At 36.3% G+C, this 121896-nt stretch overlaps 2 protein-coding genes across 9 annotated transcripts; one reads left to right on the top strand and one right to left on the bottom strand.

Moving 5' to 3' along the window:
- Positions 1-383: 383 nt before the first annotated feature.
- Positions 384-108519, bottom strand: NFAT5 (nuclear factor of activated T cells 5). Of its 8 annotated transcripts, XM_069550239.1 has the most exons (17): positions 108076-108446; positions 106299-106352; positions 49786-49911; positions 43104-43216; positions 38864-38925; positions 37854-38412; positions 32770-32962; positions 30483-30673; positions 28840-29012; positions 18736-18870; positions 18557-18609; positions 15138-15270; positions 10782-10862; positions 5068-5216; positions 1783-4267; positions 882-1125; positions 384-476 (listed from the first exon to the last, which is right to left on the bottom strand). In XM_069550239.1, the coding sequence occupies exons 6-16, from the start codon at positions 38381-38383 to the stop codon at positions 890-892; spliced, it is 4359 nt and encodes a 1452-aa protein (XP_069406340.1). In that variant the 5' UTR covers positions 38384-38412; positions 38864-38925; positions 43104-43216; positions 49786-49911; positions 106299-106352; positions 108076-108446; the 3' UTR covers positions 384-476; positions 882-889. The 8 variants fall into 8 exon arrangements, with proteins under 8 accessions (XP_069406340.1, XP_069406338.1, XP_069406341.1 ...); XM_069550237.1 differs by lacking the exon at positions 43104-43216 and having other exon boundaries at positions 108076-108490; XM_069550240.1 differs by lacking the exon at positions 106299-106352 and having other exon boundaries at positions 108076-108161.
- On the top strand, positions 52202-52748 carry LOC138418661 (cytochrome c). The gene has a single exon (XM_069550243.1). It carries the CDS (start codon positions 52264-52266, stop codon positions 52579-52581), a length of 318 nt encoding a protein of 105 aa, XP_069406344.1. The 5' UTR covers positions 52202-52263; the 3' UTR covers positions 52582-52748.
- Positions 108520-121896: the final 13377 nt, after the last annotated feature.

The following is a 121896-nucleotide window of genomic DNA, read 5'->3' as shown; positions in this document are numbered from 1 at the left end:
GTGCTTTTTATACTGAAAAATCACAGCCTTAGTTATTATCTGAACTTTTTCATAAGCCACTACTTGACTAAACAATGCAGAAAAGAAAATACAAATGAACAAAAGTAAACATGAAACATGAATTATTTTCTAATAGCAATAATAACTGAGTGATCCAGCTTGTCAATTTAAACTGTACTTTTAAAGAAAGAGTGCCTACGAAAATAGCAATAATTAATTCTGTCAGCTGGAAACTCAAATAGATTCTCAGTCATCACTGTTATTAGGAACATAAAATATAAAGATGTTAACAATGGTGGTTAATCACTGCAATAGGTAGCCAAGGTGTGCTCTTTTGCAGCCAGAGTAAAATCTATCCATTTACTCAATCACAGTTTTTCATATTTTGTTTTCTTTTTAAAGTAACAGTTCGATAATCCTCATGGAATCACAAGATCTTAGGATATCTTGAAATCAGGATTTTCTTCATGGAATTTCTAAAAAAAAAAAAAGACGTTTAATTTAACTCACTATGGAGGGAAAGCATTTACAAAGTTGCTGTTGCCCTGAATGATCCCAAAATATATTACAGTACTATAAATGATACTTTACCACCTTTATACTGTCATATTTTTTCAGATTCAAGGTTTACTTCTTGAGGAAGTGAAATGAGATGTAATTCTATCCAACATATAATAGAAGGAATGCCCAGTATTAACAATATGACTGTAAGTTATCATTCAGAGCAATCAATTCAGGGTAAAAAAGGTACCATTTTGTGAGAAAGCCATATTTTAAAAGATCAGAGTCTAAACAGTGTTATTACTTAACCCAAATATGCTAAGAATAATAAAATTTATTGATGCTTTTCAGTAAGAAAGAAGCCAAAATGCATTACTTACATATCCAGTTAAAAGGAGCCAGTTAAGTTGTTCCCTTGGTTTTGCAATGAAACAAGCAAATCAATCTTTTCAATGTTCTGGTTGGTGTTTATAGAGGATGCCATTGGAGAATTCTCTGGCATTTGCTGAGAAAGAAGTGTTGTCACAGGTGGTTGGCCCTCGTTTTGTGGCTGGCCTGGTGGACTTATGGCCATCAACTGATCTGGCAATGTAGCTGGTCCAGAAGTTAAAAGCTGACTACAGTCTGCAGAGACATTGAAAACAGAGAAGCTACCTGATTAGTTATTTTCTGTTAAGATTCATAAGAAGGTATTTACTAGTGGCTGGGGTATACAAATGCATTATTTTGTTGTTAGAGACTTAAAAGTGAGGAACCTGACAGCCTCCAAAAAGGTTTTCATCAAACAGTAGTAGAGTTCATCCTCGGTTTTCTCTAAGCAGTATAAAAATACAACACTGCTTAGTTATCAACATAAATCCTATGTAATTTCCTTGGCACATAAACATTAAAGAAACATAGGTTTCTACCTCCTTAGAAACTACTTGCTTTAACAGGCTGAAAAATTTTCTGTCATTTGTATTTCATCTTCCTTTCAAGGTTATATCTCAAAATGGCAGACACATATATTTATATATATATCACCACCTTTAATTCTCCCAATATCCTTGTCAAGTTTGTAATATTGCCACCATTTTAGATGTGGAAATTGAGGCTCATGCATGTCAAATAACCTGTCCAAGGTCTCAGTCTATAAGTGGTACAGCTGGGACTCGAACTCAGTTCTGTCCAACTGAAATCTATGCTCTTAAAACCACTGTGTTGTGCTTTCTCTGGTAACAATAAAGTGACCATTTCAACCAATAACATTTAAGAAATGGGAAATTAGAAAGAGTTTCTTACTATTCTGAATGCCAAATAAGAACATTCCAGATGTCTGTTGAGAAGAGCCAGGAGAATTCTGTAGCTGGTTCATTGTACCTCCTGTAGTGTTGTGAAATAAAGTAGCCTGTGGCTGAGGTGAAGATGTGGCTCCCTGGATTCCAGGCATGTTGTTCTGAGGGGAATAAAGGGGAGACTGTTGCATGTCTTGTTGGTTTATACTGGTCTGCAATGCAGACATGGATGCTGGAGAGAGGAAGAGTGTTACTTGCTGCTCTTGAGAACTGGGTGACCCTTGGACCAACTGAATCTGAGGCGAGCTATGGAACAAGGAGGTCTGTGATGATTCGGGTTGGGCAGGGCCTGGGTTCTGAAGTGAGGAAACTGTGGTCTGGTTCTGAAATTGCATGGGCTGCTGCTCTTGATTCATTGTGGCCATATTACTCTGCTGATGGAAAATTGATTGGTTCTGCTGCTCCTGATTAGCCACTGGATTTTGACTTGGATTGAATATCATGTTTGGTGGTGGCTGCTTTTGAGATGCCATCGGTGCCATGGCGTTCTGGTTACTGAATAAAATGCTCTGTTGTTGCTGCTGCTGTTGCTGCTGCTGCTGCTGCTGCTCCTGGGATGGAGAGTTACCCTGGATGGCAACTATTGAGTGCTGTGACTGAAAGATTGTTCCTTGTTGGTTTTGAGGCATTGGGTTAGGAGGAAGGGAGCCCAAGGAAACCTGAGGCTGAAATAGACCTTGCTGGGAGGGTTGTGCCTGTTCCTGGGAAAGCATAGGGGTCTGAATGTGTGATATTGGAGCCTGCTGCTGGAAAGCAGCTTGCTGCTCAGTGTTTGATGTTGACTGAAGCGGAGAAATTGAATTCTGAGCTGCAAAAAATGAAATCTGTTCTTCTTGGGCCACTGTGTTAGTTTGGAGATTATTCATTGGACTTTGGGAAAGAAATATGTTGGCTGACTGTTGGTCTTGAGGAACAGAAGAGCCCTGCAGCACAGCCATGGTATTTTGAGAGTGAAACATTGGAGGCTGCATTTGTTCAGAGGAGGCTGTAGAAGTCTGACTGTGGACAATAGGACTTGGACTATGAAAAATAGAACCTTGAGTTTCCTGGGAAAGGTTCTGAGCATCAGCAATAGGATTCTGAGGATGAAAAAGCTGGGCCTGTGAATGAGAAGACTGCTGCAAAAAATTCCCTGATTGAAGTGACATCATCTCATTACCTTGCTGGAATAAACCATTGCCTTGCTGCTGGGTACCACTATTTTGAACACTTATCATACTTTTTGTAGATGAAAAAAGGCCAACTTGAGGCTGACTGTCCCCACTATGTTGCATTTGGACCATGGTCTGAAAGACACTGTTCTGAATCTGTTTTGCTTGTGCTCCAGTCTCTTCTCCATCTCCTGAATTTGATGTCTGAAACAGGGTAGTGCCAGAAGTTGCAACCTGCTGTGTGGTAGTTGTAGTAGTTTCATTTCCAGAAACTGCCGGAGGAGAAGAAAACAATTCACATTGCATTTGCATGTCCTCATTGGCTGATAATGCGCTCATCATATGAGAAGTCGGCTGGTAAACTGGAGACTGTTGAAGGTTTCCATTTGCTGAAGCAGATGAAGGAAACAGCTCTGACTGAATCTGGGCAGCTGCCTGGCAGATACTCTGTTGCATCTCTATCACCATTGCAGCTGAGGATTCCATCACTTGCTGTTGCTGCTGTTGCTGTTGCTGATTAGACAAACTGTTTTCATTCTGCGGGTGAACACTTTCAGCTCTTCCAGCTATTAAATTATCTGGCCTGGTATGGACTGCTGGTTCTGTTGAGGAAAACATTCCAGGGCTTACGCTATTTTGAATTTGACTGACTTGTTGAAAAATGCCTGCACTAAGCTGTTCTTCAACATTCTCGTTACCATCTGGAGCAGAAAATAAAACTGAAGATAACTGCTGTTGTGCCTCTAAAACTTGCTGGACCAAGTCAACATTTCCACTGCTGCCACTGGCAGTACTACCTGTAAAACTCCCTGCCTGCAAGTGTTGTATCGTATTTTGTAGTTGCTGACTCACACTATTTGGTGATGGGAAAATATTCGATGAAATCTGCTGCTGTAAAGTCTGTGCTTGTTCTTGCAGTGGAGACTGCTGCTGTTGCTGTGATGTCTCAGTCAAGTGTGACAAGTTAACCACTGTACCATCTGACTGTAACACCTCTCTAGACTGAGTTTCTCTTGTTTGAAACTGTGTAGCCTGCTGTAGTAGTGCATCACTGCTGGGCAGCTGACTAGATGCAGAAACTGCTGGAAAAGTACCAGGCTGTGAAATGTCCTGTGTTTGGATAGTTGTCAGGGTCTCTGGGTTGTATGCCTTGGGCTGAATCTGTTGTTGCTTTTCATTTTCAGAAGTTAAGTGGGAAGATGATGATGAAAAAGACCCATTTCCTGCTATATGAGAGATATTTTCTAACGTTTGTTGAGTTGATCCAACTGTCTTTGTAGTCTAAAAAATAAAAGCCAAATAATATGTATATGTATAAATTAGCTCATACGATTCTTCAAAAATTATTATTATAAAAACATACGCAGAACCAATTTCCCAGTCTATATTATTATTCAGAAAACAAGTGTAAGACTATGATTATCAGTGATAACATTATATCTTACCATCATCAGGATTTTTAAAGAAGCATATAAGCAAAGACAGTCAAACAAAAGTAGACACAGAAGAATAATCAGCTATTGATATGCTTAGGACAGTAAGTACACATTAATTCTATGGTTCACGAATTACTAGCAAATTTTAAAATATCTCCATTGGTGCATCACTTATAACATTATTGGGAAGGAGAAATAAGAGAAAAATGGAAAAGGAAAGAAGAATCTTTCTTGGAAAAAGGAAAAAAGAAATAAGGAAAAAAGGAAAGAAGAAAAAGGAAATAAAATGTCTCTAGTTTTGAAAATGTTAAACCTGTACTTTCATTATACCAAAAATCACAAAGGTCCAGCTAATGCATTAATTCTTCTCTTGTCAAAAATGTGTACTCACACACACACACACACACACACACACACACACACAAAATGTATATCGGAAGTTGCTCTGAAGGCTATTTTATTTGAATATAAAATCATTTACTCTACAAAGCAAAATTCATTAAGTGCGTCCAAAGAGAAACAGCTATAAAAACAGGAAGAGTAAAAAGCATAATCAGGGAAAAGAAATCAAACTACTCAAAATATTACTATTTTTATATTTGAGGTTAAGATGTGACAGGGCACTCACTAGTCACTGTAGCTCACCTTAAAAATAGAAGGTGATCTTTTCTCTGCTGTTACTTCCATTGGAGTAATGTCTTCACTCTTAATCATAGTGCTTGATATGAGCGGAGTGATCAGAGCATTAGGAAGCATATTTACCTTATCTAAGTTACATCCAGTAGTTTTCATTGCTGCACACACACCAAAAAAAAAAAAAAAAAAAAGTTGAAACTCACTGAAATCAACTATATTATTCTACTGTGTGTTGATACCTTAGTCATGATTCAAAACATTAATTTTTTGATGCTCTGACAGTAGCATGAGATACAAAATGTGCCCAAAGTGTGTCCTCCCTCTTTTAAGTAGCAGTGCCTTGAGGACTCCTGGCAGTAGCCTGAGACTATGAGTTAAATATCAACAAGCTTGAGCACTCAGTTAGCAAGCTGTACCTCTCAGCACTCTTCAAAAGGCCCTGAATTACACTGCTTAACAGGACCATGCAGCCTGGAAATCTCCAGGAGGTTAAAATTGCTCAGTTACAACTGTTATATTCTCCTCTTAGTATCTGGCTGCTGGGAAATGACAAAGTCAAACTTTAGGGGGTTATAGGATTGCTCCAATATTTCTCTCCTCAACAAAACTCAAGCTTCTCATTATAATGCCATCAACTGATCAAATAGATTCACTTTTCTAAATTAATGTCTTAGAAAAGTTGAATTTGCCTAGCTGACATATGAACACATTTTTCAAGACAGGACTTAATTTTTTTTCTTTTCAGAAATTTAAGTATGACTGATATTTTAGGTTTACCAATTAAATTTCCAAAGCAAACCAGCAAGTATTTTTCTACTTCCACCTACTTCCATTTTCAGAAGTAGCTACAGATTAGAAACCAAGCAGAGGCAATATGTAGCAGATAGGTAGATTCTACCACTTCATTCTATCTACTTTTCCCCCTTGATTCTCTTTCTCCTTTTTTGTCTATTTAAGCCTGCCACTGGCACTTAGTGGAGCACACTGATGAAGCATCACTGATGGCAGGCTTCTGAATTGAACACATAGCCAAATTCTGAGCTAAAGTTTACTACTACTTTGAGACCCTGTGTAAAGAAATACAGATTCCTTAGAAAGCTTAGCTGTTAAACTTTTTTTTTAGTTGCAAAACTAACACAATATTTTATTAGCTTCAGGTGTACAACAAGGTGATTCAATATTTTAATACACAGATTTCTTAGTTTGATATTGAAAAAGAAATCCTGGCTACAAAGAGGGTTTTAAAATAGAATATGGTATATAAGCAAGATAGTTATTTTTGTAAATATTTTGACTTAAAAATATTAGAAATCTTCTGGTCTTTATTCAACATTTCTCACAGCCAACTGGCTAGAAACAATCACTATGAAAAACGATTATACTAGGGGAGGAAAAAGTGCCCATTTTTGATATTCTGCTTTCATTACTCTAAGAAATCAATCATTTACACATGAGTTCTCTGGATCTATTTTCACCTAGATTCTATCAATACCAACACAATTCAACTTCAATTCTGTCTGAGTCAAAGCTTCAGATAATTTTAAAGACAATTAGTATTGTCTTACATTGATCCTGTAACATCAAGTGCTATTCTTGCTTTTGGATTCTATTAGAATGTAAGTTTCATGAAGACGAGAGATTTTGTTGTTGCCTGGTGCGTACTAGGGAATAAATAAATATTGTTGAATGAATGAAGAAACGAATGCTTTCCATGTCTGTACGTAAGGTCACATTTGTATATCAAGTTCTAAATCTTATTGTAATTGATGGCTATTTTAAAGGATGTTATATGGAGGATTATGCCACAACACAAATTTAAGTCATTTATGTTGCTAAGACTTCATCATTAAAGCATAATTAATTAAATCTCTAAGAAGGACACCTGGGTGTTATACTAAAGCTCTGATTCCAAGGAATCACAAAAATAAGCCATTTGTCAAGGGAAATTCCCTCTTGAAAGCGACTGTCTTTTAAAAACTGATCAGGAATCTCCAATTAATGATGTTGTATTTAAAAATGACAAATGAAAAATTTAAACTGATAAATAGTTTGAAAGTGAAAGTCGCTCAGTTGTGTCAGACTCTTTGTGACGCCACGGACTATACAGTCCATGGAATTCTCCAGGCCAGAATACTGGAGTGGGTAGCCTTTCCCTTCTCCAGGGGATGGTCCCAACCCAGGGATCAAACCCAGGTCTCCAACACTGCAGGTGGATTCTTTACCAGCGGAGCCACCAGGGAAGCCCAAGAATACTGGAGTGGGTAGCCTACCCCTTCTCCAGCAGAATTTCCTGACTCAGTAATCGAACCGGGGCCTCCTGCAGTGCAGGCAGATTCTTTACCAACTGAGCTACCAGGGAAGCTTGATAAATAGTTTAGTATTCAATTTAATTTTATATCTTCATAAAATTATTTTATATGATTTCAGCTGATAAAATTGTCAAAATAAGGTCTGAATTGTGAAAAAGAATAATATGTGTCTGTTTCTTATTCATTTTTTAATCTTGAAAGATTTTTATTAAATGACTATATCATTTTATTACCAAAAATTAAACATAGTGTTTAACACCTTTTAACCTTCAATCTGTAATCCTGTATGAGAAATTTCACATTGGATGAGATTAGCCTCCCTGATACTCTAGGAAAAAAGCATCTAGGCATTTTTGGAGAAAAGCATGAACCCATCAAAGCTGCCAAAAGAAAGATCACAAATGTCCCTAACTTTCTTTAATGATTGATTAATTATGCTATTATTAACCTAATGAACATGGTTTGAATTATTATTGCTTAGATGTTACCTTACACACTAAAACTTGATCTATCTTTTAAAATCCTAGGTAAGTGACCTTCAGCAAATTATAGAACCTCTCAGGAATCTTGATTTCCTCATCTGTGAAATGAGAATCATAAATTATCCACCTCAGAGTTTGGCTAAACAAGATAATGCTGGTAAAGAGTGTGGCATGCTGACTAGCACTTAATATATGTTGAAGAAATGTTAGCCATGGTTATCCAAAGCAGAGACTTGTAAATTGTCCTGTAGTTAAATCAGATAATTATGCACTTCAGTTCAGTCATTCAGTCATGTCCAACTCTTTGCAACCTCATGAACCGCAGCACATCAGGCCTCCCTGTCCATCACCAACTCTCAGAGTTTACCCAAACTCATGTCCATTGAGTTGGTGATGTCATCCAACCATCTCATCCTCTGTCATCCCCTTCTCCTCCTGCTCTCAATTTTTCCCAGCATCAGGGTCTTTTCAAAAGAGTCAGTTCTTCGCATCAGGTGGCCAAAGTATTAGAGTTTCAGCTTCAACATCAGACCTTCCAAATGAACACCCGGACTGATCTCCTTTAGGATGGACTGGTTGGATCTTGTTGCAGTCCAAGGGACTCTCAAGAGTCTTCTCCAACGCCACAGTTCAAAAGCATCAATTCTTTGGCACTCAGCTTTCTGTATAGTCCAACTCTCAGATCCATATATTACTACTGGAAAAACCCATAGCTTTGACTAGACGGACCTTTGTTGACAAAGTAATGTCTCTGCTTTTTAATATGCTGTCTAGGTTGGTCATAACTTTTCTTCCAAGGAGTAAGCATCTTTTAATTTCATGGCTGCAGTCACCATCTGCAGTGATTTTGGAGCCCCGAAAAATAAAGTCAGCCACTGTTTCCACATCTATTTGCCATGAAGTGATGGGACCAGATGCCATGATCTTCGTTTTCTGAATGTTGAGCTTTAAGCCAACTTTTTCACTCTCCTCTTTCATCAAGAGGCTCTTTAGTTCTTCTTCACTTTCTGCCATAAGGGTGGTGTCATCTGCATATCTGATATTTCTCCCAGCAATCTTGATTTCAGCTTGTGCTTCATTCAGCCCAGTGTGTCTCATGATGTACTCTACATATAAATTAAATAAGCAGGGTGACAATACACAGCCTTGACGTACTCCTTTTCCTATTTGGAACCAGTCTGTTGTTCCATGTCCCAGTTCTAACTGTTGCTTCCTGACCTGCATACAGGTTTCTCAAGAGGCAGGTCAGCTGGTCTGGTATTCCCATCTCTTGAAGAATTTTCCACAGTTTGTTGTGATTCACACAGTCAAAGGCTTTGGCACAGTCAGTAAAACAGAAGTAGATGTTTTTCTGGAACTCTGTCACTTTTTTAATGATCCAGCAGATGTTGGCAATTTGATCTCTGGTTCCTCTGCCTTTTCTAAAACCAGCTTGAACATCTGGAAGTTCATGGTTTACATATCGCTGAAGCCTGGCTTGGAGGATTTTAAACATTACTTTGCTAGTGCGTGAGATGAGTGCAGTTGTGTGGTAGTTTGAGCATTCTTTGGCATTGCCTCTCTCTGGGACTGGAATGAAAACTGACCTTTTCCAGTCCTGTGACCACTACTGAATTTTCCAAAGTTGCTGGCATATTAAGTGTGCACTTTCACAGTATCATCTTTTAGGATTTGAAATAGCTCAACTTGAATTCTATCACCTCCACTAGCTTTGTTCGTAGAGATGCTTCCTAAGGCCCACTTGACTTCACATTCCAGGATGTCTGGCTCTAGGTGAGTGATCACACCATCGTGATTATCTGGGTCGTGAAGATCTTTTTTGAACAGTTTTGTGTATTCTTGCCACCTCTTCTTAATATCTTCTGCTTCTGTTAAGTCCATACCATTTCTGTCCTTTATTGAGCCCATCTTTGCATGAAATGGTCCCTTGGTATCTCTAATTTTCTTGAAGAGATCGCTAGTCTTTCCCATTCTATTGTTTTCCTCTATTTCTCTGCACTGATCACTGAGGAAAGCTCTCTTATCTCTCCCTGCTCTTCTTTAGAACTCTGCATTCAAATGGGTATATCTTTCCTTTTCTCCTTTGCTTTTCACTTTTCTTCTTTTCACACTAGTGCATAATTCCTAATTAATCTATTTTGGAAGTGTTGATGGTCAGAAATTATAATGGCAAGCCGTACTGAACTGTACATGTGAATGCTGAATTTTACTACGACACAGGGAAAAATTCCATGGAATTTGATAAAATGTATTAAGGATATTATGCCCCTTAAAAATGTAAGTATATAAAAATTTTAACTCATGAATTTAATGGCAAAGTGTAAGAAAAAGCTAGAATTATAGAATAAGTCAATGACCGTTATGTGATTGACATCTTAACATATAATAGCACAAAAGCGTCATAATTGAGCATCACAGATGTGTTAGAAATCTGCTAAGAAAAGCGTCTACTCTAACACATTATAACAAACTGAAGATATTGTCATTGTCTGCTTGGAAATAATGATGTCAGAAGAAAGAATGGTACCTAAAGCAACTTTTTCAAATGCCAGTAGTTCTTATTTTGGTTCTTTGGCCTCAAAGTTAAGTCCTACTCACTGGCAGCAAGAAGCTTTATACAGCTATTTTTCATACCTTATCATACTCTATTATACTTTTAAGATTTTTAATATTAGGGAATAAAAAACAAAACAAAAACTCCTTATCTGTAACATGTTTTTTAAAAAGTTGTTTATATGGCAAATGAAGGGAAATATCAAATTAGGAAGCAAGTCTCTGCATTCAGTGAAGTTAAACAAGTATTTATTTTACAATATCAAAGATAACCTGCTAACTGTTTCAAGTACACAACAGTAAATAAAATAGTAAGGTTTGTTAGTGAAAATATATAGCATCACTGATTTACAATTTTTGAGAATAATTAACTTGGTACCTTTCATGGCTTCTTCGAAAGAGCAAGGTCTTGCCGGACTAGATATTTCCTTCTTTACATTCACATTCAAAGCAACAGCTGCTGTTATTAAAAAAGATTAATGTATTTATTTAAACTTATCCTGAAAAATATATATCTTAAAATTCTTTAACAGGAATATTTTCTCACAAAGCATTATTAAATTATTTGTTCAGCAGAAATTCTAGGTTCAGATGAGTTTTTATAATCTATAACCACCAGTTTACCCTCTAAAATGTACCACTTTCCAAGTGGGCAGAAGCATATGCTGCTTATTAAAACAAAATAAAAATAATAGCAACTTTTAAAACTCTTTCTTGTAACAGTACAAATGAGTAGAAGATTGACATGAGATCTTTAAAAAGTATTAACACTAAATATACTGTAACACTAGCATGAAAAAAATTCACCATTCACCTATGTAAATGATTTTAAAAATACTGATTCAGAAACATAATTGAGGATTTTTTTAAAAAAACTGTGCTGAATATACAAAATATATAGTATTACTTTTTTATAAAGCCTTAGAAATAATAATCTTTGCTATTATTAATGAAGAATTGCTACATTATTATATCTACACATATCAAGTATACCTACTATGAAAATTTTAAATTTAATCAGCATTAAGAGTAGTGATCAGTTCTGAATGGTAAAGTTAAATTCCAACTAAAAAGGTTTTCTTAAAATGACTGTATAATAATTTTATTTAAATAGATGCTAATTTCTATTTTTTAATATATTTATATTCCCTAACTTATTCAAAATAAGAACTGAGCCAATTTATTATCAATTTATTCTTGACATAATACAAAATGATGAGAATATTAAGGTAATTAACTGTGAACAAAGAGACAAAATGTACATGTCTCCTAAGAATGAGGTTAAAACATTTATCTAAGCATGCTGTATGTAAGGGCCAACAAATGATAATCTGAACAAACTGTTTAATTGAATGAAATTATCAAACTGAAAAGAACTGACTGGAAAAGAAATTCATAGACAATTTTAAAGCATAACATTTATTCTAACAATTACAGATTTAAGAACGGAAACTAATCTTCAAAAATTTTTTAAATTTCTACTTTAAACACAAGTTTTAGTCATTTGTTTTTAAAGCAACAAAAAATTATGAATGAGTATTTTGTCCTCCGTTTCTTATAGCAATTACCACTGCAGAGTCACTACAAAAAAACAACTAATACGATTTCTGTGTCTTAAAAGACGGAAGTAAAACAAATTAATGGTCAAGCAATGGTTCAGTGACTAGCAATGAAACACAGGTTTTTTAAGTCTGCAAAGTAATGGTCTAAAAGGATGCACATGTAATGTATTTTTGGCAGTATAGACTCAGAGGGCTTTAGAGGGGCTTGTGTCTGGCAAAGCATGCAGAGCCAGTTTACATTCACTTGAGCCCTTGCTCCAATCCTTTTAGACTACGTACCCAAGTACATAAGATACCAAAATTTTCTGCACAGCTACTCTATAGACTATGTGTGCCATCTTAAGCCTATAGGGTAAACAGAGCTGGTGCATCACGGCCCTCCAGGTGGAGGATGGAGCCAGGAGAGGGAAAAGAAGGGTGGCAGGCTGGGAAATCCTTTTTCTTCGTGTGGCCATATTCCAGTTTGGACCTCCAAGCAGTCTGAAAATCCTAAATTCAAAACTGGCCTTCCAGGTTATTATGAAGGTATCTAGGTCAAATTAGGATAAAATATATTTATTTGTTATTTTTTTGTCTGTAACTTATTTAGACAAAATGGTGTAGCAGTCACCATTTCTACTCTTAACTCACAAAAATGAGGATGGGTCTTATTTTAGCTGTTATAATTACTATGTGCTAACTGCTAAATCTCATCAGTTACGTCCAACTCTGTGTGACCCCATGGACTGTAGCCCACCAGGTTCCTCTGTCCACGGAATTCTCCAGGCAAGAATCCTGGAGTGGATTCCCATTCCCTTCTCCAGAGGATCTTCCTGACCCAGGGATCGAACCCGCCATCTCTCACATTTCCTGCATTGGCAGGCGGGTTCTTTACCACTAGCGCCATCTGGGAAGGCCTATAATTATAATTATTATATACCACTGAATATGCAAATCTTTAACCACAGTCCCCAGCTGAGTCAAAACAGCAATTAGTTTATCATAATGAGACAGTGCAAATTATCATAACCAAGTTTTCCTGAAATATTCTCTCATGTTCACACCTAAAAAGACATTCACATTTTATAAAAATACAAAAAAGTGAAATTATGGGAGATTCTTTAATTAGCTATATCATAAAGGCAGAAACTGAAGCATTAGATCTCACTATAAAATTTGCACAAAATATTTTTATTCAAATAAGAGTTTCTGAGAGCAACTGCTATCTAGTATATATAAAATACAAGGGGGAAAAACATAAAAGAATAAACATATGTCATTGATGGTCTAAATGCGGCCAAATATAGCCAATTAGTGTAGGCTTTATATTTGGCAATTTATCAAAGGAAAAATTTTAATAATGAGCATTCATCACTAAGAAATGAACATTCATAGTGCTGATGCTAAGCACTTCAAAGTCCTGAAGTTCTTTATTATTGATCAATAAAAAGAAACAAAGACAACAAAATCTCAGTATTTTAAGGATGGTAGAACTTTAAAGCTATTCCCCCTCCCCACACACACACTTCCTTCTCCCCTCCCCATATGAATGTATTAATTACTGTATGCCATTTTTCTCCCTCTATGAGCAAGCTTCTCTTCACATAAAATGCTAAATACTCTAGCAATTACTAAAATGCTTTAACTACCATTAGATTTAAATCAAGTTTTCTTGGATTTTTGAGACTTTCCTAGAAAGAAAACAATCAACTGTTTGATTTTTAAGTATAAACCAGTATCCTCTTGGAGAAGGCAATGGCACCCCACTCTAGTACTCTTGCCTGGATGGATAATCCCATGGATGGAGGAGCCTGGTAGGCTGCAGTCCATGGGGTCGCTGACAGTTGGACACAACTCAGTGACTTCACTTTCCCTTTTCACTTTCATGCATTGGAGAAGGAAATGGCAACCCACTCCAGTGTTCTTGCCTGGAGAATGCCAGGGACAGCGGAGCCTGGTGGGCTGCCATCTATGGGGTCGCACACAGTCGGACACAACTGAAGCGACTTAGCAGCAGCAGCAGCAGTATCCTCTTTCCTAGTTTTGTTGAAGCCAGTATATTATTTCCAAACTTTGTCTTCTTCTGTCTGAAATTTCTACATGTGATCTTTTATTCTGAGAGAAATACTAAATAATTTCATTAGGGCTATATTATGGCACACTTTTGTAACAAACTGGTGGGAAATAACCAACGTTGTGAAAGTTGGACATGATTTACAAAAGAAAAAGGGAACAGATAACATTAAGTGATAGAGAATAATTATCAAGACTAATTATAACTCTGTCATAGCTACTGTGTTCATCACTTCTGTTACCAGGGCTTTCTTTCCTTGCTACCATTTTCCACTTTGCACCTCACTGAATTCTGAACAATTTGGGAAAAATGTTATCAGTAAACTTGGAGATATGGAAGAACTTCTAATTCTGGAGCATGCCTGAAATATGAATGGAGTAAATCAATGGCAGCATGGCAGCAGCCAAGACTACATCAACAAAACATCTGAAGCATTTCCATTTCCAAAATGTTTTCTCTACTTTTCCAGGAAAAGGCTTCTCCAGGCAACTAAATGAATGTAAGTAAAAATCTCTTAAGATACTTCTTACCCAGAGATATAAATTTTTAAACAACTGCTTTGGTTTCTAAAGCACCTGTTTCACCTAAATGCCAAAAGTTATTTTTAAAATACTTATTCACCAGAAGTCTTTGATATTTTTGACTACACAAATTAGAAAATGTTACAGGCATATGACTCTATTTGTGATATTATCACTTATCTCTCTGAGATTCTCTTTCACCTCTCCCAAAATGCATCCTGTAAGACAGCCAGACTGAAAACTACTAGCAGTTTCCTTAAGTAGTCACTTTCACCTTTCTGTACATAAGAGGTATTCAATGAATGGTAATTCTTACCTTATCGGAGTACTTGTATGATAACTCTGGAGAGCCTGACTTCAGAGAATTCCTAACTTTTCTTTTATTACTACAGCCTAAGGCAGAAACGGTTCTCTTAACTAACAGTAAAAGCAGAGTTTGGTGGCCATCTTCTTGGGAAATAATGACATCTCCAAAAAATAGGGGAATCAATTTACCTTTGCACACTACTTCCTCTTTTAAGTTGGCTGATCTTCATAGTCTTCTGAAGAAGCAGAAATGGATTACTCCTTTTGATTCAGAACTTTTTATTTTGACATACCTGGGTCTGGAGTGTAAGTGAATGGCTGAACATCATGAGATCTTCCAGCATTGGTTACTACATATATTCCCACTGCTACTGGCAAAGTTATATGTTGATCATGATATGGGGGAACCTTCACAATAAGATGATTCTAATTGAAAGAAAATTACAAGAGGCAGAAATAAAGCAATATGTAAATTAAAAATTTGAAATAAAATATAATTAAGTACTTTCCTGTTAGCTGTAAAGTTTAAAAAGTTTGACTGGGGGGAAAAGTATTATTTAAAAGTTCGGGTCCATGGGCATCATGACATTAATCTTAAAATTGCTTTTAAGGTAAAACACCAATATTTTGCAATGGCATAAAAGGTCCCTGTCCTATCAACTTTATCTCATTCCCAATCTCCTCTAGCTTGTTACACTCCAGTCACACTGACCTTCTTACACTAACACACTAAATTCATTTTTACCTCAGAGCCTTTACAATTTTTCTATTCTTTTTCACTGGAATACTATTCTCCTTTATCTCTTTAAATATCCAGTTCCTTACCCATTTCCAGGTCTCATTCAAATGTCATCTCCTCAGAGAAGCCTTCTCTGACCATCCTCTTTAAAGTGGCACCCCTCTCCAATCTGATCACAGAATCCTGTTTATTTCTTACCACCACCTGAAATTACTGTGATTATCTGCTTGTTTTTCGTCCCCTCTACAACCACAAGAAAGCAAGTTCCAAGAGAAGCTAGGATGTTCTGTTCTTCATCCTATCTCCACTATTAAGCACCTCACACAGAATATACTCAAATAGATTTGTTGAAAAAGAGAATGAGTATATTTTCAAGAAAAAAAAAAAAAAAAGCCCACCAAGCACAATGTCAGTTACCATATGCTTTGTAAACCTTAAGGGTGATATGTACTTTGCAGTGCAGTTCACTGCTTTCTAACCACTAATTCTCATTTAGTCTATTTAAATTTAAAATATTTCAATTGTATTTAAAACTAGTAACTAATTCTCATTTAAAGTCAACAGAGTTTAGTTTACCCAAAACCTAGTAAATCAAGGTCATTTTTTTGTGTGTGAAAATAGTGGTAGAAGCTTCCTTTTAAAAGAAGGGAAGAATTTCATAACTGCTTCAGCAGCACTTATTTAAGGGGACTACCTCTTCTTAGAAGATATCATGAACTGCATCTGACTTATTCTCTTCTTCCCTGCTATGTTATAGTACTGGAAAAGAACAGCAAAAGGGAGTGACTGTGCTTTTTTATTCAGTATGTGATATGCAGGAGGCCAATGGTGACAGCTGAGGATGAAATGAGTTTAATGTCATTTTTCACTTAGTCAGACTCTGGAAGTTGGCTGACTCAGTTGAACGGAACATGACAAATGAAACCAAGATTTCGATTTTTGAGTACCTAATTTGTTTCTAAGCCATCTAAAAACATGCTCCGAAATAGTCACAAATTTTAAAATAGCTTTTTATTTATGGCAATAGTAGAATGCTTTCTGAGTCCAGTTAGCTATCTCAAAAAAATCACATTTCTAATTCAGGTGGAAAAACATATAAATGTATACATCCACAGGAATTAGGGGGCAAAAATCTGAAAGCACATACTCAATTGTATATGAAGCCATCAAAAAAATGTATCTGCATTGACTCAAATTCTAAGAAATAAGAATTTTAAAATCTTGCCCACCTTCATTTTTCCTCCTTTGTTTGAACACTGCAACTACATCAAAAGCAGTTCTACCTACAGTTAAGGAGATGGCTGAATGGATGGACTTCTGAAGTATCTTCTCAGTCTTAAGATTATTTGACCAACTCAATAACTGAAATTATTCTTCCAAATAAAAATTTGTTCTTGGTAATTAGTAACAGAATTAGTATCTAAAAGTCAGATGAATATATATATATATTCATATTCATATATAATATTCATATATATTCATATATATATTTTAATCTTTTACTCCACTTGTTTTAGAGAGTGTAGTTAAACAAACCTAATTTGAAACTTCTTAAAAATCAAATGAACTTAAAAATCAAATGAACAAATTATTCACACATCCTCAATCTGAAATCATGAAATTCTACAAATGATTTGAATTAAAAACTAAGTAAACTGTGAATACTGACAGTAAATTAAAAAAAAAAACTAATCTCAAAAATTAAGAGCAATTAACTACCACTGAACTAGGATTACAATACACACAAAACATACAAAGGGCTGGGAGGCCTGTGGAGCAGGTAGAATGTTTCCTGAGGTAAAAAGGGAAGAATATCTAAATTTTAATTTCTTAGAAAAATCTGGTTGGATTCAAAATAACAATTTTCTTTATCCCAGCATAAAATCTTTTTTCAGAATTTATAAGCAATGGTGCTAGATATTTTTCACTTTCCTAAGGAATAATTTATCATTGTCAAAATTGTCATTTTGCAGTTGGGGATACATACATAAAAATAACTGGAGACACAAAACAAATTCCTAAGAAAACCACTTTGAAAACATATAACTTCAAAACTCTCAAGTCTTTGTTTAGCCTAGTTGTTCCCCAAAATTCTGAGGATCTTTTGGGCATTTCTTCCAAGAATTTTCTTTACATATTTCTACTGAAAATACCATCTTCTTCAAAGCTCCACCTTATTTTTTTTAATTCTTACTCTCTAAAAAATACAATATAAAGAACCCAGAAGGCTAGAAGTTGAGAAATTATAATCTGATTTGTGTTCTTTTGCTATAATAAAACTGAAATTGTTAAGCACAGTGCTTTCCTGAGTTCTTGTGAGTTCTACTACCATTTTTTTGGGGGTAGTGGAAATCCTTGAATTTGAAACCAACTGTTCAGAAGTGAGACCTGTTCAGGGGACCCCTGAACTTGCAGCCGCTGTCTAAAGTGAGGGTACTCTTAGGCAGCACTGTACCTTTAGCTTTGAGTTTGGCAATATATTGGATATATAATGTTAAATTTCTTTATTTTTTTCAGAACATAAAGGAATTTTTAAAAATTTTAAACCAAAAATGAATATACACCAAGGTCCTACAAATACAGGCTCTAAGTGTAATAAGTAGTGCTTCCGAGTTCAAAAGGTAAGGAACAAATATAAAACACCTGGCACATAGCAGGTACTCAGTAAATAAGTTTCTCTTATTAAAAAGTATGTGAAGATAATCCAAAGATAATCCAAAGCAGGTAAAGATAGCAAATAAATATTAGGAAAGACATGTTTCGTTTATTAATAATGGTGATTTTCTCATGCTTTTAACTTTTCAAATACAGAACTGTCATTTCTAGCATCAATGGAATAAATCTATTTCAGTTAAAGAAACTCAAGAAAGAAACTTAAATAAGAAATTTAATCTGTTGATTTAGGAAAATCTTGGAGCAAAACTCAGTTTCTCAAAGAATAAACAATCAAACTATAAAAAGTTTAAATTATACCTGATGAAATAATTCCATATCAATTTCAGCTTCTGATTTCCAAGAGTTTTCATCTGATTGAAATAAAAAACAGTGACTTACTAAAATTATGAAAAATTTTTTACTTTGTAGCTACAACTGTATCTTTATAACAAAATGAAACACCCAACAATTTCTAAGGCAGTGTTATGCCTACTTACCAGAAACATTTTCTTGGAAAATAACTTTAGTTCCTTTCAGAAAGTTCTTGCCAATTAAAAATACTTCTTCCTCTCCTTTCACTGAACAGCTATGCAAGCTCTTCTTTAAGATTTCTGGCACTCCTGCTGGTTGAGCTGTAGGTATATATAAGCATTCCATAAGAAGAACCACCAATACAGTTCTTACCTAAAATCAACTCTCAGTTATTCAGTTCTGTAAGTTGTCTTTGTTGACCCTTGAATTTGCCTTCTTTTATTCTACAATGCAGGAGACCCCGGTTTGATTCCTGGGTTGGGATAGCCTACCCACTCCAGTATTCTTGGGCATCCTTGGTGGGTCAGAGGGTGTAAGAATATACCTGCAACACGGGAGACCTGGGTTCAATTCCTGGGTAAAGATCCCCTGGAGAAGAGAATGCCTACCCACTCCAATATTCTGGCCTGGAGAGTTCCATGGACAGAGGAGCCTGGCAGGCTATAGCTCTTGGGATTGCAAAGAGTTGGACACAACTGAGCAACTTTCACTTTCATTCTGCAAATTAAAATTTACCATAACAGAAAGCAAAGTTACATGTCATCTTTGTTTTCTCATTACATGAAAAAAAAATGGTGTAAAATATGAACTTGGTCATGTTTTTGTTTTAACATTCAAAAAAAAAATCAATTTCATAATAGACATCTCACAATCCTAACCTTAAAAATGTTAGCTGTGCTACACCTTCACAAGACTTCTGAGGCAAAGTGAGCCTCTGGGTGGTATTAAGAGTATCTTTAAGGATCCAGATCTAGGACTTAGAGGCTCTAAATGAAAAGAACACCTGAAAACAGACTGAATCCATTTCAGAATAATTCTTTCTACCAGAGGATCTCCCTGAATTAGCATACCTTGAGGATAAAAATAAAACACACTAGTTTTTCAATTATAAAGACTAACTAACCACTAGTAAATTAACAAAGAGATGGAGAAGTACTGAGGAGAAGCCAGATCTAATAAACTATAACTGGCTTACTAATCTTCCTGATTTTCTTAAGAAAATTTAATATGTACTGTTTAGTAAAATAGGTTCTAAAACTTCCCCAAACATTTCACATTCTGATGTACACTATAAATATCCAAGAACTCGGTGTAGTACACAGTTTTCTCAATATTTCTGACCCCAGAAACATTCTTTCATACTGACACCCAAGGACTAGGTTTCTATCAGATTACTCCCTGGAATACTGGTTAATGCAAATACATACCTTTTAGGTACTCATAAAACTACTCCTTTAAGATTAAGCACTTTGAAACAGATTACACTATTTGTTGTTTTAGTAAATCCTAGTAACATACTAATTATATAATATATATATTATATATATAACATATAACAACATACCTAATAACATACTGCAAAAGTAATTTTAAACATGGCTGTATAACTCATCAACTTCTAAATTAATGAGATAGTCTAATACATGTTGAATGTTACAAACCTCTGTCCATAGTTCTTCAGGCATTCTGTCTACCAGATCTAATCCCTTGAATCTATTTGTCACTTCCACTGTATAATCATAAGGGATTTGATTTAGGTCATACCTGAATGGCCTACTGGTTTTCCCTACTTTTTTCAATTTAAGCCTGAATTTTACAATAAGGAGCTCATGATCTGAGCCACAGTCAGCCCCAGGTCTTGTTTTTGCTCACTGTATAGAGTGAGCTATATTCTTTGGCTGTAAGAATATCATCAATGTGATTTCGGTATTGACCATCTGGTGATGTCCATGTGTAGAGTCATCTCTTGAGTTGCTGGAAGAAGGGTGTTTGTTATGACTAATGTGTTCTCTTGACAAAACTCTGTTAGCCTTTGCCCTGCTTCATTTTGTACTCCAAGGCCAAACTTGTCTGTTACTCCAGGTCTGACTTCTTACTTTTGCATTATAATCCCCTGTGATGCAAAATCTTTTTTAGGTGTTAGTTCTAGAAGTCTTGTAGGTCTACATAGAACTGGTCAACTTCAGCTTCTTTGGCATCAGTGGTTGGCGCATAGATTTGGATTACTGTGATGTTGAATGGTTTGCCTTGCAAACGAACTGAGATCATTCTGTTGTTTCTGAGATTGTACCCAAGTACTGCATTTCGGACTCTCCTGTTGATTATGAGGGCTATTCCATTTCTTGTAAGGGGTTCTTGCCCACAGTAATAGACATAATGGTCATCTGAATTAAATTCACCCATTCCCATTCATTTTAGTTCACTGATTCTTAAAATACCAATGTTCACTCTTGCCATCTCCTGCTTGATCTTATCCAATTTTCCTTGATTCATGGACCTAACATTCCAGGTTCCTTTACAGCATCAGATTTTACTTTCACCACCAGACACATCTACAACTCAGCAATGTTTCTGCTTTGGCCTAGCCTCTTCATTCTTTCTGGAGCTATTTTTCTGCTATTCCCCAGTAGCATGTCGGACAGCTACCGACCTGGGGGACTCATCTTCTGGTGTCATATCTTCTTGCCTTTTCATACTATTCATGGGGTTCTTGAGCAAGAATACTGGAGGGGTCTGCCATTTCCTTCTCCAGTGGACCACATTTTGTCAGAACTCTCCACCATGACCCATCCATCTTGAGTGACCCTGTCAGCATAGCTCATAGCTTCGAGTTACACAAAGCTCTGATTCATGTGATGATTTTGGTTACCTTTCTGGGATTGTGGTTTTCATTCTGGAGGTTGTGGGACTGTAGCTCTTGCTTCTTCTGTTTGCCCTCTGATGGATGAGGCTAAGAGGCTAGTGCAAGCTTCCTGATGGGAGAGACTGGCTGTGGGGAAAGCTGGGTCTTGCTTTGGTGGGCAGGGCCATGCTCAGTAAATCAAATCACTTATAATTATACACTGGAGGTGACAAGTAGATTCAAGGAATTAGATCTGATAGAGTGCCTAAAGAACTATGGATGGAGTTTTCTAACACTATAGAAAGCAGTGCCTAAAACCATCCCAAAGAAAAAGAAATGCTAGAAGGCAAAGTGGTTGTCTGAGGAGGCCTTACACGCTAAGAAAGAAAGAGAAGTTAAAGGTGAAAGGGAAAGATATAACCAACTGAATGTACAGTTCCAGAGAATAGTGAGGAGAGATGAGAAAGCCTTCTTAAATGAACAATGCAAAGAAACAGAGGAAAAACAACAAAACGGGAAAGACTAAAGACCTCTTCAAAAAAACTGGAGATACCAAGGGAACATTTCATGCAAAGACGGGCACAATAAAGGACAGAAACAGCAAGGACCTAACAGAAGCAGAACAGTTTAAGAAGAATCGGCAAAAATACACAGAAGAGCTATACAAAAAAGGTCTTAATGATCCAGATAACCATGATGGTGTGGACACTCACCTAGAGGTGGACATTCTGAAGTGTGAAGTCAAGTGGCCTTTAGGAAGCATTACTATGAACAAAGCTAGTGGAGTTGATAGAATTCCAGCGAGCTATTTAAAATTCTAAAAGATGATGCTGTTAAAGTGCTGTACTCAATATGTCAGCATATTTGGAACACTCAGCAGTGGTCACAGTACTGGAAAAGGTCAGTTTTCATCCAATCTCAAATAAAGGCAATGCCAAAGACTGTTCAAACTACTATACAATTTCACAGGCTAGCAATACTCAAAATCCTTCAAGCTAGGCTTCAGTAGTATGTGAACTGAGAACTTCCAGATATACAAGCTGGACTTAGAAAAGGCAGAAGAACCAGAGATCAAATTGCCAACATCTGTCGGATCATAAAAAAAGCAAGAGAATTGCAGAAAAACATCTACTTCTGTTTCACTGACTATATACTAAAGCCTTTGACTGTGTGGATTACAACTGTGGGAAATTCTTAGAGAGATGGGAGGACCAGACTACTTTACTTTACCTGCCTTCTGAGAAACCTGCATGCGTGTCAAGAAGCAACAGTTAGAACCAGACACGGAACAATGGACTGGTTCAAACTGGCAAAGGAGTATGACAAGGCTGTATGTTGTTATCCTGCTTATTTAACTTCTATGCCGAGTACATCATGCGAAATGCCAGGCTGGATGAATCACAAGCTGGAATCAAGACTTCCAGGAGAATTAAACAACAACTTCAGATTTGCAGATGATACTACTTTAATGGAAGAAAACAAGAGGAACTAAAGAGCCTCTTGATGAAGGTAAAAGAAGAGAGTGAAAAAGCTGGCTTAAAACACAACATTCAAAAAACTAAGGTCATAGCATCTGGTCCCATCACTTCATGGCAAATAGAGGGGGAAAAAGTGTAAACAGTGACAGACTGTATTTTCTTGGGCTCCAAAATCACTATGGACAGAGACTGCAGCCACAAAATTAAGACACTTTCTCCTTGGAAGAAAAGCTATGACAAACCTAGACAGCATATTAAAAAGAAGGGATATCACTTTGCCAGCAAAGATCTGTATAGTCAAAGCTATAGTTTTTCCAGTAGTCATGTATGGATGTGAGAGTTGGACCATAAAGAAGGTTGAGCACCAAAGAATGGATGCTTTTGAAATGTTTTGCTGGAGAAGACTCCTGAGAATTCCCTGGACAGCAAGGTGATCAAATTAGTCAATCCTAAAAGAAATTAACCCTGAATATTCATTGGAAAGCCTGAGGCTGAAGCTGAAGCTCCAATACTGTGGCCACCTGATGCAAAGAGCCGACTCATTTAAAAAGACGCTGATGCTGGGAAAGACTGAAGGAAGGAGGAGAAGGGGGTGAAAGAGGATGAGATGGTTGGACGGCATCACTGACTAAATGGACAAGAGTTTGAGCAAACTTTGGGAGAAAGTTAAGGACAGAGAAGCCTGGCGTGCTGCAGTCCTCAGGATCACAAAGAGTCGGACACAACTTAGCAACTAAACAACAATAACTAAAATTTAACCAAAGTTTTAAAGTTTTTTTCTCCTTAGGTACTTATATATTTGATAATCAATTTTATCTTTACAAGAAAGTAATGTGGGAAATTACTATTGTCAAAGTATCTATTGCCCCGTTTTCCCTAGGCCTGCTCTTTCTGTCAGAAGACTCTTGCTCCACACAAAGTCATTCTTGCCACACTCATTTAAGGATTGGCCACATGACTTGTTTATATAATGAAATGTGAACTGAAGTAATGTGCCACTTCCAGGCTTTACCATTTCCACATGGCTGCACCATCTTTTTTTCCTCCACTAAAAAAATAGCAATATCCCAGAAAAAGGCAGCTTCTAAAGCCTGGTTCCCACAGTAAAGAAAATGGAGCTGTTCCTCAACTGCAACCAATATTATCATAAAATGAGGGAAAAGTAAAACTGCATTGTATAAGCACTTAGATTTCTTTTGGTTGTTTATTTATTACTTTTAGCATCATTTATTTTCATTTATTGATACAAACAAGTATCTTATCCTAATTAAATGCCAAATAATATTTTCAGCAATGCCTAAGAGTTTTAAAAAATTGTGATTGTATATACATATATACTGTCTAGAAACACAGAGTTAACGTATGAACAGATGGAAACAGTTATCAGTCATACACTGGTAATCATATACCCTTTTAAAACAAAGAACTAACTGAATTAATTTATAACTTTTTGGAGTAACAATGGAACTAAATACTTGTTTTTAAATGACATTCAAGAAAAATATGATAAATATTATTTTGATTAGAAAACAGTATGAGGTGCAAAATTATATGAATATATTATAGTAACAAAATGAATGGAAAGTCTATACTCCCCTCTACCCACTTATAAAATACTATATGGAAACTCCACTTTGCTCATGATTATCAAAACTTTTTCCTATCTCCTTTTTCCCTTTTATGCATTAAAAGGCATTAAGATGGCCAAATGAGGCCCCTCTGAAGGTACAATGTTTATTTTATATATTTGTATTTACATTACACAAAGAACTAGTCTCCTCAAGATAATTTAACTTTGACCTTAAAAAGTCTTATCTGTTAAAAAAATTTGGTGGTTACCTAACAGGACATACTCTATACCAAATGGAACTGAAGTCAGGATTATTTAAGCATTAGCTGCTGTATTTTTACCTTTAAGAAATTAGTAAGCTGCCTCTTGAAAGGGATCACATTGCTTTAAAAAATTATAACAGAAAAAAGCAGCCACTTTTCTGGTATTATAAAAAACAATGTGCTTTTAGATGTTGTTCAAATAGGAGCCTCAAAAACAAAGCTAAACAAAATGAACATTTGAATACTGAAAAATAACAAAGCAAATATTTCAACCTGTCAAAAGAATTAGAAAGCCTTTTTAAGGTCTGTGAAGAAGGGCTGTATATTGTCACCCTGCTTATTTAACTTATATGCAGAATACATCATGAGAAATGCTGGGCTGGAAGAAGCACAAGCATCAAAATTGCCGGGAGAAATATCAATAACCTCAGATATGCAGATGACACCACCCTTATGGCAGAAAGTGAAAAAGAACTAAAAAGCCTCTTGATGAAAGTGAAAGAGGAAGAGTGAAAAAGTTGGCTTAAAGCTCAACATTCAGAAAACGAAGATCATGGCATCTGGTCCCATCACTTCATGGGAAACAGATGGGGAAACAGTGAAAACAGTGTCAGACTTTATTTTTGGGGGCTCCAAAATCACTGCAGATGGTGACTGCAGCCATGAAATTAAAAGACACGTACTCCTTGGAAGAAAAGTGATGACCAACCTAGACAGCATATTAAAAAGCCGAGACATTACTTTGCCAACTAAGGTCCGTCTAGTCAAGGCTACGGTTTTTCCTGTGCTCATGTATGGATGTGAGAGCTGGACTGTGAAGAAGGCTGAGCACCAAAGAAATTGATGCTTCTGAACTGTGGTATTGGAGAAGACTCTTGAGAGTCCCTTGGACTGCAAGGAGATCCAACCAGTCCATTCTGAAGGAGATCAATCCTGGGTGTTCTTTGGAAGGACTGATGCTAAAGCTGAAACTCCAGTACTTTGGCCACCTCATGCGAAGAGTTGACTCATTGGAAAAGACTCTGATGCTGGGAGGGATTGGGGGCAGGAGGAGAAGGGGACGACCGAGGATGAGATGGCTGGATGGCATCACCGACCGATGCACATGAGTGAACTCCGGGAGCTGGTGATAGACAGGGAGGCCTGGCGTGCTGCAATTCATGGGGTCGCAAAGAGTCAGACATGACTGAGCAACTGAACTGAACTGAACTGAAGAGAACAAAAGTTTACGTAATGATATTAGTCGTTCCCTAAAGTTGTGGAAGAGCCAGCAATAAGTAAAGGAAGAACTTGTTAATTTTAGCAAGACTTAATACAGTAAGTATTAGTAAGATAAAACATTATATTCAAGAAAGCTATGATTAATTTTGCCACATTAAAAATTATTATAGAAGGGTAGATACTAAAAAAGTATGAAAATTGATATTTTTACTTTGATCTAGTATATATATATTTTCTGGAGAAATCTAAAGGTGTGAAAGGAGAGGATTCTTCTATCCCCTTAAAAATAAACGAACTAAAAGAAAATGGATCCAATGGCCACTGTTAAACCAACAAGTAGAAGCAGGATTGTTTTTCTAAGGTCACAAGGCACAGCATGAATTCTGGCATTAGGCCTTCTTTCCACTGAGTGCCTCTAGAGAGAAGATCAATTATCTGTTTCCTCTCCTCCCTTTCACTTCTAGCACCTTCTGGCCCCTCTTCCTTTCTACTTACCTCTCATCTTCCTGTTTCCTTCTACCTCCCATTCCATTTCTAACGAATTATTAATGCAAAGTTTAAAAGGAAGTATTGCTCAAGTTTATCTAATTCAATTTCACCAAGCAGATGGCAATATAAATGCCAAATAGTCAACTAAAGGAGTAAAAATATATATCCTACACCTCCATAATAAATGACATTTACAAAAGCAAATGGAAGGGATAATATAGGTACTCAAGCAAAATCCTCTAATATAAATTGAGATCTATTTTCTAAATTCATAAAAAAACTATAAATTACACAACACAAATCTCATAGGTAGAGTAAATAGTTTTCTAACTTAATTTCATACTGTAACTATAGTCCTAACCATCCAGAGGCTATAGCTGGGGTATAATGAATCATTCAAATTTTGTTTTAGCACTGCTAAATTTTAAGTGACTGTGGTGGCAACACAGCACAATGGCTAAAAAGGAGGCTTTTAATCCTGATCTTACTATATACTAGCTATGTGACCTTGAGGAAGTTATTTAAGTCTCAGTTTCATCAACTGTAGAACAGAAACAATAAAAGGCAATGGTGAGGGTAAATGACATAATGCTTATAAAATTGTTAATAAAATCTCTGGCATACTGTGAAGAGCTCAAAATATGGCAATTTTTATTATTAGCTCTATATGCCTTCCACTGTATGCTGCTGCTTCTTAGGACTATCATATTCACCCAGACACATCTTCCAAGGGAGATAACACTTTTTGCAACATGAACATATTAACATATTACCATTAATGGTGATAATTAACAAATGAAAATTATAACTATAGATGAAAAATTTCAGAAAATCATGTTTTCTGTTTCTTTTATATTTTCTATCTTTGGCTGGATACATTTATATTTATATTTTAACAATACTTCAATTAAATAGGAAATAAAGAAATAAACATACTGAAAGAAGAAATAATTATTAATAAAATAAAGTTGAAGTGGGTTCGAGGTTGGGGGGAAACATGTACACCCATGGCTGATTCATGTTGATGTACGGCACCATAGTATTGTAAAGTAATTAGCCTCCAATTAAAATAAATAATTTAACAATAAAATGAAATAAAGTTGACAACCATCTCTCAGTTCCTGCCAAGGCAGTATGATCTGAATTATCTAGCATCTCCTGGATCTGGTCTTCAGAGAGTGGCTATGGTCATGCTCAAAGTATTAGATCACATGAAGGAAGAACTGCATGTACCCCACTAAAATTGAAATTCCATCCTTATAATATTCAAGTTGAGACATATTGTGATTTACAGTAAACTAGCACCCATATTAGAAAAACTTCAGAATTCAATAAACCATCTACAGATTATTTCTTCTGTCCCTATCTGAACACAACAGAATGGACATGGAATCTTCAAACTTTAAAAGGAGCATATTTATAAGTGAACATTATCCAGAAATAGTCCAAGGAAACACTAATACCATAACAAAATTTTCATAGTAATGAAAAACAGAAGTCTTCTGAGTTCTCTTGAGATCACAAATATATTTACTACTACTCTTTTAAAACAAGGGTGTTTGCCAAGCTAATGTATAGGTATTCACATCTGAAATGAATTAAAAGGAAGGGAAAAATAAGATTTACTGTAAGGGTGAATAAGCTGACAAAACTAAGCTACAATTAAATAACAAAGGCTTCGTAAGTGTCTGGGGGTACCAAGGTCATAATACTCATAACCATCCAATAGGAAATTTAAGTAAATGGAATTCACTCAGTATCTTCTGCTCTTCTGAATTCAGAAGCAAGGCCAAAGAACATAATACTTAATGAAAATCTTCTTAAGGGATGTACAAAGGAAAAAATTTTCCTATGTATTACTTGTACTTATACTCATTACAGGGAAACCAGACTATATGGTGAGGCACATACAACATGACTGAATTTAAATACACACATATACACATCATTTATTTTCTATGCCAAGGTCAGCAAAGTAACAATTTAATTTCCCATTATACTACAGCACTTGAATTTGTAATCAGAACTCTCACTGCTAATATATTTACAAAGTTCTGCTTACCTTTCTGTTTCCTTATGTTCTAACACAAAACACTTAGTATCACAGCAATTTACCACAAAATGAAGATGCTGTGAAAATCCTTCAGATTTGTAATTTACTTAGGCAAACTATTCAAATTACTTTTTATATCAGTATAAGATTAACAGGAAACTACAAAATGCTACATACTTCTGAATCTTATTAGAAATTACCCACCTTTAGTTTAGTCTAGAAAACTTGACTATAGCTTTTAAAACGTTGCAAAGTTTTCATGACCATAAGCTCGAGTATGTAATACAACTGAAATTTAGAGATATCTGAACGATAAACAGAAAATGGAAAAAACCCCTCTATATATTTAATGTCTCCATATTTTCTTACTTACTACATAAAATTGGAGAAGAGGGTGTTTGCAGTGTCAAAGTGGAGCCATCTTTCCTTGTGATATTAACTCGAAAAACCAATCTGGCACGAGTGCTCTTTTTCTTGGAACCAGCAATTCCTATTCTGGCTTCAACATCAGCATTCCTCAATTTCAATATCCCTACGCAGTCAACCCTAATACAGAAAAAAATATATTAATTGATATTTTCTGCTGTATAAATAGTAATATATTCTTAAACATTTTCTTTTTAAGTATAATTTGCTTCTTTATTAATTTTTGAATATGTAATATAATTATTCCAAATTTTTTAAAATAGAGAAGTATAAATTCTAAATAATCATAACTTCTCTGGTCAACTTTTTATTTATAATAATTATGGGAAAAAATAGTATAGAAATCACCATTTTAAAATCTGAACATAAGCTATGGTTTATAAGAGACACTTTTGCTTTAAAAAATTAAATTAAATTTAATTTCCTCTTCCTTTTTGTACCTAATTCAGATATTAAAATAAGGAACAGATTTTACTTGGAAAAAAACTAGCAACTATCTCCCCCCAAAATGAAACACTGTATAGCCATTAAAATGTACACTTTAAATAGTTAATGTTATGGGAAAATGCTCATAGTAAGTGAAGAGTAGGTTACAGAGCAGTGAGTAGATTATCATCTCATTTTATCAGAAAAAAGGATGAAAAAATAAATGTCAAAATTGTATTTAGTTCTATTAAGTTGGAAGTTGGCATTTGAGGAGTATGTTTTTAGCTTTTTATTATTACTATTTTTACTAATTTTAAAAATTTATTCTGTTTTCACCTTATAAGGAATAAGTACTATTTTTATAATCAGTAACTCTCTATCTTCCACCATATACATTTACTTTTATAATCTCAAAAGTTAAAAAAAATCTTTATTAAATATGTTTCAAAACTTCCCTTTTCCAACTTATTATTTCCCTCTTATTCAAAATAGCTTTAAAAAAAAAAACACCAAGTAAAGAAAAGTCTTTAGCTATCCAATACAAATAATTACAACAAGGTCTATCCCATATCAATATTTGCTGCTGTTAAGTTCATCTTTCAGATTAAAGGTTCTCAACAAAAGGGTTAAGGAAAAAATATTTTAATTTACATCCTTAACACTTGTAATATATTTCAGGAAATGAAAATGCGTTAACATGAAAAATAGGTAATCATAGGACATCATTTTTTTTTAAACACAGGAAAACAGAAGGTAAATTTAGACTAACAATATGCTTTTTCATTCCAAGACTGGTTAAAGACACCACGAATGATGTTGCAGTTTCTACTGCAAACACTACAAAAGTGGAATTTAGGAAAGCAAATCAAATTGGTTGTAATTTTAGTTTTTAATGTTAATATTATAAAACCAACATATAAGTCTATATTATTTTGCAAAAAGCCAGCATTCCACCTTGCTTTTATATCCTTGCTTTTCACTAGGGGAATTCTCTAGCAAAGGGCAAGAATTCATTTCCCCCATTACAATTCTGCCATAATCTATTCTTTTTATTTGCAATGCTTAAAACTAAAAATCTTTTATATTTACATTACAAACTAAAAACTTTTCCTTCTATTGCACCAGTGTAATGAACTAACAAAAAAATTTTTAGTAAGTACTCACGCCAATGTCATATTGTTGCTTGGATCAAGGCCAACTTCTATAACAGTAGTGCCTTCGATATCCACTTCTTTGCAGGGAGTTGTATTTCGCCCAGTTACCCTGCAGGCCTGATAAAATCCATGTGGTTTCACTCGACCAGAGTCATTGCCCACAAACACCTGCAACACCACTGGTTCATTATGGCCTTCCAGCTGGAATGAGATAACATGGAGCATAAACACTAATTAGCATTCCAAATAATCAAACTGTAAAAATCAAACACTTAAGGTCAAGTCTTATATCATTATATTTATAACTGGATTACAGTAAAGAAATAAGTCCTCCAGAAAAACAGAGGAAAAATGTTTTCATAAGGAGAATTAGCTATATTTTTCAAGAAAACTTTTAGTTCTGCAACAATCACATTTTAATTAAAATTTTAGATGTGTAATAAAAAATTATCATTTGTAATTAATTTTTACAATCAAATGAGAATGAATACACAATCCTTTGAAGTATTTATAAATTTGTGGACTGCCAAAGCATGTGGGTTACTCAGGATTTACCACCACCACTAACGGAAAATTCACTGAGCTGTGTTAGTGGCATCATCATCAAGTAAGAGTACACCTACTAAATTTTTACTCTGCGAAAGTTATTGGGTAGGAAAGCATTTGACCTTCAGCTATATAAATAATAGAGGAACGGGGCTTATTTTCATAGACTAGATGCATATATGCAACATTATAAAATCATGGGCCAGAACATTATGATATGAAAAACTGCTGGTTCAAACCAGGACCTATGGGTCATTTACAGGTCGCAATTAAATTACAGTTTGTATGCTGACAAATAAATAAATTGGGTTCTTGATAAGGTTTATAGTTAAACATTGAAGCTGCTAATACAGAACATAGAAAATCACAAAATAACTTGTACAATGCACATCAAAGTGCTTAAAAATAACTCATGAATGTTTTTTATTCAAGAATAGCTGTATCTCAGTATCTATGGTATCATAATGAGTCAAATAACCAGGCAAATAAGCAGTCTACCCAAGCTGTAAGTCAGCAGTACCACAGAACAGTGTCTGACACATAGAAGGGTACCATATCTGTTGAATGAGTGAATAAATAAACTTTTAATATCAGGCAATTCATCCCTTATTACAGGCAATTAATCTAACAATACTTCTATAGACAAGTACTTAGATAAAACTTACTTAAAGCCAGAGCAGTTAGGTTAAAAATTTCAAACTATCAAAATGTCTGGCTAAACAAATATTTACATAAAGTGTAATTTAAATGTTTCACTTGCCTGTTACTTGTCCTCAGTTTGGGGGACTAAAGAAGGACTGGTGTGGTGAGCAGTAGAGGGGCAGAAATGATACTGTACATGTAACTATTAACCAACCTTATAATGGTCATGAGTAAGTTTCTTGATTTCAAGTTTCTGCCATTATTTCTTTCATGTATAAAAAGAAAGGCAGTTCAATGAAATGATGTTCAACTAAAACATTTACACGAACTGTATTTACAAAAATCTACCCTGTGACTAGCCAAAATTCCTCCCTGTTTAGTATTTTGCAAGGGGTAGGAACACTTGTTAAATATCCCCTACCCACTTTTATTTTGGTTTGTCTTCAAAGAGAGGAAGTCTTTATAATAAGGTAAGCCAGGTGCTGAAATTTAACTGCTCCTTCTTTTTCCTTTTAGTCTAAGTTCTGAAAAGCTAAAGACTCAATTGATACAATGGTAACCCACTCCAGTATTCTTGCCTGGAGAATCCCACGGACAGAGGAGCCTGGGGGGCAACAGTCCACGGGGTCGCAAAGAGTCGGACACGACTGAGCGACTTCACTTCACTTCACTTCAAACTGAAAACAAGTTACCTATCAACCAACTCTTTTCAGAGCTGAGTAGACCTGATTGCTTTCGACATCTCAAAAACCTTATTTTCCAAGTTCACAATAATTTCTACAATATTTATTTGGATTTTTAAAAAATATTTTTAAAATATAGGTTTGGAAAGAATGTAAAAGAGTTGCTACCAATGTCAAACATAAAGGGAAGATAGTTCATGATTGCCATATATTTTACTCGTTAGAGCACATTCTGTTTCCATTTCAACTAAAATTCAAATGACATCAAAGTAATAATATCTGGCTTATGATTCAGACTTTTACTTTAATTTCTAATATATACAGTGATTAGTTTTATTTTAGACAGCTTTTATTGGTTAAAAACAAAATAACTAATGAATAAAAGTGGATACAATTCTTCATTTACTGCTAAATAAAATAAAGTACCTTCACTGTAGGAAAGCCTTGCTGTGTTCTGTCCTTTACTGAGCCACGACTACCCTCAGTCAGGTACCGAGCTCTGTGCTGGGTCTCAGGTTGTACAACTATCTTCAGCTCCTTTCCCTCACTTTTAACAGGATACTGTCCACATAACATAGGACTCTTCTTTACTCCAGTTCCTTTTTGGTTTTCCAATGTCCTGAGAAATCAAAGCACAAAGTGGAAAAAGTATCAAAAAGTTTTCTACAAAAGTCATCCAAGATAAAGGAAGAAAGAGAACAGGCAATAACATTAAAAACAACTAATTACCTTACTGACAAAATAAATACAGCCTAAGGAATGATACATTCCATAAGCAAAGTATCTTTTAAAACTTTGTAATTAAAAACAATATGTGTGTGTGTGTGTATATATATATACACACACACACATTAAGTCACTTTGCTGTATAGCAGAGATTGGCACAACATTATAAATCAACTAAATACTTCAATTAAAAAAACTAAAAATTGAATGTTGTAATAAAGTTGGACAGGGAAGACAAAGAATGCATATGCATGACAAGAGGAAGGAAGACTGAATGCAATAAACCAAGCATAACAGGAAAGAGAACAGCTAATGTCACTGTAACCTTTCACATTGTACTTCAGTCAAAATAAAGTTTAAAAATTATATATATGTGTGAGTGTTATATAAAGTTACAAGAGTATCATTATCTTCTAATAGGTCTTGCAATGCAAAAGTAGGGGTAGCAAAAAGAAAAACAAAACATAAAAGGCCTTAATTTTTCAGAGTATTTTCATTTGTGATTAAATAAGTAAAGCCTTTAGCATATAAAAAATGTATAATCTGGGCTTTATAGATAGGCAATTTAACTTATTTTTTTAAGTTGGGTTTCCAGTGTTTACTGATGTATCATGCGTTTGCTATGCAGAATGTATGGTCGAAGAAATATTTCAAGTGGTGGTTAGGACTTCAGGTCAATACATTTAATCTGAAGTACTGTAAATATGTGATAAAAATAAACAGTAAACAATACTATAGTTTAAAAATTACCTATGTATATTTAAAAACAGAGTCAGGGCCTACAATGCTTTTGGCATGATTTTCCCAGTCCTAAAGTTTACACTCATATTGAAGATACAGGATCCAAGAGATGACTGTGGCCAAAATCCTGTCCAAAAGCAAACAGGTCCCAGGAGAAATATTATGACTTCAAACATAGGTGGCTAAGCAGCCTAAAACCTAGCTCCAATGTTTACCTCTCCATTTTCTTTCTTTTTTTTTAATAAAATTTTTTTAATATGTGGACTATTTTTAAACTCTATTGAATTTGTTACAATATTGCTTCTGTTTTATATTTTGGGTTTTTATTTTTTTGGCCTTGAGGCATGTGGGATCTTAGTTTCCTGACCAGGGATCAAACCTGCACTGCTTGCATTGTAAGGTGAAGTTTTAACCACTGGACTGTCAGGGAAGTCCCTACCTCTGTCATTTCTAATCAAATTGTTGCCTCAGTAGTCAATAATAAACAGGGAAATGCTACATTCTCAGTGGAATTTGGGACTGGGGTGAACGCATGGCTAGGAAAGGGATAGAAGAATGGAGGGAAGAAGGGATGCAAAGGAATGCAGTCAGACTGACTGAGAATAAGGGTTCTGAGGGGGAAGTACTTTGCTCAGTCATCTTCATATTCCTTTAAACCTTGCACAATTCCCAAAACAAAGGATGCTTAAAAAGTATTTGCTGATGAAGGCAAACTTGTTGATGAAGTTTGACACAATTAAGTCAAAGATTACCTGTATAAGTAATTTAAAAGGCCCCGGAAGAAAAAATTCTATAAACCAAAGTATGGACTCAAAGTCAAAACAAAGGGCAATAAATTCTATTTTTTCATTATTCTGGGTAGAAACTCAAATCTTTGCAGTGAATACAGTATTTTGCATATGAAATTCTATAGTGATACTATTTTTTAATCATTTGAAAAATCAAAGCAGGGACTCCTCTGGCAGTCCAGTGGTTAAGACTGTGCTCCCAGTGCAGGGGGTGAGGGTTTAATCCCTGGTTGGTGAACAAAGATCCCACAAGCTGCACAGTGTGGTCAAAAAAAATTTTTTTTAATTTAAAAATAAAAGCAAAAATATTCACTCAAACCATATAAAAACATCCCCAAATATGCACTGAAAGGGACTAAAAGAAATTAGTTGTATTGATTTACTAGATTATAGATGATTTCTTATCTATTTTTCTGCATTTTTCAAATGTTTGTAACTAATATCTATTAACTTGACAATGAAAAGTAGAAGACTTTTAGTCTGAAATATAAGGAAACTGTAGCACATCATTAATTTGGCAAGATATGGCTTTTGTATTCACTTATGCTAGCCAAAGCAATATTTATGAGGATAAATAAGATACTAAGCTTGATTATTTCACTAAAACATTTCGTTTGGGATGAAAACTATTAAGTTAATGAAGTATACACATTATGGTTTAAAGAACAACACAGGTAATCTGTTTCTGAAATGATACTTTTAAAAGCCCTTAAAACTAACTTTATTCTCTAGGTTTAAATGTAAAAATGGAATGCACACATATTTAGATATCAAGCTGTATAAAACAGAACATCAACTAATTATTAGAAAAGTATTCATTCAAATTACTAATTTTTACTGCATTATGGCTTAAGGAAAAAATAAGAAAATAGCAGCTATTTGTATGGGATTTTACTTTTAAATTAACTATCTAAAAAGAAAATCCACTATCTTGCCATATTCCATTCAGAAGTCTTAAAATGACACTTTAATTCCTTTGTGCTGCCCATCAGTCTGGTTGCCTGTCACAAAAATAATTTTTACTACAAAATGCCTAAAACAGTTTCACATATATCATATCTTAATTTCTAGGAATATCTAGAAGAGACACTGGGCTACTGATTCTCAGGATATTTAGGTGAAGAATTTAAGGAAAATATGGAATGCTTAAATAACTGAGTAGTTTTTTAAAAAGTTTTGTTTTCTTAGCAAATTCTTTCATTTAACATTTTAATTATACAAAATGCTATTTCTATCTTGAAGATAAATAAAAATTGCTGTACCAAAATATTTGAGAGTGTATTTTCTATAATGTAGCTTTATATAAATTGAAATTTTATGGCAAAATGTCTTTCATTTTCTAACATCTGTGAACTTTTTTTTTGAGATTCTCTTAACAATTGTTTCCAAAGATCTATTTTTTTTATATTTACATATGGTTTTATCCTTTCCTCAATATAGTTCTTATAAATTCAAAGTTTAAACTTCTTCCATCATTTTCATAGGCTAGTGTCAAATGTTTTTCCATTACCTAAGAAGCTGGACATTTCTTCTGCTGCTTGATGAGTTTCTGTTCCATGAATTATTTCATGAGAGATTTTGTCTTGACAAATGTTATTATACTTTCCCTGGGTAACCTCAAATCATTTCTAAGATATATCTATCATACAAAAGCAGAAGCAGAAAAGATGTGTCAAGATATCTTTTTAACAGCAACTGCAAATCATGTGTGTTGACTAACTGTTAAGTCAAAATTTTATTTGTTCTTCATCTGAACTTTAACATTTTTTCAGTATAAAAATGAAAATCTCTCTTATGGAACTTAAAAAAAAAACCCACTTCTCCACAGAAGCCCAAATAAACACATACCTGTATTTAACGACAGACATATATGTACCTTTTATATCTAAGCTACTATGTTTCAGAGCATTATTCTACAGGTCATAGTTCTACAAAATGTCCTATAATTGTTAGGACTCTGCTAACAGCAATACTTTTGTAAAGGGTATATAAACATTTTTTAGATAATTTCTTAACCTGAACTTTCTAAAAATGAAAAATACTTAAATGGGCATTTTTATTTAACTACATCACCCCAAAGGAGTAATGGGCATTTTTTATTTAACTTCATCACCCCAAAGGAGTTTTAGATCAGAGAAGAGAAGAGAGTAGTATAGAATAATCACTGCTTAAATGGTAGATATTACTTTTAAAATATACTGAGAAAATATTTAAGGACAAGTTTAAGAAACTAAAGATATTCTCTGTAACTCTCAATCAGATTTTTATCTAAAAATCCACCAATTATGTAATCAAATAATGAACCAATCAAAAGCATCTCCATCATATTCTGTGACAACCTAAACTTGTAGGAGATCCTGGTCAACTAAAAGACCATCCAAAAAAGTAATCTCTCAAGATCCAGTAAGTTAAACTTTATCAAACTACACTGAATATACTGTAGGAAAATGTAATCAGAAGTCTAGCAATTAAATGTTACAATGAAAGTATCAAAGGAATTAGAAAGTTAAGTCACAGGATTCTATACTTTAAGAAGTGAACATACTGTAATATAGCTACTGAAATATATTAAGTATGTGTTGTAAACTGGCAGAAATGAATTAAAACTCAAAATAGTTTTCTGATTCTGTTCTATTACACTTTAAATACATAACCCAGAATCATAGAAAAAAAGTGATATATTTATTTATAAAGAAATCCTAAACTGGCAAAATATATTAAACAAAAAGCTTAAAATAAATACATGAATCTAAATTGAGACTCAAACTATCAATTTAGTTTTTTGTTTTCATCAAATAAAAGGAAAATTATTTCATCAAATAAAAATGGAAATAAACTGAATTATATGGGGGAGACAATGTGAAAGATAAAACAAATCAGCCCTCTGTAAAAGTCTGTTTTAGCTAGAGCCATAACATTACTAGCTATCTCAATGAGTAAAAATATTTTAAAAATCTTTTAAAGTATACATTCATCTGAAATTTAAGTTATTTCTTAAACAGATTATTTTCATTTTCTACTACTTAATCATACCCTTACTAAGATACCTACTGGCAAAATCTGCTGGTATTTTATTATCTTCTTTTGTGAAACCTGATCATTTTAAGTTAAAATTTTCATGTCATATCAATGATAAAATTAGTATCTTTGCTTTAGATGCAAACTTGAGCTAAGCCTTTAAGAAAAATGAGGAATGACTTATTTTTTTGTTTTGCATAATGGTGAGAGAACTTTAAAAAAAATGTGAATACCAACCCATTTCCTGCTTTTGAGTTGCCTTTGTTGTCCGTGGTAAGCTGAGAAAGCACATAGTGAGGTGCTTTGGCACTGTCGGCATCAAATATATCCATATTAGATTCTTCACAATCTCGTCGTTTGACCCCCGGCCTCTGCTTTGGATTTCGTTTTCGTGATTTACGAGGTACCTCAGTGTTATCATTGTAGGAACTGGTGCTCATGTTACTGAAGTTGGAGGGGGAATCCTCCATCCACATACTGCAGCTCTGCTCAGATTCCAATCCACACCCCTCATCCTGGCAGGACATCCGACTGTTATCCAGCAAGTCCTCAGGTGGTGGTGAGATGTACAAGACTGTGTGCCTCTTCGGTGTTGATGGATGCTGCTGAACTGTGTTACTGGTTAACTGCTTTTCACTTACCCCTCGGTTACTTACCCCCAAGGCTGAGGAGCAGCTCTCAACTTGCATAGCCTTGCTGTCGGTGACTGAGGTAGAATAAATGGTAGGGCTGGAAGAGGTGGTAAAGGAGCTGCAAGCACCGCCCATGGAGGAAGAGGAGGGAGCTGAAGAAGCATCTGCAGTGTACAATTTAAGAGTAAATACACTATACATGTTTCAACCTACGCTGGCTAGCAGTCCCAATGAAAAGTGATTTGTGAACTGATTGTTTTCCCCATAATGAATAGTTGGAATTTGGTTAAGTTTTAGAATATAAATGCTTCAAGCAATACAAGGCCTAAAAAAGCACAATTTAAAAAAAATGCCAAAATAGCATTATTTTACTTGTTATAATTGATAGATTTTTAAAAATCTAATTTAATGTTTTAAGCTGTAAAGCAAGAATAAAGCTTTTATTGCCTCAGCTGGATATTTCTATTGAATTTTAATCATTTAAAATAATAAAAAAAAAAACCCAATATGAAATATATGCTTGTGGTCCACATTCAATGCCAATTAAATAATTCATTATAGAATTTGAAAAGTGGGACTGTGCTTAGCCACAAAATATTAAAATAAGTTTCTAACCTATGAAGCAGAGAACTACAGGTCATTTTTAATGCAGACACTCCCTGCTTCAGAGGCAAATCCTGGAATAAAAATATGAGAAAATAAATGAGAAAAGAGCTGCTGATTATTCCAGATATCAATTATAAAATGAGAAGTAAATAGAAAAAATATATAATCAACTGAATTGAAGGCAAAATGGAACTGGTACCGTAACTATGATTATTTTAAAATCTAGAAGAATAAAAATGAAAAAGGTCTGATTTGGAACAGGCTGGGCTGCAGAAGATAAGCAAGTTAACTACAGAGGGTCTCCAGAAGTTAGAAGTGGCAGTTCAAAACCATGATCTCTAATAATACCATCCTTTGTGGCAGAATGAAAAACAGAGGAAAGACTTATTTATGGATAGATTTTTCTTGTAAAGTACTTGATTAGACATTCAGCACTTGGTTACCACTGTCCATTTACTCTCTCTTTAAAAGGTCTACTTGATTTTAACTGCTAAGAGAATTTCTTCAAGTGAGTAAACAGTACATTTTATTGACTGAAGTCTAATGAAAAAGAGTTGAACAGAAAAATAAAATCTCTGGAGAGAATCAGAATTATTAATAGTTCTTACAAGAAGGTTTTTCATAAAATCATTTCCCTTCCCTATGCCTAACCGAAAAAGTCGAAAGTAGATCTTTTCAAAATGTGTGGCCACTAGCACATCAGTTCATTGAAAAATACAACTACTAAACCCTTTAACAACATAATCTATGGAAACACACTTATGTTACAGTTGGGAGATATCAGTCCTATACAATTTTATCTTGTATAAGATACAGAAGGGTTTATAATCATAAACATATACAAAAATGAAAATAGGCAACATGTGACAACTAAAAGTGTTTAAATTGAAATTAATTTTTATCTATAGCATGTATGCTACTGTTTTAAAGTGGCATGATAAAATTTAAAACTGTGATGTGCAGTTACTAGAATTGCAACATCCACATTAATTATGTAAAGAATGAAATGTAAGAATGCCAATGTTTAGATAATCAAAAGCCAAGTGCCAAAGATCTACTTTTAAATTGAAAAAATGCACCAAAACACTCAAATCACTGAAAGAACTAAATTCACCCACAATTTTTCACTGCTGTCAAGGCTGAAGAATACTGTTACTAATATTAGCCATAAATAATGTAATCTACATAATGCCACATGGAAAGATTTTTCTCAACTACCATGAGTTAAGGCACTTAAAGCAATTAGATGATACCAGTTCCATTTTCCAGTTTGTATCCTTGTCAAATGCAGTAGTTGAAATTGGAAAAATTCAGTCACTTTAAACTGCATTCCAATTTAAATAAAAAATTTATCAATTTTGTATCATGCATTAATGCAATGTTTTCTTAGTAAACAAATATTTTAAAAGATTTGTAAAAACTACAAAATTCTAGATACTAATGTCAGTGACAGTTTAGGAGCTGATTTGTAGCCACTTTGGGTTTAAATAACAAGGTTTTCCTTATTTTTTTGGAAAATATGACAGAATTCATTTTAGAAAAGATAAAAAAAAGTATCATGTCTAACATTCCTCCATCTGTTCCAACTATTGGCAAAAAAGAAACTACATGTTGTTGTATGTATGAGCCTGTGTTCATCATTTTCAGAGAAATACAAGTATGCAGCATGCAGTATTTGCAGTGGCACACGCAACGCATACAGCATGAATGCTGTGAACTTGTATTTCTAAGAAAACATTTTTTCCCACCCACTCTTTGAATCTAGGTACCACACAAATGAGAACGCAGAATACGAATATCTCAGGGATCCCTGTCCATGAAAGACAGAAAGTTAGGTAAAATGTAATCATGAACTCAAAAGTAAGTTATGATATTTATGAATTTAATATGCAAGATATAATCTAGCATTGCTCTTTAAAAGCATGCGTGATTAAATCTTGTAAGTCTTATTTAAAAATCATGGTTATAAAACCCAATTGATATACCTGTACATAAATATCTGTTCTGGGACAGGTATGCCAAACTGTGATATCATACCCTACAGAAGTTAAAATATTCTCTATATTTTCCATGGACATCTAACACACATTTTGAATATTATACCTGCAGTTTGCTGGATATACTTATTAAATTAAAAAGTTTATGAGCACAATACTATTAAAGCTGAAAACATAAACTGTCAAAAGACAGTAGCAAACATCCTTTAATTTTTTAAATTATTTTTTAAAGGTTACCTCAGTTCGATCCTAAATTACTAAAGTTCTACTTATTTTAAGAACATAATGAAGACAATTTTTTGAACTATAAAACTCTTCACAATAGTATCATTGCTTCTCTGATGCTGATGAAGATGGTGTATAAAACCCTTCACAAAAGCATGTTACATTTTGGTTAGGAAAACATCACCTAAGTGCATTAATAATGCCAGGTGAGGTGGTAAAGTAAGGGATACGAACTGTGGGCCCCTAGAAAGCATGGACAACATCCTTCTCATCTTAGACTCCCCAGACACGTAACATACTATGACTTTCATGTAGTAAAAATTCTACTTTTTAATTAAATTGATTTATGGGAAGGTCAGTATTTCCTATGTACGCTGAGTTACATTAAACTGGTAAATAAATGTACCGATGTGTTAATAACAGACACATATCAGGTTTAAAAAAAAAAGATTTAATACTCAAAATGCTTAGACTGTATCTTACTATAGCAACATTATCTGCTAGAGGGAAAGTTTGGAAGTAACTTAAAAGAGTTTAGAGGTAACTTACCTACTATTTCTACAAAAATGTGCTAAGAATCTTCTTTCTTAAAACTCAGATATAAGTCAAGTGACTTACTTCCATGCATGCATGCTCAGTCATGTATGACTCTTTGCAACCCTATGGACTGTAGCCTGTCAGGGTCTCTGTCTATGGAATTTCTCAGGCAAGAATACTGGAGTGGGTTGCCATTTCCTCCTCCAGGGGCTCTTCCTGACCCAGGGATTGAACCCACATCTGCTGCAGGTGGATTCTTTACCACTGAGCCACCTGGGAAGCCCCTACATACTTGTGTATTGATCCATAAATTTACTAAAAAATTTAGCAAATTCTTAATATTATCTATTAAAAATAAATGCATAAAATAATAGCAAGAAAATTTTAGATTTCAAATCTGTGGATGAAGAGCCAAGGATACAGAATGCCAACTGTAAAGTAATACATGGATTTTTGACTGTGCTAAGGGACAGCACCCCTACTCACTTCAACCCTCTGTCATTCAAGGGTCAACTGTATTATTAATTTGTTTGGAAAGATGAAAATGGAGTTTTAAATGATACTACATAGAGAAACCTATGTATATTTTACACAGTTTGCTTTAAATTACATTTTAAAATTGCAAACTATTAGTTCTAGATTTGTAAACAATAAATTAAATTATCACATCATTTCAGTGCTTTAAATACTATAAAAAAGAGATGATACTTTGTGGACCTAACTAAACTTTTTATAGAAAGCTATGAAACTAGAAACATTCTTTAAAGACCTCAAAAGAAACAAATACCTTTCACTGATTTTAAAAAATATAACAGAAATGACATTTAACTAAGCTTCCAAGATAAAAATGTGGTCCCTAGTACTTAAATATGTACTCATATTTTATAACTTTTTAACATCAGTGCAAAATCAGTTGAGTTTCCTTAAAAAAAAAAAAAGCCATAAAAATTTACAAGTGTGCTAAGTGAACCAATAGTGGAACGGGAAGGAGTAAACAAGACTCTTCAGAAAATAGTAATAAAAAACAACACAGGTTATCTGGAAACCACTTCTGGTCTAAAACACTTACTGTTCAGCCTAAGTTATTCTTTTTAAGTATTTCATTTTTCTTACTGGTAACAATGACTTCAAATCTAAACATTTTGTTTGATAAAAGTCACCAGATATAAGAACATATTTTCAGATCAAAGAAGAAAGATATTGACAGAAAAAATTTTATAAGGCCAACATTCATGTTGCCAAGGGACTGAAAAATCTAGAACACACAAAGTGGCTGCAAACCTGCTTTGTCAACACCTTACATGCCAACCTTCGTTTTCTACTTTTCTTCTTCTTCTTCTTAAAATATTAACGTAAAGTATAAAACTTTACATAAAGCTTTAGTTTCAATCAGTATCAATACACTATTTAGAAACAAAAAAAGAAAGGAAGGAAGGAAGAAAGAAAGAAAGAAAAAAAGACTTATGAAGAAGTCTGAAAACGAGACCGACCTATACCCTGGGTGAGATTGGATGGGTTAAGTGTCTCTGGCACTATTTGTCTTCACTATTGACAGACACTGTCACACAACCCACCACACGATGCCTGTCTCTGAATGGCGAAGCTAGAATGCAAGTTAAGTGTATTAATAGAAAAAACAACTAGCATCCCAGCATATAAAATAAGCAATCCAGATTACTTTACCAAAAAAACAAAAATAAAAACAAAACAGAAAAAAAAAACCAAAACCCCAAAATTGTAGTGTCTATCATTTAATTTACATGTTTAAAACAGTTTCAATTTCTCATTTGTACTTTTCCCACCCAACATAAATTTATGTTACAATAAGCAATGTTTTAAAACAAACTTTAAAAAATTAAATTAACACCCAAATAAATGCATATGGGAAAATTTCTTATTCAAAATTTTTGTTAACTCATATTCACCAATTTGCTCTTTTGTTTACTAATGCAATCTAATCCATAAGCCAGAATGCTTTAAGTGTTTTTAAACAGTTCCCTTAACCAAATTTCCTTAAAGAGCAGAAAATGTTGTGTTCTGACAAATACATAAAAGCAGAAAAAAAAAAACAACTGCATTTTACAGCAAAAGAGTATTTTCATTACTCAGGCCAGCTTCCAAACACTTCTTCATACCCCTCCCCTACGAAGTTACTAATGTACATTAAAAAAAAATTTTGCTTGTGCCACACACCATGTGGAATCTTAGTTCCAATCTAGGGATCGAACCCATGTCTCTGCATTGGAAGCTTGGCGTCTTACCACTGAACTGCCAGATAAGTTCTCATTTATACTTTTAAATTAGATATGCTACTGTGCATAAAATGCTTTATCCCAGTGGCTCTGTTTTGTAAAAAATTAGCTCTACTGCTGAAACTGAAAGGTTTGTTACTGATTTATTACAGACCATCCTTTTCTCCTCCAGTTCATTAAATTGCCAGTCAGAATTCTAATACTATACAATAACTACTCTCCCACTTTTAATCTAAATTCTCCTAAAATAATTATTTTTACCTTGTCTGAGTGCCATTAATAAATATATTCACATAATATTTATTAAATAATCTTTATTGAAAAATAAAATGCTTACAACATTTGCAAGTGTCCTGACACTTAGAGCAATGTTTTTAAAATATGTACTTTGTCCTATTCAATCCTAAGTATATAAGCACAGGGTAAAACAGGTACTAAGTACACATTATACAATTTGTTTTTTACATCTTCTAGGAAGAGACAGATGCCTTCTGTCATCCAGTGATTTAAATAGTACTAGGTCGGACACGACTGAGCGACTTCAGTTTCACTTTTCTCTTTCATGCATTGGAGAAGGCAATGGCACCCCACTCCAGTACTCTTGCCTGGAAAATCCCATGGACAGAGGAGCCTGGTGGGCTGCCGTCTATGGGGTCGCACAGAGTCGGACACGACTGAAGTGACTTAGCAGTAGCAGGTAGCATCAATAGTTGATATTATCCTCACCCTTAAATAATTTTAACACAATAGGGAATAACTGTACTAGCTGACAACTGTATTTGTTGTTGTCAAAGACCCCAGGAAGAATAGGTTTAAAAAAAAAATAGACAGCAATCATACTACCTGAAAGGTAATGTTTACTTGAAGACAAAAAGAGAGATTACCACCACATTAATTTAAGGACTGGAGAGAAAAAGCAGTTCTGAGGGATGCTATTTGAAGGTCACTTCAATGCTTTATCATATAATACATTTTAAAATAATTTAGATTAAATAATAAAAGCACTCCTGCCAACACCAGTCCAATGTCTTTACACTTCTTTTTTTAGAAGTGACAAAAAAAGGAAAAGAAACTCAAGTGTTTAGAATGGTTTTATACCTGGATCTGGATTAGAGTGTACATGAGATCCAACTGTAGATAAAACGTCTAGACAAAAACCAAAAGCAACAAATTGCTCTACTAAAAAGTTGTGGTAATCGATCACCCAACTTTATCATTTAATTTTTTAAAAAGTGGGAAGAGCATTCTAGGAAGAATATTTAATCAGTCAAATTTGCATAATCATCTCACTGGGAAATGTCTGTTCTCCCTATGATGCATCATCCTTCATCCATGTTTTTTGATTTACAAAGGTTCCTAGTGAGACAGTGTCAACATTAAAGACTTGAGAGAGTGTCAACATTAAAGACTAACTCAGAGAGAAAATCCCACGGCCCATGTGTTGTCTGATACACAAAACTCCAAAATAATGTAAAAAACAGAGTGAGAATGGAAAGAAAGAAGCAAAACAATGCTTAAAAACTTCTTTTTATAAAAATAAGATCTATTTTTAAAAACCTTACTAACAAATGAAAGGAGAAATCCATGTGGGAGGGAGGTCAATGTTCATCCAAACATTATTAATCATCAAGCAACATTAAGTATCTATCTTCTTAATAGCCTTAAAAAAGTTGTCATTACTGTCCAGTTACAGGGGTAATAAGAAAAATTTGCTTAATTTCCACAAGATTCTGTCTATATGACAGAAATGATAAGATAGCAATCAGATTCATATTAGTTCTTTATGATTCCAAAGCTCAAGCTGATTTTACCGTACTTCACATATAGGAAAGAAAAATAACGTCACAAATAGGTGAAGTCTCTTGTTATATTCTACCCTTATCAATTCCCCTCACTGTAGTACAGTTGGCTTGTCTTTATATAACTTAATTACTATTATTTATATAACTAATTATTATAAAACAGTTATGGTAATACCTTTTGCTTATTATCAATCTTATCGGTAACATAAAAAAGTAAGCTTACTTCTGTACATTAACTTATTAATGTGAAATTCTACAAAACACAGGGAAAAAAGAAACTGTGTCTATTTGATATATGTATTTTGTTTATGAATATTTGAGGATCTGTGCAGTTTCAAAATGCTATTTCTAAAACTCGGATGACACAAAAATGTGCTTATTGTATCAGAAAATAAATAAATCACAATATTTATAAAAGCTGCTAAAAATTAAGAGGACAAAAAAGGTAAATATTTAGGGAAAAAATCATTAAAATAAGCCATGTGTACTTTTTGTCAATGAAAATTTACAATATGGACAGTCTCCCAAATTGGTAATTGTTTCTGAATTAACCATTACGGTTTAAGTCTGCTGATGCTTTTTTCACTCTAATAATGCAGATGTTAGTAAACATCTATACATAGGTCCATACACAGATATTTCGGTACGTATAAATGTATGTATTTATATGGAATTTTAAAAGACAGAATGAGGAGTAGTTTTAAAACCTACATGGCAACATGTTTGTAACTGACTTCCTTTTGGAAATGGCCCAGTTTTCTAAGAAAAGTAGAAATTGATCATATGGAATAACCAAGATCAATTCACCTTTCAGTTTACAACAATATCTAAACAAAGCTGTTATTTAAGAAAAATACCTGCCATATCTCTTTAAAACCCCTAAATTCTAATGTGACTGTTTTAGTTCTTCTTAGTAATTCTTACTAATATATTTTACTGTCTTATAACCTACACTATGGGGAGCTTCCCTGGTGGCTCAGAGGTTAAAGCGTTTGCCTGCAATGCGGGAGACCAGGGTTCGATCCCTGGGTCGGGAAGATTCCCCTGGAGAAGGAAATGGTAACTCACTCCAGTATTCTTGCCTGGAGATTCCCATGGACGGAAGACTGTAGGATACAGTCCACAGGGTCACAAAGAGTCGGACATGACAAAGAAACAACAAAAAAAACTCCTTTCACAACTTGCATTTTTTATCTACTCCTTGAACAACTCCTTATTTTGCCAAAATAATAATTTCATATGGATAACTTTCTGTTAGAAAAATGGCCTCTGTCTTAATTACCAAAAACCTACAGTATCTTCAGGAAGTCTGTACTTTAAAACTTTTATATATTCACATATTGAATCTCAAACTACTAAGAAACTTTCTAGTGGGATAAAAACAGATGTTTTTAAAAAATGGTTTAAAATACAAATTCCAGACTGCTGATATTCAACTATACCTCCAGTCTGTGACACCTGGCCCTCTGGAGAGGGGAGACATTGTGAGGAAGGAAGCCCTCTTTCCCCTACTCCCAATCCAGGGTCTTACCAAACTAAAGATAATATAAATGACAGTATTAAAAGTGTGTATAGTGTAGAGACAGAAAAGGAGGTTTCAGAGACATTCTTTCCCCCAATATTCTGGATTGTGGATTAGCAGCATCATGTTTACTCAATCCTTCAATAATACGTAAAGGGAAAAAATATAGCTTGGCGAATCTGAGGAACACATTTTTAATAATAATTTAAAATGTACATGAATATCTATATGCCCAGTCTCTAATTTTAAAATTTAAATTGATTCAGAATTTGTGAAACACAAACCTTTATGGCAGAACTAGAAGTCTGTTCCCACCAGGCCCTCATATCTGATAGCAGCCAATCCAGCTCCTTCAAAACTCTGAAGAATTAACTACATCAAGAGTCATCATTTTTATGCATTTCATATTAAAACAGCAAATGCTATAGATTAAAAAATAAATCACAAAAGTCTAAATTAATGTTTCTTTCCCTAAATATCTAGTCTTTTGGCCAGGAAACACTGAGTAACTGGTAATTTACTCCAAAACTCTTTTTGACATTTATGTCGCTAAGGATATTAATATGCCAAATTTTTAAAAAGCAACTCTAAATATACATACTAACTGAACTCCCTACAATAATTATTCTGCAATTTAAACTCTCTTACCTATGTTATATGATGAGGACTCTACCAATAAGACACTAGAATTCTACAATGAGTCTATGTTGGTTAAAAGTAAATATGTATAAAAAAAAATGGGTTTTAAATCACAGAAACTTTCTGTGTGTGAATATATGAAAATTGTCAAGGTCACCTCCTTACTCTTCACAATCTTACAATGTCAATAACTGCTTGATCTAATAAAAGACTATTACTTCAGAATATTTCCTTTAGTTAATTCTTACTGTCATGATTTTTCAACTCAAAGCCTTCATTCTAATTTATCTGGAGAGGATTATGGAGGGAGAAAGGGAGAGAGGGAGGAAGGATCAACATTCCATCAGTGACTCAAATTCAAAAACTTTCAATATTTATATATAAAAACTTCTAAAACTGAGTTTGGTATTATTTAAAAGGAAGTATTGTTCTTTTTCCAAATCTAGCTAACATTTTTCAGCTTTTAAAAGGAACTGGATCTACTGTCAACAGATGTTAAAAAGCACAGAAGAAACAGACTTTTAGTTCTATACAGATTCAAAATGGCTTAAAAAAAAAATCTCAAAAGATACAAAAGAAATCAGTTAGTCAATTTCTACCTGTGGATTTAAAGTGAAATATTTCATTTAAAATTTTTAAAAATATTTTATTATCTGATACTATTTTAAAACTACATACTTATATTCCAGAAAAAAATATTCAGTGCATATAAAATGAAACCAGGTCATCTTTACAATTCAATTACTAAAAAGTTCACAATTAAATCCACAGAATCTGTTAGAAAATGTCTGGCAACACATGAACAGTGAGCAGGGCTGGTATGTTTCTTGGCCATGGTTAAAGTTTTCCTGCCCTCAACCAGGAAGGCTGCAGATTACACTGTACGGCTCAGGGGAAATATTGGTACACAAAGTGACTGGACTTAGGTTAATGCAAATAAGAAAAATACCCAAAGTTCTACTTCAGTACCAATATCCTCATTTAAACCACAACCTTCCACTTCACTGTTCTCTTTGAAACAGAAATAATTTACTGAGAACAATCCTCTGATGGATTTTAAGTACCATTTTAAAAGATGAAAAGTATCATATTGGGCAAGAAACCTCTAATTAGTAAGAGACAGATAAAGCTTCAGAGTATGTACATATAATTTTCTAACTTTTTTTAAAAAGCCAAACACACTTAGTAATCTGCAAACCCAACTAAAAAAAGAATTACAGTTGGGCAATATAGTATTATTGAAAGCATTCTTATTATTTATCATAATCAAGACATTTTCCTATTAATTTATCTGTCAATCTTTTCTTTTAATTCAGTAAAAATTTGAACCAATTTAAAGTGTATGATTTGAGAGCTGATTAAAAATAAACTTGATAAATTTCAAACACTACTTTCCATACTTTTTCACTGATATAAAAAAGTATCTTTATATAAACATTACATTCAAATCTTCCATTACTTTTGATTAAATTTAAAATAAGTGCAGGGTCACACATGTTTTTAAATGTAGGGAAAAGATTATAGTAACACGCAACAAACCAAAAAAACACTTGGTGCTTGAGTCCTTTTTCAGATTACACGAAATAAAACATTTTCCCTTTGGAGCAAACTTTCAAAAATAACTCTTTTATAGACTCAAATGTAATTTTCTATCCACAGCTTGCTATTCAATAACTTTATTATGTGCAGTCAACCAAAGAGCTTTAAACTCACTCCCATAGTTTTGAAGATAAGATCCATTCTGGGAGATGGCACTAACAGATGTGCCAATGTGAAATTTTAAGAAATAATAAATGTATAAGAGTATTTTATAGAAAATTTTTAATGTTAGAAGTATGTATTTTAAAACCTGAAACAAACCCTCAAATCACACTCTTTAATACAAATTTTGCCAGCACTGTTCATGTTGACCAGATAATGCTTTAGTTTTCTTTAAAAAGTAAAATGAAATGCATACCAGCAGCAACTACAGCTGGAGGAGGCGAGCCTGCCTCACCACCACTTGTCTGACTCATTGATGCTACAGATGTTTCTCTAGATGGAGGTAACTGTAACTCCTTTGGGAGAAGATCATAGACAGACTCTGTTGGGAGAAAGAGAAAAAATTTTTATGAGCACAAAATTAATGTCTTTCCACTCACAAGAATTATATCATTCATATACACACACACTAAATTTCATGTAATTACTGATGTAAAAATTCTTAGCAAACATTTTTCTTTTATTATAATTTTAGTGAACTGCACAGTGAACTTTCCATTCATTCTGAGTCCCATTTTCTTCTTGGCTTTTCCTTTCATGCTGATGATATACAGAAAAAGTTACCAAAATTTTTAAACCATATAAAACTAGGCAGTAGAGATGTCAAATAACCCAAGATGCTCCAATATCTTTCTCTGTTTAAAAAAAAAAATATTCTTTATCATCCTTTACATGTAAGATGGCATGTATTAGTGTATATCAGCTATAAATTGGCTTCTTTAAACAGACCATTAGTCTACTCCTGCTTTTTTATCCAGCACTTTCATCAAATATTTTAATTTGCTTTCATATTGAATTTTTCCCTCCTAAAGACACTAAAAAAAGGAATGTTATGACTCAAGGAACTACTTCATACTCTGAGGTATCTCCAACTCAAGAAAGGCACAAGCATAGGATTCTCTGAAATGAAAAAGCATAAATGCCTTTATTAGACTATGATTAGTTTTGTATCCCAGATTAAAGAATACTGTATATCTTTTAAATATATTTAATAATAATTGTCCATAAAATCAAATTTATATCTACTATTCAAAAATTATTTTATAATTATTGTTACATTCATTTAGGACAGAAATAATAATCAAACTATCCTCTAAAGATAGTAGAATCAATGTTGGAAAAATCTTCAGAAGACCAATTAGAATCCTATGTTCATTTTCTGAAGAATCAAGGCACAGGGTTTAAGGGATTTGCCTAGTATTCCAAGAAAAGCAACATTCCAACAATTTAGGAAGATTATTACTTGCACTAAGTGATTAAAAAAAAATAAAAGTAGCACTAGAAGACATTTTATCCTCGGTAGCAAACAATATTGTCAGTTAACTGTTTACTGAATTCAAAAATATTTTTATCCTCCCAGTTAAAATATGTAGCCTGAATTTCACGCAGATATGAATAAGAAAGACTATCATGAAGCTAAAATTAGAAGTTGTAGTATTAAATGATCTTTGTTTACAATAAAGAATCAACTGAAAATTTTCTTTTGAAAAACTATTACCTAACACTTGAAATTTTCATCTTCAAAGCATTTGACAAATTTTACATCTTTCTGAATATAATAAAAATTTTCAGCTTGTTAAACCATTGCTAAAAGCCTTAAGTATTAGTTCTAGAAGATCTTGTAGGTCTTCATAGAACTGTTCAACTTCAGCTTCTTCAGCATTACTGGTCGGGGCATAGACTTGGATTACTGTGATACTGAATGGTTTGCCTTGGAAACGAACAGAGATCATTCTTTTTTGAGATTGCACCCAAGTACTGCATTTTGGACTATGATGGCTACTCCATTTCTTCTAAAAGATTCTTGCCCACAGTAGTAGATATAATGATCATCTGATGTCCAAAAAAAGATGTCCTTTTCATTGTAGGGAACTGGAATGCAAAAATAGGAGGTCAAGAAACACCTGGAATAACAAGCAAATTTGGTCTTGGCATACAGAATGAAGCAGAGCAATGGCTAATAGAGTTTTGCCAAGAGAATGCACTGGTCACAGCAAACACCCTCTTCCAACAACACAAGAGAAGACTTTACACATGGACATCACCAGATGGTCAATACCGAAATCAGACTGATTATATTCTTTGCAGCCAAAGATGGAGAAGCTCTACACAGTCAGCAAAAACAAAACCGGGAGCTGACTGTGGCTCAGAGCATGAACTCCTTATTGCCAAATTCAGACTTAAATTGAAGAAAGTAGGGAAACCCCTAGATCATTCAAGTATGACCTAAATAAAATCCCTTAGGATTATACAGTGGAAGTGAAAAAAAGATTCAAGGGATTAGATCTGATAGACAGAGTGCCTGAGGAACTATGGATGGAGGTTTGTGACACTGTACAGGAGGCAATGATCAAGACCATCCCCAAGAAAAAGTAATGCAAAAAGGCAAAATGGTTGTCTGAGGAGGCCTTACAAACAGCTGTGAAGACAAGAGAAGCAAATGGCAAAGGAAAGATACACCCATTTGAATGCAGAGTTCTAAAGAATACCAAGGAGAGATAAGAAAGCCTTCCTCAGTGATCAATGCAAAGATATAGAGGAAAACAATAGGATGGGAAAGACTAGAGATCTCTTCAAGAAAATTAGAGATAATAAGAGTACATTCCAGAAAGCGGGACGTTCGGCTTGTGAGCGGGAACTTCTCGGTCGCGCACAGAAAAAGAACGATTTAAAAATGGGTGATGTTGAGAAAGGCAAGAAGATTTTTGTTCAGAAGTGTGCCCAGTGCCATACTGTGGAAAAGGGAGGGAAGCACAAGACTGGGCCAAACCTCCATGGTCTGTTTGGACGAAAGACAGGTCAGGCTCCTGGATTCTCTTACACAGATGCCAACAAAAACAAAGGTATCACCTGGGGAGAGGAGACGCTGATGGAGTACTTGGAGAATCCCAAGAAGTACATCCCTGGAACCAAGATGATCTTTGCTGGCATTAAGAAGAAGGGAGAGAGGGAGGACTTGATAGCTTATCTCAAAAAAGCTACCAATGAGTAATAGTTGGCCACTGCCTTATTTATTATGAAACAGAAGTGTCTCATGACTTTTTATGTGTACCATATTTAAATTGATCTCATACACTAGAATTCAGATCATGAATGGCTGATGGAATAATTCTGTTGGACAGTCCTGATTTAAATAAGATTGGTCTGTGGCTAAACAAATATGGTCAGCTTTTTTAATTTTGATAGTAATTCCGGTTCAACAAGTACTATCACTTTTCCCATTCTAAAGAGATGATTGAACTTGAATAAGGAATATGAAACTTTTTAGGGAGATGGTGCATTCCTTCTCAAAACCTATAAGAGATTTGTTTTATATTTAGATTTCTATAACTGGTTATATTAATATATTTAAATACTGAAAAGGTCCCTTCACTGTCTCACAGAACAGAGGAGGATTCACACATGTTTCAAGTTGTGTTCATTAGCCTGTTAAGGCAAGGATTGAAAATACACTGACAAAGTCCACTTTATCTGTTTGGTTTTATAAACTATGCCAATTTAATTAAAATTCTCTGTCTAAAATTTAGCCTTTTACTTAATGAAAGGCATTTTAGTGTGGTTTATGTATAGCATCAAATAAAGAGTATTTAGCACCTCAAAAAAAAAAAAGAGTACATTCCATGCAAAGATGGGCACAATAAAGGACAGAAATGGTATGGACCTAACAGAAGCAGAAGAGAGTAAGAGGAGGTGGCAAGAATACACAGAAGAACTATTTAAAAAAAGATCTTCATGACCCAGATAATCATGATGGTATGATTACTCACCTAGAGCCAGACATCCTGGAATGCGAAGTCAAGTGGGCCTTAGGAAGCATCACTACAAACAAAGCTAGCGGAGGTGATGGAATTCCAGTTGAGCTATATTTCAAATCCTAAAAGATGATGCTGTGAAAGTGCTGTACTCAAGATGCCAGCAAATTTGGAAATCTCAGCAGTGGCCACAGGACTGGAAAAGGTCAGTTTTCATTTCAATCCTAGAGAAAGGCAATGCCAAAGAATGCTCAAACTACCACACAATTGCACTCATCTCACACGCTAGCAAAGTAATGCTCAAAATTCTCCAAGCCAGGCTTCAGCAATACATGAACCATGAACTTCCAGATGTTCAAGCTGGTTTTAGAAAAGGCAGAGGAACCAGAGATCAAATTGCCAACATCCACTGGATCATTGAAAAAGTGACAGAGTTCCAGAAAAACATCTACTTCTGTTTTACTGACTGTACCAAAGCCTTTGAATCTGTGGATCACAACAAACTGTGGAAAACTCTTCAAGAGATGAGAATACCAGAGCACCTGACCTGCCTGAGAAACCTGTATGCAGGTCAGGAAGCAACATTAGAACTGGGACATGGAACAACAGACTGGTTCCAAATAGGAAAAGGAGTACGTCAAGGCTGTGTATTGTCACCCTGCTTAAATTTAACTTATATGCAGAGTACATCACGAGAAACTCTGGGCTGGATGAAGCACAAGCTGGAATCAAGATTGCCAGGAGAAATATCAATAACCTCAGATATGCAGATGACACCACCCTCATGGCAGAAAGTGAAGAAGAACTAAAGAGCCTCTTGATGAAAATGAATGAGGAGAGTGAAAAAGTTGGCTTAAAACTCAACATTTAGAAAACTAACATCATGGCATCTGGTTCCGTCACTTCATGGCAATGTAAACAGTGACTTTGGGCTCCAAAATCAGTGACTGGGCTCCAGTGATTTGGGGCTCCAAAATCACTGCAGATGGTGACTGTAGCCATTAAATTAAAAGACGCTTACTCCTTGGAAGAAAAGTTATGACCAACCTAGATAGCATATTAAAAAGCAGAGGCATTAATTTGCCAACAAAAGTCCATCTAGTCAAAGCTTTGGTTTTCCCAATAGTCATGTATGGATATGAGAGTTGGACTATAAAAAAAGCTAAGCTCCGAAGAATTGATGCTTTTAAACTGTGGTGTTGGAGAAGACTCTTAAAGAGTCCTTGGACTGCAAGGAGATCCAATTAGTCAATCCTGAAGGAAATCAGTCCTGAATATTCATTGAAAGGACTGATGCTGAAGCTGAAACTCCAATCCTTTGGCCACCCGATGCGAAGAACTGACTCATTTGAAAAGACCCTGATGCTGGGAAAGATTGAAGGTGGGAGGAGAAGGGGATGACAGAGGATGAGATGGTTGGATGGCAGCACTAACTCAATGGACTTGAGTTTGAGTAAACTCCAGGAGTTGGTGATAGACAGGGAGGCCTGGTGTGCTGCAGTCCATGTGGTTGCAGAGTCGGACACAACTAAGGGATTGAATTGAACTGAACTGATAAGGCTTACGTAAATTATTTCCATCTTTCAAATAATATAGAGAAAGAATAGGGAGAAACTAATTAAAACAGAAATGCCCATCATCAAATATTGATTTTAATACAATTATTTTTCTCAATCCATGCTGAAAACAAGAGCTTCTTATATATAAAAGAAAAGCATACTCAAGACCTTTTTTTGGGGAAGGAGATAAACAGAAAGAAATACGAAAGTAAAATTCGCTTAGATAAAAAGAGAAAGGATCTGCCGAAATGCATTTATGTTAAGAGGGAAAAAAAAACCCTAGAAACAGCCCAATAACTAACCACATTTCAGTTTCCCAAAGAGGAATACAAAGTTGAATCTAAATTAGAAGTATAAAAGCAGTGTTAGTAAAAATACACTGGAAAGTAACTAAATATAGAACTTCTTATATCTCAGTCTTCCCCACAGCCTACCCTTCAAACCAAATAAGTCAAGTGGAAGGTGTAGGACGCATGGATTCATTCCTTCACCAAAGGTATTTCTGATTAACTGACTCAAGTGTTTGAAAATTAGAGAATTCAGAAGTTTTATCCTATCTTTCCAAGGAAAACAGCAGTTAATAAGTCCATACCATCACAGGCTCTGACTTTAGACAGAACTCTGTTGGCTCCACTACTTTAAGCAACTTAAATCCTCAATGAAACTTTTATTTTAGCCCATTACCTCAAAGAGACTCCCTCCAAGATAAAACTATACAACCTGACCACATACATTGGTCTTACTCTCAGGCCTGCGTGTGTGCTAAGTTGCTTCAGTTATGTCCTACTCTTTGCAACCCTATGGACTGGGGCCCACCTGGTTCCTCTGTCCATAGGGATTCTCAAGGCAAGAATACTAGAGTGGGTTGCCATGCCCTCTTCCAGAGGCTCTTTCCAACGGAGGGATCGAACCAGGTCTCCCACAATGCAGGAGGATTCTATATTGTCTGAGTCACCAGGGAAGCCCAAAGAAGAGCATAGGCCCTTTAAATACATGAAAACAACAAACAATCCTGCCTTATGTTAAGCAGCCATATTTATTTTCCTTGCATTATCTGTTAAATCAGCTAAATAAATATGGGAGGAATGAAATTCTAGATTTATAAGCATAGGATATGAAGAAAGAGAATGGGAAACCTATAATGGAAAAGCAGTTTGCTAAGAAAAGACTTCCTTAGAAAACAAAAGTATAATCTGTACTACTTTTTTTTTTAAAGAACCTACTAGATTTTAAAAGAATTTTCAAGATTTTTCTTTTAGAGAGAGAAAATGGTTACAAGGTTTCTTTTGGGGGTAGTAAGAATTCTAAAATTAGATTATGGCAATGGCTACACAATTCTATAAAATATACCAACCACCACTGACTCTGTACACTTTAAATAGGTGAATCTCATGATATGCAAATAATACATGGGTAAAAGCTGTTTTTAAAAAAGAGAGAAACAGGAATAGAATAAAGACAACTGAGAACTGCATAAGAGTGAGCTAGGTCTCTCTATGTTCCTAATAAACTTTATGGACAAAATACCTCTTCACATAGTTTCTGTTTGTAAAAAGTGAAACTGTGAAGGGTAAACTGCAAACTAATTTAATTAGCTTTTTAAGGCTCTTCTATTAGATCAGGAAAATATGACAGCTATAGGTATCCTACATTCAGTAAAATAACCTGATGAAAATCTTTTAAAGTTCTTATGAATAAGATTAATGTAGACTTCATAAAACAGATGCCTCTAAGCAACAGCACTTGAAAATTTTATGGGTTCCCCACCTTGAGAAACGCAGTTACATCAACAACTTCATCACAGATAATGAAAAGCTGGAATATCTGCCCAAAAGAATGAAGTGAACTTTGATACAGATCAATGTAACAGCTGGTAAAAAACTACTCTTGTGCAGTATACTCAAATGTACTCACTTTCTTTCTCATTCTTTTTTTCAAAATCTAGAAATGATTTTATTTTTGCTTCTTAAAGAATTCTTTCCTTGGTCTGTGAGAATTGGGGTGATCATATTTTTCCATTAATGTGCTAATAATTTGTGCAATAATAATGTTAATCAACTCATTTAATGGTTCATTATAAATTTTAGTTGGCCAAAATCCCAATATAAGTGGGATTAAGTATCCATGTAACAGACTTAGATCAAGTACAACAGAATAGTTACCATAAATTATTAACATAAGTGTATGAAAAAAAAGAAATTACGCAGAAAAGGGAACAAGCTCAGAAGATCAAGAATTTGTTTTGTTATTGCAACAGTGCAGAGCCTACAGCGATTAGAGGAATGAAATCATTTTCAGATATTAAAAAACAAACCAAATGCTTCCTAGTGTTTGGTGGGAAGGTAAACAATGCAAATATTGGCTGACTGGTTGGTGTGTGTGTTCAGTCATTCAATAAATTCTAATTGATCCTTTTGTATCACCTGTTATTTCTGGGCAATTTGGTCTTTAACTCAACACTGGCTATAGGGGGAATCCCATCACACTGCATCAAACTCAAGGAGATAGAAATCCTATCCTGAGGGCACAAGGCAGTGAAAAAGAAGAAAAAACTGTTAACTCAATAGTGAAGCATTTTTTTTTTACTCTTCTCAATTAGAAACTGTTTCCTAACTGCTGATCAACCAAATCCCATTGTACTATTTTATATGTTGCCCAGTTTCAAAAAGATGAAAGACTTCAAACCCTTATACTCCTCACTTTCCCACAGAAAAGCCCAGGGAGACAAAAACAAATGAAACAGCTGAGAAAAGACATGCTTTTCTAGTTTTTCCCCTTTGCAAAATAACAGCATTAATAATGCAAATTCAGCTACCATTTATTGAGCACTTGGTTGTTGGCACAGGCACTGTTCAAAGGTCTTCTACATACATACTCACTTAATTTCAAAATAATTATGTGAGGTCAGTTTTACCAATAAAGAATGTGAAACTTTATAGTTTTAAAAAAAGGAAAAGAAAAATACATATGATAAAACAACAAAAGAAGGGAATGACAAAGTTTAGGACAGCAATTTCCTCTGATGGGGAGACAAGGATATGGGACAAAGGAGTAGCAGAAATAAGTTGGTCTGGACAGCAGGCTCAAGAATGTTCTTTTTACTAAAATATATAATCTAATCAATAAATACAAAAAAAGGCTACGCATGGACAGTGCATAGCCTTCAGAGTTGCTATAAGGCTTAACTAAGATGATCTGTTAAAAAGAACTCCGTAAATTATTCTTGGGGCTTCCCTGGTGGCTCAGTGGTTAAGAATCTGCCTGCCAATGCAGGAAACAAGGATTCAATCCCTGGGTTGGGAAGAACTCCTGGAGAAGAAAATGGCGACTCAGTGTAGTATTCTTGCTTGGTAAATCCCACGAATGGAGGAACCTGGCGAGCTACAGTTCATGGGGTTGAACATGACTTAGGGGCCAAACAACAACAACAACAACATTGCCATTTTGCCTTTGTTGACCTGATAACTAGCATTCAATATTCGGCTGCTTCAGAGTCAGAAAGTAAAGAGCAGAATTTTCAGAGTCCACCTACTCTTGAACTTTTCTGAAGACACTTATTAACTTTCAGGTAACCAAACAAATCATAGTTGTACACAACCAATACCAGAGACTTATCTTCATGCAGAGATAAACAATATAAAAGGTGGTAGTAGTGGAGTAAATAAATGAATGTTTCTATTCAACTGTCAAGAAATCAGCTAAATGGAAGTATTTGTGGTTAAAAAAAAAAAAGATACTTTGTGTTGGAAATGCTTTAAAAAATTAATGAAAAGTAAATTAATGCTCAGCATAGATATTAGTTATTCATATAATGAGCGCTCCCTGATACTAGATGCAAACACTCTAATAATACTGGAAATGTAGTTTTAAATGTTTGTATCTTATTTCTAAAATGGGATTTCACTTTTTTAAAAAATTATATATACAAAGCTACTTTAGCATCCAGAAGAGTTAAAATAGACTTACGAAGAGTTCTTGCAAATGGTTTGGCACACTAATTGCCTTACCCTTCCATATCTTTATTAACTACCTCAATAAGCTGGTGAATCCCAAGGCTATGGTTTCACATCAGACATTCTAAAACAAAATGCCTGGCACCTCCACTGTGCCAACATACTTCTGCATTGAAGAGAGACAGCATTCATTCTGTTAAAAACACTTTGGGCTTGACAGTCATCATACTTGGCATCTCCACTGGAAAATGTACTGGCTGCAGGTCTACTGGATATTTGGTTTCTAAAAGATTATTAAGTCCAAGAATAACTTGTATGTGATCTCTGTTTTAATAAAATTTTCTCATTTAAGTTTAAATCCATTTACTAGTTTGCTGGTATTATTTTTCACTTTAAAATTTCACAATTATTTTCTACATAATTTAATAATATTTATGAGATACAGAATGGATTATTCTATTTAACCATTTTTGTTATATATTATACTTTCTTAATTTATTTATACTATTTTCAGAAGAAGCTATTTAAGTCCGTTCTAGAATAAACACTTTCAAAGTCTTACCTATGACCTGACTACTGAGTAAAACCTTTATCGATTTATAATTTCCAGACATCTTATAGGAATATTTATTCAAATCAGCTTTAAAGAACTGTAGCGTTCAGAGTTCAAGAAGGGTAAGGAGGACTAGGGCTGAGTGTCAGAAGTAAAGAATGAGAAGGGAATCCATGGTGCGGGTGGAGGCCTGGCAAATGGTTTCAGAGCCCAAGCAGGGTGAGAAAAGTATTAATGGGGAGACAGAGGGAGAGGAAAAGATGACCAGGTGCAGAGTCCAAGCAATGCAAATAAAATACCTGCAGCCTAGTATGTGGTGTCAGAACCCAAGCATAATGAATAACTTATCTGGGGGTGGGGGTGGGGAAAGGTGGGAGAGAGTAGAAGGGTGGGATGGAACCCAAGAAAGCAGGATGAAAAGAGGAATTTTGCTTGACACACAGAAGGACAACCTACTGGGTTAGAGTCCAAGCAAAGTCAAAGTCTCCTGCGATGGGTAGCCCAAACAGAATGAGGACGGTATGTAGAGGAGGGAAGGCAGAGAGTCTAGCATAAGGTATCAGAGTCAGAGCATGGTGAGAAATGTAGCCTTAAGAGGATGGCACAGGATATCACAGCTGAAGCCAGTGAGGTGACAGAGGATAGCCAACACAGGGAAACAAAGCTTGAGCAGGGTATAAAGGGTATTCATGCAAGGGCAGCCCGCTCTAGGTTTAAGAACCCAAGCAGTAAGAAGGATGTCCATATAATAGGGCTGCCTGAGCTGGGTATCAAAGATTAAGCAGGAAGTAGAGTGCGCCCATGAGGGGAGTGTGGAAGACCAACATGGGAATTAGAAATTTAAGCAGGGTGAGGAGGGCATTCATGTGAAGCCTTCATGCCTGAGCAGGATGAAGAGCACACTCCCATGGATGGGCAGCCCAGCATAAGATGTTGGAGTCCCAGTAGGGTAAACAAGATATTCATGAGGTTGAGGGAGCAGAAGCATAGGGCATCTTTTAGGTAGAATATAAAAATCTTAGTAATGTGAAGGCTATCTGCCTAGCAGGGCTACCCAAAATGGGGAGTCAGAACCTAAGGAGGGTAAGGAGGGTGTCAACAGATAAGCAGGAGGGCAGCTCTCGGTGTCACAGCATACATAGGATGGAGGAGGAAAGCAGTCACAGTCTAGAGGAAAGTTATGTATGTCCAAGTTGGATAATTAGGTATCAGTGTGTAGGAAAGGGGGAAGCAATGGCAAAAGCAGCTCAATTATACAAAGGGAGATTGCTCAAATAAGTAAATATATTAAAATTGAAGGGAATAAAGTTTTGCAGTGTTGAACTAAAGGAGTTACAAACAGAGGGAGAAAAACAAGGAGGAACCATGTATTACTAAACTGCAACTGGAGGTATCAGCATGAACTCACAAGAGAAAGAATAAAAATATAAATGTATATAGGGATGTAAGGACTTGACTCATAGCTCAGTCGGTAAAGCATCTTTCTGCAATGCAGGAGACCGGGGTTCAGTTCCTGGCTCGGGAAGACCCTCTGGAGAAGGAAATAGCAACCCACTCCAGTATTCTCACCTGGAGAATCCCATGGACAGAGAAGCCTGGCAGGCAACAGTTCATGGGATCGCAAGAGTTGGACACAACAGCAACTAAATCACCAGTGTAACTTCCTCAGTTGGGAGACTGACACTGGTGGATGACCAATAACCAATATATGAATATAGTTCAGTTCAGTTACTCAGCTGTGTCAGACTCTTTGTGACCCCAGGGACTGCAATACAACAGGCCTCCCTGTCCATCACCAACTCCCAGAGTTTACTCAAACTCATGTCCATTGAGTCAGTGATGCCATCCAACCATCTCATCCTCTGTCATCCCCTTCTCCTGCCACTTTCAATCTTTCCCAGCATCAGGGTCTATGCTGCTGCTGTTGCTGCTAAGTCACTTCAGTTATGTTCGATTCTGTGCAACCCCTTCGACAGCAGCCCACCAGGCTCCCCCATCCCTGGGATTCTCCAGGCAAGAACACTGGATGGGTTGCCATTTCCTTCTCCAATGCATGGAAGTGAAAAGTGAAAGTGAAGTCGTTCAGTCGTGTCCGACTCCTAGCGACACCATGGACTGCAGCCTACCAGGTCCCTCCGTCCATGTGATTTTCCAGGCTAGAGTACTGGAGTCGGGTGCCATCACCTTTTCCAATCAGGGTCTATAAGTATACATATATTCCCAAGCTCTGTCTTCTGAAAGATTCTGTAAGAAGCACAATCCCAAAAGCATACTCATGGAAAATAAGCATACCTAGTATCCAGATCCTGGTTTCTAAATATTCTTTTCTACTGAAAAGTAGTTAGGGCTTCTTTGAGAAAAAGTTGTTATCAGGACCTGGATACGAAAAGTACAAGATTAGCCTGATATATATATATTGTTTTGCTAAAGTAAGGAAGTACTCAAAGAATTAAGGAGACCTGTCAAAAGGATACAGAAACTATCTTGACCAGGCTCTCACTAACCAACATGAGCATGAAAATAAGCAATGGAAGTTCCCTGGCAGTCCAATGGTTAGTACTCAGTGTTTTCACTGCCATGTCCTGGGTTCAATTCCTGGTTGGGGAACTAATCCTGTAAGCCATACAGCATGGCCAGAAAAGAGGGTAATAATCGTAACAGATTAAAATAGAATGAAATCATAAAAGTCCATACTGACATAAAACAGTAATGAATAAACCAGAAGTATGATGAGGAATGAGATATTTATACAGTTTCAAAGTACAACTTCACAAAACATTTACTGATTACAAAGGAGAAATATGGTAACTTTAGAGAAGTCTGACAGATACCATCTTAAAAGTGATCAAAGTGAGTATCATCAGAAATGATACAAATCAAAATTGTATGCCACTCTAGGATGCAGAAAGAATATATCATTATTTCTGTGGTATTTGTGCCAAAGATGCATAATTTGAATGCAATCATCAGGAATATTCCACAAATAAGTGACTTGTAATCTTCAAAAGTATCAGAACTGTGAGAAGTCCAGGAAAGACCAACAAACTTGTTTGACACCTTATATTTCACACTCATTGGCTCAGTATTTTTAGCTATGCTATCTCAGCTTTACTAGCACCTTCAACCTGACAGAACAATTAATTTAAACATGCATTCATCACATATTTTGCTCCTGTACTGGACTAAGGACACAACATAGGAGGAAATCACTCAAGAAATTCACAGTTGAAAGAAAATAAAATTAGTCAAGTTTAAAATAATGCAATATGTTACAAATGGGAGAAAATATTTGCAAATGATGTGACAGACAAGGGCTTACCCTCCAAAATATAAAAACAGCCCATACAACTTAACAACAAAAAAACAAACAACCCAACTGAAAAATGGGCAGAAGACTTTAACAGACATTTCTCCAAAGAAGACATACAGATGGCAGTAGGCACATGAAAAGATGCTCAACATCACTAATTATTACGTAAGTGTAAATCAAAACTAAAATGAGGTACAACCTCACACTGGTCATAGTGGCCATCATTAAACAGTCTACAAATAACAAATTTTGGAAAAACTGTGGAGAAAAGGGAACCCTCTGACACTGTTGGTGGGAATGTAAGTTGGTATAGTGGCTATGGAAAACAGTATGGAGGTGTCTCAGAAAACTAAAATCAGAATTACCATATTATCTAGCAATTCTACTCCTTGGACAAAACTGTAATTCAAAAAGACAGATGCATCCGTATCTTCAGAGCAGCACTATTCACAACAGTCAAAACAGGGAAACAACCTAAATGTTCATCAACAGACAAATGGATAAAAAAAGATGTAGTCCATATATACAATGGAATACTATTGAGTAATAAAAAAGAATGGAATAATGCCCTTTGCAGCAACATGAATGCAACTAGAGATTATCATACTAAGTGAAGTTAAAATGAGAAAGTCAAATACCATACGGTATCACTTATATGTGGAATCTAAAACATGCAACAAATGAAACTATCTATAAAAGAGAAACAGACTTACAGAGAACAGATTTGTGTTTCCCAAGTTAGGGGGAGGGAGAGGAATGGACAGGGAGTTTGGGGTTGGTTGATGCAAAACTATTATATTCAGAATGGCTAAACAACAAGGCCCTAAAGTATAGCACAGCGAACTATATTCAGCAAGTATTAGTGCTGGTCACTCAGTCATGTCCAACTCTTTGCCACCCCATGAAATGTAGCCCTAAAGGCTTCTCTGTCTATGGGATTCTCCAAGCAAGACTACCCGAGAGGACTGCCATTCCCTACTATATTCAATATCTTGCAATAAACCACAATGGAAAAGAATATACAAAATAATGTATATATGTGCATGACTGAGTCACTTCGCTACACAGCACAGATTGGCACAACACTATAAATCAACTACACTTCAATAAAAAATACAATATGTGCTTTAATAGAAATATGGACTGTTATGCGACTGGAGAAGAGGGAATCCTACACACTGTCTATAAAGGTCAGAGAATGGTGCATGGGGTATGCGACACCTGAGGTCAACCTTGAACAATGAATTGGGTATCTGACAAACAAATTTGTGAAGAAGGAGGAGAAACTGTAAAAGAAAACCCAAACAAGGAGAGTGTTTGCATTTTGCTTATTTCAGTTTTTCAAGTAATTCAGTTAAATTAGAATACAGGAGTTACATGGAAAAATACCAAGAGAAGAGTCTACTGAAGACATGCAGGGGTAAGATCATTGAAGGCCCTGTATAATCATTCTAAGCAATAAAGACTTTATCCCTCAGCACACAGGGAGATTTTGAGTGTTTCAAGAAAAGACATGATAAGCTCAGATTCATATTTGAGAATGATCACCTGCCCAGGTATATGCAAAATAGACTACATCCTAGAGGTGGCGAAGAGCTAAGTTTTTTACAATCTTCTAAGTAAGAAATAATGAGGTCCTGAACCAAGGCAGTGAGAATGGCAAATAGAACACAAATTTAAACATGTTCAGGAAACTGATGAACTAACTGAATTGGATGACTGGAGAGGGAGAGACAGAAATAGTTCCAGGCAGCACATAGAAATTCTGGCACAGAAATTAATGTAAGGTGGTACAGTGTCCCATGATACAGAGTTTAGGAATAAGAGTAAAACTGGCAAGTCAACAAATTTAGTTTTAAATGATGAGGCTGAGTACGTAGTGAGTGTATAAACAGGAGAGGGATCTACAATTGACGATACTGGGTACATGACTGCTTTATTTTTCGCTTTAATACAAATCTTGTGCTAGAATTGGGGCAGAAAATTTTTAATTCAAAGTCATTGCTTGCTTTTGAAAATACAGATGTGTATGAAAAAAAGAAGAAATGGAGTAGCCATCATGCTCAACAAAAGAGTCCAAAATGCAGTACTTGGATGTAATCTCAAAAACGACAGAATGATCTCTGTTCGTCTCCGAGGCAAACCATTCAATATCACAGTTATCCAAGTCTATGCCCCAACCAGTAACGCTGAAGAAGCTGAAGTTGAACGGTTTTATGAAGACCTACAAGACCTTTTAGAACGAACACCCAAAAAAGATGTCCTTTTCATTATAGGGGACTGGAATGCAAAAGTAGGAAGTCAAGAAACACCTGGAGTAACAGGCAAATTTGGTCTTGGAATGCGGAATGAAGCAGGGCAAAGACTAATAGAGTTTTGCCAAGAAAATGCACTGGTCAGAGCAAACACCCTCTTCCAACAACACAAGAGAAGACTCTACACATGGACATCACCAGATGGTCAACATCGAAACCAGATTTGATTGTATTCTTTGCAGCCAAAAATGGAGAAGCTCTATACAGTCAACAAAAACGAGACCAGGAGCTGACTGTGGCTCAGATCATGAACTCCTTATTACCAAATTCAGACTCAAATTGAAGAAAGTAGGGAACATTGCTAGACCATTCAGGTATGACCTAAATCAAATCCCTTACGATTATACAGCGGAAGTGAGAAATAGATTTAAGGGCCTAGATCTGACAGACAGAGTGCCTGATGAACTATGGAAGGAGGTTTGTGACACTGTACAGGAGACAGGGATCAAGACCACCCCCATGGAAAAGAAATGCAAAAAAGCAAAATGGCTGTCTGGGGAGGCCTTACAAATAGCTGTGAAAAGAAGAGAGGCGAAAAGCAAAGGAGAAAAGGAAAGATATAAGCATCTGAAGGCAGAGTTCCAGAGAACAGCAAGGAGATAAGAAAGCCTTCTTCAGCGATCAGTGCAAAAAAATAGAGGAAAAGAACAGAATGGGAAAGACTAGAGATCTCTTCAAGAAAATTAGAGATACCAAGGGAACATTTCATGCAAAGATGGGCTCAATAAAGGACAGAAACGGTATGGACCTAACAGAAGCAGAAGATATTAAGAAGAGGTGGCAAGAATACACGGAAGAACTGTACAAAAAAGATCTTCACGACCCAGATAATCATGATGGTGTGATCACTAATCGAGAGCCAGACATCCTGGAATGTGAAGTCAAGTGGGCCTTGGAAAGCATCGCTATGAACAAAGCTAGTGGAGGTGATGGAATTCCAGTTGAGCTGTTTCAAATCCTGAAAGATGACACTGTGAAAGTGCTGGACTCAATATGCCAGCAAATCTGGAAAACTCAGCAGTGGCCACAGGACTGGAAAAGGTCAGTTTTCATTCTAATTCCAAAGAAAGGCAATGCCAAAGAATGCTCAAACTACCGCACAATTGCACTCATCTCACATGCTAGTAAAGTAATGCTCAAAATTCTCCAAGCCAGGCTTTATCAATACGTGAACCGTGAACTTCCTGATGTTCAAGCTGGTTTTAGAAAAGGCAGAGGAACCAGAGATCAAATTGCCAGCATCCACTGGATCATGGAAAAAGCAAGAGAGTTCCAGAAAAACATCTATTTCTGCTTTATGGACTATGCCAAAGCCTTTGACTGTGTGGATCACAATAAACTGTGGAAAATTCTGAAAGAGATGGGAATACCAGACCACCTGACCTGCCTCTTGAGAAATCTGTATGCAGGTCAGGAAGCAGCAGTTAGAACAGGACATGGAACAACAGACTGGTTCCAAATAGGAAAAGGAGTACGTCAAGGCTGCATATTGTCACCCTGCTTATTTAACTTATATGCAGAGTACATCATGAGAAACACTGGACTGGAAGAAACAAGCTGGAATTAAGATTGCCGGGAGAAATATCAATAACCTCAGATATGCAGATGACACCACCCTTATGGCAGAAAGTGAAGAGGAACTAAAGAGCCTCTTAATGAAAGTGAAAGTGGAGAGTGAAAAAGTTGACCTAAAGCTCAACATTCAGAAAACGAAGATCATGGCATCCGGTCCCATCATGTCATGGGAAATAGATGGGGAAACAGTGGAAACAGTGACAGACTTTATTTTTGGGGGCTCCAAAATCACTGCAGATGGTGATTGCAACCATGAAATTAAAAGATGTGTACTCCTTGGAAGAAAAGTGATGACCAACCTAGACAGCATATTCAAAAGCAGAGACATTACTTTGCCGACTAAGGTCCGTCTAGTCAAGGCTATGGTTTTTCCAGTGGTCATGTATGGATGTGAGAGTTGGACTGTGAAGAAGGCTGAGTGCCGAAGAATTGATGCTTTTGAACTGTGGTGTTGGAGAAGACTCTTGAGAATCCCGTGGACTGCAAGGAGATGCAACCAGTCCATTCTGAAGGAGATCAGCCCTGGGGTTTCTTGGGAAGGAATGATGCTGAAGCTGAAACTCCAGTACTTTGGCCACCTCATGCAAAGAAAAGACTCTGATGCTGGGAGGGATTGGGGGCAGGAGGAGAAGGGGACGACAGAGGACGAGATGGCTGGATGGCATCACTGACTCGATGGATGTGAGTCTGAGTAAACTCCGGGAGTTGGTGATAGACAGGGTGGCCTGGCGTGCTGCGATTCATGGGGTCGCAGAGTCGGACACGACTGAGCAACTGAACTGAACTGATGAAAGAAAAGTAAATTTGCCCATGATCTCACCATTCAAAACATAATATATTTATGTTTTCTTTCCCTACTTTCCTACACATATTTTTAAAAAGTTGAATAATGTACATAAACTTAGTATCAAACTTTTCATTGAACATAAAACTTATTTCTCATGTGTACTGTAACTCTGGCACCCTCATATTGTTATAGATCATCCTTATACCTATTTTCTCTCTCTCCAACTACTTGAAAACCCTTCAAGGGCAGAAACTATGATATGTCTTCTTTGAATGACTATAAGTTTACTGGTACTATACTCACAATGGGAGTTCAATGTTTGCTGATGAAGTTATCAAAACACTAGAGAAAACTACTGGGTAATAATTTTTAGTTATGAAATAAACTTCATGAAAATTTCTAATTTTCATATTATTTCAGAAACATTGCTAATATATAATAAAGCAGTAATAAATGACATATCAGCAGTGACAACACTGTATCTGCTACAGAATGAAGCACAGCTGAATAAATATTCTCATTCATTTATTCATTCACTCAACAAACATCTACTAAATGCCTAATGTAAGCCAAGCACTCTCTTGGTTCCTGGAGATACACCAGCTACAAAACAGACAATCTGTGTCACGGACCTTTCACTCAAGTTTAAATTCTGGTGATGGCTTGCTTGCTAAAAAGAGGAGGCTCCAGTGTTCTGTTAATTTTCTGTCCTTACTAAACTCACATTAACTGTGTGTGAAAGTCGCTCAGTTTTGTCCGACTCTTTGCGACCCCATGGACTATACTTCTCCAGACCAGAATACTGGAGTAGGTAGCCTATTCTTTCTCTAGGAGATCTTCCCAACCCAGGAACTGAACCGGGGTCTCCTATACTGCAGGCGGATTCTTCACCAACTGAGCTACCAGGGAAGCAAAATAAGTTCATTTCTGGAACATAAGCAGTAGAAGCATCTCAACCAAAAGAGTCAGACACGATTGAGTGACTAAACATAGTGCATGTAATATGTATACACACTTGCAATTTAGCTTACTATTTCCAAAACCAACACTAAATAGAAACCTGTTCCACTGCTTTACAGTTAACCATCTTAAATAGCCATATATTTAATAAACTAAAATAACCATGTACTTATCAATGTATATAATAATCAATGAAAATGAAATAAAGAGCATTATTTTATGCATATTTGGTTTTGAACTTGAAAAGACAGTTAATAAATGACAATCTGCTCATTCATTCATAAAGCACATTATTTAATGTCCATTATGTGCTAGGCACAATAATAAAATAAATAAAAGAGTTCTTAAATTCAATGTTATTTCTAATTGCACGGACTTTGGATTACAAGGTACCTCAGGAGTTTATTTTCTAAAAGAAGAAAAATATATCACCACTAATTTATTTTGTGTATATAAGTGTAGACACTAAAGTGACCTGTATCTGTGTTCAAACATTTACAATCCAGTGAGGTAAACTGCACGGAATCATCAATAATTAAATCCATTCTGCTGTTAAATAATTAATATTTATAGTTTTTACCTTTTATAAAAATAATGCCATAAACATTTTTATATGTGCATATATATACTTCCATTGGATATATATATAGGTTGAAATCGCTGAGTGACAAGGTATGGTTCATCAAGTCTTTTACCCATTTTTATATTTGGTTGCTATTTTTAAAAAAATATTAATTTGTAGGAGTTCACTCTATATTCTAGATGCAAATCCTATGTTAATGTACATACTGTAAATATCTTCTTCCACATATGGTTTGCCTTTCCAACTCCATAAAGTTACCTTTAATAAACAAGAGTTCTTAATTTTAATCAAGTTCAATATATGAATCTTTTCATTTATGATTAGTGATTTTTACATACTGTTTAAGAAATATTTGCATACCCCAAGAACATGAAGATATTCTGTTTTCTTCTGGAAGTCTTTGTGCTTTATCTGCCATATTTATGTCTATGATCCATCTGGAATTGGTTTTATTATATTATTGAACTCAAAGTTCATTGTTTTTCACATTAATATTCAAATGATTCATCAAAGAACATTTGTTTATACTCCAGAAATAAATATCTTGGAGGCATCCATTTTCAGAAAGATGGAGTAGACACACTTTTCACTATTTCCTCCAAAAAGTTCAGCTAAAAATCTTGAACACTACATACATTTAAAAGAAAAAAAAAAAAACTAAGAAGATTGAAAGGTGAGATAAAAAGAAAGTAGGCCAGCCAGGGATGGTGGGTCCCACAAATTTTCTTTTTGCCTCATACATACCAGACTGAGTATTGGGGAGGCCAATAATCTGGTAACGCCAATGGGCACAGGCTAAAAAAGCCACAAGTTATTTTAAAAGCAGTTTCAATTTATTGATATTTCTTGTTACATTTTGTAATTTTCTGCTTCTTTCCATGACTGGTAGTTTTTGCTAAAAATAAAACAAACTCTTAGAACCATGGTAATGATTTTTGACTTGATGCCAAACATTGAGAATTTCACTTTGTGTCCTTATATTTTCATATTCCTATAAATATTCTTGAGCTTTACTTTGGGTTATGGTTAAGTTACTAGCGAACAGTTTGATCCTTTTAGTTCTTGCTCTTAAAGCTTTGTTAGCCGTGACCAGAGCATGTTTGGTCCAGTATTACTACCGAGGCAAGATCCTTCTTAACACTACTCATGTGTAAAACAGTATTCTATGGATTCCCTGCTCCTCTTGTTGGTTAAGAATCCACCTGTCAATGCTGGAGACACGGGTTCAATCCCTGATCAGGAAAGATTCCAAACGCCGAGGGACAACTAAGTCCTTGCACAGCAACTACTGAGCCTTCACGCTGCAATTAATGCAGCTCATGCACCTAGAGCCCATGATCTGCAGCAAGAGAAGCCACTGCAATGAGAAGTGCCCGTGTACCACAACTACAGAGAAGGCCCTGCCTGCTGCAACTGGAAAAAAACCCTCATGCAGCAATGAAGACCCAGTGCAGCCATAAATAAATAAATAAAACCTAAAGAAAGTATTCTACTCTTACTGCTGCACACATGCATCATATCCAGCCCTTAGTGAGATCTGAGCACTGTTTCCTTTCATCCTTTTAGGCAGTTCTTTCCTCAGTCGTGGGTGGTTTTCCACCTGCATGTAATGATCACCACTTAGCTGAATAGTCAAAGGACATCCTCTGCAGATCTCTAAAATCCTCTGGCTCCATCTCCCTCCTTTCTAATATTCTGCCCCTGAGAACTCCAGCTACCTTGGCTTTCCCAGACTCCTAGTTCTACCTCCTCAACTCAGAGACTGCTGGACTTTACTTGTACTTCCCCTTTCACACCAAAGCCTGGAACTTTCTCCAGGGAGTAAAGAACTTGCAGGGCTCTTCTTGTTTTTTTTTTTTTCTTCAAGGATCACTTTCCTTCATTGCCTGATGTTAAATGTGAAGAGAACCATTGTCTCATATATTTATCTGGCTTTTTAGTTGCTTCAGAAAAGAGGGTAAGTAAATCTGGTCCCTGTGTTTAGCCTCAGGGACTAAACACAGCCTCATCTTGGCTAAACACAGAAGTCATTGTAATTTTAACCCATGACAGACTGGTTTCAAATAGGAAAAGGAGTACATCAAGGCTGTATATTGTCACCCTGCTTATTTAACTTATATGCAGAGTACATCATGAAAAACACTGGGCTGGAAGAAGCACAAGCTGGAATCAAGATTGCCGGGAGAAATATCGATAACCTCAGATATGCAGATGACACCACTCTTATGGCAGAAAGTGAAGAGAAACTAAAAAGCCTCTTGATGAAAGTGAAAGAGAGGAGTGAAAAAGTTGGCTTAAAGCTCAACACTCAGAAAACGAAGATCATGGCATCTAGTCCCATCACTTCATGGGAAATTGGGAAACAGTGAAAACAGTGGCTGACTCTATTTTTTTGGGCTCCAAAATCACTGCAGATGGTGACTGCAGCCATGAAATTAAAAGATGCTTACTCCTTGGAAGGAAAGTTATGACCAACCTAGACAGCATATTCAAAAGCAGAGACATTACTTTGCCAACAAAGGTTTGTCTAGTCAAGGCTATGGTTTTTCCAGTAGTCATGTATGGATGTGAAAGTTGGTCTGTGAAGAAAGCTGAGCACCGAGGAATTGATGCTTTTGAACTGTGGTGTTGCAGAAGACTCTTTGAGAGTCCCTTGGATTGCAAGGAGATCCAACAAGTCCATCCTAAAGGAGATCAGTCTTGGGTGTCCATTGGAAGGACTAATGCTGAAGCTGAAACTCCAGTACTTTGGCCACCTCATGCGAAGAGTTGACTCACTGGAAAAGACTCTGATGCTGGGAAGGATTGGGGACAGAAGGAGAAGGGGACAAAAGAGGATGAGATGGCTGGATGGCATCACCGACTCGATGGACATGAGTTTGAGTAAACTCCAGGAATTGGTGATGGACAGGGAGGCCTGGCGTGCTGCGATTCATGGGGTCGCAAAGAGTCAGACACAACTGAGCGACTGAACTGAACTGAGTATGTTTACTCAGAAAGAACTTAGAGTATCATCATGTTCTACTTGTGACAGTCAAGTGAAAGTGACAGTCGCTCAGTCGTGTCCGACTCTTTGCGACCCCATGGACTATACAGTCCATGGAATTCTCCAGGCCAGAATACTGGACTGGGTAGCCTTTCCCTTTTCCAGAGGATCTTCCCAATTCAGGGATCAAACCCAGGTCTCCCGCATTGCAGGCAGATTCTTTACCAGCTGAACCACCAGGGATTTAAAGAACTTTTTTAGGTTATTCAGTTAAATATCTGATAAATACTATAATGCGCCACATGTAAAAAATACTGGGTTTAGTCCTTCAAGGTTTTAAAAAAATGAGAATCTTGTAAAATTACAAAAATACTCTGTACATAAAGACCCATACAAACGTACTCTTTGTATTCTATGCAAAAAGGAATATGTAAAAGAAAATACACAGTAGGCTATGCCCCCCCCCAAAAAAAAACTGAATATCTAGACTTCCCTGGTGGTCCAGTGGTTAAGAATCCACCTGACAATGCAGGGGACATGGTTCAATTCCTGGTCAGGAAGATTCCACATCCCATGGGGCAACTCAGCCCATGCACGACAACTACTGAGGTCCAAGCACCCTAGAGCCCATGCTCCACAAGAGAAGCCACTGCAGTGAGAAGCCCAAGCACAACTAGAGAATAGCCCCCACTCATGCACCTAGAGAAGGCCTGCACATAGCAACTAAGACCCTGAGAAGCCATAAATAGATCGCAGGACAAGATCTTGAATAATCAATAACATAGACTTTCAAGTCAGATCTAGTAAAATAGGCAGCACAAACCTATCATAAGACCAGTCTATAGCAATAAGCAATGATCAGACTCAGATATCTTCTAAAACCTAACTGTGATTGTTCATAGCAGAGTGAAAACTAGGCTATTAAAACGTATAATTATGTGACACTGTAATTATTAAAGAATAGCACCAATACTTGTTGAATGAATATTTATATGAGTGCCAAATTTATGACCATGCACCATTATACCTCCTCCATTCTCTTTCCCTCCACATTCTCAAGATACAATGATTTTCAATAAGTTAGCCATGCACTCCCTTATTTTATTTCTTTGCAAATGTTATTGTTTCTCCCTGAAATACTGACTTTCCCACAGCCCCTTTTTACTGTTATTTCTTCCCCAAAAGCTTTTCCTAACCACTCTAGTCTTAGTTACGTATCCTTTCTCTGTATTTCCTCTACCAGAACACTTACCACCCACTGTTTCACAATTACCAGTTTACCTCTGTGTACTTCTTATTGAACTACATCGTGTCATAAGGACAGTGGACATGACCATTTCATTCATACTGTCTTCTCAGCAATAGCACAGTGCCTGGCACAAACAGGCATTTATTTGATGAATGAACAAGAAAACAGAAGCTGTGGAAATACATAAGAATGCTGACAAACCATATAATGAATGAAGAGGCAGAAGGGTCAGAGTGAGGGGGAAAAAAGCTAGGAAAAAAACTAGAGAAAGAGTCAGAGGATAGCTTGGAGAAAGTGTCAAAAAGAACAGTCTTGGAACTGGATGCCCCAAACTGAAAATGCCTCATTTAGTTCGAATACGAAAAACTAGAAAAAATGTATTTATTTGATGTGACAAAAGATATTTCTTGATACCTTTACCAAGGAAGTATCAAGGGAGTGATGGGGACAGAAGCCAGAAGGAAAAGAGTTGACGACCAAATGGAAGTGAGGAAATAAATGCAGTGTAAGCAGAAATGTAGACTACTATTTCACAAAGTCCTTGCAAGGAGAAAAAAAGAATACTTAAGGAGACAGGGCCAAATAATGGGTTTATGTTATTTTATTGGGTGGAAGAAAAAATATGTAGGCTTGACAGTATAAGGAAAACAGCCAGTAACAAGGAAAAGTTTGAAGATCCAAGAGAAAACATACAGAATAGATTTAATTAAGACACGACCACCATATCTGACAACTGCGAAGTCACAACTGAATTTCCAAAAGAACGCTTGCGTGCTGATAGCGGGTTATGGGACAATCAGATGGTAAAGTTGAAATTAGTGTTTCAGTGAATATGATAAAACAGTTTTCCGGGGCATTGTTATAGAATTATACTACTATAAGGAGTTTGCTTTCTAACTTTCTTTTTAAATATAATTTCTTTTAGAATTGTATTATCATGTGCCACAGCAATTCCAGAGAAATTGTAAACAGTTTGACAACTACTACTATGAAGAAACAAAAAACATAATTAAAAATAATGAAAAACAAGAGATTGCCATGCCCTCCTCCAGAGGACCTTCCCAACCCAGGGATCAAACCCAGGTCTCCCACATTGCAGGCGATTCTTTACCATCTCAGTCACCAGGGAAGCCCATGAATACTGGAGTGGGTAGCCTATCCCTTCTCCAGGGCCTCTTCCTACTCAGGAATCAAACCAGGGCCTCCTCATTGCGGGTGGATTCTTTACCAGCTGAGCTACTAGGGAAGACCATGAAGAAAAAAATGTAATAGTAAATAATGAAAAACAAGAGTTGAAAACTATTAAAGCAAAGTAGTACGTCGCAGAGTCAAGACCTGGAGATTTGAGGGTGCCTTAGCATTTCTTCTACTAACCTGAAAGAAAAAGAAAATAGAAAAATAAGAAGACCCAAACAAATTTTTGAGATAAAGAAGCAAAAAGTTGCTTTTTCATGAAGATGGCACCGAAAGTGAATAAGGAAGCCTTTGCCCCTCCCTGCCAAATGGCAACCCACTCTAGTACTCTTGCCTGGAAAATCCCATGGATGTAGGGGCCTGGTACGCTGCAGTGCATGGGGTCACTAAAGAGTCGGACACGACTGAGCGACTTCACTTTCACTTTTCACTTTCATGCATTGTAGAAGGAAATGGCAACCCACTCCAGTGTTCTTGCCTGGAGAATTCCAGGGATGGGGGAGCCTGGTGGGCTGCCATCTACGGGGTCGCACACAGTTGGACACGACTGAAGCGACTTAGCAGCAGCAGCAGCCAAAGCAAATGCTTTGAAGGCAAAGAAAGCAATGGTGAAAGGCATCCACAGCCACTGCTGCTGCTGCTGCTGCTGCTAAGTCGCCTCAGTTGTGTCCAACTCTGTGCGACCCCAGAGACGGTAGCTCACCAGGCTCCCCCATCCCTGGGATTCTCCAGGCAAGAACACTTGAGTGGGTTGCCATTTCCTTCTCCAATGCATGAAAGTGAAAAGTGAAAGTGAAGTTGCTCAGTCGTGTCCGACTCTTACTGCAGCCTACCAGGCTCCTCCATCCATGGGATTTTCCAGGCAAGAGTACTGGAGTGGGGTGATCCACAGCCACACACACATACAAAGATCCAGATGTCACCCACCTTCTAGCAACCCAAAACACTGTGGCTCAGGAGGCACCCCAAATGTCCTCAGAAGAGCGACCCTAGGAAAAACAAACTTGACCACTAGGCTATCATCAAACTCCCCCTCCTCGTTGAGTCAGCTATGAAGAAAACAGAAGATAACACAATGGTACTCATCTTGGATGTCAAGGCCAAAAAGCACCAAACTAAACAGGCTGTGAAGAAGCTCTATGACACTGTTGTAGCTAAGGTCAACACCTTGATTAGGACTGATGGAGAGAAGAAGGCCTGTGTTTGAATGGCTCCTGAATATGATGCTTTGGGTGTTGCCAACAAAACTGAGATCATTTAAACTGAGTCCGGCTGGTTAATTCCAAATATAAAGGTTTTCACTATTAAAAAAAAAAGAGAGAGAGAGATAAAAAGCTGACAGACTTTGAAGGGAGCACTTCAAAGTGCTCAAAGATAATTCAATTATTTCTTTTAGGCAGTGGCTGTATGGAGAAAGAAATGGCAATTCACTCCAGTATTCTTGCCTGGAAAATCCCAGAGAGGAGCCTGGTGGGCTGCTGTCTATGGGGTCGCATAGGGTTGGACACGACTGAAGCGACTTAGCAGCAGCAGCAGCAGCAGTGGCTGTGCTCTAGAAGTAAATGCTTAAGAGGCATGTAAGAAATCCCTCTATATCTATTAATGTTTAAAGGGCCAATTACATACAGGAATTAGGGATTAAAACTCAAGATACGAAACTTCTAATACTAGAGGTTGTTAGTATTACTATTAAAAATACATGAAATTTCATTTGACTTTGATCAGAAAGTCAGTATCAACAGACACTATGGTTATTAGGTATTTCCAATATTATTATAATCATTTTTGCATGAAGTGGGGTAGGGAGGAAGGAGAAAACCACAAGGTTACACAGAGATGTATAAAAGCAGTATGATCCTTGTGTCAGGATACCAATATTGTTTACAATAAATAAGAGGTAAGTAGTGTGTCATAATGAAAGAGCAAAGGTAGTGAGAACTGGGCTTTCATTACAGCTCTATCTACTTTCTGACTTTAGGCAAGCTACTCATCATAGTAAGCCTTGGCTGCCTCATTTACAATATGACAGTAAGCTTATAATATGACATCTATTTATCTTGCAGAGTTGTGAGCACTGGCAATAATGTATCAGTTCAGTTCAGTTCAGTCGCTCAGTCGTGTCCGACTCTTTGCGACCCCATGAACTGCAGCACACCAGGCCTCCCTGTCTATTATCAACTCCCGGAGTTCACTCAGACTCACGTCCATCGAGTCAGTGATGCCATCCAGCCATCTCATCCTCTGTCGTCCCCTTCTCCTCCTGCCCCCAATCCCTCCCAGCATCAGAGTCTTTTCCAATGAGACAACTCTTCGCATGAGGTGGCCAAAGTACTGGAGTTTCAGCTTTAGCATCATTCCTTCCCAAGAAATCCCAGGGCTGATCTCCTTCAGAATGGACTGGTTGCATCTCCTTGCAGTCAATCATGTATACAACACACCTAAAACAAACTGTCCAGCATAATGTAGGCATACAATGATTATTATGCTGACAAATAATTAACTCAACCAGAAGTAATTTATTGCGGGCCAAGGATACAAAAATTAGATAAGACAAAAAGGTCCCTGTCTGTAAGGAATTGTTCTGTAATGAGAGAAACAGGAAAACAAGCAATCATTTTTAACAATTCAAAGCGGGACGAATGCTATGAAGAAGTCAAATAAGAATCTGTAATAAAGAACAAAGTGGAAACTACTGTAAGAGAAGATAGTCAGGGAAGGCCTCTCTGAAAGGTTCCTGGGTATAAGTGAATCAGCAACTCAAAAAGAGCAGAAAGAGAAGTAAAATCATCTGAGGAAACAACATGTACAGAAGTCCACAGGCAGGAAAAGACGTGGCTTGTTTGAGTAACCAAAAGGTGCACAGTGTGGCAAAAGCAAAGTAATCAAGAGAATGTGCTTCCTAGATGAGATAAGGTAGGGATGGTAGAGGGCAGCTCTTGCAGGACCTTGGCATCCTTGATAAGGTCAATACAGTGTTTGTTAAATGGATGGAAAAATTAACAGAAGTATGAAACAGAATTCAAACTTCATACAAACAACACAAGGCAAAATACCTAATGATGTGGCCAGCGCCTTTAAAAAAAAACAAAAATAAAAACAAGGAAGTACTACTTATTCAAATCAGTTCATTTTTTAGGGAAGCGAAACAAAGTAAAAATACAGAAATAATTACTATCATCCTAGTAAAGCTAAAAGTACAAATGTGAGGGTAAACAAGAGCTAAACACACACTAACACCACAGTACTACAGCTGTTTCCTCAACCTAAAATCTCCCAACCTAAAATGTGCCAGAAGTTTACATGTGAACTGGTTATAATCTATGGCTATCTCTACCCTAAGTCTACAAACTTTGTTATAAAGGGAGCCACAGCTGCTAAAATTACATGTATTCATTGAGGGATTACCAGGAACCACTGAGTTATGGAGATACTAATTGGAGCTCATAACACAAATAAAAGTCATAATTTCTGCCCTCAAAAGGGTATGCAATGAGGAAGTTGTTATGGATATGAGACATTCCCTGAGCATTATTTTTTTCATTCCAAAGGCAATCAGGTGAATATTCATGACCATTTTAAAATTACTAATTTCACTTCAAAATGCACATCTTTTCTTTCTGCAGGTCTTGCACTTTCTACAGCACATATCTGGAGGGCAAAAGTGTTCTGTCTGACCTGCACAGTGTTCTAAAACATTCTGAATTAGTAGTCAACATTTAATAATGGGATTTTACATAATCCAGATTTCTGGCTTCTCTTGACAAATCACAAGACCTGGCAACATTAAGTATATATTCCCACAAGGAAAACTTTTAGTGTGACTTCCAGTTACTCAAAGTACCACCCAGCCAATTTCACTGTTTTACATTACATCAAGTCCTGTAGGCATCTGAGTTTTCAATCTCTACACTAGGAGTTTTATGACTGAGATTTTCTTATGAAATGAAAGGAGGAAAAAACAAAAGATGAATCTTTCCTGAAGAAACTTTTCAAGAGCTTAAAGACTAAACTGCTGATCTCAACTTTCTTGATCATATGGATGATCTTGATCCCTCCCCAGAGGCAAATTTAACAAGAAGGAAACTGTATATGATAGCCAAGGGCTGGGAAGTACCTGATCTTCCAGAGTGTGAAATAAAGATGCAGTACCAAAACACTTCATTTTTTTTTTTTAAGGTATAGACTTTTACAGAACTTAATAATCTGATTTTTAGAGTTTATTTAGTCTACTTTCTTATTTTATAGATATAGAAACTGTATCTACACAGGTCATAGATACCTAAACTTCATCTATATAGGGCCAAAGGTTAAGAATTTGCCCCAAATCAGATAGCTGACAGCTAAATCAGAATTAGAAAGCAGTCTCAAAACCAATAGTTCATTTTTAGCATTAACCAAACATCTAATATTTATAAGGCTCCATGCAAGATAATAAAGACATAAACATGTACAATAGTACTTTTAATATATTGCTTTTTCACTTTCTTTTTTGTCAATATTTTTATAGAATTTTAAAGAACCTCTAAAGGCTACTTTCAAAAAAAAAACAAAACAAACAAACCACAAAACCTACTTCTATACCCTGAAGAATAGAAAGCTGGTACTCAAACAAATACATGTATGTGCATATTCATAGCATGTGACTAGCAGCACTACTCACAAGAGATAAAAGGTAGAAACAACCTACACGTCCATCAGAAAATAAATGGATAGGACTTCCCTGATGACTCAGTGCTAAAGAATCCACCTGCCAATGCAGGAGGAGACAAGGCTTCAATCCCTGATCCCGGAAGATCTCACATGCCACAGAGGAACTAAGCCCACAGACCACAACTATTTTGAGTCTGTGCTCTAGAGCCCAGAAGCTGCAACTACTGAGCCTACTTGCTGCAACTGCTGAAGTCCACCTGCACTAGAGCCCATGCTCTGCAACAGAAGCCACTGACATGAGAAGCCCGTGTACTGCGACTAGAGTAGCCCTTATTCGCCACAACTAGAGAAAAGTCTGCTCAGCAACGAAGACCCAGCCCAGCCAAAAATAAATGAATAAACAAAATTTTTTAAAAATATATGAATGGACAAAATACACTGTGGTATCCATACAATGGAACAGTATTCACCCATAAAAGAGAATTAATAAGTACTAATAGATGCTACAAGGTAGATATATCTTGAAAACACACTAAGTGAAAGAAGGTCAGACACAGAAGGTCACATGTCGTATGCTTCCACTTATGCAAAGTAACCAGAAGGACAAATCCATAGAGAAAGAATATAGACTGGTGGTTACCAGCAGCTAGGGAGAGGTAGGGAACAACAGTTTAATGAGTACAAGGTTTCCTCTGGGGATGGTAAAAATATTTTTGAGCTAGATACAGAGAGAGCGGTTGCCTAATACTGTGAACTGCTCACTTTAAAATGGTTAATTCATGTGAATTTCATATCAATAAAGACATTTTAAAGAACAATTCCTTATCTGACCACCTAATACAAAGTAACTGTATTAGGACAAAACAAAAACAAAACAGAAAGTCCCACGTCCATGTAACCACCTATTAGGTACCCAAATGCAGTGCTAAGTGTTTTAAATATAAATTATCCCAGCAAATCTCACACAACAACCAGGACAGATAAATCTACCATAGGGGAAGGGAGAGGCAGTTTCATTACCAAATGAGTACCGCTTGAACGCCAGTTATACTGCTTGCTACAGGTAGCACTGAACAAGTTACTTTTAGCCTGTTTTCTGAACTGTAAAATAGATGAGTTACGATGTTACCTATCCTTCAGAGGGTCGTTCTAAGGACTAAATGAAATAATTCAAGAATTTAATGACCCAGCTTCTTTGAAAGAATTAATTTTAGCCATTGTTATTATATAATTAAATAATCATTAATATAATATAGCTTGATTTCATTAATTACTATTAATATTATTGGAAATCTATAACTGGTAGGTCTCTCAATCACCAAAAACTGCTCGTATATAATAGTACTGACAAGTAAACTGTTCAAATCTCAAGTTCTTTGATTTAGAATGTATGTGCAAGAACAGACAATCCTGAAATTATACATATCACAGAAGCAGACCTTAATAGAGAATTATGTTCTAGGCTCTGTATAAATGAAAAACATGAAGAGGACCTAGAGGGCTGAAATAAATGCAAACACTGAAAGTTAAAATCTGTGAGGAAAAATTTAAAAGATGGTATCATAAAAGTTTCATTTAGTTACAATGTTCTAATACATGAAGCTTCCTATTTTAACATTTTGTTAAATTATAAAATTGATAAAATATATATAAAAGATACATCATTATAGAAAATTGGGATTATTTTTTAAGTATAAAGGAGAAAATAAAGCCACTTCAAATCCCAGTTCCCAGAGATAACCATTCTAACGTTTTAATCTATTTCCTACTAGACTTTCTTTAATAAAATTGGGATCATAATTTTATATTTTCCTTAACATTCATCATGGACATTTTCTTTGATCAATAAGTATTCTTTGAATACATGATTTATAGTAATAGATTTAGTTTCATGAACATTTACTAGACAAAAGATAATGAAGATTTCTTTACCTTTCCTAACATAGAAAAGGAAATTCTAACATTAAATTGCATCCAGAAGGATTTTAATTAGCTAAATTTAAAAAAATTATTCTTAGTTATAAAATTTTCACAAGAAAAAAAGGCTTTATGCTTTAAATGCCTTTCATTCAACAAACTGGAAAGCTAAAGTTTAGACTTCTACAACTACAATTAGTAGCAGAATAAGGATTTGAATCGAAAGCCTAATTAGCATTTAACCAAAACATTACAGGATGACCTGGGTGTGGTTTTATCTAATTACAAGTGGGTAGTCTCCTTTAGTTGCTTCATTCTCAAGATAAAGCTAAGAGATGCACTGCTGAAGGAAATCTCTTGAAATTTAACAATAACAAATTTTAAAATAAAAGACAAATTTAAGTGGGTAGACTAGAGCTCACCATAGAGAAAACACTACATAAGTATTAGCTATTATCACTCACAGAAAATAATCATACTAGTGCAGAAAAAAAAAAATTGCATGGTGTGTTTAAAACAGTTAAAAAAATAAAACAGTGATGTTTGTAACAGTTAAAAAATAAAATAAAAGCCCATCAAAGATTAGTTGATTTAAGTATATTTTGTTATTATATTATAGAATACAGTCAGCCCTCTGTATCCCCAGGTTCTAAATCCTTGGATTCAACCAACAGCCACAGGCTGGCAACTATTTATATAGCACTTACATTGTATTAGATATTATTAAATAAACCTAGAGATGATTTCAAGTATACAAGAGGATGTGCATAGGCTATATGCAAACACTAGCCATTTTACACAAGGGCTACAAATTTTGGTATCCCCAGAGGTCCAATCCAGGACTGAACCAATCCCTGGTGGATATTAAGAGACTAGTATTGAAGTTATTGTAATAATAGATCAATACATAATAATATCAGGAAGCAGATAAGAAAACAGGATGTACTATATCTCATTTATGCAGAAATGTACAATAAGAACAAAAAATGTAAAGTAGATGGGGCTTCTCTGGTAGCTCAGTGATATTAAAGAATCCACCTGCCAATGCAGGAGAGGTGGGTTCAATCCCTGGTTCGGGAAGATCCCCTGGAGAAGGAAAGGGCAACTCACATCAGTATTCTTGCCTGAAATATCCCATGAAGAGAGGAGCCTGACAGGCTACAGTCCATGAGATCACAGAGTCAGGCACAACTTAGCAACTAAACAACAATACATACATAGAGTACAGAGAGAGATGTCTGAAAGAATAATTAACATATTAATGGTGGTCATATAGAGATACAACAGACTTTCATGTAATTTGTTGTTTTATATCTTTCTGTATTTTAAAAATTCAAGATAAATAAATATGTAAATATTCATTATATAGATTTAATATTAGGCAGTATCACCAGGGAAAAGAAACAATGAAAAAGACCAATGAAGAATAACTTCAAGGAATAGATGGTTGTAGGTTGTGTCTTGAGAATTTCTTTATCCAGCCCTTATTGCTTTTCTAACATGTTCATTCTATCAATCTTGTACAATCCTCAATAACCCTAACCACGCATCTTCAATAACACTAACCATTCATCTTCCTGAACCACAGCATCTAAGTTTCAATGGAGAAAATAAAAACAAACAGATTAGTACCACTATGAATTCATTATCTTCAAAGTAGCTCAGGAAGTCTTTGTTTTTTGTTTTATTTTTTGGCCAAGCCACACGACTTGCAGAATCTTAGTTCCCCAAACCAAGGATTAAAGCTACACCCTCGGCAGTGAAAGCATGGAGTTTTAACCACTGAACCACCAGAGGGTTCCCTCAGCTCTCCCATCTTAAAGCCACCAACTCATATCTATCATTCTTGGTAAATGAGTGTTCATTGCTCCACAAAGAAAACAGGCAGGCTGTAAGACACGAGTTACCCACATTCTTTCTTTCCCAGATACAAATTATCCTTACCTTTGTCCCTTTAGGTCCAAGAGAAGACGCAATCCTGTGTACTAGATTCCTTTTTCCTTAGTCCTTCAAAAGTTTCTTCTATTAATAAATCTTCTATTCTTTATCTTCAACTCCCTCATTCCACAAAATTCCTATTTCTATTGTATGTCTTTCTAGTTTCCAACTTCGCTTCCCTTCACAACCACGCTTAGTACAACAGTGGTCTTCACTAGCTGCCTCCACTTCCTCCACTTACTTTTATTACTCAACCTACTACTACTTGGCTTCTGTTCCCACTAGTCCATCAAAATTTCTGTCACCAATAAACTCCAATAAAACTGACTTATTTGCAACTTCTGATTCTATTACCAGTAACGCCTCTCTCCATTATCTTTTGTTTCTCTTCTTCCCTCTTTGATTCTTCTTTAGTCCACCAGTTTTTCCATTCCTCTTAATTATTTTGAGTGTTTTGCCCTGGGAAATCAATTTTCAACCTTCTTCTTTCTTATTTTCCTTTCTTGATTATTAATTTCAACTTCAACCATAACTTCAATGATATTCATAAATTAATGACTATCAATGTTTACCTCCAGTTCCAGATTGTTAGATATAAATACTAACTACTATTTTCATTTAGATACTTATATAGACATTTCATCATTAGTATGTCTAAACCCAATCTGTTTATTTACTTCACCCTCCCATCAATCTTTTACCCTCTTGTTAAAAGAGAACTCCATTTTTTCAGTTTGCTAAGTTCAAAAAATGTGGTCATAACCTTTCAACTTACCTTCTTCTCTCACACCCTACACCTAATATTTAAGCAATTCCTGTCCACTTTTCCTACAAAATATATTGAGAACTCTTACATTCCTTCAGTCATGTCCGACTCTGTGTGACCCCATAGACGGCAGCCCACCAGGCTCCTCCGTCCCTGGGATTCTCCAGGCAAGAACACCGGAGTGGGTTGCCATTTCCTTCTCCAATGCATGAAAGTGAAAAGTGAAAGTGAAGTCGCTCAGTCGTTTCCAACTCTTCGTGACCCAGGCACCACTAATTCCAAAACACATTCATAACATGAAATGTCATATCCATTAGCAAGTCATTCCCCGCTCCCTCATGCCGCAAATCTCTGGCAACCACTAATTTACTTTCTGTCTCTATGGATTTGTCTGATTTTACCCTCTAACATTTGATAATCATTTGTTCACTGTCTCTTTCCAGCTACCAAAATATAAACTGGTGAGGGCAGGAACTTTGTTTTCTTTAATTCTGTGGCCCCAGGATCTAGATTAGTGCTTGGTAAATAGAAGGTGCTCAATATCCCACAACCATCTTATTTCAACATACTCAAAATGAAACTCATCATCTTCTGCTTGGCTTTCCAGGTCATACTAGTGGTAAAGAATCCACCTGCCAATGCAGGAGATGTAAGAGATCCCTGAGTTTGATCCTTGGGTCAGGAAGATCCCCTGGAGGAGGGCATGGCAACCCACTCCAGTCTTCTCACCTGAAGAATCCCATGGATAGAGAAGCCTGCCAGGCTACAGTCCATAGGGTCACAAGGAATCGGACACAACTGATGGGACTTAGCCTTACTTTTGGCATGAAACAGTAATTTATAAGCAGCACTTATCAAACGACGCTAAAATTGTGTCTGCTCTATTATTAACAATGGTGAGTCTCTTTAAAGCACTCAGCACAAAATACATTAAATAAACGAATAAATGGACACTTTTCCAAATACCTCAATATTCAGTGTATTAAAGACTAAAATTTGCTTAAAAATTAATAACTAAAAACTATTATGGCAACAAATCATAATTTCTACTCCTCCATTCCTACTTTCTCCCTAACATCTTCTCCAGACAACAAAGACTATTAATGTCTATCAAGGGTAACACTCACTTACTTATTGATCCTCAATTAACTTTGGGTCTAAAACCTAGTTTAGAACACACTAGAGGAAAATTAACCTATACATGCCAGAGTAGGGAAGCGAAAGTAGAAATGGCTGTAGCCAGAGCTCATCTCCAAGATTCACCATGGTGAACAGTGCAGTTACCTGTTTTCAACTATCAGGATAACTGTGACTTTTACCGTACAAAAAAACACAAGACATATGTAATAACTGTATAAAATGTCACTAGTTGACTATGATACTTCTATCACATTTATTAAGCTTTCTGTGATTCTCTTCACTTCATCTGTGCTGTACTAATTCAGGTTCTTAGCATATCCGGCCTTGGTTTACCAGATCTTTCACTGTTATACCTTTTCTCTAGCTTATTCGCCCCTTTCCCAATCTCTAGCTCTATGATCCAGCTGTACTGAATTTCTTTCAATTCTCCAACATACTCATCTCAATATTTTCCAATATGATATTCTCCCCTTCACTTAAAACATTCTTCCTCCAACAAAGTCCCTTCACCTTTACCTGATGAATTTTTATCATTTCAGAACTGAGTCTGGATTTCACCTTTTATCAAAAGCCCCTCTCAGATTCCCTAGCACACTGGCACCTTCTCATGTCCTACCTCATCAATCTGTATTTATTTCCCTTTTCAGAGCACTTAAACGTACTATTTTCAATGGATTATTTGTTAGTCTGTTTCCCCAACCAGAAGGCAAGCTAAGTTAGGGTAGGAATCACATTTTTTTTCTTTTACTATTACATCTGCAGTCAGTTGGTAAATACATGTTATTAGCCAAGATTACAGGGGAAAAAAAAGAACCAATCAGAAGTCAGAATACGTTTCAAAACCTAGCTCTTTGACTGATTAACAGTGCAATCGCAAGTCTCTCAATCATTTGGGGTTTTTGTTTTATTATCTATAAGATGCAGATGGTAACTATACCTCCCAGGTGCAAAAAGATTAAATGAAGTAATGTATATCAAAGTGATCTACAAAGCTGTGGGCCAAGTGTAACACAAGTGTAAGCTGTCTACTTGTCCATTCTCCAACAACAGAAATAATCCTACTTGTTTATCATTACATTTTACATCGGCCTATTAAAGTTAAAAGGAACTTTTCTTTAAAAGAAACCAGATTTGGAAGATATACTAGAAGCAAAATGGTTCCTATTCCACCTCTTAGCAGTTTCAACTAACAAGCAGTAGATTTTTCTGAACCTGTTAGTCAAGTGCTAAAAGGTTAATGAACAACTAGGTAGAAAAGGATAAATTCAGCCCTCTAACAGCTACAGCTGAAAATAGCACCTGGGGGGAAAAGTTCTAACATAAAAACAGGTTAAAATACAAGTTTTTTTAATTAAAAAATGCTGATAATCTTATATTCTTACACTGTACCAAAAATGGCATAGTTTCATATAATAATAATAAACTCAATTTAATTCATTTCCTCCTGTTTCCTTTTTCTCATCCTATTCTACACACCTACCAGTTTTAGAATTATATTTATATCTGTATTCTCAAAATCACTTTGTTAAAAATGTAACTGTGCTGAAATATTAGAGGTGAATTAAAGTTTTTCTGATGGCAAATGCCATTTCAGTCTCCTCCATAGGTATTTCACTATAACATCTTCTAGAGAGACAGATAGATACAGAAACTTAGTAAAAAATTTTTCAAAATCATATTTTGAAAAAATTGACCAATTAAAATAAAATTCTGACTATGATTTGTTTTTTAAGGACTTCCTTGGCAATCCAGTGGTTAAGACTCCACACTTTCACTGCAGGTGGCATGAGCTGGATCCCTGGTCAGGGAAGTAAGATATTGCACACTACAGAAAGATTTGTTCAGTGCATTTGTTCATATTTAGTAAAGGTATACACATAATCTATAATATTCAAAACACACTGGTAATCTAAAACTAGTTTATTCATTTTGGACACTAATATAACTAAAAAATGTAGTTAAATCTGGCATTTTCTCAACTCTCCACAAAAAATAAAATAATAATTTTTAATTTTAAAAATGTCTGCTAAATGCTGCTAAATGCTGATTTCAGTGTTCAAGACTGATATCTGGAGGCACATATCCTGTGCAGCCTTCGCTGATCCTTTACAGTGTTAAGGACTCCCTCTTCTCTACTTGCATAACACCCCTTATTTCTAAGAAAGCACATAGTGCATTATTTTAAAGTTTGCTCATTTTATTTTCTCTCAACTGTGAACTCTGTAGAGTGATTCTCTCTTATATTGTGTCCTTAGTCCAATACAAGAGCTATAGATGGCAAATATATGGGGAAAAAATGGAAACAGTGACAGACTTTATTTTCTTGGGCTCCAAAATCACTGCAGAGGGTGACTGCAGCCACACTTGCTCCCTGGAAGGAAAGCTATGACAAATCTAGACAAGAGTATTAAAAAGCAGAGACATCACTTTGCTGACAAAGGCCTGTATAGTCACATACTGTGTTTCCAGTAGTCATGTATGGATGTGAGAATTGGACCATAAAGAAGTCTGAGCGCCAAAGAACTGATGCATTTGAATTCTGGTGCTGGACAAGACTCTTGAGAGTCCCTTGGATTGCAAGGACATCAAAAGAAAATCCATCCAGTCTATCCTAAAGGAGATCAACCCTGAATATTCATTGGAAGGACTGATGGTGAAGCTGAAGCTCCAATACTTTGGCCACCTGATTAGAAGAGCCAACTCTTTGGAAAAGACCTTGACGCTTGGAGAGATTGAAGGCAAAAGGAGAAAGAGGTCAGAGAATGAGATGGTTAGATAACATCACTGACTCAATGGACATAAATTTGAGCAAACTCCAGGAGATGGTGAAGGACAGGGGAGCATGCTACATACAGTCCATGAGGTCACAGAGAGTCAGATACAACTGAGCAATGGAACAAAAACTAAGGGGAGGGAAGGCCAGAAAAAGATAGAGAACACAACTTGAAATTTATAAATATTAAACTTAAAATATGACTAAACCACTTTAGAAGTTATTTTCTCCATATAACCTGAGACAAAGTAACTGTAAACAACAATTTTCTAATATTTACAAGCTGAAATTCAGCTGAGTTTTATTTTAATGATACAAAGAAGAAATAATACTGTTCTGAATTATGAAACACCTCTCCTGAAAAACCCTGAGTTTCAGCTAATACGGCTTTTGTTTTTAAATAAATGCTCAAACCTAAAATTACTAGGAACCATTTTGTTATATATTATTGCCAATCATCTAAAATAAGATTTGTCAATTTATTGGTTCATTCAGAATTATTTCTTAATTAATACTTAATCAGTATTAAGTCAGTTGGTATTTAGCACTCATTTAAATCTGTACTGAGAAGACTTACAAACGTCAAAGTAAGGAAGGCTCTTTAGATACCTGGGGTGTCAAAGAATCACCTATGATGATAGATAAAATATACGGAAAAAGAATAGTGAAAAATAAAGTAACAAAGTATCAAAAAAACAAAAACAAAAAGAAGACTTCCTGCTGAAGAAAAGAAAGATTTGGAATTCAAGAGCCTTAACCTGAAGACACAAAGGAGTTATCTAAATCATCCTGAAGTTTCTATTCAATCATACTTGAATACTAAAATTAGAGATACTGCTTTATACTGTCTATTCCTAGCTATTTTAAGTCAAAAAACTTCTTTACTCTCTTATCTTTACCAAATATTATCTTCTGAATTTCCACATTGAAGTTTTATCTACATTTAAGGATTTTTAGCCATCCAAATGTAGATTTGCTTATCTGTCCTAATATAGCACATCCACATTTGAATTGCTTAAATGGTACTTTTCTCACAGTATACCCCGACCTTTATGAAGAGCTATGTTTACTACAATCCATGATCTCTTCCCTATGCAATTAACACACAAGCAGATGAACAATGTCCTACTAAAAAGGAAGCAGGAAACCAAAGATGGAACAGAGCATTACAGGGAGGGCCCTTCAGTACTCTGGGAAGGACCCTCCCTGTAATGCTCTGCTCCATCTTTGGTTCCAGAACTAGACAATGGTGAATATTCAAACAGTTCTTAACGGAAGACCTAGAACCTTGCTTTCCACCAAAATATCTCTAATTTGACCTATCCAACAAATGGTTTCTCTCTCCTGGGCAATATTATAGGTTCCAATTTACAGTGATTTTTTTTCCCCAAAAGACCTTACTTTTCATAGTTCACTTTTTCTGTTTTATTCATATAATAAAGGTTTGCTAAATTTCACTTTTAAATTTCACTATTTGACTTGGGAAATTCCAACATACAGTTTATTTCTATATTGGCTGATAATTGATGTTCTGAAAAGGCCTAACAGTTAGTTCAAGAAATACTAGTATAAATGTATAGAACAAAGCACATCTAAATTTAAGAGAAAATGCACTTTGGATTTAGACATAAATAAGCAAGTAAGTGTGGTGAGAACACAATTACTCACTAGCTATTTTTCAGCTTTAGGTTACTTTCTATTTTTAGAATTAGTGGCCATATCCCTTCTGAAGTTTGCCACCCCAAGCAGCCCATCATAATTTCACCAAATGAGTAAAGCCAAGCTTGATTACAGACCTAATCTTACATATTCTTAGGAGTAGGCTGGTTTCTGTAATTAGGGGCAATATGAAGCTATAGGGTAGTTGAGGAATCTGTGATGAAATCAGTACTCAGTAAAAGCACTAGTTATTCTACAAAAATTACTGTAAATTATTTACACCTAAAACATTATTTATTCATAAACCCTACTTGTACACAGATATAAGCATTTACCAGTAAAATTACAAGTACTAGTCAATGGCACCCCACTCCAGTACTCTTGCCTGGAAAATCCCATGGATGGAGGAGCCTGGTAAGCTGCAGTCCATGGGGTCGCTAAGAGTCGGACACGGACATGACTGAGCAACTTCACTTTCACTTTTCACTTTCATGCATTGGAGAAGGAAATGGCAACCCACTCCAGTGTTCTTGCCTGGAGAATCCCAGGGACGGTGGAGCCTGTTGGGCTGCCGTCTATGGGGTCGCACAGAGTCGGACACGACTGAAGCGACGAAGCAGCAGCAGTCAAGATAAATTTAATTTCATTAAACTGAATCATATTTAAGTTCTCCCATTTATTCTCAAACTTAAACTTGAACTGTGGTAATAATTTAAGAGAATGTCCTTTTAAATAGAGACTATTTTAGTAGTCTGAGGACCAAAAGAAAATAAGCACTTTAATGCTTACACAAAACAAATACTGAACTACCCAACAATGCATTTTACCCAGGTCCTCTGATGAACACAGTTACACCTTTATTACTATAGCAGTATTTGAAAAAGAATAGGTACATGCATATGAATAACTGAGTCACTTTGCTGCACATCTGAAACTAACACATTGTTAATCAACTATACTTCAATATAAAGTAAAAATTAAAAAATAATAAAAAGATAAAAGATATCATTAAGAAAATGAACAAAAACTAATAATAATCTAGCAGTTATCCAGGGTCCTCATTATCCTCTACTAATTATTAATATAAATACAAAAAGAACATCTTTACAAGACTTAATAGGGTCTATAGTTTCCATAAACAGTATGAAAAGGCCAGAAGATGAGCCCCCCACACCCAGGTCAGAAGGTGTCCAATATGCTACTGGGGAAGAGGGGAAGGCAATTACTAATAGCTCCAGAATTACTAATAGCTCAAAGAATGAAGCGGCTGGGCCAAAGTAGATATGACCCTCAGCTGTGGATGTGTCTGGTGGTTAAAGTCAAGTCCGCACTGTAAAGAACAATTTTGCATAGGAACTTGGAATGTTAGGTACATGAACCAAGACAGTGTAAAGTCAAGTGGGCCTTAGGAGGCATTACTACAAACAAAGCTAATGGAGGTGATGGAATTCCAGCTGAGCTATTTCAAATCCTAAAAGATGATGCTATCAAAGTGCCGCACTCAATATGTCAGCAAAGTTGAAAAACTCAGCCGTGGCTGCAGGACTAGAAAAGGTCAGTTTTCACTCTAATTCTAAAGAAAGGTAGTGCCAAAGAAAGTTCAAATAACAGGACAATTGTGCTCACTCGCTCACTCTTCATGCTAGCAAGGTTATGCTCAAAATCCTTTAAACGAGGCTTCAGCAGCATATGAACCAACAACTTCCAGATGTACAAGCTGAGTTTAGAAAAAGCAGAGGAAACACATCAAATTGCCAACATTCATTCGCTGGATCACAGAGAAAGTAGGGAATTCCAGAAAAACATCTACTTCTGCTTCATTTTCTATGTGAAAGACTTTGGCTGTGTGGATCACAACAAACTGTGGAAAATTCTTCAAGAGATGGGAATACCAGACCATCTTACCTGTCTCCTGAGAAATCTGTATGCGGGTCAAGAAGCAATAGTTAGAACCAGATATGGAACAACTGAATGACTCAAACCTGGGAAGGAATACAACAAGGCTGTATATTATCACCCTGCTTATTTAACTTATATGCAGAGTTTATCATGCAAAATGTGGGATGGATGAATCACAAGCTGGAATCAAGGATGCTAGGAGAAGTATCAACAACCTCAGATGTGCAGATGATACCACTCTAGTGGCAGAAAATGAAGAGGAACTGAAGAGCCGTTTGAGAAGGGTGAAAGAGGAAAGTGAAAAAGCTGGCTTAAAACTCAATATTCAAAACCTTAGGATGATGGCATCTGGTCCCATCACTTCATGACAAATACATGGGGAAAAAGTGGAAACAGTGACAGACTTTATTTTCTTGGGCTCCAAAATCACCGTTTGGCGATTAAAAGAAAAATTAAAAGATACTTGCTCCTTGGAAGGAAAGCTATGACAAATCTAGACAGTCTTAAAAAGCAGAGACATCACTTTGCCGACAAAGGTCTGTAAAGTCAAAGCTATGGTATTTCCAGTAGTCATGTACAGATGTGAGAACTGGACCATAAAGGAGGCTGAGCACCAAAGAACTGATGCATTTGAAATGTGGTGCTGGACAAAACTCTTGAGAGTCCCTTGGACTTCAAGATCAAACCAATCCATCCTAAAGGAAATCAACCCTGAATATTCACTGGAAGGACTGATGCTGAAGCTCCAATACTTTGGCCACCTGATGCAAAGAACCAACTTTAGAAAAGACCTTGACACTGGGAAAGATTGAAGGCAAAAGGAGAAGAGGGCAGCAGAGGATGAGATGGTTAGATAGTATCACTGGCTCAATGGACATGAATTTGAGCAAACTTCAGGAGATGGAGGACATGGAAGCCTGGGGAGCTGCAGTCCATGGGGGTCACAAAGAGTAGGACACAACTTAGCGACTGAACAACAACAAAATAGCTTCCATAGCTACAGGAGCATATCTCACTTCATTTATGCAGTTCTTCTTCCTCCTAGCTCACTGTCATTATTGTGTGACATTTATTGGAAAACTGCAATCCTCATGTTACTATTAAATATAAACATTTGGTTTCAAAAATTAGCAAAATGAATCAATCATGCATATTAATACTCAAAAAATATTTCCAATCTAAATGAGGTTAATCTACTTCATGAATTTTTCACAAATTCATCTGTAGTCTAATCGTGCTCATCAAAATTTTGTTTTTGATTATTTAAAATGTAGCACACTCGGTACTGAGATGATACCATTTACATTTAAAGCACATTTAAATTATTCAGACAGCTGAAGTACACTGTGTTAAATGGGAAAATGAAACAGTCTCCCTTCCATGTGCCACAACACAATTACCTGTTTCATTAACTTTACCAAAAAAAAAAAAAAGTTACTATATCTCAGTCTTAAAATTACTTTTTTAAACATTTCATGTGTGGGGTAAAACCATACATAAAATGTACCATTGTAACCATTTTTTCAGTCAACAATTCAATGGTGTTAAGTTCATTCACAATGCTGTACAATAATCATCACTACTATTCATTTCTAGGACTTCTTTATCATCCAAAACATAAACTCTATATATACCCATTAAAAAGTAACTCCTCATTGCCCTCTCCCCATAGCCCCTGGTGACAACTATTCTACCTTTTGTCTTTATTCTAGATACTCCAAGGAAACTGACAATATTTTTCCTTCTGTGTCTGGCTTATTTCACTTAGCATATGTTTTCAAGGTTAATCCATGCTGTAAGATGATATCAGAATTTCATTCCTTTGTAACAATGAATAATATTCCACTGTATTTATATACATTTTAGTTATCCTTTCATTTTTAATGGAAACTTAGCTTTCAGTACAGAGTTGTGCATCCATCATCACAATAAATTTTAGAATAGTTTTATCATTCTCCAAAGAAACTCCAAATGGTTTGACTATGATTCTCCATACCACTGTCCATCCCTAGGAACTACTAATCTACTTTCTGCCTCTCCAGATTTGCCTAGTCTATAGATTTTATATAAATGGAATCATACAATATGTGGTCCTTTATGACTGACTTCTTCCACTGAGCATATTTTCAAGACTCATCCATGTTGCAGAATGTATCAGTAATTGACTCCTTTGGCCAAATACTATTCCATTACATGGACATACTACATTTTGTTTATCCATCCATTCATTAGTTAATGGACATTTGGGTTGTTTCCATACTTTGTCTATTATTAACAATGCTGCTAAGAGCATATATATACACAAGATTTTATGTGTACATATGTTTTCATTCTCTTGGGTATGTATCTAGAAATGAGATTGCTGGATATGGTAACTCTGTGTTTAACTTTTTGAGGAACTATCAGATTATTTTCCCAAGTGGCTGTACTGTTTTATACTCCACCAGCAATGTGTGAGCTTATTTCTCTACATCCTTATCAACACTAATTTTACCTGTCTTTCTGATCATAGCCATCTTAGTAGATCTGAAGTGGTATCTTACTGTGGTTTTGTTTTGCATTTCCGTAATGACTAATGATGTTGAAAATTTTTTCATGTGCTTATCAATTTAATATATTCTTATTAAACCAGTGCCTTCATTTTAAAACATTTATGTTTATCAATACTTATGAAAAACATATTAAAGCCAATATGCTCTTAAATATAACTTAAATAAATATGTTTAATAGCACAAGCAGTATTTTGCTATTAAACTAAATACACAGGAACAGTTAACCTGATCAATAAAATGAAGTACAGTTAGATTCTTCATACTGTTTATAGCCAATCACCTATGTATTTCTTTCATTTAACTAAGATGTGTTTATTTAAATACCATCAATTCCTGTGCTCAAGAATGTCAGTCAGGTGCAGCCACTAGGAAAACAGTACAAAGGTACCCCCAAAATTAAAAGTAGAATCATATGATCCAACAGTTCCACTTCTGGGTATTTACCTGAAGAAAACTAAACAACTATCTTGAAAAGGTATCTGCACCCTCATTTTCACTGCAGCATTATTTACAACAGTGAAGGCAAGGAAACAACCAAAGGGTCCATCGATAAATGAATGGATAAACAAGATGTGATATATATATACACACATACACAGAGAAATATTATTCAGCCATGAAAGAAGGAGATCTTGCCATTTACCAACACGAATGGAACTTGAGGCATTATGCTAAGTGAAATAAGTCAGAAAGAGAAAGACAAGTATTGTATGATCTCACTTATATGAGCAATCAAAATTGTTTCTTAAAAACTGAACTCAAAGATATAGACTGGTGGTTTTGGGGGTGGGGGAGGGTGGGTGTTGTAAATGAAATGGGTGAAGGTGGTCAAGCTTCAAGAGAACCTTCTTATTTGAGTATCCTAGATTTAGAGATCAAATCTACCTCCATTTTCATCTTAATGACTTAAACCTTTGTCTTAACAGATTAAATAGCTCCGATTCTTTAAAGGCCGAGGCATCCTTCCACCTGTAATAATTTTAATTTGATTATTATTCCAATCAATGCTTTCTACATGGTTTATATAATTAGAGCACAATCCTCAGACTTCCAAGACCATTCCTTCCTTCTTTTTTGGATGTGGTATTTATTCATTCACTCATTCATTCAAGCACCTTTCAGATATAAGGCACTTGTGCCACATAAGAGAATGTGAGGCATAGTCCTGTCCTTGAGAAATAAGAAATCAATACAACTTTTTAAACAAAACTGGACTTTACTAAATTCTCTTTATGGTTTATTGCACCTTTAATTTCCATGCTTGATTCTAATATTGTTCAGTCAGTTACCTTATTGGGGTTTGGGTTTCATTTCCCGATCACATGCATAAGCTATTATTTTAATACTAAAGCTCTCCTATGTTTTGAGAGATCTTTCTTCAAATTATTTCCATAATTTTATTAAAAACAATGATCAAAAAGAATAAAATACTTTAAAATAGATGTTTAAAAGATGTAAAACTTATATTCTGAAAACTATAAAACATTGCTGAAAGAAATGAAAGAAAACACATCCTATGTTCATAAAGACTGAATACTGTTAAGATGGTAATGTGCCTCAAACTGGCCTACAGATTCAATGCAACCCCTATTAATATCACAGCTCACTTTTTTGCATAAATTGAGAAGTTGATTCTAAAATTCAAATGGAAATTCAACGGACCCTGAATAGCCAAAACAATTTCATAAAAGAACAAAATTTAAAGATTCATTCTTCCTAATCTCAAAGCTACAGTAATCAAGACAGTGTGGTACTGACATAAGAATAAACATATAGTTGAACAGAAAAGAACTGAGGATCCATATGCCTATAGTAACTGATTTTGAACAAGGGTGGCAAGGCCATTCAATGGGAAACAGCAGCCTTTTCAACAAATAGTCCTGGGGGCAACTGGATATCCACATGCAAAAGCATGAAGCTGGACCCCTACTTCACACCATAGACAAAAACTAACTCAAAATGGATTGAAGACCTAAATGTAAGAGCCAAAACTACAGAATTCTCAGAAGAAAACATGGGTGTACATCTTTCTGACCTCGTATTAGGCAACAGTTTCGTAAATATGACACAAAGCATAAGCAACAACAACAAAAACAGATAAAGTAGATGTCAACAAAATTAAAAAGATTTGTGCATCATAAGACTCTACCAAGAAAGTAAAAACACAATTCACAGAACAGGAGAAAATTTTGGTAAATCATATATCTAATAAGGGACTTGTAAAAAAATATAATAAGAGCTCCTACAATTAAGCAACAAAAAGACAAATAGTTCAGTTTTAAATGAGCAAAGCCTTGAATCGATATTTCTCCAAAGATATTAATGGCAAATAAACACATGAAAAGATATTCAACATCATTAGTCATCAGGTAAATATAAATCAAAACCCCAGGAGACTGCTTCATACTCACTAGAGATAGCTATAATCAAAAAGACAGATAATAGTAAGAATGACAACGATGTGGAGAAATCAGAACCCTTCTATACTGCTGCTGAAAATGTAAAAAGGTGCAGCTATTGTAGAAAGCAGTTTGGCAGTTCCTCAAGAAGATAAATATAGAGTTACCATATGATCCACCATTTGCACTCACAGGTACATACCCAAGAGAGACGAAAGCATCCGTACACACAAAAACTTGTACGTAAACATTCATAATAGCCAAAACAACCTAAATGTCCATCAACTAATAAATGAATGGATAAACAAAAGTATGTATCCATTTAATGGAATATTATCCATCCATAAAAAGAAATGAATTACTGATACATGCTACAACATGAATAAACCTTGAAAACATTATAAGTGAAACAAGGAAGTCACAAAAGGCCATGTATTATTATTTCTTTTATACGAAATGTCGAGAATAGGCAAATTCATGAAGACAAAAAGCAAATGAGTGGCTACCAGGGGCTGGGGGTGGGGAAGGGAATGGTGAATGACTGCTAAATGAGTAAGGGGTTTCTGCTTGGGGTGATGAAAATGTTCTGGAATTATATAATGGTGCTGGTTGCACAACACTATGAATGGACTAAAACTCACTGAATTATACATTTTAAAACTATTAAAATGATAAACTTTATGCTCTATGAATTTCATCACAATTAAAACAAAAAGATAATCTGGAACCAGGTAGGTCTTTAAGAATTTGGATTTCATCCTAAAGCCCATGGGCACCGTTATAGGATTTTTTTAAGCAAGCAATATGATTAGATTTGTATTTTAGGAACATAAATCCTGCAAGACATACTGCTGTGAATATCTAAGCTTTAGCACATAAATTTAACAACATCTGATTTGGGTGTTTAGAAGCTTATGCATAATAATAAAACCCTGTTTCCTTACTGTATCTTGAGTAAGTATGTTTGCCAAATAACTTACCTCTACATATGAATTTATTTAACAAATATTTATATAGTGCTATGTAGCAAGCTCTTTAGAAATATTAACAAATATCCAATCCAATCCTCATAACAAAAGATGAATCTATTAGCTCCACTTCATAGAAAAACAAATAGAAAGGTTAAATAACTTGCCTAAAATTACACAGCTATTAAGTAATATATGTTTTTGAAACTGTGTTTTTATTCACAATTCAGATAAGTATGTGGGACTTTGATTTACTTATCATCTCTGCTGCTGCTGCTAAGTTGCTTCAGTCGTGTCCGACTCTGTGCGACCCCACAGACAGCAGCCCACCAGGCTCCCCCATCCCTGGGATTCTCCAGACAAGAACACTGGAGTGGTTTGCCATTTCCTTCTCCAATTAGCATCTCTACCACTTTTAATTTACTATGAATTTATTAGAAAATTACTTCATATTTTTTTATTTCAACTCTTTTTATTTGTTCTCAATTCAGGATGCACTAATTATTTTTTCCTATGCAGAATTTACAGTGTTATCCACTCTTGTGAAGTTTGGGAAACATTCTCAAAAAAGTCATTTTTTAGTTTTTATTTATTATATTTTACACTATAAACATGTTATTTATGCTTACTATAACACAGCAGTAATTTGGTTAACTAATGACTTTCTATTCTTCAATAACTTCATTATCCCAGTTTGTTTCTTTTTTAAGCAATAAAGAGTTTTTAAAGGAATTAAGTGGTGATTTTATCCAAGGCATATTATCCAACTAGTATATATAAATGTTCACTCTATACTCAATATCATAGGCAAAAGGAAACTAAGAAAATGAAAAGTTCTTCAAAAATAATTATAAAATTACAAAATTCAAGCTGTATGTTTATAATTCCCATTCATTTACTTTACCTAAAAGTCTAGACTAGAATATAACCTAACAATAAAAATGAAAAAGAACATACGAAACAGTTTTGGAGTTCACAATACAATTTTATAAAACCTTATTCAAGTAAACTTTTAATTTACAGTGTTTCTCAAGTACTTATAACTGCCCATCATCTAGGTACTTATAAATTGAACATTTACACTGTGAACACTCACTTATTATCATTAATTACAATTTACAGTAGTATTTTTTTAAGTAGAAATCTTCCTTTCAGAATTTAAACCCAACAAGCAAGCTGTTACTTAAAAACTGGAAAAAAAAACAGTAACAGTAACAAACTCTCTTACGACTTTTAACTACAAATCTATTTTGAAGGACAGCTGCTTGTTAAGACTATGTTTGGATTTTTTACTGCTATCAGACACTTTTAAATGCAAGGTTTTAATTGACTCCCCTAGAAAATTGTAATGAAAACTTTATTTTTATTTTTTTACTTTATTTTTAATTGAAGGATAACTGCTTTACAGTATTGCTGTAATGAAAACTTTAATTCAAGCAAATAGTTAAGGTTAATCACACCTTCATCAATATACATTTAACTGTTCTGTTACACTGTTTCACAAAAGTATTTTAATGTCTAATGTTCAAATTAGTAGTAGAGTATAATATGATTACTGGGCAAACATGAATTTTACTCAAAATTAGCATTTATAAATTCACCATCAAGCACAAGATGGTACTCACATGGGACAGAAAGCTCACACTGTTTTTACCTTTATGATCGGTATAAATAAGTACATACCCTCCATGTAGTCTTTAACTCTATAACCTTCTGAAGACTTAAACAGTTTCAAAAAGAAAGTTTAAAGTTTTAAACCTCAATTTACGGTTATTAAGTAGGGGGACAAATACTACTCAGATACACTCTGCACAAAAGTATTTTCCTATTAACAAACAGGAACTTCATATTAACTTCATCCTCCATTCTAAAGTGAACTATAAAACCCTTTAAAACTCTGTATTATCACTGTTTATTTACATACAATCTCCGTTACTAAACTATAAGCAATATGTGGCCAGGATACATGGGAATAAATTCACTTTGAGTAAATGAATAATAACAATATAACAATAATATGACTATGTAACTTATAACCCTGCACATAGGCGTAAAAAATTATCTCTAAAATAAACTACACTTGGCTACATTCAGAATACAGAAATAAAAAATGCCTTACTAACTTTATGTCCTTTAAAAAACTAGTTTTCCTTTTTAGAAGGTTATGGTGGTTGAACAACAAAATTAAAGAGAAGAGTACACAATGCATACTGTAAATAGTGTATTCTGTATAAATCCATTTATACGAAATTCTAAAAAAGGCAAAACTAATCTATGGTAAGGAAAAACAGATCAGTAGTTGCCTGAGGGGCTGGAGTGGGCAGAATTGACTACAAAAGAGTAGAGTAGCTTCATGGGATGACTAAAACGTTCTATAGCTTGTCTGTAGTGGTTACACAATGTATACATACACTTGTTAAAAACTCAAGGAACACTTAAAGTGGGTATACCTGTGTACCTGTATAAAGATGGTTTGTTTTTGTTAAAAGAGAGGAAAGAAAGGATACAAAAAGTAACAACAGAACCAACAAGCAAAATGTACAGAGAACCATGAGAAAATGGAGACATAGGTAAAATGGGAAGACTGGGTGAAAAAAGAGAGCGAGACAGTGGAAAGAAGAACCAAAGTAAATGTAATAGGGCCTTTTGCAAAATATCACTATTTTTTTCAAAATCCTGTAACATTATTTCAGTTATTCTTCCTCACAACTCTTAGGTAAGCAAGTCTGATGAAAACATCCCTGCTGAAGAAAAGGACCACTTATATGATTTTCCACGTGGTCTAAAGGCTTAATCAAAATTAATATCCAGATTTTCTACTGCTTAACAATTTTCAGCAAGCTCAGAAACTAACACCAACCACAGCAAGAAACAGAACTCCCAATATTCTATGAGTACTGCTTTTTCTATTGCTTATTTCTTTTTGGGTTTAGTTAGGCTCTGAAACATACCAGCAGAAATAGGGTGCAGTGACTTCTCTGCTTCTATAAAACTACTGCCAAAGAAATGAAGAGACCATCGGCATCCTCCATTTCTAAAGCTGTTCTCCTTAGGTGGTGGCTTGCTTACCCCTCCCTTTTCTTTTCACTTTTGAGCACCAATATCAGTCAAAACAGAGGTTCAAACAGCAGTGTGCTTCAGATAAATCTTAAAGACACCCACCAAAGTGAAGCACTGATTTGCTAATTTTGAGTGTTAAAATATTCCTCAAAAGGGTCATCATCATAATCTTTACTGATTTTTTTGTGTGGCTTATAGAATTTCTCTCATTATTTTATAGGAACTGTTAAGCTAAAGAAATCTACACAAAGTATTCTTTTTATACCACTTGAATAGCGGTATAACCTTATTAGGGCCTGAAGTATAAATGCCAATTACCAAATACTTGTACTGTTAAGAGAGTAAGTAAAAACTCAAAACTCTGGAGTAAAATAGTCAAGTTTCAAATTCCAGCCTCCTCCAATAGCTAGCTATGTGACCTTAGAAAATCACTGAATCCCTCTATACTTCAGTTTCCTCATTGATGAAACAGGGACACTCACAGGATTTTTCTGAGGATTAAATGTGAAAAATATCTGTAAAAGCTGATAAACACAAATTGCTCAAAAAATGTTTTCAATTATTACTAACATTGATTACTCTTTCTTCTCTTTACCAACACTGTTTCTTCTAACGTGTCCTACAAAGATGGCTTTACGTAGATTTTTTTTTTTAACTAAAACAAAATTTGTAAAGAATAATCAACAACTCGGCTCACTATTTATTAGTAACTTTTCTGTTCTTGTCTCATTTTAAAAACCAAGTACCAAATTTACTAAAGGACTGATAACATTTCTGAATGGGAAAGACAGGATAAGGATTCATGGCTGGCCTGCAGTAATAATCATTACCGACTTTAGCAACTAAACAACAACTTATCAAGTAAATATTAAAAACAAAAGTGGAAAAAAACCTATTTTAATAGTTATTAAGAATAAATAAAAGTAACTGAAAAATCTCATGCATCGCATCTTGAGTTTAAACCAAAAATATAGATTCTTCATCACAACATCAGCTTTTATTTATACTTGGAAGCTGAAATCATTATCTATAGTTAATCCATAAAGATGATTTCTACCTTTTCATTCAAGTACATGTTTACAATTAGTGTATTATACTTCAATAGTTTTTTTTAACCTTGATTTTTATTAAAACAGGAAATAAAAGACACATGAATCTCTCTCATGCAACTTGAAATAAAATCTTAATAACAAGAAAAGAGTATTATAAGCAACATTACTATTGAAGAACATCTTTTACCTCTCTAAAGTTAACAGAATTATCCTCTGTCACTATATAATCAGCCCAACTGATGGTTCAGATTAATTTGATCTTTATTTTTTCTAATTACATGTTATCCTTAATAGAAAATCTAATGAGTCAACTTTTTCTAGTAAAAAGTGGCTATTTATATAGTTATTGATCACAATAAGAAATGTCTTTCTGTACTTTTATTTTCAAGTTTTAGGGGACTCCTGGAATGAATACAGTAGAGTCAAGAGTGAATTAAGAACAAACCAAGAACAAACAAAATCTGATTAAATATGTATTTCTATCCTTTTGCTGTAATAAGCAACTGAATTCTAGTACTGAATAAAAATTAAAATTAAAAAAAAGAGAAACAGAGTTTAGGAAGAGACAAAATAACAAATGAAAGGAAATTAGAGAGATGGATCCTAGAAACAAAAAGTTGGCATGAACTAGGTATAAATTTGTTACATTTAAAATCTATTTCTATAATTATTTCCATAATAATATTTTTAGTTTGTTAGGTATAGACGAATAGAGATTAATAGATTCTAAACCAGAAAAGGATTCAATAGAGTACTTTCAACATTAAATATTTCCAAAAAGTCCTTTCCAGTAAGTTATCTTAATACATATCATCGTGTATGCCCTATCTTAAGAACACAAGCCCTAGGAAAAAAATAAATCAAACTTAAAGGTAATTAAATATCCCAGTAATATCCCAATAAAATCTGTTTTAAAAAAAACCTGCTACTATTTTTAGGATTTTCAATTTTGAACTATAAAGTAAAATTACTGCATGATATAATATCAAATAGATTTAGTTGTGGGGTTTTTTTAAGTAGTTTATTTTTCCCTAACTCATTACAATATTTCATCTTTTCTTTCAAAAATCTTCCAGTCTTAAATGTTTAAGTCATATCAGGATTACATCATATTGGTGTTTAGCTCTTATCTAACCAGTTCTTTTAATTTGATCCATATGTAATTACTTGACTCATACTTTTAAAAGTATTTTAATGTAATCTCTTAACTCATACTTTTTGAAGTGTTTTAAATTTTTAATCCCATTTTTATTACTCTTTTTTTCTAATTTGCCTATATTATTTTCCCTGTTTTATCTGATTTTCTACCATCTTATATTACATCTCTATAGGTATTTCAAGAATGACTTCTTATTGCTTATTTAACTTTGTATGTCAGTTTTTACATAGCAAACTATATATGCCAAAATCAACATTTTTTTTAATATAGAAAGTGTAAGAAACGGTACCTTTTTTTGTAGCTGAACATTTTTTTCCAGGCACAACAAAGAAAAATCCTAGCCTTAAAGCCTGAACACCGTTAAGTATAAAACACTTTATTTTTAAAAACATATATACGAACTACCTTCTTTTAGGAAAGTAGGAAAAATGCAAAAACAGAATCAAAAGGTAAAAATCTGCAGAATATACTTTTGTCCAGGACTTTTTCTATGCAAGCTATTTTTACTATAATTACAACAATGTCTTTTATTTACTTATTTTATTAGGAGTTTCAAATATAACTATGGGGTCATCAGAAACATTATTTTAATGGCTATGAATCATTATATTAACTAGCTAGACCGTTTTCCTACTGTTGGGCAACCACTACATTAAAACAGCAGTAGCAGAGCTATGTAGGGTGACAGATGCTAACTAGACTTATGGTGATCACTTCCCAATATATATAAATATCAAATCTTTGTTGTCAACTTGAAACTAATATATGTCAATTATATCTCAATTAAAAAGAGCAAAACCTAATTTCCTGTTCTTAAAAAGGAGACAGAGTAGAAAGGTCCATCACTGATATGTAAGATAAATACAAACAAACTGAATAGTAAAAAGATTTTGAAACTAAAGCTAAAAACTCAACTGTAGGTTTTCCAACTTTTGTTTCAAATCCCCCCACACACACACAAAAACTTTAATTTGTAAAATCTATGTTCTTTAAAAAGCTTAACAAATTGTATGGTAACAACTAAATTCCCTCACTCTGGGCTATGCACACGTGTTTAGTTGCTAAGACATGTCAAGATTCTTGAGACCCAGTGGACTGTAGCCCACCAGGTTCCTCTATCCATGGGATTTCCCAGGCAAGAACACTGGAATGGTTGCCATCTCCTCCTCCAGGGGATCTTTCTGCATCTCCTATGTCTCCTGCACTGGCAAGTGGATTCTTTACCACTGAGCCACCTGGGAAACCCCACTCAAGACTGATTTTTTAGTTATCAGATGGAAATCTGGACTACTGATGTAAGCATACAATAAATATTACTAGACAATACTTCATATTATATATCATAGCAAGTCAGTACAGTTTAGTACTTAAGAGCACAGACTCTAAAGTGAGACTACTTGGGTTGGAATCTTGTCTCTACAACTTATCAGCTGTGTGATTCTCTAAGTTACTGAAACTCCCTGTGCCTCCTTAGCTTCCTCATCTGTGAAATGGGATAATAATAATGATCTCAAATAGCTGTTATGAGAGTTATTTGTAAAGTTCCTGGCACACAGTAAAAACTATGTAGATGACTGTTTAAATTTTTTAAATTTAGGTAACATTTACTGTATTTTGGGCTTCCCTGGTGGCTCAGAGGTTAAAGCGTCTGCCTGTAATGCAGGAGACCTGGGTTTGATCCCTGGGTCAGGAAGATCCCCTGAAGAAGGAAATGGCAACCCACTCCGGTATTCTTCACTCACTCACTCACTGTGTTTACTATGTGCCAGGCTAAATGCTTTACATGAATTTGCCTCAAATAATCTTAACAACACCTATGAAGATACTATTATTGTCCCCATTTAAAAAACAGAGAAAACTGAAGGACAGAAAGACTAAATGACTAAGCTGAGATCATACACAAATGTCGAACAAGGATCTGAACCTAAGTCTGACCACATAATCTACAAATCTAGCACAGATTTTCTTATACACTTGAAGCAATAGCCTCCTGCTAAATCTTGTTGAAATAAATTAGAATATGTATTTCCTGGAATAACAGAGTACTTTAAGAAGTAATATAAGAAATATCACTCTAATACAGAGGTATTTATACATGAAATGATCATGATGTCTGATATTTAATACAGCTTGAGGGAGGAGAGAGGATTAAGAAGAGTAGACATACTTTGATAATTGTTAAAGTCTGGTCATGGGTCTATGTGGATTTATCATTTTATTCTCTCCACTTTTGTATATTCTTTAAAACTTCCACAATAAAAGGTTGAAAATAGAATACGGTACATAGATTAAACTCTTTTATCACACAAGCAAACAACTTTCTTTTGATACTTTGTATCAAAGATATAAAAGGACATGACAAACTTGATGCTTATATCTTTTACAATTTATATATAATCTGTAAAGGGTGATCTTACTTGAAATAAGTGAATATCCTCTCAACCAAAATGAAAAATTAGTAAAAGCATTTTGGTTAAACATATACATATTAAATTGCTGTTTGCATTTCAAAACATTTGCTTAAGTAATTTTTTCTTTCCTTTCTCCACCCTGATATCTCTGCAATTATAACACTCTAATTTGTTGCCCATATTTATACAGACAAATATGACTTTACAACATGGTCATAAATTGAACATTACAAATAACAACAGCAAATATGCTTCACTAAGAGACACTTCAGAAATTCCTTGCCTCAAATTGTAGTTGATTTCTATACTAATATATATCTATGAACTTTTATAAGTATAAATATAATAAATAATTCATTTGAGAACATTTTATATGTTTTAAATTACAGTTAAGACAACTTGGCTGATACTAAAGGAACAAATACACAACATTTATTAAGCCAGACACTATACTAAGTACTTTCATACACATTAGCTCACTAAATTTAAGAGATTATATACATTTTAATAAAAGAATACTAAGACTTAGATAAAATCACTTGCCCAAGGTCACAGAGCTAATTAAGTAGCTAAATGGTATTCAAATTTAAGCTTACATACAAAAGCCACTTTTTCCCTTGCTATTATTACCAGGCTACCATATGGGAGGCAAAAACCTACACTCAAGTCAAATTTAAATATTTAGGGCCTTTTTTAAGTGGACCATAAAATGCTTAAGTTACGGGTTACATATATATTACAGCGGCAGCTTGGTTTCGGGTAAAAAGTACCAACTACAACACAGAAGCACTGTTTACTTTGCTACTGTATGACTCTCCCCCCTCCCCAAGTCTCTTAATTTCAACCTCAGGTTACTCATCATAAGAAAGTGAACATCTTTGCAGTCCAATTCCCAGGGTTACAAGATTCAAAAATGACACATATGTGAAATCACTTCAAAAACAAAACAAGTAGTCCCCCTTTTTTTTGTCTTAAAATGCTGAAGGCAACACAGAATAAAGTTTTCTAAAGTAATTGTCAGCTGTTTGTTCTACAGTCTATTAACATTTCCAGAACTTTCTAAAACCTTTTTTTCTAAGCATAACTCAATCATTAGCTCTATTACTTGGCTTTCCTCATCCTTCAAAATGATGCAACAGTAATGACATCAGTGCTTTTGTAATAAATAATATGCCATCCTGAAATGCTCAGCCTATAGAAGTTCTAACTTTTGACTTTTCAAACTAAACATGTGTTTGGTGTCACTCTTACTTATATTCATTACCTTACTTAATGTTAGAGCCTTTTTACTCTCAGTTTGCAAAAAACTTGAATCAAGATACGGAATTCTAAAGTAGAACACCCAACACATAATTTTTAACTTTTATGGGGTTTTTTCCCAAAGCTTCTCAAAACAGATACAATAGCTAACAAGGACATCAAACACAGCAATAAAATCCACTAAAAACATTCAGCTGCTCTAAAAGAAGGATCAGGCTCTTCAGGAGAAAACTACATTGTATGAGTTTGCAAAGTTTCTCATTTAAACTCCATTTCAGAGAAAGCCTTTGCATACTCACACAATATGCTTTAAAATGGCACTTTGCTGACCTTCCAATAGTCCAGCTCTATGAAAATTCTGTGATGGGTGTAACTTCAGAGAATCTGAAAAACACAAAAAGCATTAAGTACTTTTTATGCTGAATGACTAAAAAAAAAGCCAAGGATAGCATACATCTCTTATATAATTGTCACGTATTTTTAAGAGCTAAAGTCCGTATTTGTGAATATATTCTCTGCAAAGGAAGGCTGAATTGCCTCTACACTGGTCTTCATGCTAAACTCAGATTTTCATAAAGCATTTGTTTCACGGAAAATTATCTGATGATTACTGCACAAATGGTGTTAATGTCTTGACTATTTTTAACACCCAATTGTATCACATTAGCCCTCCTCTAAGGATCACCTCTAGATACCGTCTCTTCCTTCTGACACTCAAAATTACAATATTTTCAAGCTACTTCAGGTAATGTTGCCCAAAAAATATCCTCCAGGATGGTGATTGCCAACTAAAGTCATCAGAGCAACAACAAGACAATGGCTACAGTCACTAAGTAGGACTCTACAAACGTCAGTCTATAAAGTCCAGTACCTTCCAGAGTAAACCATCGCACTCGGATTCACTTAAGCGATTTAGATACAAGAAGGTGAGGCTGAAGCCGCCCTTTTTGGAGAAGGTGGGATCAGCGGGTGGCTACATCAAACCCCAAACCGAAGAAACCCTGAATTTCTCAGTAAACAGGGTTCACATTGGTATACATTTTTTTTAATACGTCAAAATAAATAGCTAATACCCCGGTAATATCTTTTAGCCCGTCTCAATGGTTTAAAAAGTGAAGAGTGCAGTGAGAGAATTTTGGTTTGATGGCCCTTGCACACATTCTAACACATTCTTGTGTCCAGTATAGGAATTTAACCCCAGTAGAGATCAGCTCAAGTGTTAATATTTTATATCCCGGGAATCCCCTCCAAGCCTTAGCCAACAGAGTTTTAAAACTGGAAACTCTGTCCAATGCCCCCTCCCTGCAACAAGCCCCAGAACGGCAACGAAAGAGAAAATTCTCAAAGGACAGCGTTTGTGCCCTGAGCTGGTACCCCTGGGACAGGAGAGGAATAAAACTAATGCAGAGAGAGCACCCCTCTCTTTGTAAAACAGAGAGAGAAGTAAGTAATTAGAATGTCACAGAGGTGGAAAGAGAGAAAAAAGAAGAGAAAATTCGGGCTCTTTCCAGCAATAAGATGACGAGGAAAGAAGGACGCCTGGTCGAGGGGGGCCGTCCCAACAAGGGGAGGGAGTGGACTAGGCCGGAGAGAGAGGGGGGAGAACCACGGCGCACAAACAACCTGGAGGAGGAGGAAAATGGTGATACTGCACCCAGAACCAGCTCCAGGCTACACTGCCCCTTTGGGGGCAACTTTGCTGGGGAGGGTGGTCCTGGTAAGAAGAGCCACGGCGCCCGGATCGCGGCAGCTCCAGCGCGGGGCCCAGTCCTGGGTGATCCCCAAGCAGGGGAGGCCGGGGCCGGCCGCCCGGGGAGAGGGGAGAGGCCCGCCACCGAGGGGCGCTCAGAGCTACCGGGGGCCGCAGACCCGGGGGCCGACGGCATCTGGGCCCCGGGCAGCAGGCGGCTCCGCGGGGGAGGGGCCACCGCTCCTCTCGGGCCCCTTCCACCACCGCCCCCAGCCCCTCGGCCTCTCCTTACCACCCCCCCAAGACAGGCCGTTCCGGCGGAGGCTCGGCCGCCCCCCGACCGGGACCCCTCCGGTTCCCCCTAGGTCGGGCCTCCCCGCTTCCCCCCCACACACCCCAGCCCCCAGCCTGACTCACCTCGTGAGTACAGGGACTTGGGCGACTCCAGGTCTAGGTCCGCGCTGAGCAATGAAATGAAGTCCGAGGGCATCGCAACTCGACCCAGCCCGGCCCGAGGGCAGCGGGAGGGGGGGAGCGGCGGTGGCGGCGGCACCTCCTCTCCGGGACCGTGGGCACCGAACCGGGGGCGGCAGGCGAGGGCGGCTGCCGCTGCCTCCTCCTCGAGGGCAGTGACTTCCACCGAGCCGACGAACCGAGGAAACAGCGGCGGGGTGGAGGGGGAACTCCACAGGGACTAACTCCCGGCGAGCCAGGAGGGGGGTTCAGGTCGGGGGAAAGGGAGGGGGAGAGCCAACGGGTCCGTTTCGTGCTTCTCCTCTGCGAAAACTGACGGTCGCCGCCACCGCCGCCGCCGCTGACAGGAATCTGAGCCCCGCCTCCCACGAGGCACTGCGCAGGCGCGGAGGGGGGCGGCCCAGGGCAGGGAACAGCCCAGGCGACTGCCGGAGGGCGGGGAGGCGCGCCACGGAACAGCATCAACAAGGGCTCCGCTTCCTGCTGCCGCGGCCCCGGGCTGCTGTTCATGAGCTGGGAAACGGCCCCGCCTGCCGAGAGGGAGGGAGGCTGGGAGGTGTCCGCGCCTGGGGCCCCGGGGAGGGAAAAGGTATTTGCACCGACCTGGTGGCGGCAAGCCGGAGGCGGCCGGCCCAGCTCCAAGCTGAGCTCAGGAGGACACAAACCTAGGGGAACCGAGGTGTCTCCGGGAAGAGGGGAGAGACCCCCCACTCCCCCAAAGCCGGGACATCCCGAGCGGGCAGGCGTGGGGTCTCAGAGGGGAATAGAGTTTCGTCCCTTGGAGTTACCACTCCTTTGGGGTTTTCATAGCAATGTCTGAATTGAGTTGGCCAAAGGACTATCAAACTCATTTCTTAATTAGGAAATGGAACCTCGAGTTATTGGTTTTTAAATTAAAGTACCTTCTCTCCCATCTTTACCCTTCCCCTTCTTTCTCTCCCCGCCCCCCGCACCCCCAACTATTAGAGGCTGAAAAAAAAAAAAAGATTTAAGTCTCTCATTGTGCTGGGATCGCCGGGTGTTTTCAGAGTGGGAGATAAAAGTTAATTTAAAAACTGAGTCCTATGAGTCCACCTGACTGTTGTAGAGTGAAAAAAGCAAACTTAAAAACCATTCTTAGAGTTTTTCATTTTCTTTTTTTTAACCTGTGGACTAGACAAGAATGGAGAAGGGACACTTAATTGAGGTTTTGCTGTTCTATTCATGAGACCAAAAGTTTCCGTTGCAAAAACTGAAAAATCTCACATACACCGCAGACCGTTTCCTGACTAATAGACTTCTGAGAAATTTTTAATCCAGTTATTAAAAATCAATCATATCAACTGGAGTGCAGGGTATGCTACATAGGAAATAATTTTACTCTTGTGTGGAATAGTAATGCCAGCAGCCACTGGGGCAATATTTTTAAGGTATTTGAGTTGGTTTAGTTTCTATTATTCACAAAGATAGTTACAAATCATTAAAAAAATTGGTCTTTTAGAAGGAAATGGCAACCTACTCCAGTGTTCTTGCCTGGAGAATCCCAGGGACGGGGGAGCCTAGTGGGCTGCCGTCCCTGGGGTCGCACAGAGTCGGACACGACTGAAGCGACTTAGCAGCAGCAGCAGCAACCCTGTCGTGGGAGGTTACAGCTCCCGCTGTGTTATAGCCGAGCGCTAGACATGGACCAGCTGTAAAGGGAGAATCTCAGTTTACCCGTGGAGCCTCCCCAGCGGATCGCAGACCTGTTTTCCAAGCTGCTGGTTTCTGGTGTATAACTGCTAGTGTTTCTTAAGGGTTTCCCCATTTGATTTAGCTTTGTGAAGTATCTTTTATCATAATCATAACTTGCTTTTCAAGCAATGGTACATGACCTGGTTCAATGTTTGGTTCTGAATTTATAAACTGATGTGTTTAGATATCTTGATGTAACTTGACAAGTCCTCAGTAGGGAACTGTGAATTTCTGTAACATTTTGATATGTTTTAAAGCACCTGACTTAGATCTTTTTGAATAAAGCACTCTCAAAAAGAAAAAAAAAAAAAAAAAATTGGTCTTTTATATATATATATATATACACATATATGTGTGTATACACATACATGCACACAGGATTTGTAGAACCTTTCCCCCAAGAATTTGAGCAATTCATCTGGACTTGGAGTGGTGGGGATAAGGGAGAAGCCCTAAGCAAAGGAGACCCCTGTGCAAGTGTCTTTGGGGTGGGGCCCTCTGCAAAGCTTTACCTGCAGACCAGGAATTTAACTTGTGTCACCAGAGTCTACCTATCTTTCCATCTTTACATCTGAGTCAGGTTGCCCAATTCTCTTCACTGCCTTCGGTGTAGTAATCAACCCTGTGAACATTGTCTTCCTGTCAGAGGTAAGAAAGCTTTTCAGAGCCACCCCAAGATGGCAAAGCAGAACCAGAAATTATTCTCAAACATACATCACTGCTGTACACTGTTGTAACAAGTCCCAACAGAAGTCCCTTCAAAATGGGCCAAAGTCCCATTCATTTGAGAGAAGATTCAGACCCCACATTGCCCAACAGGCCAAGGCTTAGGCCAAAGCTTTTGAATCTAAGTGGGTGTGAACACCTATTGGAGACCTCCCCACTCCATTAGTCCATACGTAATGTGAGAAGAGGAAATTCTGCAAGGTACCAGGCAGAACCCCAATAAAAAAAAAAAAAAAAGTTGAGTGAGTCACTCTGAGTTTATCCCTCTACCCCAGACCTATGTAATCATTCAACAAACTTAGGGTATAGGAAATCCCCATTGCTGTCCTGACCCTAGTTAACAAGTCAAGAATTGGCAAGGCCTCTTCCTTCCCCTTTCCCTTAACATATCTCTGCCCTTTTATGACTTTTTTCCTAGTACTTTGCTAAGCTTTGTTGTTTATGTTAATCAGATTTTCCCTGACTGAGTAAAAGCAAAGTGAATAAGGGTCCCCCAAAAAGTAACTTGACCTCAACTGACTTCCACGGATTCTTTGGGCTCAGGACCCACTCCATCAAGCCCTGCATCAAGCAGTGATTATATCTAAACAAACATTTGAAAACTCAGTGGTTAACTCCACCTCCCATCCTCTCACAGAGATACTTAAAAAACAAAAACGCTTAAATGGATAGTTTTCATGGTCATGCTTTGCAATACCATAGAGACGCAGATTTTCAATAACTAAAAGTACAGATTTACTAGTAAACGGTGTTTGCTCTGCTCTGATCACAAAAATACAATATGACCTTCCGAAAATTCAGGGTTACCAAAAATAATTATCTGATCATTGTGTTTTTAGTAAATTACACGCAGCGTCAAGTTCCAATGGTATTTCCTTTTCTGGTCATTAATATCTCATTTGCTTTCCCTTTTATATGATATTTGAAATAGTCTTATTTTATATTTTAAAACCCACTCTATTACTAGAACATATTAGCACCCCCTTGGTGGTTCAGACTATAAAGAATATGCCTGCAATGCAGGAGACCCGGCTTCAATCCCTGGGTCGGGAAGATCCCCTGGAGAAGGAAATGGCAACCCACTCCAGTATTCTTGCCTGGAGAATTCCATGGACAGTGGAGCCTGGTGGGCTATAGTCTATGGGGTTGCAAAGAACTGGACACAACTGAGTGACTAACGCTTTCACCAGAACAAACTTCTTCATGAAACCTTTTCTATGCACAATATGAAGTAAAACTTTAAGCATATAAAATATGGAAATTTCCTTTCACTGGAAATTACAATAGAATCATGGGACAAAACATAAAGACGACTTAATAGTTTGTAGAATTTCGTTACATTACTTCCCAATTGTTATATCATATTCCCTAGTTATTTGATTAAGATGTTCCCAGAAGCCCAGATTCAACCAGAAGGTTGTATAGATTATGCAACAGAGTGGCAGTTCTTACACTGACGGTGTGTTCTTTAACCCCTCCTGGATCTGTTTAGGCACCTTAGTGAATAGCTGGATCTGCTCTCACTGAAAGAGGTTCAAATATCAACCACTGAAAAGGAATTAAATAAACTCATACAGAATAGAGGCATGTGTTGTCACAAGATCTTCAGAATTTTCATCATCCTAATACAATTAAGGCTTTTAAAATAATTTTAGTCACATGTATATTGTAGTGAACCTGCTAAACAAACACAAAACCTGAAAGGAAAAATTTCCAGAGCAATTCAAGAAACAGACAAAAAAAAGTTTAGACCGCAAATTATCTTTGCCCCACCTTGGGAGCACTCCTTCATAATAATGGAGAATTGATAGTGGTGGGAAATAGCAGTGACAGCATTTGTGCTGAAACTGTAACCAAATTCTTATTTGACGATGTTTATGCATCAATTTTCCCCCCAGAACATGTTCTAGCAAATATTTCTGAAGGCGAAATTTGTTTCGATACTTTTGCCATGGAGTTTAGAATATTTTCGCTTCTGACGTCTTTCAGAGTGCACCTAAATCTGATAATCAGGCATCTCATTCACTTTGATGAAGTACTTTGGCATTTTATGAGTTGCTCGGTCTGGGTCAGAGTTTTCATTTGAAGACCCATGGAGACAAAAGTCTCTCAAGATTTAGAATGGTTGCAAGTCCTGAGATATAGTGCAATCAGTTTGAATCCAGAGGATTTAGCAGTGAGGAAAGAGGTAAATGCCAGAGGAATTCAACGGGTAGATCAGGGAGGAGTAACTTAAGTGGGAAAATAGAAATTCTTGAGCCGCATCCCAAGAGTAGTCAGGTTAGACTTAGGCAAACTGCTCAAGTCCTTATTCACATTGGCCTTGATATGACCACCAATCTTTGCCATGGTGCTGTTTCCACATCTAATTATAATATATATTGAGTCTAGCAGCCCCACCTTGGCTGTGACATTAATTTGACCAAAAGTACAAATTAGAAGTGGTTTTACAATCTCCTATTTCCCTCTCTCAATTCATGGAGTTTTAACCTGAGGTCCCTTGGTTTTCTTCAAGACATCTCCTTAAACTTGTACACAAATTTTTCTAAGGGTGTACCTACATATCTCTCTCTCTCTTTAGGAGGAAAGTCTTTAACTTTCTATGTTTTTGGAAAGAGAAATATACTTAACCTGGAGAAAATGAAAATGAAAAACCATTCTTCCATATGAATACTATCTATTCTTATGTATTTCCACAAATGGGCTCTGGGAACTATGCTAAGAACAAGAAACATGAAGATTTTTACAAAGATGAATATGAGAAATGTGTGCGTGTGTGTGTGTGTGTGCGTGCTTAGTGGCTCACTCATGTCTGACTCTTTGCAACCCCATGGACTGTAGCCCACCAGGCTCCTCTGTCCATGGGGATTCTCCGGGCAAGAATACTGGAGTGGGTTGCCCTCCTCCAGGGGATCTTCCCAATTTGGGGATCAAACCCAGGTCTCCCTCATTGCAGGTGGATTCTTTACTGTCTGAGCCACTATGGAAGCCCTATGAGAAATTCTGTCTAATGGAGGAGCTGACCTGCAAACAAGCTCACACTGTGACAGGTGCTAAGCTAGGATTCTGTACAGGTACCTAGAAATGATTTATCCTTTTTACTTTCTTAGCTGATAGAGGGGACGAAGAAGGAATACCACCTGTCATTCTTTCTCTTCCCCCTACTATCCTCCACAGCTGATATCTCTTCACTCCAACCCTAATTTTGTAAAGTGGTTAAAAGAGGCTAGATCATTGCTGAGCAAAGTTCTAACATACCAATGTTTATATTGTGATGCATCACAGCTATTTTGTGTTGATACAAGTATTCCAAGAAATACCTGGGCTTCACTGGACTTTATCAGTAGATGGTCAAAGAAGCAGAGTATCTTTTTCTTAGCTTTGCTGAGGATTGTGACTAAATACTTAGGTTAAGGATGCACTGACAAAATAGTTGAAATGGTTATCCACATCAAAGCTCCAGAATTGAAGGGCCAAGCTGAAGTTATAAGATAAACAAGACGGCTTTGGAAATAACATATTCCACCTGAGAAAAATGTCTTTCAGCTGAATAAAGAAATGTGGACTGCTCCAGACATGGGGAAGTGACACAAAGGGGTCTACCAACAGGTGTTAGAATCTAATTATAAATATGAGGCTTAGAGAGAATATTCATTTATTCAGTTTCTCTACCTGCACAAATTCTACTCATCCTTCAAAGTCCAGCTCAGATATTAGTTCATCTATGAATCCATCCTGAGCCATTTCAAGCAATATTAATTTTTCTCCCCTCTGGGTTCCCATAGCATTTTGTTCAAACTGTAGTACAGCAATTAACACAGTGAATTACATTTCATGGGTCTCTCTCTAGTATGTTGTGAACACTGCTTGTACAGTCTCTAAGATCAAAATAGATAAAACACATCCTTGCCTTAAATAACTTATAATTGACTGTGAACGCATTATTTAGTACCAAGACAAAATGAAACAAACTCTCTAATAAGCCATTTATAGATATTTTAATAGGAATTTGATGCTGAGTACAGAGATGGATAGAATGAAAGGAGAAACAAAAGAAGAAAGAAAAGGACAGGGGTGAAAGGCCTTACACGTTATGCCAAATATTTTGTTCTTTATCCTATAGGTACTGGGGAACCACTGAAGGCTTTTTGAGGGGGGAGATGACCTGCCCAGAGTTGTATTTTAAGAACGTAACAGAGGCAGCAGTGCAGAGAGTAAATTGGCAGCTGAGAGGCTGGAAAGAGAACCCAGCCAAGACGAATAAGGCCTGAAAAAGAAGAGCCTGAAAAAAATGGAAGGAAGGCTTTGTGTACAAACTATGAAAGTAGAATCAGAAAAACTCAAAAATGCTTAAAGGATGAGTGAGGGAGACAGAAAAGTCTGAGGATATTCAACAAAAGAAGACAATGGGACAAAGGTTTGAAATATCCACCAAGAGTTTCATCGTTGCAACCCAAGAGCTTAACCTATCAAAATAATAATATTTAATGGAGATACAAACACCACTAAATGTGAACTACCCTCAAGAGACTTTACACTTTGTTATCCAGAGCAGCAAAAACTCTAACCAGAAAAGAAACTATCCTATATTTACTTCTTAACAATAGGAAATCCAAGTAAACACAATTTGCTGAAACTCAGTAAAGGAGTGAACTGGTAAGAAACAATATCTATATGAACTTGCATTCCCGATTTTCACTCTAAACATACATCAGCATTAACACAGAAGCCTTTAAATGCTCACCTTCAGAGTAGCTATGTTTGGAAGAATTTCAAGAATCCTAGGGCTTCCCTAGTGGCTTAGTGGTAAAGAATCCACCTGCCAGTGTGGAAGATCCGGGTTCGATTTCTGATCTGGGAGGATCCCACCTGCTGTGGAGCAACTAAGCCCTTGCGCCACAACCACTGAAGCCTGTGCTCCACAAGAAAAGCCGCTGCAATGAGAAGCCCTTGCACCACAACTAGAGAGCAGAGAAAAAGAAGACCCAGCACAGTCATAAAGAAATAAATAAAATTATTACTTAGAAAAAGAATCCTAAAGGCCAACAATTTGGAAAAAAAAAAAAAGGAAATAAACAAAAAGGCTTGTAGAAATAAAAAGCAACCACGATGTTTTTAAAGATCAGTTTGCAAACATTCCTTTCATGGAAGAGTTGGGTAATAATGGACTTAAGGTTTACTCTGTAAGGTCTGGACCAAGACAAAAGCATTTAAAAGTCAGGTACAAAAGAAGGTGCGGGAACTCTGAACCTAGCCCTGACTGCCTGAACTGGAGCCCTAAGGAACAAACAGATCTTCTGCCCTTCATAGTTATCAAGTAAGTATCCTTTTGAGGGTGCAGGAGGGGGAAATTCAGAAAGAGAAAAACATGAGAGAAAAACCCATGGAGAGGTGATCCCTCCAGAATGAAAAGGGAAGATGTAATTTTTATTACTGCTCTTGAGCAGATTCACCCTAAGGTCCAAATCTGACTTTGTCTTCAGAGCTGGGGGCAATCTTTTGAGTTCTAATTGCTTCTAGATAGACTCGGTATCTTCCTCTTCAGGGTTCACATATATATCAGTGGCCAAAAACTGCCTAAGCAGCATGTGATCACATGATCCAAGGGCACATGGCACAGACCTGTATTTCTCATGGATGTCACATATGCCTATTTAAGTCTAGCAGAAGGTATCTGAAGAAGTGGCGAGTAAACTGAATTGGAACCAGGGCTCCTCTAAGTCCTAATTCTCAGCACATACTAAGCCGAAGATGCGCCCTTTTGGAGTGCCTAGCAGGCAGTCACACACCTCCTGAGTGGGGTGACCTTCCTCCGTGGAGGAGTTTCGGCTTGCCCGCTTGACTTAATCGTGGGTGGGGTCAGGCTGGAGCAGCTGGCATCACCTTGCCACACAGAGGAAAAGAGCCTGTCTGAGGTGGAGGGAACAGAGAAAGGGTTGCCAAGAAGTGGAGAGAGGGGGAACAAAACACAACCCAAAAAAGTCATTTGAGTTTCTGGAGGAAGCCACGCCTGACCTCAATGATTTGAACTGATGAATCCGTTTTTAAAGGGTTTTTTCCATGGGAGATATGGCACTGGGTATTCAGTCACTTCAAAGACAGAAAGTCTTAACTGATACACTCTGTCCAGGGTTATGGAACTTTCTTGGGCCTTTGTCTCCTCTCTCTGAAATAAGTGGGTCAGATGATTTATCAGGCAGGCATTGTGTTTAGATGCTAGAACCATGCTGTACAGGGCCACTCAAGACAGATGGGTCATGGTGGAGAGTTCTGACAAAACATGGTCCACTGGAGAAGGGAATGGCAAACCACTCCAGTATACTTGCCTCCAGAATCCCATGAACAGTGTGAAGAGGCAAAAAGAGAGGATACTGGAAGATGAGCCACCCTAGTCAAAAAGTGTCCGATATGCTTCTGGGGAAGAGCAGAGAAATTGCTCCACAAAGAATGAAGAGACTGGGCCAAAGCGGAAACAACATTCAGTTGTGGGTGTGTCTGGTGGTGAAAGTAAAGTCTGATGCTGTAAAGAACAATATTGCATAGGAACCTGGTATGTCAGGTCCATGAATCAAGGTAAATTGGACATGGTCAGGTAGGAGATGGCAAGAGTGAACATCGACCTCTTAGGAATTAATGAACTAAAATGGATGGGAACAGAAAAATTTAATTCAGATGACCATTATATCTACTTCTGTGGGCAAGGATACCTTAGAAGAAATGGAGTAGCCCTTACAGGCAACAGAAGAGTCTAAAATGCAGTATCTAGATGCAATCTCGAAAATGACAGAATTATCTTGGTTCACTTCGAAGGCAAACCATTCAGTATCACAGTAATCCAAGTCTATGCCCCAAGCACTGATGCCGAAGAAGCTGAACAGTTCTATGTAGACCTACAAGACCTTCTAGAACTAACACCCCCAAAAGATGTCCTTTTGATCACAGGGGGCTCGAATGCGAAAGGAAGTCAAGAGATGACAGGCAGGAGTGACAGGCAGGTTTGGCCCTGGAGTATAAAAGGAAGCAGGGCAAAGGTTAACAGTTTTTCCAAGGGAACTCACTGATCATAGCAAACACTCTCTTCCAAAAACACAAGAGATGACTTCTACACATGGACATCACAAAGTGGTCAACTCTGAAATCAGACTGAATATACTCTTTGTAGCCAAAGATGGAGAAGTTCTATACAAACAGAAAAAACAAGACCTAGAGCTGACTGTGGCTCAGATCATGAGCTCCTCATTGCAAAATTCAGACCTACACTGAAGAAAGTAGGGAAAACCACTAGGTCATTCAGGTATGACTTGTATCACATCCCTTATGATTATACAGTGGAAGTGACAAATAGATTCAAGGGATCAGATCTGGTAGACAGAGTCCCTGAAGAACTAGGGATGGAGGTTCATAACACTGTACAGGAGGCAGTGACTAAAACCATCCCAAAGAAAAAGAAATGCAAGAAGGCAAAGTGGTATCTGAGGAGGCCTTACAGATAGCTGAGAAGAGAAGTAAAAGGCAAAGGAGAAAAGATAAGATATACCCACCTGAATGCAGCACTGCAGAGAAGAGCAAGGAGGTAAGAAAGCCTTCTTAAGTGAACAATGCAAAGAAAGAGAGGAAAACAATTGAATGGGAAAGTCTAGAGGTCTCTTCAACAAAATTGGAGATACCAAGGGAACATTATATGCAAAGATGGGCACAATAAAGAAAAGAAATATCAAGAACCTAACAGAAGCAGAAGAGATTAAGAAGAGGTGACAAGAATACACAGAAGAACTATATAAAAAAGGCCTTAATGGCCTGGATAACCATCATGGTGTGGCCACTCACCTAGAGCCAGACATCCTGGAGTGTGAAGTCAAGTGGGCCTTAGGAAGCATTACTACAAACAAAGTTAGTGGAGGTGATGGAATTCCAGCTGAGCTATTTCAAATCCTAAAAGATGATTCTGTTAAAGCGCTGCACTCTATATCCCAGCAAATTTGGAAAACTCAGCAGTGGCCACTAGACTGGAAAAGGTCAGTTTTCATTCCAATTCCAAAGAAAGGCAACGACAAAGAATATTCAGACTACCATACAATTGTGCTCATTTCACATGCTATCAAGGTAATGCTCAAAATCTTTCAAACTAGGCTTCAGTAGAACGTGAACCGAGAACTTCCAAATACAAAAGCTGGATTTAGAAAAGGCAGAGGAAACAGAGATCAAATTGCCAACATTCACTGGATCATAGAGAAAGCAAGGCCGTTCCAGAAAAACATCTACTTCTGGTTCATTGACTATGCAAAAGCCTTTGACTGTGTGTATGGAAAATTCTTCAAGAGAATTTTGTTCTCCAAACCACCTTACCTTTCTCCTGAGAAACCTGTATGCCGGTCAAGAAGCTAAAGGCAGAACCCGATATGGAACAATGGACTGGTTCAAAACTAGGAAAACGGTACATCAAGGCTGTATACACTCACCCTACTTATTTAACTTCTATGCAGAATACATCATGCAAAATGCCAGGCTGGATGAATCACAAGCTGGAATCAAGACTGCCAGGAGAAATATCAACAACTTCAGATATGCAGATGATACCATTCTAATGGCAGAAAGTGAAGAGAGACTGAAGAGCCTCTTGAGGAGGGTGAAAGAGGAGAGTAAAAAACCTGGCTTAAAACTCAACATTCATAAAACTAAGATTACAGCAGCTGGTCCCATCACTTCACGGCAAATAGATGGGGAAAAGTGGGAACAGTGACAGAGTTTTTTCTTGGGCTCCAAAATCACTGTGGACAGTGACTACAGCCATGAAATTAAAAGATGCAAGAAAAGCTATGACAAACCTAGACAGTAGATTTAGCAAAGACCTGACTTTGCCAACAAATGTCCATATAGTCAAAGCTATGGTTTTTCCAGTAGTCATGTACAGATGTGAGAGTTGTACCATAAAGAAGGCTGAGTGCCAAAGAACTCATGCTTTTTGAACTGTGGTGCTGGAGAAGACTCTTGAGAGTCCTTTGGACAGCAAGGAGATCAAACCAATCAATCCTAACGGAAATACAACGCATATTCATTGGAAGGACTGATGGCGAAGCTGAAGCTCCAATACTTTGGTCACCTGATGTGAACAACTGACTCGTTGGGAAAATCCCTGATGCTGGGAAAGATTGAAGTCAGGAGAAGAGGGTGACAGAGGATGAGATGGTTGGATGGCATTATCAACTCAATGGACATGAGTCTGAGCAAACTCCAAGAGATAGTGAACAACAGGGAAGCCTGGTGTGCTGCAGTCCATGGGGTTGCAAAGAGTCAGACATGACTTAGTGATTGAACAACAACATACCCAATGGCTCACAGACTTTATTTTTCTCATGCAATGAGTCTGGATTAGGCAATCCAGTACTAGTCCTGAAGTCCTGCAATGCCATCAGGCACACAGGCTTTCCCCTCTGCCAGAGTTTGAGATTTGGGCCCTTGTTAATATGTTTGCAAGATGACTGTCACCTCTAGGCATCCTGTCTGCATTCTAGGTGAAAGGCAAATGGAAAGATGAAGGGTAAAAAGAGCAATTCTGATCCCTGGAACACCCACACAGTGGCTTCTACTTACATATCATTGGCCAGGATGGTGTCACATGATCATCTCAGCTCAAAGAAGCCTGGGAACTGTGTAGGTACACTAGATGGCTACACTGATGCTCTGAATTCAATTGCGGGTCAGTTGGCAAGGAAGAGGGGGAGAACAGATGTTGGGTAGACAATTACAAATGACCGCAGCACCTTCCACAAACTGTATAATAACAAAGGTAACCTCCCTCTCTGAAATTCTGCAATTCTAATCTATTTCATTTTGCCTATTTCTTTCCTTTTTCTTTTCTGTCTCTGCCTTGAAGCTTGTGCAATCTTAGTTCCCATCAACCAGAGGTTGAACCCACAGGCTTGGCAGTGAACGTGCAGAGTTCTAACCACTGGACCGCCAGAGGATTCCCCCTAATCTTTTCTTAATGACAAAGAAGTAAATATTTTGTGGAAAGGGAGCACATTTTTTAAATCTCAAATTTTGGAGAAGTAGCAGTACATCTCATAAATGAAAAGACCACAGGTCCATGTGAGCTATCAGATTATTAGTCAGAAACCCTTTACGTTTACTTTCTCTTTTGTGAAACTTCCTTCAACTTTTTAATTTCAGTCTTCAGGAAGCCTGTTCCCATTCACCTCCACTATTCTGATGTCTCCTTTAATTGAACTAAGTTCTCTAGTTTTTCCTCCTAGTTTCCAGTATGTGCTTCTCAAATGACTTAGAGCCTCATCTTTTCTCTCTCCTACTAAATTGTAAACTTATAAAGAACAGAGCCCAACACTTAGCACAATGCAGGATGTGTAGAGAGCAATCAATAATGGCTGAGCAATGGCTGGATAAATGAATAATTGAAATCTGAATTTCTATTTCTTTTCTCTCCTCAGAACTCCTATCCTCAATGCATGCTTGTTAACTGACTATATCTCAGAGTCATTACCAAGGCAATTTGTATCCTAGGAAGCCAGCTTTAGAAAGTCTTTGGTTTTCTACCTTTAAGTGTCTCTGGCACTGTACATTCAGGTCAGCCCCAGGAGTCAGCAATCTGATCACCTCCCTTCACTTAAGTGTTTCACCTGTATCTTTACCTTCGCCTCCTACCACCACCCTTGCAACTTGCAGGATCTTTGTTCCCTGACCAGGGATCAAATCTCGGCCCACGCAGTAAAAGCATGGAGTCCTAGCCACTAGAGCACCAGGAAATTCCCTAAACTCTTACCATTTTAACAGATTTGGAAGGGTCTTACCCTGAAGAAATTCTTATATCTAAACTAAATTCTGTACATAGCCATTTCCTTCCCCTTCATTCTTAAAGCTGACAGAATGTAGCAGTAAATCACATGTTCAGTAATGCTCAATAAAGGCCTGAGTGGGATGTTTTTTTCATTTAAAAAAAGTTATGTGGAGGTTTTATACTGCAAAAACAATATGTGTTCATTGTAAAAAAAAAAAAAGCAGAAAATATAAATAAGATAATTAACAATTAGTCAAAAACTAAACCACGACCTAGAGAAGATCAAATTTTTTATGTATATTTGCATTATATATACAAGACTTGGCTGCACCATGTATACTGTTATCCTGCCTTCTTGACATAACTGCGGACGTCAGTACACATCAATAAATATTCTTAATAATGTGTGATGGCAGAGAAGTACTTAACTGTGGAATCGATCTTAATTAGCCAATCATCTACTTTTGTCATTTAGTCTGCTTCCTTTTTTTGAAAACCTTTGTAAATACGGAACACTTATTCTATGAACTTTT

Source organism: Ovis canadensis, chromosome 14, assembly GCF_042477335.2.
Source record: "Ovis canadensis isolate MfBH-ARS-UI-01 breed Bighorn chromosome 14, ARS-UI_OviCan_v2, whole genome shotgun sequence".
Lineage (NCBI taxonomy): Eukaryota > Metazoa > Chordata > Mammalia > Artiodactyla > Bovidae > Ovis > Ovis canadensis.
This window is presented reverse-complemented; position numbering and strand designations above follow the sequence as displayed.

Bases quoted from the DNA above. Each gene is read 5' to 3' on its own strand.
- NFAT5 (XM_069550233.1), bottom strand. From the start codon at position 108,148: ATGCCCTCGGACTTCATTTCATTGCTCAGCGCGGACCTAGACCTGGAG. The intron at 106,353-108,075 runs GTGAGTCAGGCT...TGTGTTTTTCAG, and splicing joins CAAGTCCCTGTACTCACGAG to ATTCTCTGAAGTTACACCCA. The intron at 10,863-15,137 runs GTATGTCAAAAT...TTTTAATAACAG, and splicing joins CACTTACACTCCAGACCCAG to CAGCTGTTGCTTTGAATGTG.
- LOC138418661 (XM_069550243.1), top strand. From the start codon at position 52,264: ATGGGTGATGTTGAGAAAGGCAAGAAGATTTTTGTTCAGAAGTGTGCC.